This window comes from Thalassophryne amazonica, chromosome 9 (assembly GCF_902500255.1).
Source record: "Thalassophryne amazonica chromosome 9, fThaAma1.1, whole genome shotgun sequence".
NCBI lineage: Eukaryota > Metazoa > Chordata > Actinopteri > Batrachoidiformes > Batrachoididae > Thalassophryne > Thalassophryne amazonica.
In genome coordinates, this window is record NC_047111.1 from 1816728 (window position 1) to 1951923 (window position 135196).

The window sequence follows — 135196 nt, forward strand, 5'->3', positions numbered from 1 at the left end:
AATCATATTTATCTAATAGATTACAATTTGTTCATGTAAATGGGGAATCTTCTTCACAGACTAAGGTTAATTATGGAGTTCCACAAGGTTCTGTGCTAGGACCAATTTTATTCACTTTATACATGCTTCCCTTAGGCAGTATTATTAGACGGTATTGCTTAAATTTTCATTGTTACGCAGATGATACCCAGCTTTATCTATCCATGAAGCCAGAGGACACACACCAATTAGCTAAACTGCAGGATTGTCTTACAGACATAAAGACATGGATGACCTCTAATTTCCTGCTTTTAAACTCAGATAAAACTGAAGTTATTGTACTTGGCCCCACAAATCCTAGAAACATGGTGTCTAACCAGATCCTTACTCTGGATGGCATTACCCTGACCTCTAGTAATACTGTGAGAAATCTTGGAGTCATTTTTGATCAGGATATGTCATTCAATGCGCATAAACAAATATGTAGGACTGCTTTTTTGCATTTGCGCAATATCTCTAAAATCAGAAAGGTCTTGTCTCAGAGTGATGCTGAAAAACTAATTCATGCATTTATTTCCTCTAGGCTGGACTATTGTAATTCATTATTATCAGGTTGTCCTAAAAGTTCCCTGAAAAGCCTTCAGTTAATTCAAAATGCTGCAGCTAGAGTACTGACAGGGACTAGAAGAAGAGAGCATATCTCACCCATATTGGCCTCTCTTCATTGGCTTCCTGTTAATTCTAGAATAGAATTTAAAATTCTTCTTCTTACTTATAAGGTCTTGAATAATCAGGTCCCATCTTATCTTAGGGACCTCATAGTACCATATCACCCCAATAGAGCGCTTCGCTCTCAGACTGCAGGCTTACTTGTAGTTCCTAGGGTTTGTAAGAGTAGAATGGGAGGCAGAGCCTTCAGCTTTCAGGCTCCTCTCCTGTGGAACCAGCTCCCAATTCAGATCAGGGAGACAGACACCCTCTCTACTTTTAAGATTAGGCTTAAAACTTTCCTTTTTGCTAAAGCTTATAGTTAGGGCTGGATCAGGTGACCCTGAACCATCCCTTAGTTATGCTGCTATAGACTTAGACTGCTGGGGGGTTCCCATGCTGCACTGTTTCTTTCTCTTTTTGCTCTGTATGCACCACTCTGCATTTAATCATTAGTGATCGATCTCTGCTCCCCTCCACAGCATGTCTTTTTCCTGGTTCTCTCCCTCAGCCCCAACCAGTCCCAGCAGAAGACTGCCCCTCCCTGAGCCTGGTTCTGCTGGAGGTTTCTTCCTGTTAAAAGGGAGTTTTTCCTTCCCACTGTAGCCAAGTGCTTGCTCACAGGGGGGTCGTTTTGACCGTTGGGATTTTACATAATTATTGTATGGCCTTGCCTTACAATATAAAGCGCCTTGGGGCAACTGTTTGTTGTGATTTGGCGCTATATAAAAAAATTGATTGATTGATTGATCAGTCACAGTGAAACAGGAAATGTCAAATGTTGAACACTTCCTGGCATGGGTGGAGCTAGAGCGGAGGCCAGGCTTTCACTGGACTCCCCTGAAATCTGATTGGACACAGATGATTGACATGTCATAGCACCACACATCTGGTTGAAAGAGCTGTATTTTCAAATCAGTGAGTCACATTGACTGCTAGGTTCCTCCTGTCCAGTAGTTGGTGCTGTGTACCACAAAAAGTTCTAATGCACCTGAGTAGAAGAAGAAAAATGTTTGCTTCAGATTTGGAGTGAACATGTTTGAACTATGGACTTCTAATCACACCAAACTTATATTGGTAAGTAAACGACCTTGTTTTATGCCAGAAATGAGATTCAGGTTGTTAAAAGCAGCATTTCTCCTTTAATTTAGGGCATCTTTATATACATGTTTAAGCTAACAGACAGCAGAGTGTTTCTTTCTCTTTTTGCTCTGTATGCACCACTCTGCATTTAATCATTAGTGATTGATCTCTGCTCCCCTCCACAGCATGTCTTTTTCCTGGTTCTCTCCCTCAGCCCCAACCAGTCCCAACAGAAGACTGCCCCTCCCTGAGCCTGGTTCTGCTGGAGGTTTCTTCCTGTTAAAAGGGAGTTTTTCCTTCCCACTGTAGCCAAGTGCTTGCTCACAGGGGGTCGTTTTGACCGTTGGGGTTTTTCCTGTAATTATTGTATGGCCTTGCCTTACAATATAAAGCGCCTTGGGGCAACTGTTTGTTGTGATTTGGCGCTATATAAATAAAATTGATTTGATTTGATATATACACACACATATTCATACACATACATGCATACGAATATATATATACATATACATATATACATATATATATATATATATATATATATATATATATATATACATACACACACATACATACCTATATTTATACATACATACGAGGTCTATTAGAAAAGTATCCAACCTTATTTTTTTCAAAAACCATATGGATTTGAATCACGTGTGATTACATCAGACATGCTTGAACCCTCGTGGGCATGCGAGAGTTTTTTCACGCCTGTCGGTTACGTCATTCGCCTGTGACCAGTCTTTGAGTGAGGAGTCGTCCACCCTCTCGTCGTTTTTCATTGTTTAGGAATGGCTCAGAGACTGCTGCTTTGTTTGATAAAAAAATTTTCAAAACTGTAAGGCACAACTGAGTGGACACCATTCGATAAATTCATCTGGTTTTCTGTAAAAATTTTAACGGCTGATGAGAGATTTTGGTCTGGTAGTGTCGCTGTAAGGACGGCCCACGGCGCCTGATGGCGATCTGCGCTTTGAGGTGGCAGCGTCTCACTGTTTCAAGTTGAAAACTTCCACATTTCAGGCTCTGTTGACCCAGGAAGTTGTCAGAGAACAGAGAACTTTCAGAAGAAGTCGGCATGAGGAGTTTATTCGGACATTCCATTGTTAACGGACATTTTGTAATGAAAGAACGTGTGGGCAGAGTCGCATGTCGGGCCGGACCCGACCGCGGGGGGTTGCGACAGGAAAAACACCTCCGTTGGAAACCTTAACGGGCAAGTTGGAACATGCCCAAGCTGTTAAACAATTTCTCAGTTACTCACTTGTTGAAAGCCATCAAAAGCCGCCTGAATTTTACAAATGGTTTTCAACACGGAGGTGTTTTTCCTGTCGCGGCGCACACAGATTTGCTGAGTCGTCACGGAAACGACTCGGCGAATTTGAGCACACGTCTTTCATTAAAAAATGTCCTTAAACAGTGGAATGTCCACATAAAGTCCTCATGCTGGCCTCTTCTGAATCTTCTCTGTTCTCTCACGACGTCCTGGGTGAATTAAGCCTTAAATTAGGATGTTTTCAGGTCGAAACAGGCCGACGACGGCGCCTGGAAGCGCTGCGCGACGTCCCGCTCTGTGGGAAGTCCTTACACCGACAGAAACACCCCATAATCTCTCATCAGCCGTTAACCTTTTCACCGAAAACCAGCTGAATTTCTCAAATAGTGTCCACTCAGATATTCCTCACAGGTACAGAAAAATTTTTGATAAAGCAACGCGCGCCATCTCAAGCAGCGTGTGAAACAAAGGAATTCAGCCGAGACGGCGGGAACACATCTCACTCAAGGCCTGCCCTCAGGGAAATGACTTCACCGACACACGTGAAAAAACTCACGCATGTGCACGAGGGTTCAAGCATGATTGGTGTAATCGCACGTCATTCAAATCCATATAGTTTTTTTTTTATAAAACTGCCGGTTAGTTTTATAAGATACCTCATATATGCATATACACATGCACACACATACCTATACATATACGCATATACATATATATATATATATATATATATATATATATATATATATATATATATATATATATATATATATACACTCAACAAAAATATAAACGCAACACTTTTGGTTTTGCTCCCATTTTGTATGAGATGAACTCAAAGATCTAAAACTTTTTCCACATACACAATATCACCATTTCCCTCAAATATTGTTCACAAACCAGTCTAAATCTGTGATAGTGAGCACTTCTCCTTTGCTGAGATAATCCATCCCACCTCACAGGTGTGCCATATCAAGATGCTGATTAGACACCATGATTAGTGCACAGATGTGCCTTAGACTGCCCACAATAAAAGGCCACTCTGAAAGGTGCAGTTTTATCACACAGCACAATGCCACAGATGTCACAAGATTTGAGGGAGCGTGCAATTGGCATGCTGACAGCAGGAATGTCAACCAGAGCTGTTGCTCGTGTATTGAATGTTCATTTCTCTACCATAAGCCGTCTCCAAAGGCGTTTCAGAGAATTTGGCAGTACATCCAACCAGCCTCACAACCGCAGACCACGTGTAACCACACCAGCCCAGGACCTCCACATCCAGCATGTTCACCTCCAAGATCGTCTGAGACCAGCCACTCGGACAGCTGCTGGAACAATCGGTTTGCATAACCAAAGAATTTCTGCACAAACTGTCAGAAACCATCTCAGGGAAGCTCATCTGCATGCTCGTCGTCCTCATCGGGGTCTCGACCTGACTCCAGTTCGTCGTCGTATGCTCACATTCGCTGGCGTTTGGCACATTGGAGAGGTGTTCTCTTCACGGATGATGCAAAGGAGATGTGTTGCACTGCATGAGGCAAATGGTGGTCACACCAGATACTGACTGGTATCCCCCCCCAATAAAACAAAACTGCACCTTTCAGAGTGGCCTTTTAGTGTGGGCAGTCTAAGGCACACCTGTGCACTAATCATGGTGTCTAATCAGCATCTTGGTATGGCACACCTGTGAGGTGGGATGGATTATCTCAGCAAAGGAGAAGTGCTCAGTATCACAGATTTCGACTGGTTTGTGAACAATATTTGAGAGAAATGGTGATATTGTGTATGTGGAAAAAGTTTTAGATCTTTGAGTTCATCTCATACAAAATGGGAGCAAAACCAAAAGTGTTGCGTTTATATTTTTGTTGAGTATATATATATACGTACATATGTAAGTACATATGTATATATATATATAAACATGATTGGGATTGAGAAAGAGATAGGAGCATCTTATTTACAGTATGTGAAGTGGAGTTTATATGTGGTAAGGTGACATTAGTGCTGGGATTTGTAAATCAGTTGTTATTGCACATGATTTGTGGACATATTATTGCATGTGGTTACTTCACAGTGTTATTGTACAGTCTGACAGCAGCAGGGAGGAACGATACGGTATCGTTCCTTCTTGCACTGAGGGTGCCTCAGCCTGTCACTGAACGAGCTGCTCAGCTCCACTACAGTCCGGTGCAGAGGGTGATAGGAGTTGTTCATGATGGATTTGAACTTGGTTAACACCCTCCTCTCAGCCACCTCCTCCAGAGAGTCCAAAGGACAGCCCAGGACAGAGCTGGACTTCCTGACAAGCTTATTCATCTACAAGTGCAAGTTAAAACTCTACCATGCAAAGTGAAAGTCAAACATCAACAACATCCAGAAACACCACCACCTTCTCTGGGCCCGAGATCATTTGAAACGGACAGACACAAAGTGGAAAAGTGTGCTGTGGTCTGATGAGTCCACATTTCAAATTGTTTTTGGAAATCATGGACGTCGTGTCTTCTGGACAAAAGAGGAAAAAGACCATCCAGATTGTTACCAGTGCAAAAGCCAGCATCTGTGATGGTATGGGGGTGTGTTAGTGCCCATGGCATGGACAACTTACACATCTGTGATGGTATGGGGGTGTGTTAGTGCCTGTGATGGTATGGGGTGTGTTAGTGCCCATGGACAACTTACACATCTGTGATGGTATGGGGTGTGTTAGTGCCCACAGCATGGACAACTTACACATCTGTGATGGTACGGGGGTGTGTTAGGACCCATGGACAACTTACACATCTGTGATGGTATGGGGGTGTGTTAGTGCCCACAGCATGGACAACTTACACATCTGTGATGGCACCATCAATGCTGAAAGGTACATCCAGGTTTTGGAGCAACACATGCTGCCATCCAAGCAACGTCTTTTTCAGGGACGTCCCTGCTTATTTCAGCAAGACAATGCCAAGACACATTCTGCACGTGTTACAACAGCGTGGCTTCATAGTAAAAGAGTGCAGGTACTAGACTGGCCTGCTTGCTGTCCAGACCTGTCGCCCATTGAAAATGTGTGGCACATTATGAAGAACAAAATACAACAACAGAGACCCCGGACTGTTGAACAACTGAAGTCGTACATCAAGCAAGAATGGGAAAGAATTCCACCTACAAAGCTTCAACAATTAGTGTCCTCAGTTCCCAAACGCTTATTGAGTGTTGTTAGAAGGAAAGGTGATGTAACACAGTGGGAAACATACCACTGTCCCAGCTTTTTAGAAACCTGTTGCAGGCATCCATTTCAAAATGAGCAAATATTTGCACAAAAACAATAAAGTTTATCAGTTTGAACATTAAATATCTTGTCTTTGTGGTGTATTCAATTGAATATAGATTGAAGAGGATTTGAAAATCATTGTATTCTGTTTTTATTTACATTTTACACAACGTCCCAACTTCATTGGAAATGGGGTTGTACTATGTGAAATGAGGGAATCTAATTTATCCAAAAACATATATATATATATATATATATATATATATATATATATATATATATATATATATATATATATATGTGTGTGTGTGTGTGTGTGTGTGTGTGTGTGTGTGTGTGTGTGTGTATGGGAATGCGTTGAAATTGTGGTAAAATATTCATTTTTGTTTTTTCTTTAGGAATGGAAATGACTGAAGTGTGATGTCCTGTTTATGTTTTTCATCTTTGTTTTCATGTATTATAAAGGAAAAAATCTTAATAGAGAAAAAAAAGTGAAAAAGAATCAAATATGTGAAGGAGAAGTTAAAAATCTGTACATAATATTATTATTTTGTCAGCTTATAAGAGTATTTTGGATTTATTGTTGATCATGTTGGGTTATGGAGCGATGGTCCATCTGACCCAGACGATGTAGAGCACGAATGAGCATGAATGCCGTACAAATGGACATTCAAACAACATTTGTGTATACTGAGCTGGATTTGAATTCCTCGTACAGCATTCATGTGCCACTTAACAAAACTGGCCAAATTCACACGTCCAGCATGAATGTAGAGAACATGCACACCACTGGCGTGCTGTATTCAAACTGGGGAAAATTCGAACGGCGGTCAAAGGGCAGTTGTACTTCATTCATGCTGCATTCACAGCATTCTGCTCGCATTCAAGGGAACCTCGAAATGGATCAGGCACGGCAAATCCTGCCAGCACATCCCGACTGTGCCCTCAATGAGCCAGACTCTCCCCTCCCCCCACATCCTGTTCAGGGAATGCAAAGGACATGTTGTAATGTGCTAAATCTGTGGCATGCAATCCTTACATGCACAAGACGTGAACATTGCACAATCACACAGAATACCCTACAGTCAGCGTGTATCCATGACGCACTGAGACACTCTGTGGCCGTCTGGTTGGGCTGAAGAAATTTAGGTTCATTAATTACCTTCAAATGTCTGTGCTTTGCTCTTATGTTCCTTGTGATGAATAGAATTCCTTAAGGTAAAAGGGGGTGGGGGGTGGCTGATGAATATAAACTGGTGGATCAAATTGCAGCAGTATTGAGTCCACCATCTGTTGGGGGTACATGATAACCCAAAAATGTAAATAGAAACAAACTACAGTACATAGGGGTCACTGACTACTACTGCAACAAGACACAAAACTGGACAAGAGACAGGAGACAAGAGGCCAAAAAGAACCGAGGAGAACTAGAAAGAACAAGCAGATCTCTTACACAAACTCCATCAAAGGAGGGCACACAGACCAAAAAACTACAAAATTGCTACAATTATAATACAATTTGAAAAAGTTCATTAATTTACAAATCTAATTTCAGGCAATCAATCAATTTTTTTATATAGCGCCAAATCACAACAAACAGTTGCCCCAAGGCGCTTTATATTGTAAGGCAAGGCCATACAATAATTATGTAAAACCCCAACGGTCAAAACGACCCCCTGTGAGCAAGCACTTGGCTACAGTGGGAAGGAAAAACTCCCTTTTAACAGGAAGAAACCTCCAGCAGAACCAGGCTCAGGGAGGGGCAGTCTTCTGCTGGGACTGGTTGGGGCTGAGGGAGAGAACCAGGAAAAAGACATGCTGTGGAGGGGAGCAGAGATCGATCACTAATGATTAAATGCAGAGTGGTGCATACAGAGCAAAAAGAGAAAGAAACAGTGCATCATGGGAACCCCCCAGCAGTCTACATCTATAGCAGCATAACTAAGGGATGGTTCAGGGTCACCTGATCCAGCCCTAACTATAAGCTTTAGCAAAAAGGAAAGTTTTAAGCCTAATCTTAAAAGTAGAGAGGGTATCTGTCTCCCTGATCTGAATTGGGAGCTGGTTCCACAGGAGAGGAGCCTGAAAGCTGAAGGCTCTGCCTCCCATTCTACTCTTACAAACCCTAGGAACTACAAGTAAGCCTGCAGTCTGAGAGCGAAGCGCTCTATTGGGGTGATATGGTACTACGAGGTCCCTAAGATAAGATGGGACCTGATTATTCAAAACCTTATAAGTAAGAAGAAGAATTTTAAATTCTATTCTAGAATTAACAGGAAGCCAATGAAGAGAGGCCAATATGGGTGAGATATACTCTCTCCTTCTAGTCCCCGTCAGTACTCTAGCTGCAGCATTTTGAATTAACTGAAGGCTTTTTAGGGAACTTTTAGGACAACCTGATAATAATGAATTACAATAGTCCAGCCTAGAGGAAATAAATGCATGAATTAGTTTTTCAGCATCACTCTGAGACAAGACCTTTCTGATTTTAGAGATATTGCGTAAATGCAAAAAAGCAGTCCTACATATTTGTTTAATATGCGCTTTGAATGACATATCCTGATCAAAAATGACTCCAAGATTTCTCACAGTATTACTAGAGGTCAGGGTAATGCCATCCAGAGTAAGGATTTGGTTAGACACCATGTTTCTAAGATTTGTGGGGCCAAGTACAATAACTTCAGTTTTATCTGAGTTTAAAAGCAGGAAATTAGAGGTCATCCATGTCTTTATGTCTGTAAGACAATCCTGCAGTTTAGCTAATTGGTGTGTGTCCTCTGGCTTCATGGATAGATAAAGCTGGGTATCATCTGCGTAACAATGAAAATTTAAGCAATACCGTCTAATAATACTGCCTAAGGGAAGCATGTATAAAGTGAATAAAATTGGTCCTAGCACAGAACCTTGTGGAACTCCATAATTAACTTTAGTCTGTGAAGAAGATTCCCCATTTACATGAACAAATTGTAATCTATTAGACAAATATGATTCAAACCACCGCAGCGCAGTGCCTTTAATACCTATGGCATGCTCTAATCTCTGTAATAAAATTTTATGGTCAACAGTATCAAAAGCAGCACTGAGGTCTAACAGAACAAGCACAGAGATGAGTCCACTGTCTGAGGCCATAAGAAGATCATTTGTAACCTTCACTAATGCTGTTTCTGTACTATGATGAATTCTAAAACCTGACTGAAACTCTTCAAATAGACCATTCCTCTGCAGATGATCAGTTAGCTGTTTTACAACTACCCTTTCAAGAATTTTTGAGAGAAAAAGAAGGTTGGAGATTGGCCTATAATTAGCTAAGATAGCTGGGTCAAGTGATGGCTTTTTAAGTAATGGTTTAATTACTGCCACCTTAAAAGCCTGTGGTACATAGCCAACTAACAAAGATAGATTGATCATATTTAAGATCGAAGCATTAAATAATGGTAGGGCTTCCTTGAGCAGCTTGATAGGAATGGGGTCTAATAAACATGTTGATGGTTTGGATGAAGTAACTAATGAAAATAACTCAGACAGAACAATCGGAGAGAAAGAGTCTAACCAAATACCGGCATCACTGAAAGCAGCCAAAGATAACGATACGTCTTTGGGATGGTTATGAGTAATTTTTTCTCTAATAGTTAAAATTTTGTTAGCAAAGAAAGTCATGAAGTCATTACTAGTTAAAGTCAATGGAATACTCAGCTCAATAGAGCTCTGACTCTTTGTCAGCCTGGCTACAGTGCTGAAAAGAAACCTGGGGTTGTTCTTATTTTCTTCAATTAGTGATGAGTAGAAAGATGTCCTAGCTTTACGGAGGGCTTTTTTATAGAGCAACAGACTCTTTTTCCAGGCTAAGTGAAGATCTTCTAAATTAGTGAGACGCCATTTCCTCTCCAACTTACGGGTTATCTGCTTTAAGCTACGAGTTTGTGATATATTTTAAAAACAATAACTTTTAAAGTGCTGTAGTGCATTGCACATTCCCTACAGTTCTTCTTAGTTTCTACAATTGAGTTCATAATGCTCACATTTTTTATTTGATTTGAACCTCCTTTAGGTGACTTTTGAAGGCTTTAAAGCTTGGAACCTCCCTCACTGTAGTTGGCAAAGCTGTTGGGAAAGTGTAGGAACACGGACCCACAACAGGGGGCGCAAATGAACGGACAATGGAGAAAGTCAAATCACAAAGTTTTACTGTTGTGAATTCACACAACAAACACAACAGATTACAAATACAGCAGTAACCGAATTCCAAAGGTGTCGTGTGGGCAGGCTCGACGATAGGAGACGTCTGTCCGAGTCGAACCGGAACCACCCGATTTCCTCTGCCACCGAACCCCGGGGATACTGGAGCCGCCAAGTCCCGAACCCCAGGTGGCCACTGCCTCCGCTCGTCGGATCCGGTACTGCTGGCAAGGAACAGAAACAGTCAGGTGTGGGTGCGGCTGCACCCAGCAACACACAGGGTGGAAACACCACCTCCACCTCTTGTCAGGAAAATACAGGTGAGTGCAGGAATGTGAGTACTTATCCAAAATACAGTTTCCTGCTGTCTTTTCTCTTTCTGTGTAAAGGCAAAAAGTATTTAATGGTCAAAAGATGATCTGTTTGGCTGGATACGTTACCTCCTTGGTAGAGCGATATCTCGGCAATGAGGTGGAGATGCCGTCCTGCTGATATACCTCCCTGTTGATTGATATCAGCTGTCTCGTCTCAGGTGATGGGTGACAGCTGTCACCCTGGCTGCTCCTGTGAGGCGGCAGCGCCCTCTGGTGCCTGGAACCCGCACTCCAGACAGGGCGCCCTCTGGTGGTGGTGGGCCAGCAGTACCTCCTCTTCAGCGGCCCACACAACAAAAGCGTTCTATTGGACACTGCCTTTGTAGGAGATTTTGTGCTAAAGCTGTTTTTCTCACAGTCCCCTCTACTCACAGCCCTGGTGACCCTTAGACCAGTTGTTCTATATTTAATATAGTTTGTAAGAGGTGGAGGAGCTGACCCATGTAAGGTTTTGTATATTAAGCAAACATTTTAAAATTTTATAAAATTTTCAAAGCTAAACTGGTTGTTTGGATTTTACAGTGGTGATATGAGTACAGTCTAAACTTATCTAAACTTTTCAAAGCTCTTTTGTAAAGCCTCTCGATTGGTTTTAGAATCGTCACAGCGGTCAGAGACCAGCTGGTTATGCAGTAACCTACATGAGAAAAGATCAGTGCAAGAACATCATAGCAGCCTGATCTGTCATCGACCTTCTTATTTGATTGAAATTAGACACATTATATTTGATTCTTTTAGTTATCACTTGAACATGGTTTCTGAAGGATGTCATGCCCGGCCCTCTTCCTGATTTTAATCCTTACTTTGCCTCTTTATTTCGTTCATCTTCATCTGCCCCAGCTTTGTTTTATTGATTGTTATTTTCATTATGTGGTTTTTCCCTGTTCTTGTTTTGCTTTGTTACTTTGTTTTTGTTACTTTTCATACTTCCGCCATTGTCAGTTCCATTTTTTCTGCCAGTTTATGTTTGCATTTGTATCACTTGTTTATTTTTGCTTTCCTCTTTTATGTTATCTGTTGTGCTCATTGTCAGTTTCTGTTTATTCAAAGTTGGTTTAACCTATTTGTTTCTTGTTCAGTGCCAGTTCACTTTTGTTTCAGTATTTCTTTTCCATGTCAGTTCTCATGCAGTTTCTTCATGCTTTAGGTTCCTATTGTTATATTTTACTCTGTCCTCACTTTCTGTTCACCGTTCTGTTTTCCTCACGCCCGTCTAATTATGTTCACTCAGCACCTAAGTGTCCCTGTCTCTTACTTTGACTGTGTCTGCTTTGTGTTTCCTTTCACTCACGCTCTGTGCACCTGTTCACATATCTTTGTCTTTTCTTCACTCCACCTTGTGTTGTCCTCCCTCAGTCTCGCACAATGTAGTATCTTTGTTCACTAGCCACGCCCCCTGTCTTGATTGTTCCTCACAACACCTGCTTATTTAATCTCCTCCCAGTCACACCAGCACCAGTTTGTTGTCTCTGTGCACTTACCAGCTCTCTTCACAGTCCTGATTTACCTTGCCGTGTTTTTTGTTCCTGCTTTGTGTCTTTTGACCTTTTGCTTCATCTCGGAGGTCTGTGTTTGCTCGTGCCACTGAACCCTGCCTGACCATGACTGCATGTATGCCTAGCCCTATTTGTACCTCTGCTCTGCTGACTGATAACCTGTGCACCGAACCAAAGCCTGTAATAAAGATGACAACTTCTTTTACCCCAAAGCCTGATCTGGGAGTCTGCATTGCGGGTCCAGCCACCATGGTTGCCGGGCATCACCTGGTCTGACAAAGGAGAGTGTTGATTCCAACAACACTCTCAAATATTTAAACTCTTTGACTAACTGCAATTCTTCATCTTCAATGTACACATTGAAGCACTCAATGTTGGAAGCCTTTTTGGAAAGATACATACAGAGTTTTTTGCATGTTTAATTGCAGACACAATCTGTTAAGCTAATTTTGAATATAAGTTAGGGCTGAAGTAAGTATTTGAGCTGCTGCCTCAGGTGATTTTGCACTTGTGTAGATTACCATATCATCAGCATATAGTTGTATGTCCACACCCTCACAAACATTTGGTAGGTCATTGGTGAATAATGAAAATAGGACGGGCCCCAAGATGAATCTTTGGGGGACTCCTAGTGCACAATCTAAGTAAGGGGATTTCATTCGATTGACCATGGTGGCTTGTTTTCTGTTTGATAAATAGCATGACATCCATTTGATGGCATGCGCAGAAAAATTAAAGGATTGCAACTTTGACAGTAGAATGTCATGATTCACTAGATCAAACGCTTTTCACAAATCTAAGAAAACTGCTCCTACATAATTATTTTTATGACTTTTCACCTTTTCCATGAACATTGTTATGGCGGTCTCAGTTGAATGATGTGTACGAAAGCCAAACTGCATGGGATGCAGAGCAGTTTGGCCACTTTATCAATGTTGAATTAATTGCTTTGCAACCCATTTCTCTAAAGACTGACAGTATGCTAATTGATCTATAGTTGTTTGGCATTTATAATATTTAAAGTTTCAACCTCTGATATTGGTTTTAATTTAAAAGTTTGACTGTTTCCTGGATTTTTGTGTTATTTCAGGTGATTTGAAACATGCTGCCATCTCTTCAGCAGAGCGTAGGGTAGGGACGATAAGTTCAGCTCTTTTGCTCGGATTGTAGGATCATTCACAAGCTGGTTGTTAAATTTCAATTCCAAATCATTTGCATCTTTCTTTTTTCTGCCTCAATAGAAGTTTGTTAATATTCTGCAATATTTGTTTTCCACTTCATTTGGGTTTTGCATTATTGTGATAAAGAAATTAGCTTTTGCTCTTCGCATTTCTGTTGTTACTCTGTTTCTCATGAAAGTACATTTCTGTCTGTCTGTTGTCGACCCTGATTTAATTGAGTTTTTCAGTAGTTGGTCTCTTTTTTTCATTAAGTTTATACAATTTGAGTCTACCCATGGGACAGAGTAAGATTTTGTTTTCTTGTAATTCATGTTTTTTTTTTTTTGTAAAAGAATGTATAACCCCAATTCCAATGAAGTTGGGATGTTGTGTAAAATGTTAAAAAATGACACTTTGGAGTCTTTTGTGGTGGTTGTGGTCGAGGCTCTCTGATGGTGAAGCTGCCACTGAATATGTTTCAGACTTTATTTACATCATTTACAAAGAAATACAAACAGTATGACACTTTATGGTAAATCTGCATGGAGTACACAGTTCTCAAACACAGTGACTGTGCAAGAAGGAGAAGAGTGAGGAAAGCCACCAAGACACACCAGACAACCCAGAAGAAGTTATAGGCTTATGTGGCTGTGATTGGAGAAATTGTGCACAGTGCAAGCTTTACATTGTGCATCACTACTCTTAGTTTCATAGTGGAGTAGAGCAGAGGATTTTCTTTCACCAAAACAGATCAGATCCAGACTTGCATCTCAGATGTACCTTCTGGCAAATTGTAGCTAAACTTTCAGGTCTTCTTTTTAAGAAAATCCTCCTCTAGACCACTTCATCATGAAGATGGATAACTGGTGATACAAAATGCAAAGCTTGCACTGTGCATAATTTCTCCAATCACAGCCACGTAAGCCAATAACTTCTTCTGGGTTGTCTGGTGTGTCTTGGTGGCTTTCCTCACTCTTCTCCTTCTTGCACAGTCACTCAGTGTTTGAGAACTGTCTACTCCATGCAGATTTACCATAAAGTGCCATACTGTTTGTATTTCTTTGTAAATGATGTAAATAAAGTCTGAAACATATTCAGTGGCAGCTTCATCATCAGAGAGCCTCGTCCACCACAACAACAACAGACTGTTAAAGGGGGCAACACACAGTATTAAGAACAGGGGGATGGAAACTTTGGATCAGGGTCATTTGGGTAGTTTGTGTTGTCATTATGATTTTAAAAGAGGAAACACAGTTGTTTGCCAATAAATGGCTTCACCCAAGCACTAACTATGAGTGAAAAAAGTTTTGTGATATCGTTCATATTCTCTGAAAAATGGCCAATAAATAAATAAATAAGCCAGGGTATGTAAACTTTTGAGCACAACTGTATCTGGTCCTGTCCTCATTCCATTTTTATGAGAATGTAATAATACTGTTGTGCTTCTGTCTGTGTGGGTGGGTAGGCGGGTAGGCAGCTGGGTAGGTAGGCAGGTGGGTTGATGGCCTCGTTTCCCTGGTGTTTCCTGTTGCCACTTTGGTCGTGATTGACTTGGGTTTTCTCTCTCTCTCAGGAGTTGAACTCATTTAGTAAGAAGGAAGGACTTTTTCTGAGTTAACGCCTGTCTCTGGGTTTGAACCTTTTTGGTAAGAAGAAAAGACTGTTTTAGTTTAGTCCTGTGTTTGAGTTGGAATTCCACTGTCGTGGTTGTCTTGGTCCCTTGCCATCTGTCCCCTTTGTGTGTTGTCTGTTTTTCCTCCAGGTGGTGCACAAGTAGAGCTGAGGTACCGTTCTTGCACCTGAGATTCATCTGCTCCTAGTACCTGAGACTCATCTGTCTATGATGATTAGCGGTGTACTTAAACCCTGGCTTATAGCTCATCTGTGCCAGAATCTGAGATCAGCTTGAGACCAGATACCAACCTGATACCAGAACCTACTGAGAGATTTCACAGAGACTTCCTCAGCATGAATTCTGAGCTTCCCACAGCTTCTCTTCAAGGTAACCTGGCCACTCTATTTCCCGTAATAGAGTTAGGGTAAACCTTTGGTGTTTCCAGATGCCTTCCTGTGCTGGCTTCCATGCCACAACATCCACTCATTCCTGTATGCTGCCACACCAATTTAGACAAGCTCTGCTGTGCCGCTGTTCACCTGCTGCCAGAGCGCCCTGCTCTGCCTCTGTCAGCTAAGTTCCTGTTCATCTGCTTTCCTGAGATCCCCTTCTCATCAAGCTCCTGCCTGTGAACTTCTTCTGCTTATTCCTGAACTGTATTGAACTGAGTGCTGACCTAATAAGAACTTTCAAGTCATTTCTGAAGCTGAACTCCAGCTAAACTGAACTGTATCATAGTTGTGCTGCTGCTTGATTGCATTCCTGAACTGTGAACATTCCAGAACTGTGAACATTCCTGAACTAAGCAACAGTGCTGAAAGTATTTTCTGCTATTGAGCCTCCTGTGTTATGAGTGCATTCACACACCCTTGTCTCCTCAGAACATACCTCCATCCTCAGCTCTGTTTGTGGCCACCTGGCTTTGGGCCCTGTCCTGGATTCCAGCCAGTTCCTGCTGCACAAGCCTGGTTCTGTTTGCGCTGCAGCCCCCGGCTTCCACCACCCTGTCGTCACTCTCGAGGCTCCCTCATCCAGTTATTTACTTCAGTTGCACATTTATTGTAAATAAATCTCCTTTTGTTCATTCCTCTTCTTGACATTGCTCCCAGCATTTGGGTCCATTGCCTGTTTGGTTTGGCTCCACCTGAACCCCTAACCATAACATCCACATCTAAGAAGAAAAAGACATTCCTTAGTTGAACATAGTCTGAGTTTTTACTCTATCATGAAGTACAACCCCTGGCAAAAATTATGGAATCACCAGCCTCGGAGGATGTTCATTCAGTTGTTTAATTTTGTAGAAAAAAAGCAGATCACAGACATGACACAAAACTAAAGTCATTTCAAATGGCAACTTTCTGGCTTTAAGAAACACTATAAGAAATCAAGAAAAAAAGATAGTGACAGTCAGTAGCGGTTACTTTTTTAGACCAAGCAGAGGAAAAAAATATGGAATCACCCTGTAAATTTTCATCCCCCAAACTAACACCTGCATCAAATCAGATCTACTCGTTGACATTGATCCTATGTGTCTTTTTACAAGGAATGTTTTCGCAGTTTTTGCTCTACGGCAAGATGCATTATCATCTTGAAACATCCCCAAACATCCTTTCAATTGTCCAAAATATCAACGTAAACTTTTGCATTTATTGATGATGTAATGACAGCCATCTCCCCAGTGCCTTTACCTGACATGCAGCCCCATATCATCAATGACTGTGGAAATTTACATGTTGTCTTCAGGCAGTCATCATTACAAATCTCATTGGAACGGCACCAAACAAAAGTTCCAGCATCATCACCTTGCCCAATGCAGATTCCAGATTCATCACTGAATATGACTTTCATCCGGTCATCCACAGTCCACGATTGCTTTTCCTTAGCCCATTGTAACCTTGTTTTTTTCTGTTTAGGTGTTAATGATGGTTTTCGTTTAGCTTTTCTGTATGTAAATCCCATTTTCTTTAGGCGGTTTCTTACAGTTCGGTCACAGACGTTGACTCCAGTTTCCTCCCATTCGTTCCTCATTTGTTTTGTTGTGCATTTCCGATTTTTGAGACATATTGCTTTAAGTTTTCTGTGTTGACGCTTTGATGTCTTTCTTGGTCTACCAGTATGTTTGCCTTTAACAACCTTCCCGTTTGTATTTGGTCCAGAGTTTAGACACAACTGACTGTGAACAACCAACATCTTTTGCAACATTGCGTGATGATTTACTCTCTTAAGAGTTTGATAATCCTCTCCTTTGTTTCAATTGACATCTCTCGTGTTGGAGCCATGATTCATGTCAGTCCACTTGGTGCAACAGCTCTCCAAGGTGTGTTCACTCCTTTTTAGATGCAGACTAACGAGCAGATCTGATATGATGCAGGTGTTAGTTTTGGGGATGAAAATTTACAGGGTGATTCCATAATTTTTTCCTCAGAATTGAGTGAGTCCATATTTTTTCCCGCTGCTTGGTCTAAAAAAGTAACCGTTACTGACTGTCACAATCTTTTTTTCTTGATTTCTTATAGTGTTTCTTAAGGCCAGAAAGTTGCCATTTGAAATGACTTTAGTTTTGTGTCATGTCTGTGATCTGCTTTTTTTTTCTACAAAATTAAACAACTGAATGAACATCCTCAGAGGCTGGTGATTCCATAATTTTTGCCAGGGGTTGCATTTTCTTCAGTTTCTTGGCCACCTTTTGATAAAAAAAGGCTCTTCAGTTGATTCCCACCTCTAAGGAGAAAGACTTCTCAGTTTGTACTCAACTTTTTTTTCAATGAAGATAGTCCTAAATTTTAATGTTGTCTGTGTTGAACTCTCCTTCTATGAAGAAAGGATACTCCTTAGTTTGATTCTATGTTTGGAAATCTCCAGTCTTGAAGAAGACTCCTTTAGTTTGTTCACACCTGTAGGAAGACGATTCCTTGGTTCGGATTCACCTTTAAGCAGAAGATTTCCTGGTTTGGATTCACCTTTCAGTAGAAGACTCCTCTGATCATCCTGATTGTCGCTTTGACTTTTTGCTCAATCACTGCTGTAAATTAACTGTTATTTATCCTTGTGTCTGCCCTGTCCTGCATCATGGGGTTCGACTCTGTCTTCATTAAAAAGGTCTGGTCACACAGCACACGACGATGGCTGAACAAAGGAAAGAAGTTGCAAAGTCACAAATTGTTGAGAAAAGGTGGAAGAATGATCCTGTACTTCTATCACAGAAAAGCCTGCGAATCAAGAGCACATAACGGAACAAAACCAAACAAAAACTAACTAAAGAAAAATGAAGCAAACGTCGACCTTGATGCTTTAAACAAAATCAAGACGAAACATTCATGATGACGTGACTTCAATTCAATCAATTTTTTTTTTTATATAGCGCCAAATCACAACAAACAGTTGCCCCAAGGCGCTTTATATTGTAAGGCAAGGCCATACAATAATGATGTAAAACCCCAACGGTCAAAACGACCCCCTGTGAGCAAGCACTTGGCTACAGTGGGAAGGAAAAACTCCCTTTTAACAGGAAGAAACCTCCAGCAGAACCAGGCTCAGGGAGGGGCAGTCTTCTGCTGGGACTGGTTGGGGCTGAGGGAGAGAACCAGGAAAAAGATATGCTGTGGAGGGGAGCAGAGATCGATCACTAATGATTAAATGCAGAGTGGTGCATACAGAGCAAAAAGAGAAAGAAACAGTGCATCATGGGAACCCCCCAGCAGTCTACGTCTATAGCAGCATAACTAAGGGATGGTTCAGGGTCACCTGATCCAGCCCTAACTATAAGCTTTAGCAAAAAGGAAAGTTTTAAGCCTAATCTTAAAAGTAGAGAGGGTGTCTGTCTCCCTGATCTGAATTGGGAGTTGGTTCCACAGGAGAGGAGCCTGAAAGCTGAAGGCTCTGCCTCCCATTCTACTCTTACAAACCCTAGGAACTACAAGTAAGCCTGCAGTCTGAGAGCGAAGCGCTCTATTGGGGTGATATGGTACTACGAGGTCCCTAAGATAAGATGGGACCTGATTATTCAAAACCTTATAAGTAAGAAGAAGAATTTTAAATTCTATTCTAGAATTAACAGGAAGCCAATGAAGAGAGGCCAATATGGGTGAGATATGCTCTCTCCTTCTAGTCCCCGTCAGCACTCTAGCTGCAGCATTTTGAATTAACTGAAGGCTTTTTAGGGAACTTTTAGGACAACCTGATAATAATGAATTACAATAGTCCAGCCTAGAGGAAATAAATGCATGAATTAGTTTTTCAGCATCACTCTGAGACAAGACCTTTCTGATTTTAGAGATATTGCGTAAATGCAAAAAAGCAGTCCTACATATTTGTTTAATATGCACTTTGAATGACATATCCTGATCAAAAATGACTCCAAGATTTCTCACAGTATTACTAGAGGTCAGGGTAATGCCATCCAGAGTAAGGATCTGGTTAGACACCATGTTTCTAAGATTTGTGGGGCCAAGTACAATAACTTCAGTTTTATCTGAGTTTAAAAGCAGGAAATTAGAGGTCATCCATGTCTTTATGTCTGTAAGACAATCCTGCAGTTTAGCTAATTGGTGTGTGTCCTCTGGCTTCATGGATAGATAAAGCTGGGTATCATCTGCGTAACAATGAAAATTTAAGCAATACCGTCTAATAATACTGCCTAAGGGAAGCATATATAAAGTGAATAAAATTGGTCCTAGCACAGAACCTTGTGGAACTCCATAATTAACTTTAGTCTGTGAAGAAGATTCCCCATTTACATGAACAAATTGTAATCTATTAGACAAATATGATTCAAACCACCGCAGCGCAGTGCCTTTAATACCTATGGCATGCTCTAATCTCTGTAATAAAATTTTATGGTCAACAGTATCAAAAGCAGCACTGAGGTCTAACAGAACAAGCACAGAGATGAGTCCACTGTCCGAGGCCATAAGAAGATCATTTGTAACCTTCACTAATGCTGTTTCTGTACTATGATGAATTCTAAAACCTGACTGAAACTCTTCAAATAGACCATTCCTCTGCAGATGATCAGTTAGCTGTTTTACAACTACCCTTTCAAGAATTTTTGAGAGAAAAGGAAGGTTGGAGATTGGCCTATAATTAGCTAAGATAGCTGGGTCAAGTGATGGCTTTTTAAGTAATGGTTTAATTACTGCCACCTTAAAAGCCTGTGGTACATAGCCAACTAACAAAGATAGATTGATCATATTTAAGATCGAAGCATTAAATAATGGTAGGGCTTCCTTGAGCAGCCTGGTAGGAATGGGGTCTAATAAACATGTTGATGGTTTGGATGAAGTAACTAATGAAAATAACTCAGACAGAACAATCGGAGAGAAAGAGTCTAACCAAATACCGGCATCACTGAAAGCAGCCAAAGATAACGATACGTCTTTGGGATGGTTATGAGTAATTTTTTCTCCAATAGTTAAAATTTTGTTAGCAAAGAAAGTCATGAACTCATTACTAGTTAAAGATAATGGAATACTCAGCTCAATAGAGCTCTGACTCTTTGTCAGCCTGGCTACAGTGCTGAAAAGAAACCTGGGGTTGTTCTTATTTTCTTCAATTAGTGATGAGTAGAAAGATGTCCTAGCTTTACGGAGGGCTTTTTTATAGAGCAACAGACTCTTTTTCCAGGCTAAGTGAAGATCTTCTAAATTAGTGAGACGCCATTTCCTCTCCAACTTACGGGTTATCTGCTTTAAGCTACGAGTTTGAGAGTTATACCATGGAGTCAGACACTTCTGATTTAAAGCTCTCTTTTTCAGACGAGCTACAGCATCCAAAGTTGTCTTCAATGAGGATGTAAAACTATTGACGAGATACTCTAACTCCCTTACAGAGTTTAGGTAGCTACTCTGCACTGTGTTGGTATATGGCATTAGAGAACATAAAGAAGGAATCATATCCTTAAACCTAGTTACAGCGCTTTCTGAAAGACTTCTAGTGTAATGAAACTTATTCCCTACTGCTGGGTAGTCCATCAGAGTAAATGTAAATGTTATTAAAAAATGATCAGACAGAAGGGAGTTTTCAGGGAATACTGTTAAGTCTTCTATTTCCATACCATAAGTCAGAACAAGATCTAAGATATGATTAAAGTGGTGGGTGGACTCATTTACTTTTTGAGCAAAGCCAATAGAGTCTAATAATAGATTAAATGCAGTGTTGAGGCTGTCATTCTCAGCATCTGTGTGGATGTTAAAATCGCCCACTATAATTATCTTATCTGAGCTAAGCACTAAGTCAGACAAAAGGTCTGAAAATTCACAGAGAAACTCACAGTAACGACCAGGTGGACGATAGATAATAACAAATAAAACTGGTTTTTGGGACTTCCAATTTGGATGGACAAGACTAAGAGACAAGCTTTCAAATGAATTAAAGCTCTGTCTGGGTTTTTGATTAATTAATAAGCTGGAATGGAAGATTGCTGCTAATCCTCCGCCTCGGCCCGTGCTACGAGCATTCTGACAGTTAGTGTGACTCGGGGGTGTTGACTCATTTAAACTAACATATTCATCCTGCTGTAACCAGGTTTCTGTTAGGCAGAATAAATCAATATGTTGATCAATTATTATATCATTTACCAACAGGGACTTAGAAGAGAGAGACCTAATGTTTAATAGACCACATTTAACTGTTTTAGTCTGTGGTGCAGTTGAAGGTGCTATATTATTTTTTCTTTTTGAATTTTTATGCTTAAATAGATTTTTGCTGGTTATTGGTAGTCTGGGAGCAGGCACCGTCTCTACGGGGATGGGGTAATGAGGGGATGGCAGGGGGAGAGAAGCTGCAGAGAGGTGTGTAAGACTACAACTCTGCTTCCTGGTCCCAACCCTGGATAGTCACGGTTTGGAGGATTTAAGAAAATTAGCCAGATTTCTAGAAATGAGAGCTGCTCCATCCAAAGTGGGATGGATGCCGTCTCTCCTAACAAGACCAGGTTTTCCCCAGAAGCTTTGCCAATTATCTATGAAGCCCACCTCATTTTTTGGACACCACTCAGACAGCCAGCAATTCAAGGAGAACATGCGGCTAAACATGTCACTCCCGGTCTGATTGGGGAGGGGCCCAGAGAAAACTACAGAGTCCGACATTGTTTTTGCAAAGTTACACACCGATTTAATGTTAATTTTAGTGACCTCCGATTGGCGTAACCGGGTGTCATTACTGCCGACGTGAATTACAATCTTACCAAATTTACGCTTAGCCTTAACCAGCAGTTTCAAATTTCCTTCAATGTCGCCTGCTCTGGCCCCCGGAAGACAATTGACTATGGTTGCTGGTGTCGCTAACTTCACATTTCTCAAAACAGAGTCGCCAATAACCAGAGTTTGATCCTCGGCGGGTGTGTCGTCGAGTGGGGAAAAACGGTTAGAAATGTGAACGGGTTGGCGGTGTACACGGGGCTTCTGTTTAGGACTACGCTTCCTCCTCACAGTCACCCAGTCAGCCTGCTTTCCCGGCTGCTCGAGATCTGCCAGGGGGTAACTAACGGCGGCTAAGCTACCTTGGTCCGCACCGACTACAGGGGCCTGGCTAGCTGTAGAATTTTCCACGGTGCGGAGCCGAGTCTCCAATTCGCCCAGCCTGGCCTCCAAAGCTACGAATAAGCTACACTTATTACAAGTACCGTTACTGCTAAAGGAGGCCGAGGAATAACTAAACATTTCACACCCAGAGCAGAAAAGTGCGGGAGAGACAGGAGAAGCCGCCATGCTAAATCGGCTAAGAGCTAGTAGCTACGCTAAGCTAGCGGATTCCTAAAAACACGCAAAGTGAATAATGTGTAAATAATTTAGAGGTGATTCAGCAGAATGAGTGCTTTAGTTAAGGCACGTAAAGATTACACTGGGAAACAAATCGTAATCTAGATAACTAGATCAATCTAACTGCGCAGATTAAACAGCTAACAGATACAGAAAAACACCGCTGTGCTCCGGAACAGGAAGTGATACAATACCGCAGTGAGAGCCAACCACCAGTAGAGGCCGTGACTTGACAGCGGGTATCAGACTGAGCGCCGCGCCACCTGCAGGTGCAGTGTCTGGTTGTCTTGACAACATGTTTGTCTTAACAACAGCAACAACGTGCGCGCACACACACGTTCCAGCCACTCACGGCTGGAACGTGTGTAAATAGTTAAAGTAGTTGATAAAACGTTCTTGCCATAATTGTTTCTGTATGAAAACGCTGCTTTTCGTCCCACATGTGTAATTTCTGGAAAAGTTGTCAATCTTGGTGAGATGTTTATTTGAACAAACCTTCCTCAGGTTTTGTTTGAGAGCTTTGGTGGAACAATTTGATTCTGTCTGTGCCACTATAATGTAAACAGCTCTGGTCATGTGACAAATTGCACTACACACTTGATTTTGCACAAACTTCATTCAAACCCCCCATGTCTCCATTTTTGCTCTTCATGTACTGATGATTGATTCAGTAACACTTTTAAAGCCTTGAAAGTGTCAATTTCTTTCCGATCACAATTGTGACTGATGGGATGAAATGGGTTAAGATTGGAGGAGATATTTTACTGCATCAACATCCAAGGAGGATTGACTAAATATTGATTTTTTTTTTCTGTTGGGGTGCCCAAATTTATACACCTGTCTAATTTGCTTTAAATAATTATTGCACACTTTCTGTAAATCCTATAAACTTCATTTCACTTTTCAAATATCACTGTGTTTGTCTCCTCTGTGATATATTTAACTGAAATTTCTGATCCAGACAACCAATGATTTATAAAGGAAAATCCTGGAAATCATCAGGGGGCCCAAACTTTAACATACGAGTGTGTGCAATAAAAAGTGTCAGAAGTAACAAACTATTTGATTGGATGAAGCAATGGATGGCAAAATATATGTTTTCCTTTTTTTGTAAACTGACATCAAAGGTGAAAGTGGGCTTAAAGGGTACACTTACCCTACCTTTTCCAAACCTTTAGAGCAAAATGATAGATTTGATATTGGCCGATAGTTTTTCAATACACGAAGGTCAAGATTAGGTTTCTTAAGTACTAATGGTTTAATCACTGCAGATTTGAAACATTTAGGAACAGATCCAGAAGTTAAAGAAAGATTATACCACGGTCAGTGAGAATTCCATGTCTAACAGGTGTGCATTATTTTTGTGTATACACACACATGTAGTTCGGCGAGTTAAGTCACTGTTATAAACGCTCCGCTCTGGTCATCACCATAGCAACACGCAAGTCAGTTTTGACAAGTGAATGACAGAAATGTGATAAAACATGGATTTCCAAGTGAATTTTAATATTTTTGGCCAAAATAAAACATTTGAGGAATGGGAAGAGGAGGAGAGCAGACAAGAAGAACAGCAAAAGCAACAACATAAAGATTTATGTTTATACTCTAGCAGGAGAGAGCATATCTCACCCGTGTTGGCCTCTCTTCATTGGCTTCCTGTTAATTCTAGAATAGAATTTAAAATTCTTCTTCTTACTTATAAGGTTTTGAATAATCAGGTCCCATCTTATCTTAGGGACCTCATAGTACCATATCACCCGAATAGAGCGCTTCGCTCTCAGACTGCAGGCTTACTTGTAGTTCCTAGGGTTTGTAAGAGTAGAATGGGAGGCAGAGCCTTCAGCTTTCAGGCTCCTCTCCTGTGGAACCAGCTCCCAATTCAGATCAGGGAGACAGACACCCTCTCTACTTTTAAGATTAGGCTTAAAACTTTCCTTTTCGCTAAAGCTTATAGTTAGGGCTGGATCAGGTGACCCTGAACCATCCCTTAGTTATGCTGCTTTAGACGTAGATTGTGGGGGGTTCCCATGATGCACTGTTTCTTTCTCTTTTTGCTCCGTATGCATCACTCTGCATTTAATCATTAGTGAATTCACTTATTCATCCATGAATAAGTGTTGCCACCGTGTCGAACAAGAACTTTGACTTATGCTTGTTTTTCTTGATCAAATCAGAGTAGTAAGTCCACTTTGTAGCCAATAATACATGCTTATAGTCTAAGATAGCATCACGCCACGCAAGGTGAAATACTTCTAATTTTGAACGGCGCCATTTCCGTTCTAGACCTCTTGCCTTATGCTTCAATCAATCAATCAACTTTTTTCTTGTATAGCGCCAAATCACAACAAACAGTTGCCCCAAGGCGCTCCACATTGCAAGGCAAGGCCATACAATAATTATGAAACACAGTCTACGTCTAAAGCAACATAACCAAGGGATGGTCCAGGGTCACCCGATCCAGCCCTAACTATAAGCCTTAGCGAAAAGGAAAGTTTTAAGCCTAATCTTAAAAGTAGAGAGGGTATCTGTCTCCCTGATCTGAATTGGGAGCTGGTTCCACAGGAGAGGAGCCTGAAAGCTGAAGGCGCTGCCTCCCATTCTACTCTTACAAACCCTAGGAACTACAAGTAAGCCCGCAGTCTGAGAGCGAAGCGCTCTAATGGGGTAATATGGTACTATGAGGTCCCTAAGATAAGATGGGACCTGATTATTCAAAACCTTATAAGTAAGAAGAAGAATTTTAAATTCTATTCTAGCATTAACAGGAAGCCAATGAAGGGAGGCCAACACGGGAGAGATATGCTCTCTCCTGCTAGTCCCCGTCAGTACTCTAGCTGCAGCATTCTGAACCAACTGAAGGCTTTTTAGGGAACTTTTAGGACAACCTGATAATAATGAATTACAATAGTCCAGCCTAGAGGAAACAAATGCATGAATTAGTTTTTCAGCATCACTCTGAGACAAGACCTTTCTGATTTTAGAGATATTGCGTAAATGCAAAAAGGCAGTCCTACATATTTGTTTAATATGCGCTTTGAATGACATATCCTGATCAAAAATAACTCCAAGATTCCTCACAGTATTACCAGAGATCAGGGAAATGCCATCCAGAGTAACGATCTGGTTAGACACCATGCTTCTAAGATTTGTGGGGCCAAGTACAATAACTTCAGTTTTATCTGAGTTTAAAAGCAGGAAATTAGAGGTCATCCATGTCTTTATGTCTGTAAGACAATCCTGCAGTTTAGCTAATTGGTGAGTATCCTCTGGCTTCATGGATAGATAAAGCTGGGTATCATCTGCGTAACAATGAAAATTTAAGCAATACCGTCTAATAATACTGCCCAAGGGAAGCATGTATAAAGTGAATAAAATTGGTCCTAGCACAGAACCTTGTGGAACTCCATAATTAACTTTAGTCTGTGAAGAAGATTCCCCATTTACATGAACAAACTGTAATCTATTAGACAAATATGATTCAAACCACCGCAGCGCAATGCCTTTAATACCTATGACATGCTCTAATCTCTGTAATAAAATTTTATGGTCAACAGTATCAAAAGCAGCACTGAGGTCCAACAGAACAAGCACAGAGATAAGTCCACTGTCCGAAGCCATAAGAAGATCATTTGTAACCTTCACTAATGCTGTTTCTGTACTATGATGAATTCTAAAACCTGACTGAAACTCTTCAAATAGACCATTCCTCTGCAGGTGATCAGTTAGCTGTTTTACAACTACCCTCTCAAGAATCTTTGAGAGAAAAGGAAGGTTGGAGATTGGCCTATAATTAGCTAAGATAGCTGGGTCAAGTGATGGCTTTTTAAGTAATGGTTTAATTACTGCCACCTTAAAGGCCTGTGGTACATAACCAACTAACAAAGACAGATTGATCATATTTAAGATTGAAGCATTAAATAATGGTAGGACTTCCTTGAGCAGCCTGGCAGGAATGGGGTCTAATAAGCATGTTGATGGTTTGGATGAAGTAACTAATGAAAATAACTCAGACAGAACAATCGGAGAGAAAGAGTCTAACCAAATACCGGCATCACTGAAAGCAGCCAAAGATAACGATACATCTTTGGGATGGTTATGAGTAATTTTTTCTCTAATAGTCAAAATTTTGTTAGCAAAGAAAGTCATGAAGTCATTACTAGTTAAAGTTAATGGAATACTCAGCTCAATAGAGCTCTGACTCTTTGTCAGCCTGGCTACAGTGCTGAAAAGAAACCTGGGGTTGTTCTTATTTTCTTCAATTAGTGATGAGTAGAAAGATGTCCTAGCTTCACGAAGGGCTTTCTTATAGAGCAACAAACTCTTTTTCCAGGCTAAGTGAAGATCTTCTAAATTAGTGAGACGCCATTTCCTCTCCAACTTACGGGTTATCTGCTTTAAGCTACGAGTTTGTGAGTTATACCACGGAGTCAGACACTTCTGATTTAAAGCTCTCTTTTTCAGAGGAGCTACAGCATCCAAAGTTGTCTTCAATGAGGATGTAAAACTATTGACAAGATACTCTAACTCCCTTACAGAGTTTAGGTAGCTACTCTGCTCTGTGTTGGTATATGACATTAGAGAACATAAAGAAGGAATCATATCCTTAAACCTAGTTACAGCGCTTTCTGAAAGACTTCTAGTGTAATGAAACTTATTCCCCACTGCAGGGTAGTCCATCAGGGTAAATGTAAATGTTATTAAAAAATGATCAGACAAAAGGGAGTTTTCAGGGAATACTGTTAAGTCTTCTATTTCCATACCATAAGTCAGAACAAGATCTAAAATATGATTATGAGGTGACCTATGCTTGAGGTCACGCAGGTAATCATTGAACCAAGGTGACTGTGTTTAGGGGGAGCGCGGTTTTAACACAGGTGGTGCAATCATGTCGAGTGTAGTTTTGAGCGCTGAGTTTAAACTATCCACAAGTCTGTCTACTGACTGGGCATTTTCCAAACATGAAGCTAAGATATCAGGCAGTCTGGCTTTGAGTTCAGTCTTAACTGAGGAGTAGGTTTTTTTCTTTTTTCGAATTGCCATGTCACCACTCTCTCAATTACGGCACCCTAGTCATACCTAGTAACAGGGTCAACCCCGCCTCCTCACTAAGATAGGAGTAAACCCTTGCCCAGAGTTGCTCTCAGACACCTTGGGTAGGCTAAGTTAGGTGCTCTTTGAGATGCAGCGAGGATACGGGTCCTGGTCCTACCGAATAATGAAGGATGAATAATGAACCATGCAGCATGTGTTTTTTATTCAACAATCGTGGGAGAGAATAGTGGCTCTTAGAGGCAGAATATTTGGCTAATGAGGCTCATCTCTGAGTGTGGCGCTAATTTCAGAAGAAGTTCAAAATTTCACAACAACAGCGTGGGACAGTTTGTGTACGAGTTACTACAAAGACAAACAAGGATTTTAGAGGCATGTTTGTAGTGAGGACAAGGCTGTAAAAGCCCGTTATCTGAGCGCCTGGTGGCTACTAGGACAGGACAGGCCCTCTTACGCACTACAATCCCATTTGCTTTGTGCGCCGGACATGGTATCTAAAACAATGATTTTGTAGTGCATTTGTAGTGGGATGAAAGTCCCGGGTCCCAATTGAAAAGACGTTCCCGCTAGCTTGGCTAATGGGGAGTTCCCCTTTGGCTGACCTGGTAGAGGAACGGTCTTTTGGTGCGAGCCGCGTGGGTTCAATCCCCCACCGTCGTCCCGGCCACGAAGGTCCTGCTGTTTTTGGCTCATTATTTGATGGGATCGAGGCTTAAGTGCGTCTTAAGCAGAGAAGATGGCTGAAAGACAGATGGAGAGATATTCTCCATATGTTGAATGGCAGTAATTCAGTAACACACTGCCGGCTTGATGGTGCAGGAATAATGACTGTGGTTGACCTCATCAGGAATGAGCTATTTTCCCACTCGGCGTAGTAACATAACGCCTGAGATGTAGGTCATCACAGCACTGTGATACCTGGCTGCGGGAAGAATGTCAACTGCATGTAAATTCTATAACATTCAATTATTAATATCAAAGTCAGTGATGTCAGCAGCCTAAACTCACCTGTTGAGAGGTTGTCTTGTGTGCTACAATCTCTGCTCTTGCTTTGGATTCCAGCTTGAACCAGAGCTTCTCACAGCGTGGACAGGAAACATAACAATAACAAAGAGGATATTTTGCCGGATACGGCAAACACGCACCTAGCGCTGTTTGACCGGATCTCCTCGATGATTGGCTAGTTCAAATGGCATCATTGAAGCGTTTAATTCAACATGGCTGTGCCTTCAGCATCGAGTGTTGGTGCTAATTTTTCATCTTTTCATGCCATTTTAGGTGCCATAAAGTCGTTTGGAACAGAAAATCACCTACTGATGGAGGGATTCTCAGATGCTAAAAGCAGCTCAGAAACGTGGCATAGCGTGCCTGAAGTTATTTCCACTGGCGCTTTTCGCTACTGTACCAAATATTAACATTGATTTTCACAGGTGATCAAATACTTATTTGCAGCAGTAACATACAAATAAATTATAAAAAAAAAAAAAAAATCATACATTGTGATTTCCAGATTTTTTTTTTTTAGATTATGTCTCTCTCAGTGGACATGCACCTAAGATGAAAATTTCAGACCCCTCCATGATTTCTAAGTGGGAGAACTTGAAAAATCACAGGGTGTTCAAATACTTATTTTCCTCACTGTACTATCATGAATGTGAAATAAGCAGATCTTAAACTCCAATCGCCTTTAAGTTCCTGCCCGACCGCGGCTGTTCCATCGTGAATAAATTTAGACAAAACAGCACAAGCCGCGTATGGTGAAATATCGTCCAGTTCAACTTTGCCGAGGTCACCGCCATGTTGAAATAAACTCTGCGATGACATCATTTGAACTAGCCAATCAGCGAGGAGAGCCGGTCAAATAGCGCTAGGTGCGTGTTTACCGTATCCAGCAAAATATCCACTGCCTAACAATAAGCTAATCAATATAATAATCAGCATGTGACTGAGGTTCATTCAAATATTTTCAAGCTGTGTAACAAGTTCTTTTAGTTTTGCAGAATTTCATCATCATGACAAACTATTTTCACGATGACACATTTCTTAATACAGTTCAGGTCACAGGTTGACTTTACTGTCCGTTCATAATTAGAGTGCATTTGTTTTTTTGTTCCCTTTTTGTGACAGCCAATCACAGCTCTTCGAGGACTGCATCATACCTAGCAATGAGGTCAACCCTGCCTCCTGACAAAGACAAAGGTTGAACTGTCCCCTCCCTGCTCAGAGTTCTGGTCTTAGCCTAGGATTCCTTGCTAGGAAACTTTTGGCTGAGTTGGGAGCTCCTGACAGGGCTCCGAGATGCTTCGTGAATACAGACCCTGGACTCAAGTGATGTTCTTCTTTGAGACTACAGTTCCTGGCATGTCTAAGTCTTTCCCTCATGGCTTGGCAGTTGTTCTGTGGTCTTTGGACACGTCTCTCACGGGTCAGTCAATGGAGCTGCTCAACTGATGATGAGTTTCAAAGCATCAAGTTTTTCTAAGACTTCAGTTTGACAGGAGGTACAGATCTGGTCCTGCCAGCAGGCATAAAAGTCTCATAATGTGTGCACCTGACCGTTTGACAGACCGGCGCCCTTCCACCCACTCACACGTTTAGGGAGTAGATCCCACTCACCTTGATGGACCTCCATGTCTCCATCCCCTTTTGGTTTCTGGAAGTCCACTGAACTTCAGCTGAGAAGAAATCACTCTTGCCACCTTTCTCCACCCCCCTTACTTTGGACAGTTCACCTCAAATGTTTAAACTCATCTGCCATCTCATCCACCTCCCCTCCATATTCACACATATCTACTCCATCTTTCTGTGACTGACTTTTATTTCCCTTCTCTCCTGAGTGTATCTTCACTAGGGTTGGGTATCATGAACTGGTTCTTTTCGAATATCGTTAAAAAATGATTCGATCCACCGACATCAATAACCTTTTAGCTTAGCGATTCCCTTATTGGTCCTTCAGAGTGGCCATTGTTTTTGGAGGAGTTTGTCAGGAAAATTATCATTTCTCTACATTTCCCTGCAGCGGGTCTGTAACCAACGTTTCTGCAGCACAGCTTTGGTTTGAACCTTGAACCAATCGAAGCAGTGATTCACAGATCGAAGCAGTGCTTCGATCTAATGCTTCGTTGATTCACTTTTATTTCGGTTTATATTAATTTTCCCCGATAAAACCCTAAAGAGCATATGGCTGTAATATTTACCTTTTTTATGTTAAACCGACTTGTTATGGTCTTCTGAAACAATTGATAGACATATTTTATAACATAAAACTGGAACCGATGCTAACATGTTAGCATGTCTATGGCATTTCCAATGTTAAAGTTAGCATTAAGCGGTTTACATCTCAGCAGGTTGTGTGCATTTGTTTTCTGTATAATTAATGGCTCAGTGTTTGTTGTTGTAAGAGTCAAATTGTATTTTTTTAATTTATATATTAATAATAATAGCAATAACAATAATAGTAATAACTAATAATTAAAATTATAATAAGCACTCCCTCTGCTGAATCACCTCTAAATTATTTACACATTATTCACTTTGTGTGTGCTTCTCCTGTCTCTCCTGCACTTTTCTGCTCTGGGTGTGAAATGTTTAGTTATTCCTCGGCCTCCTTTAGCAGTAACGGTACTTGTAATAAGTGTAGCTTATTCGTAGCTTTGGAGGCCAGGCTGGGCGAATTGGAGACTCGGCTCCGCACCGTGGAAAATCCTACAGCTAGCCACGCCCATGTAGTTGGTGCGGACCAAGGTAGCTTAGCCGCCGTTAGCTGTCCCCCAGCAGATCCCGAGCAGCCGGGAAAGCAGGCCGACTGGGTGACTGTGAGGAGGAAGCGTAGTCCTAAACAGAAGCCCCGTGTACACTGCCAACCCGTTCACATTTCTAACCGTTTTTCCCCACTCGGCGACACACCCGCCGAGGATCAAACTCTGGTTATTGGCGACTCTGTTTTGAGAAATGTGAAGTTAGCGACACCAGCAACCATAGTCAATTGTCTTCCGGGGACCAGAGCAGGCGACATTGAAGGAAATTTGAAACTGCTGGCTAAGGCTAAGCGTAAATTTGGTAAGATTGTAATTCACGTCGGCAGTAATGACACCCGGTTACGCCAATCGGAGGTCACTAAAATTAACATTGAATCGGTGTGTAACTTTGCAAAAACAATGTCGGACTCTGTAGTTTTCTCTGGGCCCCTCCCCAATCGGACCGGGAGTGATGTTTAGCCGCATGTTCTCCTTGAATTGCTGGCTGTCTGAGTGGTGTCCAAAAAATGAGGTGGGCTTCATAGATAATTGGCAAAGCTTCTGGGGAAAACCTGGTCTTGTTAGGAGAGACGGCATCCATCCCACTTTAGATGGAGCAGCTCTCATTTCTAGAAATCTGGCCAATTTTCTTAAATCCTCCAAACTGTGACTATCCAGGGTTGGGACCAGGAAGCAGAGTTGTAGTCTTACACACCTCTCTGCAGCTTCTCTCCCCCTGCCATCCCCTCATTACCCCATCCCCGTAGAGACGGTGCCTGCTCCCAGACCACCAATAACCAGCAAAAATCTATTTAAGCATAAAAATTCAAAAAGAAAAAATAATATAGCACCTTCAACTGCACCACAGACTAAAACAGTTAAATGTGGTCTATTAAACATTAGGTCTCTCTTCTAAGTCCCTGTTGGTAAATGATATAATAATTGATCAACATATTGATTTATTCTGCCTTACAGAAACCTGGTTACAGCATGATGAATATGTTAGTTTAAATGAGTCAACACCCCCGAGTCACACTAACTGTCAGAATGCTCGTAGCACGGGCCGAGGAGGAGGATTAGCAGCAATCTTCCATTCCAGCTTATTAATTAATCAAAAACCCAGACAGAGCTTTAATTCATTTGAAACCCCAGGTTTCTTTTCAGCACTGTAGCCAGGCTGACAAAGAGTCACAGCTCTATTGAGCGGGGTATTCCTTTAACTTTAACTAGTAATGACTTCATGACTTTCTTTGCTAAAAAATTTTAACTATTAGAGAAAAAATTACTCATAACCATCCCAAAGACGTATCGTTATCTTTGGCTGCTTTCAGTGATGCCGGTATTTGGTTAGACTCTTTCTCTCAGATTGTTCTGAGTTATTTTCATTAGTTACTTCATCCAAACCATCAACATGTTTATTAGACCCCATTCCTACCAGGCTGCTCAAGGAAGCCCTACCATTATTTAATGCTTTGATCTTAAATATGATCAATCTATCTTTGTTAGTTGGCTATGTACCACAGGCTTTTAAGGTGGCAGTAATTAAACCATTACTTAAAAAGCCATCACTTGACCCAGCTATCTTAGCTAATTATAGGCCAATCTCCAACCTTCCTTTTCTCTCAAAAATTCTTGAAAGGGTAGTTGTAAAACGGCTAACTGATCATCTGCAGAGGAATGGTCTATTTGAAGAGTTTCAGTCAGGTTTTAGAATTCATCATAGTACAGAAACAGCATTAGTGAAGGTTACAAATGATCTTCTTATGGCCTCGGACAGTGGACTCATCTCTGTGCTTGTTCTGTTAGACCTCAGTGGTGCTTTTGATACTGTTGACCATAAAATTTTATTACAGAGATTCGAGCATGCCATAGGTATTAAAGGCACTGTGCTGCGGTGGTTTGAATCATATTTGTCTAATAGATTACAATTTGTTCATGTAAATGGGGAATCTTCTTCACAGACTAAGGTTAATTATGGAGTTCCACAAGGTTCTGTGCTAGGACCAATTTTATTCACTTTATACATGCTTCCCTTAGGCAGTATTATTAGACGGCATTGCTTAAATTTTCATTGTTACGCAGATGATACCCAGCTTTATCTATCCATGAAGCCAGAGGACACACACCAATTAGCTAAACTGCAAGATTGTCTTACAGACATAAAGACATGGATGACCTCTAATTTACTCTGGATGGCATTACCCTGACCTCTAGTAATACTGTGAGAAATCTTGGAGTCATTTTTGATCAGGATATGTCCTTCAATGCGCATATTAAACAAATATGTAGGACTGCTTTTTTGCATTTGCGCAATATCTCTAAAATTAGAAAGGTCTTGTCTCAGAGTGATGCTGAAAAACTAATTCATGCATTTATTTCCTCTAGGCTGGACTATTGTAATTCATTATTATCAGGTTGTCCTAAAAGTTCCCTGAAAAGTCTTCAGTTAATTCAAAATGCTGCAGCTAGAGTACTGACGGGGACTAGAAGGAGAGAGCATATCTCACCCATATTGACCTCTCTTCATTGGCTTCCTGTTAATTCTAGAATAGAATTTAAAATTCTTCTTCTTACTTATAAGGTTTTGAATAATCAGGTCCCATCTTATCTTAGGGACCTCGTAGTACCATATCACCCCAATAGAGCGCTTCGCTGTCAGACTGCAGGCTTACTTGTAGTTCCTAGGGTTTGTAAGAGTAGAATGGGAGGCAGAGCCTTCAGCTTTCAGGCTCCTCTCCTGTGGAACCAGCTCCCAATTCAGATCAGGGAGACAGACACCCTCTCTACTTTTAAGATTAGGCTTAAAACTTTCCTTTTTGCTAAAGCTTATAGTTAGGGCTGGATCAGGTGACCCTGAACCATCCCTTAGTTATGCTGCTATAGACTTAGACAGCAGGGGGGTTCCCATGATGCACTGAGTGTTTCTTTCTCTTTTTGCTCTGTATGCACCACTCTGCATTTAATCATTAGTGATCGATCTCTGCTCCCCTCCACAGCATGTCTTTTTCCTGGTTCTCTCCCTCAGCCCCAACCAGTCCCAGCAGAAGACTGCCCCTCCCTGAGCCTGGTTCTGCTGGAGGTTTCTTCCTGTTAAAAAGGGAGTTTTTCCTTCCCACTGTCTCCAAGTGCTTGCTCACAGGGGGTCGTTTTGACCGTTGGGGTTTTACATAATTATTGTATGGCCTTGCCTTACAACATAAAGCGCCTTGGGGCAACTGTTTGTTGTGATTTGGCGCTATATAAATAAAATTAATTTGATTTGAAATAAATGTTTCCTGTGAACACCTAGTGACTCTTACACCTCCACTTTCTTCCCTGAATATGTCAATCATGAGTCACTTTTGTTCAGATTAAAGTCACTAACTGGGACTCCTGTCTTGTTGGAGAAAGAAACGAGAATCGTTCTCCGTTCTGTTCACACAGCTCTCTGCTGAGTCAAGTTAGAACGATAGAGTCCAGTCGGAATTAATAACTTCAAAGTGAAACACCGTTTAAATCAAATGACACCTCTTAGACAAAGGAGCTTGTTTTTCACACAAAGCAAGAACTGACTGTGCAGCCAGTTTCACTCGATGGCCAGCTTGTTGAAACGGTGCAAACTTTTAAATATCATGGTACAGTTCTTGATAGTCACTTGAGCTTCTCTGAAAACACTGATTTTATCTTTAAGAAATGTTCACAGCGACTCAGTCTTCTCAGAAGATTGAGTTGGCCTAGTGTTAATCCGCAGATTTTAGAGCTTGTGTATTCTGCACATATTGAGAGTATTTTAACATTTCATCTTTGTGTTTGGTCACTTGAGTTGTAAATGTAAGGACAAATTAAATAGAATTGTAAAAATGTCGGGGAAAATTGTGGGAAAACCTCAGAAGACTCTGGCCCACATTTACTGACAGGATGAGGAGGAAAGCTGAGAGAGTCCTGGCAGACAGCTCTCATCCTCTGTCCTGTCAGTTTGAGCTCTTGAAGTCTGGGAGGCGCTACAGAGCTCCTCTGGCCAAAGGTTCTTTCAAAAAATCTTTTATACCAAATGCCGTCACCATAATGAACTCAAAAAAGTGACCACTCCACAAATTAAACCTGAACTGCTTTACTTCTGTTTTATTTGATTTTATTAGATGTTACTGTACGTTTTATTTTTCTAGGTCTTACTCTACTTCTTTTACTTTTATGTATCTTATCTTTGTTTTATTCATTTGTTTGTATGAATGTTTTATGACTGTTTTTTTGTCTTTTTTGTGCTGGTGAGCCAAAGACAATTTTCCACATCGGTGGACAATAAAGAATTATTCTATTCTATTTCCAAATGTTGTAATACAAACAAACTGCAATCGATCCAGATGTTTTTTTTCCTTCCAAAATGAGACGTCCTGCGCTGACGTGCAGCAGCCGGCTGAGCTCAGCTCAGAGGTACGGAGAGACATTCATGCCAAAATGTGTGACAGGAAATGCTTTTGACAAAAACTACAGATTTTATTTATGTCCAGAGATCAAGGATCCAGTTACTAACTTAAAATGGTGACACAGAAAACCTGTCTACTTTTAGTACACAGAAAATTCACAAAAGGTATCAATATGGGAATCGATAAGGAATCTGATCGATAAGCAGAATTGATAATGACATCGATAGATAAAATCTTGTCAATACCCATCCCTAATCTTCAACGCTGCAGGCTCGTCTCAACCTATGCCATACTCTCGTCACATTGTCAGTGTCCACGTCACATTCCAGGACAACTGTCACCACCGCAATCCAAATAAGATTCAGAGTCTCAATACAAACGTCAACTCGGCCATCATCACTACGGAGCATCTCGCTGCCGTCCGTGTCCTCATACACCACCAGCTATACTTTGTCAAAAAAAAAAAAAAAAAGGTTTCTTTTTGTTTACCCTTAGCCATATGTCAGATGTCCTTATTAGTTTTAACTATATTTAGTCATTCACATACTGGTTTTATTAGTCAGGTTTTAGTCAACTTAAAAGCTGTTCATTTTCGTCTGATTTCAGTGGAGACATTTTAGTCTTTGATTTAAAAAAAAGCAGATTGGATTATTTCTGATTACCATTTGTTTCACACAGCTGACACACTGAACATGATTGTTACTCGACTGAAGATAAGTTGAATGATTGAAGGTTTGTGGTGTTTATCCCTGATATTTTAAAGACTTCCTGTCAGATACTATTAGTAAGTAAGCTAGCTTTATTTATAAAGCGCCTTTCACAGACCAGGGTCACAAAGCGCTGCACATGGCATACAAAAATAATCTAAAAATAACATACGAAAACAATAAAATACAATATTAGGCTAAAAAGCTAACTTAAAGAAATGCGTCTTTAGTTGCCTTCTAAAAGTATCTATACAATCCAGAGAACGAAGGGCACAGGGAAGCTCATTCCAGAGGCTAGGCGCCACCGCTTTAAAAGATCTGTCCCCGCAAGTTTTAAAACTTTTATAAGTATCAGACATTTGTTTTTTTTTGTTGTTAGTCTATTTAAAATGGGACCTGTAGTTTTGTATTACAGCCACAAGGTGGCAGTAGTACAAGAAAAGCAGCAGCTGGCTGTCGAAGAGTCGCTGCTCAACATTCTGACGTCATAAGTGCTTGTAGACAAAAATTCAGAGATTTTCTTCCAGTTTTCACTTCATGCAAAACGCTTTAGTCGCACTTTTCTTCTCCCATCAACAATAAATCAGGTTTATATCGCCTTCGTTCGTGTTTTAGACCACTGACGCCGTCTCACCATTGTCTCATCTTCGTATGAAAAAGACTGAATATATTTTATCTTGTCTGATGAAATTAACACTTAATACCACAGCTGTCCTGTCCTCTAAACACACATACAGGATGGAAGCAGCTGAAGACCACACCAGCTTCCACTTCCTGTCAGTGAAGGACTCCAAACTGAGATGAGCAGAACTGGACCGTGGTAGACAGGAAAACCATCACCTGATGAGTCTGGATTTCTGCCCCCACGCTCAGATGGTCCGACCTGCCCACTGAAGTTGAAGTTGACCTGAATTTGTCCCTCAGTGAGACAACAGAAGGCAGATTTACGCCAACAAAAGCTGGACACCATCTGTGATAAGAACAGCCTTTATTATTAAAAGAGTTTGCAGGTGGCCTCAGTCCAGGGGAGCAGCCAGCACCGTGTCCAGGGCACTCTGGGCGTCTCGGATCTGCTGCTGCAGCCTCTGCTTCATGGCCTGGTTCTGGGCCGTCCTCAGCAGCTCCTGCATGTCCCTGATGGCCGCCCGGTACCCCGGAGCGTTGTGGAACACTCTGATGGCCTTGTCACCGCTGCTCACCAAGAAGCGGCCGCTGACGTCGAAGCGAAGGTCGGTGATGTTCTCGCTGTGGACGTGCTGAAGCTCCTCCTCCTGCTGGCCACTGGCAGCATTGTACATGGTCACATCCGAGCCGTGACTGATGGCCACCACCCGGCCGTCTGGAGACAAGGCCGCCAGGCTGCCCTCAGAGGACTCGCAGGGAACCGTCCTCAGAAGGTAGGGGTCCTGCTGCTTTCTGTACTCCACGTCCGTGTTCCACAGCTTCCACGTGCCGTCTTTGGACACAGTCACCATTCTGACCAATCAAATGACAGAAAAGCATTAGAACCAAGACCAAGGACAGAGACAGACACAGACACCAGCTGGATTTGGACAAACTTCACACACTGGACACAGTTTCCACGGACCCGTCCCAGTGTCACGTTCTTGGAGATGTGGACGTCTCACGCTCTGCAACACGAGGGCCATACGTACCAAAAAATTATTTTATTCTTATGCACCCAGAGGCGCGTGACGCACCGCATGTTCTTTTCTGCACAGACAAACACACGGACGCTCGTGTTCACACAAAATAAAGCCTGAAGTCGATTCTCAGGATGGTTTCAAGTGCGACTTGGACGCACGCGTTTGGTAAATGCTACAAAATACCCATACAACCACGTACGACAAGTCGCAAAGGCGTTTGGACGTGACTGATGACAGCTCTGACATCACACACGCAACCACCAAACTAATGCAAAGGCATTGTGAGAAATGCCATTTCTACTTCACGTTTTTAGCTGAGGCGGGAGCAAACGGCGCCTCAGGAAGCAGCGATTCATCATGGACTTAATCATTCACGCCTCAAAAACATTGTGCTTCACAGCTCGTTCACATCATGTCAGGTCTGTGTTCACGAGTCGTACAGTCTGTGGAATCTGGAAAAACAAAACAAACAAAAAAATCAGCTGGAGAAGATGATGTCAAACGTTTGGCCATCAAACGTAGATTTAGCAGACCAGAGTTTGCACGGAGACAATTTGGAGTAAATTCTTCCCAGACAGATTTGGAAACATAAGATCAAAGACTCACTTTGATGATTAAAAGACGTCGGGTCACCATTCTGCCCCATTTTCTGATGAACTTTAAATCATCTCCCGCAGCAGAACAACGTTCCATCAGTTTGTTTTGTCGTTTTAGCGCGGTGCGCAGTTCACGGTAAAATCTGTAACGGCGTCTGTCATTGGCTGCTCTGTGGACAAGCGGCACATGTAACAGAGACATTTCCAAACGATTTTACGAACACAAACATGGTGAAGACAGACCACAGACTAAATCCGACACACGCCAGGAAAACAAAAATAAGCTGGAACTGTTCGACACACAAGTAAAAACCCGGAATTCCAGAAATCTTTCATCACTGTTGGAGTGAGAGATATGACCTTTAAACTGATTCCAAATTTTCATCATTTGGAAATGATATATTCAGTTTTGAATCAAACGTTATTGGTCAAATTTTTGTGTTTTTATCCACAGACTTTTTTGACATGGTATCAAAGTAGTTCTGCCAGAAGTGAGACAGCAAGGAACAGGAGTAAAACATATGAGTTAAACTGCAAAATGGAGCTTGACATTTGTAGCAACTGTCAGTGACAGTGGAATAAATTTGTGAGAGTCGAGCTTTGGAATAATGGACTCTGAACAGTACTTTAAACTGTATGAGGGTGAGACGAGCACAAGCTGAGCTTGTATAAATTTTTTTTAAGAGCAATGTCCCACCAGTTATCTTCCAAATTCAAGCCCAGTTCTTGTTCCCAGGCAGCCTTGACTTTGGTGACTGGTGTGTAATCAAAGGACAAAATCTGATTATAAACTTTAGATATGAGTGACTTCTGGAGAGGGTCATGGCTTAGAAGATCTTCCCAGTGTAGACTTGGTGGTACTGAGGGAAAAACTGGAAACAAGACCTACTACATTGTCTAATTTGAAAATAACGAAAAAGATGAGATGGTGGAAGATTAAATTCTACTGAGATCTGAGAAGCTGCAAAAAATACCATCCTTGTAAAGATCTTTAAAACATTTCAATCCTTTGTTATGCCAAGCTAAGAGGGTTGAATCTGTAATCACAGGTTGAAATAAATGATTCCTTAATAGAGGAGATAAAGTAGAGGTAGATTTGAAATGCCTCCTAAATTGATACCAAATTTTGAGTGTGGAATGAAGCACCTGGTTATTTGTAAAGCCGGAGAGATTGGATGGAATAGAAGAGGTAAGCAAGGCGATAAGGGAGGATGAATCACAAGACTGTGCCTCTAAATTGCACCATGGCAAGTCTATTGATCTGAACCAAAATGAGGTCTTGTGAATATGTGCAGCCCAATAATATAATTGGCAATTTGAAAGTGACAATCCACCATTGAATTTACATCTCTGAAGTGTGGATTTGCGGATCCTGGGTACCTTTCCACCCCATAAGAAGTGAGAAATAGTTTGATCAATTGTATTAAAGAACTGTTTAGGCAAAAAAGTGGGAGACAGTGGAATAGAAATAAAGACTTGGGCAAGATGTTCATTTTGACTACATTAATTCTTCCAATTAAAGAAAGAGGTAAGCTCCCATATCTTTGGAAATCAGATTTAACTTTAGACATTAAAGGCAAGAAATTGGCAGAAAAAAGGGAATTTAATGTTCTAGTTACATTGATCCCTAGATACCTAAAGCCAGATATGCTCAATTTAAAAGGAATATCAGCTTGTTTGAGTTGTAATGCTGAAGCGATAATAGGATAGCATTCAGTTTTAGAGATATTCACCTTGTATCCTGAAAATGATCCAAATCTCTGAAGAACAGATAAAATTTTTGGAATGGATAAACGGGATCAGAGACATAACAATAAATCATCAGCATACAGTGATAGCTTAAACTCTGTGCTCTGTGATATTTAAAAGTGTATGAACATTAAAGAAAAGCTGCCGCCCCTTAACAAATCCAGTTTGCTCAGGTGAAACAATGGATGGTACAATATTTTCCAGGCGATTGGCCAAGACTTTAGCCACGATCTTAGCATCCACATTTATCAATGACAGAGGTCTGTAGGAGCTACAGAGATCCGGATCCTTATCTTTTTTTAAGAGGAGACTTATGGATGCTTGTCTTAAAGTGGGTGGAAGAGTTCCCAAATTAAGTGATTCCATATACACAGCATGCAATAATGGGGACAATTTATCCTGATATTTTTAAAAAAACTCAACTGAAAACCCGTCTGGGCCAGGAGCCTTGTTGTTTTGCATGCATCTCATAGCGAGATTTATTTCTTCTACCGTCAATAGTGAGTTAAGTTCGGGGAAGATGGAAAAGTTCATGTCACCGATCTTGATCCGTTGCTGGGCCCTGGCTCTGCGCAGTATGTCCACACAGTCCATATGATAATGCAGACGAGCAACGATGGGGCGGGGGCGTCCTCCGGGTCCCGGCTTTGGCTGGAAAGTGCGGTGAGCGCGGTCATTGAGGGGCTCTTTCTCAAGCTGGAATGCCTCCTTCAGCAGAGAGGAGAAGGCTGCATCGATAGAAGAGGTGAAAAAATCCTCAGGAATCCCCACTAACCGTATATTATTGCGGCGAGATCTTGCCTCCAAGTCCTCGCATTTATTGCCCAGTCTTATCAGTTCCAATGACAGGTGATGCACCTTAGCTTGTAAAATAGAGATGTCGTCAGTGCAGGAGGAGAGCGACGTTTCCATTTCACCTACGGTGCCCTTCAGAGCGCGGACATCAGACTGGATGCTTGTAATGGTGGCAGATAGCTCAGACTTCACAGCCTGGAGCTCATCCTTGATGCTTGTTAAATTTTGAGTCAGGGTCGCTTGTAGCTCAGATTTAAAAATAACTGACATCTCAGTGCTGAGTGACGAGAGCAGTTCTCCCTGTAGGGAAGAAACTCAAGCGATCAAAGGCCATGAACGACATTTGGAACGACGCCATACATCACGTGGAGGCTTCTCCCAACTTGCATAAGGGATGCTGGGAAGGACATGGCAACAGCCAATCAGAGAAAAGAAAGGCAGTGTGATGTCAGCTGGCTGCTCACTTGAACAAAATAAAGCAAGATGGAGGGAAATGCTCTGAAACAGCTCATTTCTGTATAAATCGTTTCTTTTGGAAAATCTTACAAGAAATAAACACATCGAAACTTAATGTAGTTTTTGTAACCAGGTAATGGGCCTGAAGTGGTTTACAGGCAAGTGGGTTGGGTCAAAGGTCATCTCTAAACCTCATGCATGTGCACATGCGCTTTCATCTCCCAATGGCGTTCAAAGGAAAAGACAGTATTGGCCATGTAATTCCCTCCAGATAAATAGGTTCTCTTCATTAAAATGAGCTGTAATTTTGCAACACATTTAAAAAATAAACACACGTTATAACGTTTGTATTTCAGCAGAAACGTAAATTTTGTCAGCAAAGTGAAATTTGCTGGCTCACAGATTTAGCGACTTGCTTCCGAGGGATGGATTGCTGTTGTGACGCTCTTCCGGTCTCGACACGGTTGTATTCATTTCTTTGACTTCTGTTTAACAGTGTATCAACTCTGAATCTTATTTGACTACATTCCTCCTGTTGTGAATACCTAGCGGTTCACTTTCACTAGTGGGTTAGCATCTGTTAGCTAGGTCGACCCCTCCCCCCACTGTTTCTTTTATTACTGTTTTATAACTGTTTAATACTTAAGCAGGGGTGGTGGCCAAGTGGGTAATGCACTTGGTTTCAGTGCAGAAGGTACCCGGTTCAAATCCCACCCCCGCCACATTTCTCCATGTAATGTGGAGTTGTCAGGAAGGGCATCTGGCGTAAAACCTGTGCCAATTCAACAAGCAGATCCACCCTGGATTTGCTGTGGCGACCCCGAGTGCAAACAAGGGAGCAGCCGAAGGGAATTAGTTTACTACCAGTCTAATACTTCTGGTAGTTTTTCAGTGTGGATTTCAGGTCATTATTTTATTCCTGTGTAAATCTTAGGAGTAGCTAGTATTTTCGCTAGCACTTAGCTTGTGTTAGGTAGGTCAACCCCCCCATTTCTTTAATACTTCTGTTAGTTTTTCAGTGTGAATTTCAGGTCGTTATTTTATTCCTGTGTAAATCTTAGGAGTAGCTAGCATTTTCGCTAACAGTTAGCCTGCATTAGCTAGGTCGACTCCCCCCCCCGCTGTTTCTTTTAGTACCGTTGTTACCAGTCTAATACTCCTGTTAGTTTTTCAGTGTAAATTTCAGGTTATTTTATTCCTGTGTAAATCTTAGGAGTAGCTAGCATTTTCGCTAACAGTTAGCCTGCATTAGCTAGGTCGACTCCCCCCCACCCCCCTGCTGTTACTTTTATTACCGTTGTTACCAGTCTAATACTTCTGTTAGTTTTTCAGTGTAAATTTCAGGTTATTTTATTCCTGTGTAAATATTAGGAGTGGCTAGCATTTTCGCTAACAGTTAGCCTGCATTAGCTAGGTCGACCCCCCCCCCCCCCCTGCTGTTTCTTTTATTACCGTTGTTACCAGTCTAATACTCCTGTTAGTTTTTCAGTGTGAATTTCAGGTTATTTTATTCCTGTGTAAATCTTAGGAGTGGCTAGCATTTTCGCTAACAGTTAGCCTGCATTAGCTAGGTCGACCCCCCCCCGCTGTTTCTTTTATTAGCGTTGTTACCAGTCTAATACTTCTGTTAGTTTTTCAGTGTGAATTTCAGGTTATTTTATTCCTGTGTAAATCTTAGGAGTTGCTAGCATTTTCGCTAGCACTTAGCTTGTGTTAGATAGGTCAACTCCCCCCCATTTCTTTAATAGTTCTGTTAGTTTATCAGTGTAACTGCTGTGAATTTTAGCTCATTAATTTACTCCTGTGTGAACCTTAGGAGTAGTTAGCATATTGGTTAGCAGTTAGCTTGCACTAGTTTGGCTATGCTTCTTAATTTTCTGGTGCACAAAGTACACTACTTTACACTTTACGTAAATCCTGCGTGATGGTGGCAGGTAGGGTGGCTCTTTTAGAGAGCCATGTCCATAAGCAAGAACAGCTTCTTAGCTCAGTGGAGTTACATGTTACAGGCACTCCAGACGATGTTAGTGTTGGGCCGGCTGCCCATTAGCATCAGCCTAGAAAAGCAGGCTGTGGAGGACGGCTTTCGGACTGTGGCTAGGCGAAGGAAGTCATGTAGGGCTTCGTGCTCAGTTGTGGTACCCAATCATACTCGCCACTGCAACCTGTGAACTGTTGTTGTATGAACCTGTGAACCTGGAATAACGGTTTTCTCCCTTGGATATGCCTGATGTGAGTTATTTGAGCCCACGGGTGACTTCCACTCCTATCTCCAGGCCAAAATGCCGGGCTTTAGTGATCAAGAATTCTATCACCCGCAAAGACTGGTTACAGACACTGGATGATGTTAATTATATTCCTTGGGCCAGAGCTCCCGATATTGCCTCCCATCTTAGGGTGCTGATGCTGCAGAAGGGTAGACAAACAAAGGAACATGACATGAGATGTATTCACAGTTATTCACATCAGCGCCAATGATGTCAAGATGAAGTACTCAGACGTCATAAAAATGGACATAGAGAGGACTTGTGACCTTGCCAGAATGATGAGTTGGCATCAGTGAACAGTCTTTGGCCCCCTCCCCTTCCGGGGTAATGATGAGCCGTTTAGCAGACTGACATAGTTAAATGGGTGGCTGGCGCCCTTTTGTAGACAGCAAGGTTTAGTTTTATTGATAACTGCCCTTCATTTTGGGGCCACCGTGTCTTGCTGATGCCGGACAGCCTACACCCTACTGAGGAAGGCGCCGCCATCTGCGAACGTAGATAGAGCTCTACAGGGAGGGTAACATTACGAATTTACAGCAGGCCACGGAGCAGGTGATTAGAGACCCTGCAAGGTTTATGACAAATGTGGGTGTGGAATCCATTAGCTTACCTGGATTAGTGCAGAAAATCCACTATGGTGATAGTGCAGTTTATCTGCCAGGGAGGGAAATTTATCAAGTTGACTGTGGCCTGCTTCTGTAGATGTGTCCATAAAACTTAGAGGGCTATGTTTTGCAAATTTAATACCCACTAGGACTGCAGGCAGTCATATACAACCCCTTGCAAAAATTATGGAATCACCGGCCTCGGAGGACGTCCATTCAGTTGTTTAATTTTGTAGAAAAAAGCAGATCACAGACATGACACAAAACTAAAGTCATTTCAAATGGCAACTTTCTGGCTTTAAGAAACACTACAAGAAATCAGGAAAAAAAATTGTGGCAGTCAGTAACGGTTACTTTTTTAGACCAAGCAGAGGGAAAAAAATATGGACTTCCTCAATTCAGAGGAAAAAACTTATGGAATCACCCTGTAAATTTTCATCCCCAAAACTAACACCTGCATCAAATCAGATCTGCTCGTTAGTCTGCATCTAAAAAGGAGTTCTCACACCTTGGAGAGCTGTTGCACCAAGTGGACTGACATGAATCATGGCTCCAACATGAGAGATGTCAATTGAAACAGAGGAGAGGATTATCAAACTTTTAAGAGGGTAAATCATCACGCAATGTTGCAAAAGATGTTGGTTGTTCACAGTCAGCTGTGTCTAAACTCTGGACCAAATACAAACAACATGGGAAGGTTGTTAAAGGCAAACATACTGGTAGACCAAGGAAGACATCAAAGTGTCAAGACAGAAAACTTAAAGCAATATGTCTCAAAAATCAAAAAATGCACAACAAAACAAATGAGGAACGAATGGGAGGAAACTGGAGTCAACGTCTCTGACCGAACTGTAAGAAACCGCCTAAAGGAAATGGGATTTACATACAGAAAAGCTAAACGAAAGCCATCATTAACACCTAAACAGAAAAAAACAAGGTTACAATGGGCTAAGGAAAAGCAATCGTGGACTGTGGATGACTGGATGAAAGTCATATTCAGTGATGAATCTGGAATCTACATTGGGCAAGGTGATGATGCTGGAACTTTCGTTTGGTGCCGTTCCAATGAGATTTATAAAGATGACTGCCTGAAGAGAACATGTAAATTTCCACAGTCATTGATGATATGGGGCTGCATGTCAGGTAAAGGCACTGGGGAGATGGCTGTCATTACATCATCAATAAATGCACAAGTTTACGTTGATATTTTGGACACTTTTCTTATCCCATCAATTGAAAGGATGTTTGGGGATGATGAAATCATTTTTCAAGATGATAATGCATCTTGCCATAGAGCAAAAACTGTGAAAACATTCCTTGCAAAAAGACACACAGGGTCAATGTCAGCAATCAGAGAAAGTTGGAGCCAGATTGATGAAGAGTACTGTTTATCACTCATTAAGTCCATGTCTCAGAGACTGCAAGCTGTTAGAAAAGCCAGAGGTGGTGCAACAAACTACTAGTGATGTGTTGGAGCGTTCTTTTGTTTTTCATGATTCCATCATTTTTTCCTCAGAATTGAGTGAGTCCATATTTTTTTCCCTCTGCTTGGTCTAAAAAAGTAACCGTTACTGACTGCCACAATTTTTTTTTCCTGATTTCTTATAGTGTTTCTTAAAGCCAGAAAGTTGCCATTTGAAATGACTTTAGTTTTGTGTCATGTCTGATCTGCTTTTTTCTACAAAATTAAATAACTGAATGAACATCCTCCGAGGCCGGTGATTCCACAATTTTTGCCAGGGGTTGTAGCTACAGCCTGCAGTTATTACTTATTTACGAGTTACGGAAGCTAACAATTAGCTTACCCTCATGCTTTGTCTCTTCGTCTTGAGCAGTTTGTATCTTCTCGTCTTCGTCTTCATATTGTTGTATGACTTCCCAAAAGTCTTCTGTACTTTTAAGCAGCTTTCTCTTAAAAACTCAAAGCAGCAAACACACGGAGTCCGCCATTGTTTATGTTTGTGTCGCATATAAAACATCACGAAAGTTTGCTCTGCTGACCCCGCCCACGTTGAGGAGGTTCTATTTGTAGTAGAAAAGGACACACCTGGAATTGAGCAGAGTTGAGTAGTGCTGGTTCTGTGTAGTAGAAAAGTGACTTAAATGGAACCAAACTGCACTCTAAACGCAATGCAAAACAAAGAGGATGAATTAATTAATGTCATGTGACATACAAATCAATCAAATGACAAGAATCCACTCAGCCGTTATATAAATCATTTTCTGTTATGTTAACTCTAATCCTTTGAGTCTGGTCTGCTTGAGGTTTCTTCCTCAGGGGGGTTGGTAAGGTTAGAACTTACTTGTGTCAAGCACCTCGAGGCAACTTTGTTGTGATTTGGTGCTATATAAAATTAAATACATTGAAAATAAATTATGAGCTGTGTATTTTCCCAATAATCGTGCATTAAGTGGACCAAAAAGATGAAGGTACCAACAGCTGCTACACTGTTAGCATACAACATTAAATAAGACGAGTTTGACTCTGTGAATAGCACAGCAGAAATATCTTAGATGATCCTTCAGGAGGTTTCACTGCAACAGGACAGAATATTCCAGGTGTTTGTAATAAAATACTACAAACAAACAGACACAACAACATGACAGTGAGCGAACACCGAGGTGCCAACACAGTCAGGCTCAGCTTAGCAGCTGTCATTCAAAATTACACCTAACTTAATGGCTTAAAACATCTTCAAGTAACAAGACCACATCTACGTTTTGCAGATGATGTGGTCCTGTTGGCTTCATCAGCCTGTGACCTCCAACACTCACTGGATCTGTTCACAGCCGAGTGTGAAGCGGCTGAGATAAGGATCAGCACCTCTAAATCTGAGGCTGTGGTTCTCAGCAGGAAACCCATGGACTGACTACTCCGGGTTGGGAATGAGGTCTTGCCCCAACTGAAGGAGTTCAAGTACCTCGGGGTCTTGTTCACGAGTGAGGGGACGATGGAGCGTGAGATTGGTCAGGGAATCAGGCCAGGGGCGGTGTTGCATTCACTCTACAGTACTGTTGTGAAGAAAAGCAAAGGCAAAGCTCTCGACCTACTGGTCAGTCTTCATTCCTACTCTCACCTATGGTTGTGAGGGTTGGGTCATGACCAAATGAACTAGATCACGGGTACGAGCAGCCGAAATGGGCTTCCTCAGGAGGGTGGCTGGTGTCTCCCTTAGAGATAGGGTGAGAAGTTCGGTCATCCGTGGGGAGCTCAGAGTAGAGCTGCTGCTCCTTCATGCTGAAAGGAGCCAGCTGAGGTGGTTCCGGCATCTGGTAAGGATGCCTCCTGGGCGCCTCCCTAGGGAGGTGTTCCACATCCATCTGGGAGGAGACCCCGGGGAAGACCCAGGACTAGGTCAATCAATCAATCAATGTTATTTATATAGCGCCAAATCACAACAAACAGTTGCCCCAAGGCGCTTTATATTGTAAGGCAAGGCCATACAATAATTACGTAAAAACCCCAACGGTCAAAACGACCCCCTGTGAGCAAGCACTTGGCGACAGTGGGAAGGAAAAACTCCCTTTTAACAGGAAGAAACCTCCAGCAGAACCAGGCTCAGGGAGGGGCAGTCTTCTGCTGGGACTGGTTGGGGCTGAGGGAGAGAACCAGGAAAAAGACATGCTGTGGAGGGGAGCAGAGATCAATCACTAATTAAATGCAGAGTGGTGCATACAGAGCAAAAAGAAAAAGAAACAGTGCATCATGGGAACCCCCCAGCAGTCTAAGTCTATAGCAGCATAACTAAGGGATGGTTCAGGGTCACCTGATCCAGCCCTAACTATAAGCTTTAGCAAAAAGGAAAGTTTTAAGCCTAATCTTAAAAGTAGAGAGGGTGTCTGTCTCCCTGATCTGAATTGGGAGCTGGTTCCACAGGAGAGGAGCCTGAAAGCTGAAGGCTCTGCCTCCCATTCTACTCTTACAAACCCTAGGAACTACAAGTAAGCCTACAGTCTGAGAGCGAAGCGCTCTATTGGGGTGATATGGTACTATGAGGTCCCTAAGATAAGATTTCTAATTTTAGAGATATTGCGCAAATGAGATAAGCACCTTGGGGCAACTGTTTGTTGTGATTTGGCGCTATATAAATAAAATTGATTGAAATTGATTGAAATGCAAAAAAGCAGTCCTACATATTTGTTTAATATGCGCATTGAATGACATATCCTGATCAAAAATGACTCCAAGATTTCTCACAGTATTACTAGAGGTCAGGGTAATGCCATCCAGAGTAAGGATCTGGTTAGACACCATGTTTCTAAGATTTGTGGGGCCAAGTACAATAACTTCAGTTTTATCTGAGTTTAAAAGCAGGAAATTAGAGGTCATCCATGTCTTTATGTCTGTAAGACAATCCTGCAGTTTAGCTAATTGGTGTGTGTCCTCTGGCTTCATGGATAGATAAAGCTGGGTATCATCTGCGTAACAATGAAAATTTAAGCAATGCCGTCTAATAATACTGCCTAAGGGAAGCATGTATAAAGTGAATAAAATTGGTCCTAGCACAGAACCTTGTGGAACTCCATAATTAACCTTAGTCTGTGAAGAAGATTCCCCATTTACATGAACAAATTGTAATCTATTAGATAAATATGATTCAAACCACCGCAGTGCAGTGCCTTTAATACCTATGATGAATTCTGAAACCTGACTGAAACTCTTCAAATAGTCCATTCCTCTGCAGATGATCAGTTAGCTGTTTTACAACTACCCTTTCAAGAATTTTTGAGAGAAAAGGAAGGTTGGAGATTGGCCTATAATTAGCCAAGATAGCTGGGTCAAGTGATGGCTTTTTAAGTAATGGTTTAATTACTGCCACCTTAAAAGCCTGTGGTACATAGCCAACTAATAAAGACAGATTGATCATATTTAAGATCGAAGCATTAAATAATGGTAGGGCTTCCTTGAGCAGCCTGGTAGGAATGGGGTCTAATAGACATGTTGATGGTTTGGATGAAGTAACTAATGAAAATAACTCAGACAGAACAATCGGAGAGAAAGAGTCTAACCAAATACCGGCATCACTGAAAGCAGCCAAAGATAACGATACGTCTTTGGGATGGTTATGAGTAAATTTTTCTCTAATAGTTAAAATTTTATTAGCAAAGAAAGTCATAAAGTCATTACTAGTTAAAGTTAAAGGAATACTCGGCTCAATAGAGCTCTGACTCTTTGTCAGCCTGGCTACAGTGCTGAAAAGAAACCTGGGGTTCTTATTTTCTTCAATTAGTGATGAGTAGTAAGATGTCCTAGCTTTACGGAGGGCTTTTTTATAGAGCAACAGACTTTTTCCATGCTAAGTGAAGATCTTCTAAATTAGTGAGACGCCATTTCCTCTCCAGCTTACGGGTTATCTGCTTTAAGCTGCGAGTTTGTGAGTTATACCACGGAGTCAGGCACTTCTGATTTAAAGCTCTCTTTTTCAGAGGAGCTACAGCATCCAAAGTTGCCTTCAATGAGGATGTAAAACTATTGAAGAGATACTCTATCTCACTTACAGAGTTTAGGTAGCTACTCTGCACTGTGTTGGTATATGGCATTAGAGAACATAAAGAAGGAATCATATCCTTAAACCTAGTTACAGCGCTTTCTGAAAGACTTCTAGTGTAATGAAACTTATTCCCCACTGCTGGGTAGTCCATCAGAGTAAATGTTATTAAGAAATGATCAGACAGAAGGAAGTTTTCAGGGAATACTGTTAAATCTTCAATTTCCATACCATAAGTCAGAACAAGATCTAAGATATGATTAAAGTGGTGGGTGGACTCATTTACATTTTGAGCAAAGCCAATCGAGTCTAATAATAGATTAAATGCAGTGTTGAGGCTGTCATTCTCAGCATCTGTGTGGATGTTAAAATTGCCCACTATAATTATCTTATCTGAGCTAAGCACTAAGTCAGACAAAAGGTCTGAAAATTCACAGAGAAACTCACAGTAACGACCAGGTGGACGATAGATAAATAAAACTGGTTTTTGGGACTTCCAATTTGGATGGACAAGACTAAAAGTCAAGCTTTCAAATGAATTAAAGCTCTGTCTGGATTTTTGATTAATTAATAAGCTGGAATGGAAGATTGCTGCTAATCCTCCGCCCCGGCCCGTGCTACGAGCGTTCTGGCAGTTAGTGTGACTCGGGGGTGTTGACTCATTTAAACTAACATATTCATCCTGCTGTAACCAGGTTTCTGTAAGGCAGACTAAATCAATATGTTGATCAATTATTATATCATTTACTAACAGGGACTTAGAAGAGAGAGACCTAATGTTTGATAGACCACATTTAACTGTTTTAGTCTGTGGTGCAGCGAAGGTGCTATATTATTTTTTCTTTTTGAATTTTTATGCTTAAATAGATTTTTACTGGTTGTTGGTGGTCTGGGAGCAGGCACCGTCTCTACGGGGATGGGGTAATGAGGGGATGGCAGGGGGAGAGAAGCTGCAGAGAGGTGTGTAAGACTACAACTATGCTTCCTGGTCCCAACCCTGGATAGTCACAGTTTGGAGGATTTAAGAAAATTGGCCAGATTTCTAGAAATGAGAGCTGCTCCATCCAAAGTGGGATGGATGCCGTCTCTCCTAACAAGACCAGGTTTTCCCCAGAAGCTTTGCCAATTATCTATGAAGCCCACCTCATTTTTTGGACACCACCCAGACAGCCAGCAATTCAAGGTGAACATGCGGCTAAACATGTCACTCCCGGTCCGACTGGGGAGGGGCCCAGAGAAAACTACAGAGTCCGACATTGTTTTTGCAAAGTTACACACCGATTCAATGTTAATTTTAGTGACCTCCAACTGGCGTAACCGGGAGTCATTACTGCCGACGTGAATTACAATCTTACCAAATTTACGCTTTGCCTTAGCCAGCAGTTTCAAATTTCCTTCTATGTCACCTGCGCTGGCCCCCGGAAGACAATTGACTATGGTTGCTGGTGTCGCTAACTTCACATTTCTCAAAACAGAGTCGCCAATAACCAGAGTTTGATCCTCGGCGGGTGTGTCGTCGAGTGGGGAAAAACGGTTAGAAATGTGAACGGGTTGGAGGTGTACACGGGGCTTCTGTTTAGGACTACGCTTCCTCCTCACAGTCACCCAGTCGGCCTGCTTTCCCGGCTGCTCGGGATCTGCCAGAGGGAAACTAACGGCGGCTAAGCTACCTTGGTCTGCACCGACTACAGGGGCCTGGCTAGCTGTAGAATTTTCTAGGTGGAGAGATTATATTGCCACACTGGCCTGGGAACGCCTCGGGATCCCCCAGTCAGAGGTGGTCAATGTGGCCTGGGAAAGGGAAGTCTGGGGTCCCCTGTTGGAGCTGTTGCCCCTGCGACCCGAACCTGGAAAAGCGGTTGAAGATGAGTGATCTTAAAGTAAGACATTCGTTAAAATAAATCAATCAATCACCAGGCTTCAATGTTGTCGGCTGATCGCCCTTCGCAATTGTCTTTGTTTTTCTTTTTTGGCTGATCTGAAAAATGATCCAATCTCTGGGTGAAAAATCGGTATCAATTAATCAATCAATCAATCAACTTTATTAATCCCACAAGGGGCAATTTCATTCGAGCAGTCCGTTTAAGAAAAAATAAAATAAATACAATAACAATATAAACAACAACAATAAAACTAATAAAAAACCAAATAAAACAGTCTTAAGAAGTTAAAATGAATAGCGTAAATAAATAAATAAAAACATAGCAGACCTATGGAGCATTTAAAAGTCGAATCGCTGAAGGTATAAACAACTTTAAAAACCGGTTGGTTCTACACATTGGGGACGCATAACGGCATCCTAAAGGAAGCAGAGAAAACTCTCCTAAGACAACACAACCTAACATGGACATGATGGTTTCAGCCTTCCGGAGGATCTGTTGATTACAAAAAGAGTGTAAGTCTCTTTGTTTCACTCCGATAATCTTTGAACAGATTTTAACAGTGTTGTTCAGGCTGTTTGTGTCTTTCACTGAGAGGCTGTGAAACCAGCAGATAAATGAAAAACACTAAAGACTCTCAATAAAAGACTGATAAAAATGACAAAGGATCGCAGGTCTGACAGAAAAAGAGTTCTGTTTACAGAGAAGATAAATTCTCTGCCGTCCTCACTTCACAATGGCGTCTGTGTTCACATCAGACTTCAGCTTGTCATCAAAAATAGTCCCCAAATACTTATATGATGTGACAAGTTCCACTGTTTCATTGTGTATAATCTTCTCCTTGGCCACATCCCTGCTACGTCTGAAGTCAATGATCATTTCTTTAGTTTTGGACACATTTAAATCCAAGAAGTTATCACACCAACAAATAAAATCTGATAAAACAGCTCGGTGGTCTGATTCTGAACCGTGAAGAAGAGACAACAGTACCGTGTCATCAGAAAATTTAACCAAATAACTGTTGTCTTGAGAACTCCTACAGCTGTCTGTATAGATGATAAAAAGGAGGGGTGAAAGAGCGCACCCTTGTGGTGAGCCTGTGGACAACACGACAGAGTCCGAGAAGCAGCCATTTACAAAGACCCTCTGCTCTCGGTCAGATAAAAAATTAAAAATCCATAAAACAAGCTGGTGAGGCAGGTGGAAGGTATCAGAACCAAACTCTGGGTTTTGTGATCTGTGACACTGCTCCACCTCACCTGTCATCTCTGCAGATCCACACCTGCTGCTACTCTTTAAAATAACACAAATGCTCTTTAAAGAGTAACTATGTTATTATTCAAAAGAGCTAATGGTAAACATGTACACAAAGTTCAGTCAGTAAGACAGTCGCACAGGTAGAAGAAGCTCCGTCCCTACGGTGTGTCATTTCAAAGCATTTGCCATTTCATCACTAGTCAAATTCATATTTTTGTCTCTTATCTTTACAATTAATATTTATTGGCTGTCTTTTTTCCTGACTGACATGCAGATATGAACGAATGAATCTACCAGACTTAAAAATGTACAAACTGCTGAGGGTACATGATGACAATCCAGAAATCATCTCATCGGAATCAACAAACACCAACAACTTATTACCAATTATATAACGGCTGAGTGGATCCTTGTCATTTGATTGGTAGCTTCTATGTCACATAACATGGATTATTCATCCCATTTGTGCTGTGTTGCATTTAGTGTACAATTTGCTTTCATTTACTGTGCAAATTTGGTTCCACACATTTTGTACCACTGCATGCTGTGACCACCACTGCCTAGTGGGGGCTGCATTTAGCTAAACCAGGCAGAGTTCATTTTGCTGGCGGACAACGATTTCAACAAGCTAATTGATGTTGCTAATTCTGCTAACACACACACATCAAATCATTTGCTGCGCTGTAAGCTGTCTGGGGGCATGGAGAGCTGTTAGGATGAAAAGCTGATGTGATGTTTTTGCTGGACTGAGAAACTACCATTTTGCCAAGTTGACTGAAAACAGTTTTGGACTCCTATCTAAAGTTTGTGTTGGACTGTTAAGCACCAGTGACAAACACCAAAATGTAAGTCCCTTTTCTGTTGTTTATGAATGAATGAAATATCAAATGACAAGGGTCTATTTTAGCCATTATATAAAACAAAGAAATCATAAACGTTATTTGTATACTCATACGCTGCCATCACACTGTGAACACTAAATGTTTCACTTAAAAATGGAAAGCAAACTAATCAGAAACTAATCTTTGGCTAAAAAACAAAAATAAAAACATTTGTCAGTCTTTCTCTTTGGAAACCTGCTGTGTGTGAACAGGCAGGAGCGCTCTGAACGCTGACAGCACACAACAGCGTTTGGGCTGTATGCCTCGTTTGTGCATCACACCTCGCTGTGGCGGGAGTTGGGTATGACTGAACTTTGACTGCAGCACGCTGACAAAGCAGCGGTGCGCACAGTTATGGCTTTTGCCACTTTGCTCGGTGCAGCGCCCCTGTGCAGAGCACACCGTTGAAAATAATGGGTTTATTAGGATTTGCAGCGCATTGCGCGTCTGGTGGGAAATACCCAAAAGGGACGCAGGCATTCAGCTTGGTGTATGTAAACCTTCGACTCACTGGATATCTGACAGGACAAGAAAAACATCTGACATCTGTCATTTCTGAAATAACTTAAATAATAAATAACATCGACATTGTAACTGCACACACGTTTGATCAAATGGACACCAGGCAGGTTTACCTGTGAGAATCATTTGAGAAGGCAAAGGAATGAACTCCTGCAGAGTGGCCCTTCAGGTCGAACGCTCGCACCACCTCTCTGAAGTCTCCCCCCTTCCCAAAGCAGACCTCCCACACCTTCACATCAGGGGTGAAACCGCAAGAAGCAACAAACCTGAAAGCACAGAAGAAAAATGACCTACATTAAGACATGTTCACAGACAGCAAGCGAAGGACGAGGACTCTTCCGCCGTTCTGACATTCGACAGCCAGTGAAGGACGCAGTCTTCTGTCATTTGGAGATATGACTGACCTGCCACATGGCGAGATGGCGGCATATGAGTTGGTCATTTGGTTGGTGTTGATGGAGGCCAGCAGCTCTCCTTTCAGGTCCCAGATGTGGATGGTGGTATCTGTGGAAGCGCTCATGATGAACTTCCCTGCAAAAAGTAAAGTCATCTCTCAGTCTGAACACCAGAAGAAAATGGTAAATGGACTGCATTTATATCGCACTTTTCATTCTGCATCAGAGCTCAAAGTGCTTTACACATCAAATGCCTCATATTCACCCCGATGTCAGGCTGCTGCCATACAAGGCGCTCAGTACACACCAGGAGCAATAGGGGATTAAAGACCTTGCCCAAGGACCCTTAGTGATTTTGCAATCAGGCTGGAATGTAAACCAATGATCCTCTGGTCTGAAGCCCAATGCTTAACCACTAGACCATCACCTCACCTAACAGAGACAATACCAGTAAAAGTGCTTAGGCTTCTCCTTTATCCAGCAGAGTACGGTAAGGGTACATCCTACCGGGAAGAGATATGCAGTCCTCTACAGCAGGTACGCAGCAGGACATCCTACCAAGAAGAGATATGCAGTCCTCTACAGCGGGTACGCAGCAGTACGTCCTACCGGGAAGAGATACGCAATCCTCTACAGCGGGTACGCAGCAGGACATCCTACCAGGAAGAGATTCGCAATCCTCTACAGCGGGTACGCAGCAGTACGTCCTACCGGGAAGAGCTATGCAGTCCTCTACAGCGGGTACGCAGCAGGACATCTTACCAGGAAGAGCTATGCAATCCTCTACAGCGGGTACGCAGCAGGACATCCTACCAGGAAGCGATATGCAGTCCTCTACAGAGGGTACGCAGCAGGACATCCTACCAGGAAGAGATATGCAGTCCTCTACAGCGGATACGCAGCAGTACGTCCTACCGGGAAGAGATATGCAGTCCTCTACAGCTGGGACGCAGCAGGACATCCTACCGGGAACAGATATCCCGGCTTGCCTCTACTGGTGGTTGGCTCTCACTGCGGTATTGTATCACTTCCTGTTCCGGAGCACAGCGGTGTTTTGCTGTATCTGTTAGCTGTTTAATCTGCGCAGTTATATTGATCTAGATAACTAGATAAGATTTGTTTCACAGTGTAATCTTCACGTGCCTTAACTAAAGCACTCCCTCTGCTGAATCACCTCTAAATTATTTACACATTATTCACTTTGTGTGTTTTTAGGAATCCGCGAGCTTAGCACAGCTATTAGCTCTTAGCCAGTTTAGCATGGTGGCTTCTCCTGTCTCTCCTGCACTTTTCTGCGCTGGGTGTGAAATGTTTAGTTATTCCTCGGCCTCCTTTAGAAGTAACGGTACTTGTAATAAGTGTAGCTTATTCGTAGCTTTGGAGGCCAGGCTGGGCGAATTGGAGACTCGGCTCCGCACCTTGGAAAATCCTACAGCTAGCCAGGCCCCTGTAGTTGGTGCGGACCAAGGTAGCTTTGCCGCCGTTAGCTGTCCCCCAGCAGATCCCGAGCAGCCAGGAAAGCAGGCCGGCTGGGTGACTGTGAGGAGGAAGCATAGTCCTAAACAGAAGCCCTCTGTACACCACCAACCCGTTCACATCTCTAACCGTTTTTCCCCACTCGGCGACACACCCGCCAAGGAACAAACTCTGGTTATTGGCAACTCTGTTTTGAGAAATGTGAACTTAGTGACACCAACAACCATAGTCAATTGTCTTCCGGGAGCCAGAGCAGGCGACATTGAAGGAAATTTGAAACTGCTGGCTAAGGCTAAGCGTAAATTTGGTAAGACTGTAATTCACGTCGGCAGTAATGACACCCGGTTACGCCAATCGGAGGTCACTAAAATTAACATTGAATCGGTGTGTAACTTTGCAAAAACAATGACGGACTCTGTAGTTTTCTCTGGGCCCCTCCCCAATCGGACCGGGAGTGACATGTTTAGCTGCATGTTCTCCTTGAATTGCTGGCTGTCTGAGTGGTGTCCAAAAAAATGAGGTGGGCTTCATAGATAATTGGCAAAGCTTCTGGGGAAAACCTGGTCTTGTTAGGAGAGACGGCATCCATCCCACTTTGGATGGAGCAGCTCTCATTTCTAGAAATCTGGCCAATTTTATTAAACCCTCCAAACCGTGACTATCCAGGGTTGGGACCAGGAAGCAGAGTTGTAGTCTTACACACCTCTCTGCAGCTTCTCTCCCCCTGCCATCCCCCCAATACCCCATCCCCGTAGAGACGGTGCCTGCTCCCAGACCAATAACAACCAGTAAAAATCTATTTAAGCATAAAAATTCAAAAAGAAAAAATAATATAGCACCTTCAACTGCAGCACAGACTAAAACAGTTAAATGTGGTCTATTAAACATTAGGTCTCTCTCTTCTAAGTCCCTGTTAGTAAATGATATAATAATTGATCAACATGTTGATTTATTCTGCCTTACAGAAACCTGGTTACAGCAGGATGAATATGTTAGTTTAAATGAGTCAACACCGCCGAGTCACACTAAATGCTCGTAGCACGGGCCGAGGCGGAGGATTAGCAGCAATCTTCCATTCCAGCTTAGTCTTGTCCATCCAAATTGGAAGTCCCAAAAACCAGTTTTATTTGTTGTTATCTATCGTCCACCTGGACGTTATTGTGAGTTTTTCTGTGAATTTTCAGACCTGTTATCTGACTTAGTGCTTAGCTCAGATAAGATAATTATAGTGGGCGATTTTAACATCCACATAGATGCTGAGAATGACAGCCTCAACACTGCATTTAATCTATTATTAGACTCGATTGGCTTCGCTCAAAATGTAAATGAGTCCACCCAGCACTTTAACCATACTTTAGATCTTGCTCTTACTTATGGCATGGAAATTGAAGACTTAACAGTATTCCCTGAAAACCCCCTTCTGTCTGATCATTTCTTAATAACATTTACATGTTATTAAGTTTAATGGACTACCCAGCAGTAGAAGTCTTTCTGAAAGCGCTGTAACTAGGTTTAAGGATATCAATCAATCAATCAATCAACTTTTTTCTTATATAGCGCCAAATCACAACAAACAGTTGCCCCAAGGCGCTCCATATTGCAAGGCAAGGCCATACAATAACTATGAAAAACCCCAACGGTCAAAACGACCCCCTATGAGCAAGCACTTGGCCACAGTGGGAAGGAAAAACTCCCTTTTAACAGGAAGAAACCTCCAGCAGAACCAGGCTCAGGGAGGGGCAGTCTTCTGCTGAGACTGGTTGGGGCTGAGGGAAAGAACCAGGAAAAAGACATGCTGAGAAGGGGGGCAGAGATCGATCACTAATGATTAAATGCAGAGTGATGCATACGGAGCAAAAAAAAGAAAGAAACAGTGCATCATGGGAACCCCCCCACAGTCTACATCTAAAGCAACATAACCAAGGGATGGTCCAGGGTCACCCGATCCAGCCCTAACTATAAGCCTTAGCGAAAAGGAAAGTTTTAAGCCTAATCTTAAAAGTAGAGAGGGTATCTGTCTCCCTGATCTGAATTGGGAGCTGGTTCCACAGGAGAGGAGCCTGAAAGCTGAAGGCTCTGCCTCCCATTCTACTCTTACAAACCCTAGGAACTACAAGTAAGCCCGCAGTCTGAGAGCGAAGCGCTCTAATGGGGTAATATGGTACTACGAGGTCCCTAAGATAGGATGGGACCTGATTATTCAAAACCTTATAAGTAAGAAGAAGAATTTTAAATTCTATTCTAGAATTAACAGGAAGCCAATGAAGAGAGGCCAACATGGGTGAGATATGCTCTCTCCTGCTAGTCCCCGTCAGTACTCTAGCTGCAGCATTCTGAACCAACTGAAGGCTTTTTAGGGAACTTTTAGGACAACCTGATAATAATGAATTACAATAGTCCAGCCTAGAGGAAATAAATGCATGAATTAGTTTTTCAGCATCACTCTGAGACAAGACCTTTCTGATTTTAGAGATATTGCGTAAATGCAAAAAGGCAGTCCTACATATTTGTTTAATATGCGCTTTGAATGACATATCCTGATCAAAAATAACTCCAAGATTTCTCACAGTATTACTAGAGATCAGGGAAATGCCATCCAGAGTAACGATCTGGTTAGACACCATGCTTCTAAGATTTGTGGGGCCAAGTACAATAACTTCAGTTTTATCTGAGTTTAAAAGCAGGAAATTAGAGGTCATCCATGTCTTTATGTCTGTAAGACAATCCTGCAGTTTAGCTAATTGGTGTGTATCCTCTGGCTTCATGGATAGATAAAGCTGGGTATCATCTGCGTAACAATGAAAATTTAAGCAATACCGTCTAATAATACTGCCCAAGGGAAGCATGTATAAAGTGAATAAAATTGGTCCTAGCACAGAACCTTGTGGAACTCCATAATTAACTTTAGTCTGTGAAGAAGATTCCCCATTTACATGAACAAACTGTAATCTATTAGACAAATATGATTCAAACCACCGCAGCGCAGTGCCTTTAATACCTATGACATGCTCTAATCTCTGTAATAAAATTTTATGGTCAACAGTATCAAAAGCAGCACTGAGGTCCAACAGAACAAGCACAGAGATAAGTCCACTGTCCGAAGCCATAAGAAGATCATTTGTAACCTTCACTAATGCTGTTTCTGTACTATGATGAATTCTAAAACCTGACTGAAACTCTTCAAATAGACCATTCCTCTGCAGGTGATCAGTTAGCTGTTTTACAACTACCCTCTCAAGAATCTTTGAGAGAAAAGGAAGGTTGGAGATTGGCCTATAATTAGCTAAGATAGCTGGGTCAAGTGATGGCTTTTTAAGTAATGGTTTAATTACTGCCACCTTAAAGGCCTGTGGTACATAACCAACTAACAAAGATAGATTGATCATATTTAAGATTGAAGCATTAAATAATGGTAGGACTTCCTTGAGCAGCCTGGCAGGAATGGGGTCTAATAAGCATGTTGATGGTTTGGATGAAGTAACTAATGAAAATAACTCAGACAGAACAATCGGAGAGAAAGAGTCTAACCAAATACCGGCATCACTGAAAGCAGCCAAAGATAACGATACATCTTTGGGATGGTTATGAGTAATTTTTTCTCTAATAGTCAAAATTTTGTTAGCAAAGAAAGTCATGAAGTCATCACTAGTTAAAGTTAATGGAATACTCAGCTCAATAGAGCTCTGACTCTGTCAGCCTGGCTACAGTGCTGAAAAGAAACCTGGGGTTGTTCTTATTTTCTTCAATTAGTGATGAGTAGAAAGATGTCCTAGCTTCACGGAGGGCTTTTTTATAGAGCAACAAACTCTTTTTCCAGGCTAAGTGAAGATCTTCTAAATTAGTGAGACGCCATTTCCTCTCCAACTTACGGGTTATCTGCTTTAAGCTACGAGTTTGTGAGTTATACCACGGAGTCAGACACTTCTGATTTAAAGCTCTCTTTTTCAGAGGAGCTACAGCATCCAAAGTTGTCTTCAATGAGGATGTAAAACTATTGACGAGATACTCTAGCTCCCTTACAGAGTTTAGGTAGCTACTCTGCTCTGTGTTGGTATATGACATTAGAGAACATAAAGAAGGAATCATATCCTTAAACCTAGTTACAGCGCTTTCTGAAAGACTTCTAGTGTAATGAAACTTATTCCCCACTGCAGGGTAGTCCATCAGGATAAATGTAAATGTTATTAAAAAATGATCAGACAGAAGGGAGTTTTCAGGGAATACTGTTAAGTCCTCTATTTCCATACCATAAGTCAGAACAAGATCCAAAATATGATTAAAGTGGTGGGTGGATATGATTCCTTCTTTGTTATGTTCTTCAATGTCATATACCAACACAGTGCAGAGTAGCTAGCTAATCTCTGTGAGTGAGACAGATTATCTCGTCAATAGTTTTTAAACTCAGATAAAACTGAAGTTATTGTACTTGGCCCCACAAATCTTAGAAACATGGTGTCTAACCAGATCCTTACTGTGGATGGCATTACCCTGACCTCTAGTAATACTGTGAGAAATCTTGGAGTCATTTTTGATCAGGATATGTCATTCAAAGCGCATATTAAACAAATATGTAGGACTGCTTTTTTGCATTTACGCAATATCTCTAAAATCAGAAAGGTCTTGTCTCAGAGTGATGCTGAAAAACTAATTCATGCATTTATTTCCTCTAGGCTGGACTATTGTAATTCATTATTATCAGGTTGTCCTAAAAGTTCCCTAAAAAGCCTTCAGTTAATTCAAAATGCTGCAGCTAGAGTGCTGACGGGGACTAGAAGGAGAGAGCATATCTCACCCATATTGGCCTCTCTTCATTGGCTTCCTGTTAATTCTAGAATAGAATTTAAAATTCTTCTTCTTACTTATAAGGTTTTGAATAATCAGGTCCCATCTTATCTTAGGGACCTCGTAGTACCATATCACCCCAATAGAGCGCTTCGCTCTCAGACTGCAGGCTTACTTGTAGTTCCTAGGGTTTGTAAGAGTAGAATGGGAGGCAGAGCCTTCAGCTTTCAGGCTCCTCTCCTGTGGAACCAGCTCCCAATTCAGATCAGGGAGACAGACACCCTCTCTACTTTTAAGATTAGGCTTAAAACTTTCCTTTTTGCTAAAGCTTATAGTTAGGGCTGGATCAGGTGACCCTGAACCATCCCTTAGTTATGCTGCTATAGACGTAGACTGCTGGGGGGTTCCCATGATGCACTGTTTCTTTCTCTTTTTGCTCTGTATGCACCACTCTGCATTTAATCATTAGTGATCGATCTCTGCTCCCCTCCACAGCATGTCTTTTTCCTGGTTCTCTCCCTCAGCCCCAACCAGTCCCAGCAGAAGACTGCCCCTCCCTGAGCCTGGTTCTGCTGGAGGTTTCTTCCTGTTAAAAGGGAGTTTTTCCTTCCCACTGTAGCCAAGTGCTTGCTCACAGGGGGTCGTCTTGACCGTTGGGGTTTTACATCATTATTGTATGGCCTTGCCTTACAATATAAAGCGCCTTGGGGCAACTGTTTGTTGTGATTTGGCGCTATATAAAAAAAAAATTGATTGATTGAAATTGAATAGTTTTACATCCTCATTGAGCACAACTTTGGAGCTGTAGTTCCTCTGAAAAAGAGAGCCTTAAATCAGAAGTGCCTGACTCTGTGGTATAACCCACAAACTCGCAGTTTAAAGCAGATAACCCGTAAGATGGAGAGGAAATGGCGTCTCACTAGTTTAGAAGATCTTAATTTAGCCTGGAAAAAGAGTCTGTTGCTCTATAAAAAAGCCCTCTGTAAAGCTAGGATATCCTACTACTCATCACTAACTGAAGAAAATAAGAACAACCCCAGGTTTCTTTTCAGCACTACAGCAGGCTGACAAAGAGTCAGAGCTCTATTCATGACTTTCTTTGCAAACAAAATTTTAACTGTTAGAGAAAAAATTATTCATAACCATCCCAAAGATGTATCGTTATCTTCGGCTGCTTTCAGTAATGCTGATATTTGGTTAGACTCTTTCTCTCCAATTGTTCTGTCTGAGGTATTTTCATTAGTTACTTCCTCCAAACCATCAACATGTCTATTAGACCCCATTCCTACCAGGCTGCTCAAGGAAGCCCTACCATTAATTAATGCTTCGGTCTTCAATATGATCAATCTATCTTTATTAGTTGGCTATGTACCACAAGCTTTTAAGGTGGCAGTAATTAAACCATTACTTAAAAAGCCATCACTTGACCCAGCTATCTTAGCTAATTATAGGCCAATCGCCAACCTTCCTTTTCTCTCAAAAATTCTTGAAAGGGTAGTTGTAAAACAGCTAACTGATCATCTGCAGAGGAATGGTCTATTTGAAGAGTTTCAGTCAGGTTTCAGAATTCATCATAGTACAGAAACAGCATTAGTGAAGGTTACAAATGATCTTCTTATGGCCTCAGACAGTGGACTCATCTCTGTGCTTGTCCTGTTAGACCTCAGTGCTGCTTTTGATACTGTTGACCATAAAATGTTATTACAGAGATTAGAGCATGCCATAGGTATTAAAGGCACTGCGGTGGTTTGAATCATATTTATCTAATAGATTACAATTTGTTCATGTAAATGGGGAGTCTTCTTCACAGACTAAGGTTAATTATGGAGTTCCACAAGGTTCTGTGCTAGGACCAATTTTATTCACTTTATACATGCTTCCCTTAGGCAGTATTATTAGAAAGCATTGCTTAAATTTTCATTGTTACGCAGATGATACCCAGCTTTATCTATTCATGAAGCCAGAGGACACACACCAATTAGCTAAACTGCAGGATTGTCTTACAGACATAAAGACATGGATGACCTCTAATTTCCTGCTTTTAAACTCAGATAAAACTGAAGTTATTGTACTTGGCCCCACAAATCTTAGAAACATGGTGCCTAACCAGATCCTTACTCTGGATGGCATTACCCTGACCTCTAGTAATACTGTGAGAAATCTTGGAGTCATTTTTGATCAGGATATGTCATTCAATGTGCATATTAAACAAATATGTAGGACTGCTTTTTTGCATTTACGCAATATCTCTAAAATCAGAAAGGTCTTGTCTCAGAGTGATGCTGAAAAACTAATTCATGCATTTATTTCCTCTAGGCTGGACTATTGTAATTCATTATTATCAGGTTGTCCTAAAAGTTCCCTAAAAAGCCTTCAGTTAATTCAAAATGCTGCAGCTAGAGTACTGACGGGGACTAGAAGGAGAGAGCATATCTCACCCATATTGGCCTCTCTTCATTGGCTTCCTGTTAATTCCAGAATAGAATTTAAAATTCTTCTTCTTACTTATAAGGTTTTGAATAATCAGGTCCCATCTTATCTTAGGGACCTCATAGTACCATATCACCCCAATAGAGCGCTTCGCTCTCAGACTGCAGGCTTACTTGTAGTTCCTAGGGTTTGTAAGAGTAGAATGGGAGGCAGAGCCTTCAGCTTTCAGGCTCCTCTCCTGTGGAACCAGCTCCCAATTCAGATCAGGGAGACAGACACCCTCCCTACTTTTAAGATTAGGCTTAAAACTTTCCTTTTTGCTAAAGCTTATAGTTAGGGCTGGATCAGGTGACCCTGAACCATCCCTTAGTTATGCTGCTATAGACTTAGACTGCTGGGGGGTTCCCATGATGCACTGAGTGTTTCTTTCTCTTTTTGCTCTGTATGCACCACTCTGCATTTAATCATTAGTGATTGATCTCTGCTCCCCTCCACAGCATGTCTTTTTCCTGGTTCTCTCCCTCAGCCCCAACCAGTCCCAGCAGAAGACTGCCCCTCCCTGAGCCTGGTTCTGCTGGAGGTTTCTTCTTGTTAAAAGGGAGTTTTTCCTTCCCACTGTCGCCAAGTGCTTGCTCACAGGGGGTCGTTTTGACCGTTGGGGTTTTTCTGTAATTACTGTATGGCTTTTGCCTTACAATATAAAGCGCCTTGGGGCAACTGTTTGTTGTGATTTGGCGCTATATAAATAAAATTGATTTGACATACAGTCCTCTACAGCCGGTACGCAGCAGCACGTCCTACCAGGAACAGATACGCAGTCCTCTACAGCCGGTACGCAGCAGCATGTCCTACCAGGAAGAGATATGCAGTCCTCTACAGCCGGTACGCAGCAGTACGTCCTACAAGGAAGAGATATGCAGTCCTCTACAGCCGGTACGCAGCAGTACATCCTACCAGGAACAGATATACAGGCTTCTACAGCCGGTACGCAGCAGTACGTCCTACCAGGAAGAGATACAGTCCTCTACAGCCAGTACGCAGCAGTACGTCCTACCGGGAACAGATATACAGCCCTCTACAGCCGGTACGCAGCAGTATGTCCTACCAGGAAGAGATATGCAGTCCTCTACAGCCGGTACACAACAGTACGTCCTACCAGTAAGAGATATACGAGGTCTATTAGAAAAGTATCCGACCTTATTATTTTTTTCATAAACCATATGGATTTGAATCACGTGTGATTGCGTCAGACAAGCTTGAACCCTCATGCGCATGCGTGAGTTTTTCCCCGCCTGTCGGTTGCGTCATTCGCCTGTGAGCAGGCTTTGAGTGAGGAGTGGTCCAGCTCCTCTGCGGATTTTCATTGTCAGAAAATGGCGGAATGATTTGGGCTTTTTTTCCCATCAGAATTTTTTCAGAAACTGTTAGAGACAGGCACCTGGAAACCATTCGAAAAATTTATCTGGCTTTTGGTGAAAATTTTACGGGCTTCACAGAGAATAAGGACTGTTACTACAGCTTTAAGGACAGCTTTAAGGACACCTTTAAGGACGCTCGGCGCGCCGCGCTCCGTGCCGACATCGAGAGCCACAAACCACCGGATCATTTCTAAACGGATGGCTCTGTGGAGCCGGGACCGTCGTGTGCACTTTGTCTGGTTATCACAAGAGCTGGACATCAGCCATTTTCCGGCAGATTTCACTTTTAACAAGAGATTTTGTCATGGAAAGCCGCGCGGAGGCTTTGCACGTCACGATGGGATTCGCTACTGGAGCGAGACAAAACCACCTCCGTTTTTTTTCCTCACAGGACAGCTTTGAGATGGCGTTCAGACAGCTGTTGGTGGTTTTTCCATTGAGTGATTATCTGAGAAATTGTGGATGTGCCTGGACATGCCAGAACATGTCCCGTGAGGCTTCATCACGGCGTTGCTGTGCGCCATGGGGCACCTCCGCACGTCTGTCTCAATGTGCTGAAAAAGTGCTGATGTCCACGTCTTTTCACAATTCCTGTGCTAGTCAGACGACGTCCCGGATAAAACACAGCGTCCAGTTTGGAAATGAACAACACATTCCACTGTTACAGGAGTTTTTGTCATGGAAAGAGGAGCGGAGGCTTCGCGCATCGCGGCGGTGCCGCATGGCGCACAGCAACTCTGTGATGAAGCCTCATGGGACATGTTCTTGTGATAACCAGAGAGCCTCACGGGACATGTTCTTGTGACAACCAGAGAAAGTGCACACGACGGTCTCGGCTCCACAGAGCCATCCGTTTAGAAATGATCCGGTGGTTTGTGGCTCTCGATGGCGGCACGGAGCGCGGCATGCCGAGCGTGCTTAAAGATGTCCTTAAAGCTGTAGTAACACTTTATTCTCTGTGAAGCCTGTAAAATTTTCACCGAAAGCCAAATAAATTTTTCTAATGGTTTCCAGCTGCCTGTCTCTAACAGTTTCTGAAAAAGTCTGATGGAAAAAAAGCCCAAATCATTCCGCCATTTCCTGACAATGAAAATCCGCCGAGGGGGCTGGACCACTCCGCACAGTGACACAATGCTGTGGAATAGGTTGTGCAATGTTGACAACTGGTTCATAAAATTAAGGTGTGCCAGAAGTTTTGAACATTTAAAAGTTTTCTTTGCGCCCTGGCACGCAGACTCCAGTTAGACCTGACCCCAGCCTCACACCATCCAGGGGCAGGGCCTCGATGACAAGGACTTGGGTCCCTGGGTTGCAGTCTTCTGTACGCCACATTTCCTGCACCTGCCTGTTGGATGCGGATTCAGCGCTGGGCTCTTCTTCCCTCTTTGCCAGGGCTGGGTATCGATTCACATTTCAAGAATCAATTCAATTCTGATTAAGATTCAGAACTGATTATTTCAATTCAATATCAATTTGGGTTAGTGTTATCAAAGCCATTTTTTGACCTGTCACCTGATTGTCTATTTGGGCAACATATTAATACTAGTATTATAACTGACATTTGACAGCAAATTAATGAAGTATTGGCAGTTAATAATGATGGCTATGAGACTGATGGTATGGACCAATATTTTACAAACATGCAGTAAAGCAGAACTACTTAACAGATCAAGGGCAGCCAAAAGGGGGCACCAGAGGTCTGGTTCAATGCTCCTGACACACATACATTTGACTGACATTTTTAAATGGCTTTGACAGAGGCTGATGAATAAATTGTGGATGAGCTGTTTCTACATCAGAAGCAGCAGATCATTTCTTTAATCAATGTAGAGAAATGATTATTTTCACATCCTCAGAAACAGCATCATGGCCCAACTGCAGCATATTTTTTTTTTCCAAACATGCTGTTATGGTGAGAAGTGCATATATATCTTTCTAAAACAATCTTTGGATGTATGAATCGATCTGTGGGAATTAAAATGAGGGTTGATTTAAAATCAGCAAATCAATCTTTTCAACCAAGCACTACTCTTCTCTACTGAGGGAATCCTGGTTAGTTTATTTTCCTCTGCTTAGTAATATGCTTAAATTCAGCAGGTCGTCTTGCCTGATCTGAGCTCATAGCCGAAAGGTGGTGGTATGTTTTGCACATGGCCCCCGAGGAGGTCGTGGCACTCTCAGGAGGGCAGTGCGGCAGGGGTATGTCCACTCTGTCCAAGAACCTGAAAAACTATCCTGACACAAATGAAAGCTGCAATATCACAGATTTCTGCATACCTTAACTCAAGTGCAAAAACCCCATTAAAATAAACTCCACCACGCTTTTGCTGATTAAACTTTGATAACTCCACAGCATGTCTTTTTCCTGGTTCTCTCCCTCAGCCCCAACCAGTCCCAGCAGAAGACTGCCCCTCCCTGAGCCTGGTTCTGCTGGAGGTTTCTTCCTGTTAAAAGGGAGTTTTTCCTTCCCACTGTAGCCAAGTGCTTGCTCACAGGGGGTCGTTTTGACCGTTGGGGTTTTACATAATTATTGTATGGCCTTGCCTTACAATATAAAGCGCCTTGGGGCAACTGTTTGTTGTGATTTGGCGCTATATAAAAAAAATTGATTGATTGATTGATTGATAACTCGGTTAATGGAATTACAAGACCACTTAACATATTTTCTGGAGTACAACCCCTGGCAAAAATGATGGAATCACCGGCCTCGGAGGATGTTCATTCAGTTGTTTAATTTTGTAGAAAAAAAGCAGATCACAGACATGACACAAAACTAAAGTCATTTCAAATGGCAACTTTCTGGCTTTAAGAAACACTATAAGAAATCAGGAAAAATAATTGTGGCAGTCAGTAACGGTTACTTTTTTAGACCAAGCAGATGGAAAAAAATATGGAATCACTCAATTCTGAGGAAAAAATTATGGAATCATGAAAAACAAAAGAACGCTCCAACACATCACTAGTATTTTGTTGCAACACCTCTGGCTTTTAGAACAGCTTGCAGTCTCTGAGGCATGGACTTAATGAGTGACAAACAGTACTCTTCATCAATCTGGCTCCAACTTTCTCTGATTGCTGTTGCCAGATCAGCTTTGCAGGTTGGAGCCTTGTCATGGACCATTTTCTTCAACTTCCACAAAAGATTTCCAGTTGGATTAAGATCCGGACTATTTGCAGGCCATGACACTGACCCTATGTGTCTTTTTGCAAGGAATGTTTTCACAGTTTTTGCTCTATGGCAAGATGCATTATCATCTTGAAAAATGATTTCATCATCCCCAAACATCCTTTCAATTGATGGGATAAGAAAAGTGTCCAAAATATCAACATAAACTTGTGCATTTATTGATGATGTAATGACAGCCATCTCCCCAGTGCCTTTACCTGACATGCAGCCCCATATCATCAATGACTGTGGAAATTTACATGTTCTCTTCAGGCAGTCATCTTTATAAATCTCATTGGAACGGCACCAAACAAAAGTTCCAGCATCATCACCTTGCCCAATGCAGATTCGAGATTCATCACTGAATATGACTTTCATCCGGTCATCCACAGTCCACGATTGCTTTTCCTTAGCCCATTGTAACCTTGTTTTTTTCTGTTTAGGTGTTAATGATGGCTTTCGTTTAGCTTTTCTGTATGTAAATCCCATTTCCTTTAGGTGGTTTCTTACAGTTCGGTCAGAGACGTTGACTCCAGTTTCCTCCCATTCGTTCCTCATTTGTTTTGTTGTGCATTTTCGATTTTTGAGACATATTGCTTTAAGTTTTCTGTCTTGACACTTTGATGTCTTCCTTGGTCTACCGGTATGTTTGCCTTTAACAACCTTCCCATGTTGTTTGTATTTGGTCCAGAGTTTAGACACAGCTGACTGTGAACAACCAACATCTTTTGCAACACTGTGTGATGATTTACCCTCTTAAGAATTTGATAATCCTCTCCTTTGTTTCAATTGACATCTCTCATGTTGGAGCCATGATTCATGTCAGTCCACTTGGTGCAACAGCTCTCCAAGGTGTGATCACTCCTTTTTAGATGCAAACTAACGAGCAGATCTGATTTGATGCAGGTGTTAGTTTTGGGGATGAAAATTTACACGGTGATTCCATAATTTATTCCTCATAATTGAGTGAGTCCATATTTTTTCCCTCTGCTTGGTCTAAAAAAGTAACCGTTACTGACCGCCACAATTTTTTTCCTGATTTCTTATAGTGTTTCGTAAAGCCAGAAAGTTGCCATTTGAAATGACTTTAGTTTTGTGTCATGTCTGTGATCTGCTTTTTTTCTACAAAATTAAACAACTGAATGAACATCCTCCGAGGCCGGTGATTCCATAATTATTGCCAGGGGTTGTATAAGTCGGACCTTTTTTCTGTTTTATCATCTCATTAATTTGGGATTTTTGTGCACTCTTATGTAATTTTTATTGTTAAATTGTTTGTCATTGTGTTTTCACGGCAGCTCGTAGACTATCTTACTGAGAATAATCTCTTTGAGCCACTGCAGTCTGCTTTTAGAAAATATCATTCCACAGAGACGGCTCTCACTAAAGTGGTGAATGATCTTCTGCTTACAATGGATTCTGACACCACTACGGTTCTGTTGCTGTTAGATCTCAGTGCTGTGTTTGATACAGTGGATCATCATATTCTAGTTGATAGGCTGGAAAATCATTTTGGGATTACTGGGAGTGCCCTTGCATGGCTGATGTCATACTTGACCAGTCGTTCTCACTGTGTTTTGTACAGTAACACTACCTCTAACCTTAGTGACATGAAATTTGGGGTTCCACAGGGGTCCATCTTAGGCCCCAGCTTTTCTCCCTTTATATAGCACCCCTTGGGCACATATTGCAGTTTTGGGATTAGCTTTCACTGCTATGCAGATGATACTCAGTTATATATGCCAATAACTGCTGGTAATCTCGTTCATATAAAATCCTTACCAGATTGCCTTGCAGCAGTGAGAAGTTGGATGTCTAGAAACTTCCTACTTTTAAACTCTGATAAGACTGAAATGATGGTTCTTGATCCAGTGAGACATCGGCATCAATTTGACCAGTTAACGCTCAGCCTAGGCTCGTGTGTCATACATCACACTGACAAAGTAAGGAATCTTGGGGTAATTTTTGATCGTATGTTGTCCTTTGACCTTCACATTAGAAATATTACTAGGACTGCGTTCTTCCACCTGCAAAATATAGTGAAGATTCGTCCCATCCTGTCTATGGCTGATGCTGAGACCCTGATCCATGCATTTATCTCTTCTAGATTGGACTACTGCAATGTTCTATTTTCTGGTTTACTGCAGTCCAGCATTAGGGCTCTCCAATTGGTTCAAAATGCTGCAGCCAGACTTTTGACACGAAGCAGAAAGTTCGACCACATTACACCCATTTTGGCGTCTCTTCACTGGCTTCCTGTCCCAGTCAGATCAAAGTTTAAGGTTCTGCTATTAACCTATAAAACTGTTCATGGACTGGCACCTCCCTACCTAGCTGACCTAATTAAACCCTACGTACCGGCCCGGGCTTTGAGTTCTCAGGGTGCAGGACTACTTTGTGTCCCTAAGGTGAATAAGAAGTCTGTGGGTCACAGAGCTTTCTCTTATCGTGCCCCTCTTCTGTGGAATGATCTCCCGGCATCAATAAAACAGTCAGATTCTGTAAAGACTTTCAAGTCCAGACTTAAGACGCACTTATTTTCCCTTTTGTATGGCTAGCATACTGCCATAGAATGTTTCTACGCTTTTTAATCTTTTAATTCATTTCATTAGTAAACAGAGCGGGCTGCAGCCTCAACTTTACCTAAATTCTGGGTCTTTTAGTGAAGTTTAGGGTTAGTGGCCGGCGATCGCCTTTAATGCTGACAAATTATATTGTATTTGTTGTCTTTCTGATGGCTGATTCTGTTTTTTTCTCTCTGAGGTGCAGCTCCATCCAGAGATGGGTGTGGCATCTGTTTCTGAAACTCTCCTGTTCTGTACACCAGCATGGACTCCCAAAATTTCCTGTATAATTTCCTGTATTATCTATTGTGTCTGTATCATGGCCCAAGCAGAGGGTCACCCCTTTGAGTCTGGTCTGCTTGAGGTTTCTTCATCAGAAGGAGTTTTTTCTTACCACTGTCTCCTGTGTGCGCTTGCTCTGGGGGTTGGTAAGGTTAGACCTTTCTTGTATGAAGCGCCTTGAATAGGGATGGGTATTGATAAGATTTTAATCGATAGATGCCATTATCAATTCTGCTTATCGGTCCGATTCCAATGTGATTCATCTATAATACTCAAGACAGCAAAAGTTACCCCGAACACTGTAGGCATTTGGAAAACTAAAGGGGTGGGGTGTCTTGGGGGTATACCCCCCCACAGGGAAATTTTGAGAATCTAAGTGCCCTGTGGTGCATTCTTTGGTCTAAATTTGGGCCTGAAACAGCTGTTAAATTTCTCTTGTGATCTCGTGCAGTTTGGCACAACATGTGGCTTTTGAATGTTGTCATCCTGTAGGAGCATGTACACAACAACAAAACAGTTTACAAATATATGAAAACTTTAGTTAACTTTATTTAGTAGTTTTTGATTGGGCTCAGAGATTAGTCAATTAAAAATCATCACTCTCAACTAACATGTTATAAATAACTTCATAACTGCTTTCAGACTAGTAGGTAAAGAGATATGTCATAATATTGAAGCCACTCGATTACTATTAGTCACTCAATAATGCACAACAATAAAATGTTAAATCTGTTTAAGTTATCCATCTCAGTTTGAGCCCAAACACCTCAAAGAATCTGAACCTGAAATTCTTTTTCAATTTTATACAGAAATGTATTTATTGATTTTCTTTTTCAACAGGGGTTTACCTCCCCTGTGTGTAATTTGTTTCACGTTTTTCAATACAAGATGTATTTCTCATGGAAAGACGCTACATAGAAACTATTTAAGCTTGTATCAAAGATTCCATCAATTTGGCAGCTGATTTAACAGTTTAACAACCAAATAAAGACATGGCCACATACTAAAATGCGTGGTGGATGGTGCCACTGGTGGTAACAAACTTTGTTTTACTCCCTAAGCAATACATATATCGTACAACAAGACCAAAATATCACAGAATTTACTTGTTTAAATGATAGCGGCGTTAAATTATTGCCATACCTGTATTTATCTTGTGTAATATTGGAAATAAACAATGAGAAACTGACGAGATTGAAAATTTGTTGAACGATGCTGAGAGATTTGGTGCGGGAAGCAGGCAGGAAACTGGAACACAAGAGAGTATGGCGAAAAGCGATTCCGCGTGGAGAGTCACTGTCACCCCTCGCTCACACTGCCTCCGGTGTTACCGTTGCAGGATGCGAGCCCCGCAGAGAATCCAAGTCATTAAAAAGATACAAACCTCTCTCAATGGCCACGGAGCTCTGCGGCTGCAGTTAACGAGACCCTGCGGCGCTGTGGATTTTTCCCCAAGAAGTCTATCCTGGCAGGCTGCTGGAGCGCTCCGCATCAAAACGAAGCGTTTCCATGCCTGCTCGTGTAGAAATGTTTGACCAGTCTCTGGATCTGTTGCCGGAGTTGGCCGCAGCTCCGCACAGCAGGCAGGGGGGGCGGTGTGAGTGGCCCGCTGCGGTGCTTACCGAGCCCGCAGACTCAGTAAGCGCATCGGAGACAGTGAGAGTGAGGCCTCATTTTTCGACCAATGAGAATGCGCACTGAACTGGTGTCTGTATACTAAAATGGCGGCCTCCTTCTCCGGTAAACAAACCACTTTATGGTGATCGAATTGAAAGGAATTTGGGCGTTTTATGGCAAAATATTAGTTCATCGATTTGAAGAAATAAAAAATAATGTTCTGCTATTTCCAGGGCTGTGAAATGAAAACTGTGAAATCAGAGGAAAATTTGCAGGGGGTGTGGGGGGCGCAGACTCCCAGGAGTCTCATGCCTCGTGGGATCCCAGAAACCAAATTCATTTTGTACCTAATGATACATTTTCAGCATCTCCTGGAACAAAAAGTCTCAAAATTAGTGGATATTTAAATGATCCTACATTCAACCTTTTATTTGACCCATCAATGATGATGTTGAAATAACAGAATATGACGTGGAAGTAGGACCTGGAATGATTTTTCTTTTAATTGTAAACCAAATTATGCATTAACTCAGAACAATTAAACTACATGAAGTAAATGAAAACTAAAAAGACTGTTACAGCATTTCAAAAACCACAGCTAAAGATTGGAGAATATTTGGAAAATCAGGGAAAAAAATAACATACCTTATAGTAAAACCACCACATATTCTTGTGTAAATTCAATCAAAGCCACAGTGTCTTTTCCCCCCCAATGAAAGAAAGTCTAGATTAAAGGAGACCTGCATTGAAAAAAATGCAGTCAGATTTTTTGAACAAAAATGACTTACATTTACACATGAGATCCTTCTGAATGTAGTAAAGTAAATCTGCAAGCTCAGATCTGTCATTCAACGGAGAAATCTTCATTTGAAAATGACAAATTTACAGCTAACATTTAGCCCTCCGCAAACTGTCCCTCTCATCATGGACGCTGCCGAGACGTCACGGACAAGACCCTCTCCCAGCATGCATTGCGCCAATTGTAATTTGTGGATTTATGTCAGTTTGCATCTGCACCTTTTTCTTGTCTTATACGGAAGGATCTACTTTTTTAAAACTTCATATTGTCTTGCGGCACGTTTGGTGAGTACACATTTCTTTTATTTGTGCTTGAAAATTATTTTGGGGGACTTTTTCATATGCCTGTTTGTCTTTAGACTCCGGTACCATCGCGGGATATGGAGGCGAGACCCGCAAAGAATCCCAGTCATTAAAAATATATAAACCTCTGTCAGCGTCCATGGAGCTCTGGGGCTCCGACTGCAGAGACGTGCGGTGCTGTGGATTTTTCCGCAAGAAAAAGCTCAGAAAGCTCAGCTCAGAAAAAAGCCTGGCTTTTTTCTGAGGCTGCTGGAGTCTGCAGGTCTGCAGCCGTACAGTCTTGGGCCGCTGCACATCGGCGCAGGACATCTCACTTTAGGAGGAAAAAACATTTTGATCAACTGTAGTTTATTGTTTGTATTGCAACATATGGAAAGAGGTGTCATTTGATTTAACCCGCTACCAGCCGCCTCATTTTGGCTTGTCAGTATCTCACAAATAAAAAGTGAGATTTCCCATCGATGGGACATACAGGCTTAGAAGGGGTTACACAGAGAATCAATTTGTTACTGTACTTTGTTTTCAGATGTCACCGTAGCTGTTTGCTGCGAATGCCGTATACGTTGAAACTGGTCACAGAAGTACACCAAGTAATCCCAGTGGATCATGGGACGGTCACTAACATGTCCTTTAAATGGCTCGGATCAGGACAGTTCTACCACAACACTGAAATCCCACCGTTACCCGCAATAACTTCAACGTGGTTCTTCTGTCAAACCAGCCAGCCGTGCTGAGGACAAATCAACTGCCTGGACTGTGGGAATCCTTTCACACTACTACCCACGAGAAGATAAATTACTGGATTCTACACCACAGTGGTCACTTTGTCTTCAGAGAAGGACCAGAATGCTGATTTAATTTAGATCACCATTACAATGTTTAATTTGCTGTGTACCTGTCTCTGCGATCCCCATGTTCAGGACGCTGGTCTGGTGCTTCTTTGGGAAGTCTTCACCGGCACTTATGAAGCTCAGAGTGCCGTCCTCCTTTTTAACCATTTTGAAGATTCGAATTGTATCCCCATTGGCCAACCAGGCAATAAAGGCCCTGCAGTCAGAGAAATGAACTCAAATCACCATCACTCTCTTCACAGGTGAAAAACTATTTCCTTTGACAAGCACACGCATTATATCCATCCATCATCCATCCATCCATCCATCCATATGAGGTTTAACTTCATCAGAAAACCTTCTCTCCACGTTAAAGGCAGAAGGTAAAATAATGAAGCACAAAAATGTACTTGGCACACACAGATCTACACACCCAATATTTCTATGACTGTTTTTACAGCAAGTTACTCTTATTTAAAAAAGCAAACAAAGAAACAACAAAAAAACAGGTGTCTGACTTGCGTGTGCAGGAGGACAGCAGGGCTTTTTTTGTTATTTTAATAAACATCTCATGAATTAGTGTTTCCCAAATAGTGGCACTGCCGCCGGTGATTTTAAATCTGTACTTACAGAATGGTGTTTTTATGTTTTTACCCTTTGAAATGTTATTAATGTAACACAAAATAAATATGTAATTTTGCACCATAAAAATAAAACAACACTGTTAGGGAACAGCATAGGTTTAATAGTTTTAGCCACTGACTTCTAAACATACAAAACTGTCAAAGTGTGTAAAATGTTGGATTCATGTTGAGAGCGTGTGCGCGCACACACACACACACACACACACACACACACACACACACACACACACACACACACACACACACACACACACACACACACACACACACACAGCTTTGGCGTGGGCAGGATAAAGCAACCAAGCTACAGATCGTCAGAGAATGTGTCTTTCCAGCGGCCACCTATGCCTGCAAGACCTGGGTACTGCACAAGTTGGATGAACAACACATCACAGCCTTCAAAAACAAGTGCTACCGAAGGATCTTGGACTCACCACCACACAAATGACAGTATAAGAGAGGAGCTTGATGTATCAAATGACTGGCTGCTGCAGTATGTGAGGAAGCATAGCTTTATTTGGAAAAAATAAAAATACATTGAGCAATTTACAAACAACCAAACGATTGAACATTTAAAATGTTCACTCAGCTTGACTGAGTGATTCTACAGCTAAAGGCTAAGCTAACGTTAGCCGATCATGAAACTTCAGTAGTGCAGTAACGTCATGTTTTACTATTAATTACTCTCACCTCAGACAAATTCGTAGAAGCTCCGTTACTCCAACTGGGTGTTTGTATATAACCAAAAGTGTGGAACTGCTCAATAACATCAGCTGCTGTGTCTTGATTTAAGAGGTTTTACTTTGTCATCTGATGGTTAATAATATTATTCCCTTTGATGGCTTTGGGTGTAGAGAGTCAGACTCAGACATGCTGCTGTGGTGCTATGATCACTCCCCCATCTTATTGTGAAATAATGCTGAATTTATGTGGAAATGATTGTTGTACAAAAGCTTCAGATATTTGTCACTGAGATAGGTGATGACTGGTGTGCAGTTTTACGCAGAAATAAGGGGATAATCGGTGAATTGCTGCTGACACATTGCAGGCGGGGGGCCGATCTTTAAGGTGAACTGATCAGACCGTGACACCGGTCAGAGATAGCCAGCAGCCACTGTGAACAGACAGACACACTCAATCTGAAGTTCTTCACTTTTGGATACATACAGACAGCCACTTTGAGCAACAGAGCTTCTGCAAATGTGTCTGAGGTGAGTGAATAATTTGAAAATAAAACGTAACATTAGTGCACCATTGAAATCTTAGACTGTATCAGCTATGTTAGCTTAGCCTTTAGCTGCATAATCATTCAGCCGAGCTAACGTTTGACATTTGTAAATTGTTTAATCTATTTTTACTATATAAATCTATTAGGGATGCACCAATCCACATTTTTTCACTTCTGATCTGGACACATGAATTTGGATATCTGCTGATACTACTCCAATACCAGAGCTCTGTTTTTCTTTATTATTATCATTATTGTTGATTTTATATGAGGATATTTTTTATCACCAGTTATACAGCTTCACGACAGAGTTATATAAAGGAAGATTTTCTTAAAAAGAAGACCTGAAAGTTCAGCTACAATTTGCCAGAAGATACATCTAAGATGCAAGCCTAGATTTGATGTTTTGGTGAAAGAATTAAATGCTTTCATTTTTTGGTGATTTCTTGTGGGGTCATTCCGTGTGAAATTATCAGGTGCCTTCCAGGTCACCGACTTGGACTCTCATGATTTTTTTTTTTCAGATATAATTTATTTATTTATTTTTTTAATCAGGGTACCCACAATCCTATTTTTCACTTGCAAACGCATTTTGAGCTTCTGTTCAATTTTTAAAGGCATCTGAGCTAAAAATGCAGATATAAAGCTCAAATTTGGAATACACCCTATTTCAGCACCCCAGATACAGTAGTACAATTCAAATGTGGGATACAGAGCTAATTTTTCATTCTGTAGCATCACAAAAATGGCAGTTTGTCCATTCTTGTAAAAAAATACAATTTTAAAGAGCTCTATGTATTTTGTAATAATATGAAGAAATATTTTGCACATGTTCAGACATATGTGGGTACTTGTTTAAAAAAAAAAAAGCTGAGAATCTCAGTCGGTGGCTTGGGAAGAAGAAAATCTGATGATTTCACCAGCGCGGTGACTTAGTGGTTAGCACTGTTGCCTCACAGTGAGAAGGTCGTGGGTTCAATTCCCGTGGCCTTTCTGTGTGGACTTTGCATGTTCTCCCCATGTTTGCGTGGGTTTTCTCCGGGTGCTCCGGTTTCATCCCGCATCCAAAGACATATGGGTTAGGTGGACTGGAGTCTTTAAATTGTCCTTAGGTGTGTGTGTGTGTCTGTGGCCCTGCGACAGACTGGCGTCCTGTCCTGGGTGTACCCCACCTCACACCCTATGACTGCTGGGATAGGCTCCAGCCCCCTGCGAACCTTAATTGGACTAAGCGGTAGAAGATGGATGGATGATGATTTCACATGGAATGACCCTGTGGCATTTTGGAAATGTGCTCCGTCCTCAAAATGGTACATTACTCGTATGCAATCTTTGGGGAGCCCCTGTATGTAAAAGAAACACCAAAAAGGCCAGATCACAGACCCTGGGCTGTTATTACTGGTGAAGATGTTCTGTCAAGTTGAGCTGCCTGTAGCGCTGTAAGTTTACACATGACCACAATAATCAGGTAAACGCTAGTAATCCGATGTGATATGACATGTAATAATCTAATCTCTTGCATTTACATGCAATTCAGTAATCTGATAATCAGAAAAACCTGCTTTACACGATTTCAGCTCATTCAATTGAATTAAAATTAATTAGCTTATAATGCACCAAATCACAGCAAAAGCCGTCTCAAGGCGCCTTGCATGAAACAATTCAACATATATAATAATATATATAATATAATAATATATAATATAATAATGTATATATATATATATATATATATATATATATATATATATATATATATATATATATATATATATACACACACACACAAACACACACCCCCACACACAATATATATTCTATAATTATAATTATTAAAAATTAATAAAAAATTCAAATACATAATTAAAAACAGAAGTAAAAATAAAATACATAAAAAAAATCTAACCTATTCACAAGAAAGAGAATAAAAATGGGTTTTCAGCTAAGCTGGATTTCTTTAGAAGTAGAGAAAAGAGAGCTCCCTCCCCCCCTCTCCCCCCTCTCTTGCCTTACAATATAAAGCGCCTTGGGGCAACTGTTTGTTGTGATTTGGCGCTATATAAAAAAAAAGTTGATTGATTGATTGATTTTCCAGAGAAAAAAATTCTTACCAGTTCACTTTTCCTGTTTATCTTTCAGGTGTGTTGATGAAGCCAGAAACAATTCCACAGATTCTTGTCCTTATCAGACATTTTCAAACCGTCTTTCTCGACATCTTCTCTGTCTGATGTCGCTCCGTGACACAGACATGCTGCAAAATTCTTTTAAAAAAAGTTAAAAGAAAAAAAACTTCTAAAAGTCTGGGATGTCCACATGCTACGTTTAGCTAAGCTTCACACAGGAGCCACACAGCGTCACCGCAGCAACCAACCAGTCCCGCTTTACGACAACTGTCGTAACAGCCAGGCTTTGAGTGGCATTTTTCCTCCTCGAAACTCCGCAGATCCGAGGAAACTGATTTGTATCTGTAACACACAGATCAGTGTCCGCAGACTTATAAAACATACATGATGTCGTAAAAAAAAAAACACTTTGCGATAAGCATTTTAAAAACTCAGTAATGCCCCCCCCCCGATGAAATCCGTGGAGTTTTCACAGCCCTGACACATGTTGTGGATACAGACGGTAATGGTGTGAAATTCAGTGGGAATGAGGTTGGTAGGGGCGGCTGAGGGACGGAGAAAATCATCCAGCGCAGGGCTCGACTTTACACATCCGGCCTAAATTTAAAAAAAAAGAAAGTGGCCCCATCAGAGCAATGCAAGGCCCCTCTGCAAATCTGTGTCTGGCAGCCCTGATTTGTTGTTTGATTTGTTCAAGTCCCCATATGTGGAAATGGTTTTGAATAATTGAGATTTTACGATAGACAGACAGACAGACGGGTAGATAGAATGGGGACAGCTAAAGGTATTTCAGGGGTATAGGTCTACGTGTGTGGGAGTGAGGGTTGGAGACCTCGAGTCCGGGCTGAAGCGGACTAGTGTAGCGTGATCCAGCTCCACGTTGGCCCTGAGACACTTGTGTTCCCGCTCCATGAAGTCTTTGATGCTCCAAATGCGGACAGTACGGTCGTCAGCACAGGAGGCCAGGTACTTCCCGTTACTGCTGAAATCAAGGGACGTCACGTTCCCGCTGTGGCCCTGAAACAAGCACAGCAGAGAAGAGGAAGTTCATTCCACAGACAGGTTTAACAAACACTAGCACAGCGCCACCCCCCCCCCCCCCCACCCACCCCCAAAAAACATCCAGAAAAAAAAGTTGGGATCCGTGCAGTGATTCTTGCATTTACTTCCACTTTAATTTAGCTGCAGACAGAATGAACACAAGGTTTTATTTTTTATTTTTTTCTGGTCATTTTTTTTCTTTGTTTAATTTGTTCATATGCCTCCTTTCTTACATTTCAGGCCTGTAACCCCCCCTCCCCCCCCCCCCCCCCCAAAAAAACAGCAGGGGCAATTTAGATCTCGTAATCATATGAGAAAGAAAAAAAAAAGAAAAAAGAAATTCTTTCAAACTGGTGACTTAGGATTTGTGAGTCTGTGAGGAGCAAAGATGGACCGAGGATTTCCAGTTTGCCAACAAATGTGTGAGAAAATTACCAAAATGTTTCAAAACAATGTTCAAGCAAAGATCGGAAGGGATCTGCATGCTTCTCCCCCTACTGTGCAAAATATCGCAATGGGGGTCCCCTAACCCTAACGGGGAGTAGAGGTGATCCCTCAACCTTGGATCAGGTTGTTAAATGGACCACAAGGTTGGAAGTAAGGAAAGGAGCATTTCATTTTCTTTTATTATTACTACTATAATTATTCCTAATGTTTGATGTAGTTCTGCGGGAAGTAGTTCTGTTTTGTTGTACATTGCACATGTCAGGAGAACCATTAGAAATGGTTTCCTTTAATGTTAATGGGGTTTTCAATCCCATAAAGAGGAGTACAATTTTGTCAAAGTTAAAGTAGACCTGGATTGAAATAAATGCAGTCAGATCTCAGAAAAGAAATAGCTGATATGTATTTATAAGACCCTTATGAATGCAGAAAAGTAAATCTGTAAGCCCAAATTTGTAATTCAGCGGAGAAATCTAGTTAGTAATGTTACTGTTATACACGTTATGGTTTCAACAGCCAAAGTAAGCTGCAATGAATGTGAGATACAGATCTGTGTGCTCAGATCAGCGGCGACATCAATGGTGGGCGCCGTTCTTCTCCAACGCCTCGCTCTCACTGCCTCCGCTTGCTACTGAGTCTGCGGGCTCGGTAAGCGCCGCAGCGGGCCACTCACCGCCCCCATGTCTGCTGTGCAGAGCTGTGGCAAACTCTGGCACCACCTCCCTGTCTACTGAATGGAGGTGCAGCCAACTTGGCAACAAGTCCAGAGACTATGCTCGCTGTTTTGATGCGGAGCGCTCCGACATCCCGCAAGGACAGACTTGTTGCGTAAAAATCCACAGCGCTGCACGGTCTCGGTAATCGGAGCCGCAGAGCTCCATGGCCGCTGAGAGAGGTTTATATCTTTTTAATGACTTGGATTCTTTGCGGGTCCCTCCGTACCCCGCGACGGTACACAGGAGGCTAAAGACAGTAGATTTTCAATGCGACACCACTCAATCAAACGGGCATATGAAAAAGTCCCCCAAAAATAAAAGAAATGTGTACTCACCAAACATACCGCAAGACAATATGAAGTTTTAAAAAAAGTCGATCCTTCTGTATAAGACAAGAAAAAGGTGCTTTTGTAAGAGATGCAAACTGACGTAAATCCACAAATTACAGTTGGCGCGCCCAATGCATGCTGGGATAGAGTCTTCTCTCTGGCGTCTCGGCAGCGTCCCGAGTGTGCTGACAGTTTTGCGGAGGACTAAATTTTAGCTGTAAATTTGTCATTTTTAAACTAAGATTTCTCAGTTGAATGACAGATCTGGACTTGCAGATTTACTTTACTACATTCAGAAGGATCTTATGTGGAAATATGAGTCATTTTTGGTCCAAAGATCTAACTGCATTTATTTCAATGCAGGTCGACTTTAAAAAAGGAGAAGGCTCAGATCATGCCAAGAAACTCATCTGAGCAAACCTGAACATGAAAAACTGAGGAGAAAGGACTTTAAGTATGTATTTTCCTCCTCGTTTAAACTAGGTCATAGGAGAGGAGTGGCTATTCTAATTTAAAGTACAATAAATTCTGAGCATATCTCAGAATTAAAGGATGACAAGGGTAGGTTTATTAAGCTTTTAGTTCTCCAATTTGGTGCTTGTTTTTCTTACTTTTTGCGCATATATTCTTTGAGTTTTGTAAAGTGACCCACAGCTTCATCCACCAGAACCTTATTGACTTCGGTCTGAGGTACAAACTGTCGGTTACGAGCGAATTCCACCAGTACCACAACATCCTGGAGGACATAGCAAGAACACCGGGCTCTCTGTGGATTACCAGCCTGCCCAGCAGGCGGAGAAGGCGGCGTAGAGACAGGAAGCGAGGATGCCAGTCCGGCTCCGATGCTAGGCTACGTAAACAACCTCACAGGCCAGCATTACCGAGCCTCTTCCTCTCAAACGCCAGATCCATCACCCACAAAATGGACGAACTGGAGCTACAAATGGCCACAAACAGCTTTGTGTGGAACTGCAGCGTTATTTTCATCACAGAGACGTGGCTTCACCCGCTGATCCCCAATGTTGCAGTGGAGCTAGCAGGCCGCACACTGGCAGGACAGAACCAGTGACTGGGGTAAGTGCAGAGGTGGAGGGCTCTGTGTTTATGTGAACCGCGAGTGGTGCTGCAGCAGCAGGGTCATTGACTCTCACTGTTCTCCTGATGTAGAGGTGCTGGCAGTCTCATACAGACCTTTTTATCTCCCAGGGGAGCTCACAGTAGTCGTGTTTGCTGTTTACATCCCACCTGATACTAACATTAGCACAGCCCTTAGCCTCTTGCTCACCTGTGTAAATAAACAGCAGTTGGTCGACCCGGATGGCGTTTGTATTGTTGCTGGTGACTTCAACTGAGCGTGTTTAAAGACTCCCTAAGTTCGTCCAGTACATGAAGTGTGCCACCAGAGGGGAAAATACTTTGGACCATGTTTACTCAAACATGAAACATGCGTACAAAGTCACTCTCCTCCCCCATCTGGCTGGATCAGACCATCTCTGCCTGTTCCTCACCCCCACCTACACCCCCCTGCTGAGGCAAACAAAGCCACAACGAAAGACGATCCAAACCTGGCCTGAGGGAGCGCTGTCCCAGCTACAGGACTGCTTCTCATGAACTGTATGGGATTTATTTTCCAGCCACAACCTGCAGGAGAACACAGACACCGTACTCTCTTACATTAAGAACTGTGTTGACACTGTCACCGTCAACAAATGGGTCAGGGTTTTTCCAAACCAGAAGCCCTGGTTTGGAAAAAACAGTCCAGTCCAGTCCCTATTAAAAAGCCACAACACCGCCTTTAAATCAGGGGACAGGGCCCTGTACAGCGCGGCCAGGTCCAACCTGAAAAGAGGCATCAGAGAGGCCAAGGCTGCCTACAAGAAAAAGAGTAAATGACCCCAGAAGGATGTGGCAGGAAATAAATCATATAACCAATTACAGAAGCAGCAACCCAGGAAATGCCAGGTCTGACGCCTCGATGGCAAAGGAGCTGAACCGCTTCTTAGCCCGCTTCGAAGCAGACAGACCAGCAGCAACTCCACACCCACCACCCTCCAGCACTAGCATGCTAACACTTCAGGAACATGAAGTGAGATGTGTGCTGAAGGCGGTGAACCCCTGGAAGGCGGCCGGCCCCGATGGTGTACCTGGAAAGGTACTCAAAGCGTGTGCTGGAGTTTTCACCTGCATCTTCAACCTGTCCCTGTCACAGACCATCATTCCACTCTGCCTCAAATGCTCCACCATCATTCCAGTCCCAAAGAAGTCAGCAGTGGAGAGCATAAATGACTACAGACCTGTTGCACTTACGCCTGTGGTCATGAAGTGCTTTAAAAGACTGGTCTCTCAGCACATTCGAGCCTGTCTGCCTCCCACTCTGGACCCCCACCAGTTTGCCTACAGGGCAAACCTCTCCACAGAGGACGCTATCACCACAGCTCTCCACACCGCGCTGAGCCACCTGGAGCACCAGGGGAGCTATGTGAGGATGCTCTTCCTGGACTTCAGCTCAGCCTTCAACCACACCATCCCGGAGATCCTGGTCCAGAAACTGACACATCTGGGCATTTCCACCCCCATCTGCCAGTGGATCAAGGGCTTCCTCACAAACCGCCCACAGTCCATGAAACTTGGCCCCCACCTTTCCTCCACCATCACACTCAGCACAGTTCCCCTCAAGGCTGTGTACTGAGCCCCCTCCTGTTCACCCTTTACACGCACGACTGCTCTCCGACCCATCCCACAAACACCATCATAAAGTTTGCGGATGACACCACCGTGATTGGGCTCATCTCAGGGGGGATGAGACCGACTACAGAGATGAGGTCAGTCGACTGACAGCGTGGTGTTCAGCTAACAACCTGCCGCTGAACACCACAAAAACAAAAGAAATAATCCTGGACTTCAGGAAGAACAGGGCTGACCAGGCCCCGCTCTACATCCAAGGGGACTGTGTGGAAAGGGTCAGCTCCATCAGGTTCCTGGGAGTGCAGTTCTCTGACAGCCTCTCCTGGACTGCCAACACCATAGTGGTGGTGAAGAAAGACCAGCAGCGACTTCACTTCCTGAGGGTGCTCAGGAGAAACAATCTGGAGGAGAAGCTGCTGGTGTTGTTCTACAGAGCCACCATCGAGAACATCCTGACGTACTGCATCACTAGTGGAGCGGTTAAGGCAGAAATCGTTCAGTTTTTGAAGAAAGCATGAAACTTGGCACAGTGATACTATAGGACCTAGGGATTATGAAAAAAATAGACCCCAAAAAATAACGCCCCCCTGGTGGCTGCAATATTGGATTAAAAAATGGCCATTGTTTTCAACATATTTTTGCCATTTACTTTCAAATTAAGGCAGATAAAAGCACAATTCCAAAATATTTACCCATGTTTTTGGGGTCAGGGAATCCAATGGACTCATTTTCAACTTTGTGAGATGGAGGCCATATTGGATTCCAAGATGGCCACCATTAATCAATCAATCAATCAATTTTTTTATATAGCACCAAATCACAACAAACAGTTGCCCCAAGGCGCTTTATATTGTAAGGCAAAAGCCATACAATAATTACAGAAAAACCCCAACGGTCAAAACGACCCCCTGTGAGCAAGCACTTGGTGACAGTGGGAAGGAAAAACTCCCTTTTAACAGGAAGAAACCTCCAGCAGAACCAGGCTCAGGGAGGGGCAGTCTTCTGCTGGGACTGGTTGGGGCTGAGGGAGAGAACCAGGAAAAAGACATGCTGTGGAGGGGAGCAGAGATCAATCACTAATGATTAAATGCAGAGTGGTGCATACAGAGCAAAAAGAGAAAGAAACACTCAGTGCATTATGGGAACCCCCCAGCAGTCTACGTCTATAGCAGCATAACTAAGGGATGGTTTAGGGTCACCTGATCCAGCCCTAACTATAAGCTTTAGCAAAAGTTTTAAGCCTAATCTTAAAAGTAGAGAGGGTGTCTGTCTCCCTGATCTGAATTGGGAGCTGGTTCCACAGGAGAGGAGCCTGAAAGCTGAAGGCTCTGCCTCCCATTCTACTCTTACAAACCCTAGGAACTACAAGTAAGCCTGCAGTCTGAGAGCGAAGCGCTCTATTGGGGTGATATGGTACTATGAGGTCCCTAAGATAAGATGGGACCTGATTATTCAAAACCTTATAAGTAAGAAGAAGAATTTTAAATTCTATTCTAGAATTAACAGGAAGCCAATGAAGAGAGGCCAATATGGGTGAGATATGCTCTCTCCTTCTAGTCCCCGTCAGTACTCTAGCTGCAGCATTTTGAATTAACTGAAGGCTTTTCAGGGAACTTTTAGGACAACCTGATAATAATGAATTACAATAGTCCAGCCTAGAGGAAACAAATGCATGAATTAGTTTTTCAGCATCACTCTGAGACAAGACCTTTCTGATTTTAGAGATATTGCGTAAATGCAAAAAAGCAGTCCTACATATTTGTTTAAAATGAAGATCATGAAAAATATCAGTCCTCTGTAAAGATGGAAGCGTAATTGTAAAAGTTACCCATAAGTAATGAGGAGTCCAATTAACCTATTACATTAACTGCCTGATGCCGGCCATATTGGATTCCAAAATGGTTGCAATTAAAATTAAGTATTGATTATCTCTGCTATTTTAGTGACAAATTCAAAATTCAAGCCTCAGGCCTTTTTATTTATGAAGTAGTGATTGCAAGTTTCATTCACAATTCATCTACTAGATGTTTGTCATACTGGATTTCAAGATGGCTGCCATATTTCACTCTATTGTCAAAATATTTTCTTCTATTTTTCCATGCATCCTACTTAACATACAGTGCCATATATGTTGAGTATACATCAGAGAATTACCTTTCAAATTAAGTAACTGGTAATAAAGATCTATGTTTAAATCCTGGAGGCAGAAATCTAGTTCAAACATGTCCATGCACCACATAGAGAAAACATGAATACCGAGAAAATTATACTAATGCTTTCAAAAAGCCACAAAAACATTCAAAATTATAACATCACATGTGATCGATGACAAACATCATACTGGCTCAATTTGGCTCATATGGCACCCCATATGCCATGAAGCAGCTTGCCAAACATCATGAAATGCATTAAAGATAAGCATTATTAAGCAAACAAGAGATAAAGAATTTAAATAGGATTTTAAGTTGCACTTTTGCTTTGGAAATGTAACAGTCTTAACTGTAATGTCTGATGTATTGGGCAGCTTGGCAGCATAAAATAGTGCCATAGCATCCATATAGGTGTTTTTATTATTACATAACACTGGTATAAGAACCTCAAGACCCTTTGAGGTTGACTTTCATTGATATTTACTGATTTTAGAACCAAAAATACTAAACTTTGATCAACTTCTTTCCCTGCATTATTGTCATTTTTAAGAAAAGCAAAGAAAAGTAAAAAACAAGGCAGCCATCTTGAAATCCAATATGGCTGCCTTATGACTAGATTCAGAACTTCATTGAAATATACCCTGATATTGAAAACAGTGACAGAGGCTGTAATTACTGTCATTTGCATATCAAAAATTGAAATATTAAAAATTGGTCAATTTCAGTGGCTATTTTAAAATTCAATATGGCAGCCACCAGGGGGCGCAATTTTTGGGGTCTATTTTTTTTCATGGTCCTTAGGTCCCATACTATCCCTGTGCAAAGTTTCATGCTTTCTTCAAAAACTGAACGATTCTTGTGAAAAGTTGGCTTTAACTGCTCTACTACACAGTGTGGTATGGGGGGTGCTCAGCAGCAGACAGGAGAGCGCTACAAAAGGTGATCAAAACGGCCCAGGGGATCACTGGCTGCTCTCTGCCCAGCATGGAGGACACTGCCAGCTCTCGCTACCTCAGCAGAGCTGCCAGCATCAGCAAAGACACATCCCACCCCAGCAACCACCTGTTTGACCTACGACCCTCTGGCTGATGGTATAGGTCAATCAAAACTAGGACAAAGACTCAGGGACAGTTTCTCCCCAGAGCGATCACTGCACTGAACAATAACAAATCACTAATCCACACCTTCAAGTTTCTTGTGCAATATCTGTAAACCATGTGTAATATGATTCCACAGTTGTATATAAGTCTCGTTTTACATTTTACTTGGTCCACATTTTATTTTATTTTATCTTATGTTTATTAGTTAGTTGTACATATACTCTGAATAATTTACTGTTAAATTTCACTATCTTTTATTTGGCTAAAAATTACTTGCACCACGGAAAGCACCTTTTTGGAGTTGCACTCAAATCTCGTAATGCAAATTACAATGACAATAAAGGTGATTCTGATTCTGAATAGAGGGAATTGAAATAACCATTATAAATGTATACATCCCCCGAGGAAGTGATTGGCCAATTTACAAATGGTCTTTGACCTCATGCTGAACTCCCAGGCCATAGTAATTTGTGGGGGGAGACTTTAATTAGCCAGAACTAGACACATCAAGGGTGTCTCTCAGGTCAAATTCATTAACTAAAAAAGTGGGGTTAATGATACGTTGGGCATCCTGGATGTTTGGAGGGACTTGCACCTGAAGAGTAGAGGCTACACACATTACTCGTCTTCACACACCATTTATTTGAGACTAGACTCCTTTTTTATGCTGGATGCTGACAGATTTAGAGTAAGAGATTGTAGTATAAAGACAATTGACCTCTCGGATCACAGTCCAATCTCACTTACCATTTTCTTAGAAAAGGCGGCTCGGAAAGGATTATGTAAATTGAACGCCAACATTTTGAATGATTCTAAAATAGGAGAAGTTAAAAGAAGAAATTAAAGAACTAAATGATACTGAAGAAGTGCCACAAACAATCTTTTGGGACACGTTGAAAGCAGTACTGAGAGGCTAACTTATTTCAATAACATCTTATCTGAAGAAATTAAAGGGGGAAAATTAGTAGACTTACAGGAGAAACTAAAACAGCTACAAGAAGCAGATAGTACCAGAGCAAATTCAAATGTGAAAAAGGAAATATAAAAAAAAACTATAAGGTGAAATTGATGAGATTTACATGCAGGAAACTCAGAAGAAAATTATTTTTTGAAGCAAAAATATTATGAAATAGGGGGGAATTCAGCAAATACTCCAAAGGAGACACAGATTGAAGAATGTTTAAAATCGCTAGACCTACCAAAACTCACAAATACTCAAAACAAGACATTACGACCAATAACAATTAAAGAACTGAACCTGGCCATATCTAGATTAAAGACAGGGAAATCCCCAGGATCAGACGGTTACACTGCAGAGTGGCTAAGGCAGGAGTGCTCAAGTTGGGTACTCGAGAGCTACCTTCCTGATACTCTTAGTTGTCTCCCTGCTCCAACACACCTGAATCCATTGAAAGGCTCATTAAAAGCCTGCTAATGAGTCTTTCATTGGATTCAGGTGTGTTGGAGCAGGGAGACAACTAAGAGTATCAGGAAGGTAGCTCTCAAGGACCAAACCTGAGCACCCCTGGTATAAGGCTATGAAACAAGAACTATCCCATCTTTTATTAAAGGTATTTAATTTGGTTATAGAAAAAGGAGAAATTCCCCCATCCTGGAGAGATGCAGTTATTTCAGTCATCCCAAAGAAGGGTAAGGGTGTGTTAACTACAAACCTATTAGTGTTTTAAATTTGGATTACAAATTATTTACATCATGGCACGAAGACTAGAAAATATATTACCAGATTTGATCAATTTAGACCAAACAGGCTTTATTCAAAGGAGACAGACTTTGGACAATATCAGGAGGACACTACATGTAATAGGACACTTGATTAAGACAAAGGCTAAGGCTTTAATACTAGGGCTAGATGCCGAAAAAGCTTTTGACTCTGTTAGATGGACTTTTCTACATAAAGTACTAGCAAGATTTGGATTTGAAGACAATTTTTTAATGATAATAAAAAACTTATATAATAAACCGAAGGCTCAAATTAAGATAAATGACCTCCGACTCATTTGTCTTGGGGAGAGATACGAGGCAGGGATGCCCAATTTCCCCTCTTCTTTTTGCCCTCTTTACCATTTCAGTGGGGGAAGATGAGCAAAAAGTGGCAATGTTAACAGATAATGTAATAGTCTTTATAGGGGAGCCTGAAAATTCATTTCCTGAATTGATGGCCATATTATCTAATTTTGGGAATGTGTCAGGCTACAGATTAAATGTGTCTAAAACACAGATGACGACTTTGAACTTCAATCTCCCCAAATCGTTACGTGACAAATTTGAGCTTAAGTGGGAAATGGACTCATTGAAATATCTGGGAGTCATTATGACAAAGGACCTTTTGAAATTAGCACAAATAAATTATGGACCACTATCTTCAACAATAAAAACAGACTTGCATAGGTGGAATTTGATCCCCTTTCTAAAGTTGAAAGCAAGGATAAATGCATCCATCCATCCATCCATCCTCTTCCGCTTTATCCGGAGTAGGGTCGTGGGGGCAGCAGCTCAAGCAAAGCCGCCCAGACCTCCCGAACCACACACACCTCCCCCAGCTCCTCCGGGGGAACCCCAAGGCGTTCCCAAGCCAGCCGAGAGATGTAGTCCCTCCAGCGTGTCCTGGGTCTTCCCCAGGGCCTCCTCCCAGTGGGACGTGCCCGGAACACCTCTCCAGCGAGGCGTCCAAGGGGCATCCGGAAAAGATGTCCGAGCCACCTCAACTGACTCCTTTCGACGTGGAGGAGCAGTGGCTCAACTCCGAGCTCCTCCCGAGTGAAATAAATGCAGTAAAATCAATATATTGCCACGTCCATTGTATGTTTTTAGGACCTTGCCGGTTGAGGTGGATAATACACAATTCAGGGAATGGGATAAATGGATCTTCCGTTTCATTTAGCAGGGTAGGGAACCGAGAATTCGCTTTACGGTCCTACAACTAGATAAGCAGAAGAGGGGGATCACTCCCAAATTTAAGGTTTTACTACTATGACTCACAATTAATTCCTATGTTACATTGGTGCAATCAGGATTATGAGGCCAAACGGAAAATAGAAATGGGCATAACATCAAATTTCCCCATGCAGACTGCAATCGCAGACAAGGTCCTAAAGCCTGGGTAATGAAGGATGAATAATGAGCCACGCATGGGTGTGCCAGTGATTATTCAAAGAATGACCCACGTTTTCATCTATCACATATCCGCTATGAAGGTGCCTCTCTGTAACCCACATGTGCCACGTAGAGGCCTCCAGTGAGCCACGACCGACCTGTCATTAGAGCCTCAAATGGCTCACATCAGCCACACTAAGCCATGTAGTGCCGTGATAGCACCATAACGTGATGTTGGCGCACGTTCAAGCATGAGTTTGGTCCAAACCTCCAGCCCCCCACACCTGGTCCCTTTAAAGTGTGGGTTTTCAATTCACAGGTTCACAGCAGCATTTAAAGATGTCACATTTTTTTAAATGCTGTACAAAAATAGACGCTGCAGTACAGTCCCGCAGTTGTGCGCTGTGCGCCAGGCTGCTGTCCGACTGTAATGCATCAGACCAGCTAGAACCGAACCAGGGGTTCCTGGAGAGCCGCCTCTGTGCTCCTTGCTGCCTCTGCGGCCCGCTGGCTTTATTTCTTCCCTGGCTTTAAACACTAGAGATGGGATTTATGGCTCTTTGGGGGGATCTGGATCTTTATGGCTCGTTCCTTTCAAAGAGCCGTTCAAAAAAAAAAAAAAGAGCCATATGAGCCAGTTTTTTTTTTTTTTTAGTATTTTAGGCTTAATTATCAATGAGAGAGAGAGAGAGAGACAGAGAGAGACAGAGACAGACAGACAGAGAGAGAGAGAGACAGACAGACAGACAGACAGAGACAGAGAGAGACAGAGACAGAGACAGAGAGACAGAGACATGAGCCATCTCAGGGTCACTTTTCAAATTTGCTCCTCTATTCTGTCTCCCTACCTTTTCCTGCCAGCAGTGGACATCGAAAGCATGAATCCTTGGGGAGAACACAGCATGCTCAGGCAAAAGACTGGTGTTGACCGACTGAAATCTCGTTCCAAACGAGAAGAGAACACAGGGAATAGAAACCTGACATTAAACCAAACCTGTTGTTGCTTAAAGTAGCCAGTAGATGGCGTTAACACATTGTAAATAACCAAGGAAACTCATACTGAGAAACACAAAAATGAATGAAAGGTCATTAAGACCAACACAATTTGTTTTTGTTCTTTCCATATATTTTTTGATTTTGAAAGTTTTTGTATTGCACATGTTCTTTTTTTCTATTCACTTTAAATCTGATATCACAGCCATTAGCAACCATTATCTGAGTTTGAATTATTTGGAAATACTGATTATAACCCCATTATAATATGTTGAAAAGAATTTTGGTCTGAATTCATTGTAAATATTCCACGAGGTGGTACAACATCCCTCTGCCTAGACATCAATACTGTGGATTTACCTTGTACACGGATGTGTATGTGTGTGATGCTACCCTGACTTGTTATTCATGCAATAGTTAAACACTTATAAACATTAAAAAGTAAGTTAAGTAAGTAAGTAAACTTTATTTATATAGCGCTTTTCATAGACAGGGGTCACAAAGCACTTTACAAGGTAAAACAATAATATACAGTAAAACACTCAGTACTAAAAGATTATTGGCCATGAAAAGCCTGTTTAAAAAGTAGAGTCTTTAGTTGCTTTTTGAACATCTCAACAGAGTCCAGGGATCGCAGGGACAGAGGGAGTTCGTTCCAGAGACGAGGCGCTACGGCTTTAAAAGATCGGTCTCCTCGAGTTTTAAAGGAGGTTCGAGGAACCATCAACAGGTTCTGACCTAAAGATCTGAGGCTGCGGGCTGAGGTGTAGGGCTGAATCAAGTCAGCAATGTAATCAGGAGCCTGACCATGTAGTGCTCTGAAAGTCAAAACCAAGATTTTAAAATTAATTCTGGAGGCAACAGGGAGCCAGTGGAGGGATTCCAAGATAGGCGTGATGTGGGTTCTCCTGTTGGTGCGGGTCAGAAGCCTCGCAGCAGAGTTCTGCACATACTGCAAACGATTTATCGCCTTCTTACCCAGGCAAGTGAACAGGCTGTTGCAATAGTCCAACCGCGTGGAGACAAAGGCATGGATGATTTCCTCTAAAAACAAAGCCAGCTGCAATGAATGTTTGTTCAAAATAGTTTTTTAGTGCAAAAACAGAACATACAATGCAATACGATACACATTTTGATAGAAAATATCTAAATAAATACAGAATACAATAACTAAGTCAGCTCAGGCACATGCTGCCTGTGCCCCTCCCCCCGTAGCTGCTCTCTTTCTATGCGGGGGGGGGGGCACAGCCGCAACCGTAACTGGATGTTCCTGAGAGCTGTGTGAAACAAACACGCATGAAAAAAAAAAGAACGACAAAAAGAACGGCTCCCGCGCAGCCGCGACTCGGCTCCCTTCGTTCATATTAAAGAGCCGTTGAAAAGAATCGGCTCGTTTGCGAACATCACAACACTATTAAATACAGTCATTTTTACACTGTGATCACTTATAACTTTGTGTTTGTTTATTTCTGCAAAACTGCTCTTTTACGCAATTTAGGTGTTCTGCCTAAATGCTCGTTTGGATCAGTGCTGAGTGCGCGCGCGCGCACACACACACAGCGGAGCTCATGTGATCCATTAACCAGATATTAAATCAGCTATAGATATACTTTTACAGCTAGAAACGGTTTTATTTAGCAGCCTCGTAAGCACCACGCACACGCCTCTAAAACCTCCTACACAAACTGCACCACACTGTTGTTGCTAAATTTTGAACTTGTTGAAATTAGCGCCACGCTCAGAGAGGAGCCTCGTTAACTGAAGATAATGTCTCTAAGAGCCACTCAGAGTCACAAAACCCCCACCACAGTTGAAGAAACCCTCTGGGAGCAAAGAAAACATGCTGTGTGGCTCCTTCTTCAGCCTTCATTATTCGTTAGGACCAGGGCTTAACAGATCAATTTACAGGGTTGAATTTATGGATTAATCACACACTAAAAATATAGCAGAAAGTGGTCAAGACCTGTGAGATCAACAACATGTTAAAAATATTTAGATGGTGTGCCTATGACAGATTTCCAACCTAATAAATCAATCAATCAATCAATTTTTTTATATAGCGCCAAATCACAACAAACAGTTGCCCCAAGGCGCTTTATATTGTAAGGCAAGGTCATACAATAATTACGGAAAAACCCCAATGGTCAAAACGACCCCCTGTGAGCAAGCACTTGGCGACAGTGGGAAGGAAAAACTCCCTTTTAACAGGAAGAAACCTCCAGCAGAACCAGGCTCAGGGAGGGGCAGTCTTCTGCTGGGACTGGTTGGGGCTGAGGGAGAGAACCAGGAAAAAGACATGCTGTGGAGGGGAGCAGAGATCGATCACTAATGATTAAATGCAGAGTGGTGCATACAGAGCAAAAAGAGAAAGAAACAGTGCATCATGGGAACCCCCCAGCAGTCTATGTCTATAGCAGCATAACTAAGGGATGGTTCAGGGTCACCTGATCCAGCCCTAACTATAAGCTTTAGCAAAAAGGAAAGTTTTAAGCCTAATCTTAAAAGTAGAGAGGGTGTCTGTCTCCCTGATCTGAATTGGGAGCTGGTTCCACAGGAGAGGAGCCTGAAAGCTGAAGATAAAATAAAACAGATAAAAGATTTCAATCATGGACAAAGTTTGGATTAACAACATTTCTTTCATTCCCTCATAAGAACACACTGCAGAGTTTTTAGAGTTTAAAATCTAAACACTCACTGGATAAGTCAGATTTTTACCAGGTTCCTTCAGATGAGGGCATATTTTATTAAGAATTGTAGGGTTACAAATCTGACACCAGTTGAAATGGACTTTTTCAGGATTTTAAGCCTGTCATACACTACATCTGTAAGTAAAGCTATTTCTCGATTGTGTAATGTGTTGCTTCAGGCCAAAACTGGGAGCACTTTACATATAAAGGACAAATGGGAACATGAAGCGGGAATAAACATAACTACAGAAGACTGGGAGAAAGTATGTTGCTTCCAATGGTCTTCCACCAACTCCCTGATGTGGAGGGAACACTGTCGGAAAAATGTCATTCGATATTTTAGGTCACCCTACCAGGGCAAATATAAAGATACAAACCCTGCATGTTGGACACAATGTGGCTCAACAGAAGCAAACCATTAGCACATATTCTGGGACTGCCCCAAACTTAAGCAATACTGGGTTGACGTTCATAAGGCGTTAACATCAGTGTTTAAAAGTCAAGTGACCGGTGATTTTAAACATTTGTACAACATTTGTGAAACTGTTACAGGCCCTTTTAGCGGCCAGTAACAATTATGAGAAACCGGTTGAACCCGGCACCTCCAAAGTTAGAAAACTGGTTTCAAGCTATATTTGAAATTTATAGAATGGAAAAATTAACATACTCTCTGAGAATTCAAAAGGACTGCTTCTATGAAATTTGGAACAAATGGATAACCTTCATATCTCCTACGCATGCAGAACTTTCATGACTCATCCAGGAATTTCTCATGTTGATCGCCATTTTATTTCCCTTTTCTAATGAGTGTTCCATGACTGTGAGTGCTTAGTTCGGATACAATGTTCATGTTTGTGACTGTTCTTAATTTGCTTGTTTTATAGTGTGTAAAACTGAAAAAGGACTAACTGTAATTGTAAATGCAGACTATAACTGTGATGTTGCCTTTTTCAAACAAAAAGATAATAATAAAAAAAGAAAGGGTACAAATGTGGTGAAGGAGTTCAAGTAAGAGGTCTTGTTCACGAATGAGGGGACAACAGAGTGTGACATTTATTCACTTCCTGTCTCTGTGAGATCAGATTTTAAGGTTCTGTTGCTGGCCTGTAAAACTGCTCATGGATTGGCACTAGCTGACTTAATTTACATTCTCAGGGTGCAGGACTACTTTGTATCCCTAGGGTGAATAAGAAGTCTGTGGGTCACAGAGTCAGATTATGTGGAGACTTTCAAGTCCAGACTTAAGACGCACTTATTTTCCCCTTCATATGGCAGGCTTTTTTAAAACCTTTTAACTCGTTTTTTTTTTTTTTTTCAAATGTTTTAGTTCATTTTGTTTGTTTTTTTCTCTGAGTTGTTCTGTGTGAAGTGCCTTGGGGCAACTCTGTTGTGATATGGCTCTATATAAAATGAATAAATTGGACTGAACTGACACTGGCACTGTTGCATTTGCTTTACCGTACTTTTGTGATGAAAAGGGAGCTGAGCCAAAAGGCGAAGCCCTCGATCTACTGGTCAGTCTTCGTTCCTACTCTCACCTAGGGAGGTGTTCCAGGCACATCCATCTGGGAGGAGACCCTGGGGAGGACCCAGGACTAGGTGTAGAGATTGTATCTCCACACTGGCCTGGGAATGCCTCAGGATCCCCCAGTCAGAGGTGGTCAATGTGTGGCCTGTGAAAGGGAGCTTTGAGGTCCCCCCCTGGAGCTGTTGACCCCATGACCCGATCCCGGATAAGCGGTTGGAGATGAGTGAGCATGCCTAGTGAAGTGTGGATATGTCCTTACATCCTTGGAAAGAGAAGAAGATGGTGTCTTGATTTTACCTTCAGTGAGGCTGCCAGCAGTGGATGACTGAAGCTGTGCTGGGGAGCTTTGTCTTTACGGCTGCGCTGCTTTTCCTGCCTGGGTTTTTTGATGGCAGGGCCCTTTGTGGCACTGTCTTCTGCTGAAAGAAGAAGAACAGTAAGTAGGGCTGCATGATACATCACAATGTGCACACATGCAATTATTACACTGTGGGGACTTGTGATGCAGTATAATTATATTAGGACCAAAACTGTTTATCCTATATATAAATGACTTACTAAAAATACTACATTTTGTTATGTTCACAGATGATACAAATATTTTTTGTACAAGTGAGAACTCACAGCAGCACTTGGAAGAAATCACACCAGTGAGTAAATTTAAAAAGTGGCTTGATATGAATAAATGTTCCTTAAATATAGATATAAAACTGTTAATGCTATTTGGAAATTACAAAGGAAATGGTGAATCAGAATAGCCTTTATTTTCCAAGTATCGACAACAAAATAATACAAGGAATTTGACTCCGGTTTGAACTGTACTCTCTCTGTATGAGCATATACACTAAACACTGAACAATTCACAGTAAAACTATGCAAACAAAATAAAATGTGCAATAAAAAGTGTGCAAAGGAGAAACAGACAAACAGATTGACATTATACATGCAGTATATGAATGAGAGTTTTTGGCAGGTTGTTCATCAGTGTGATGGCCTGTGGACAGAAACTGTTCCTGTGTCTGGTTGTTCTGATGTACAGAACTCTGTCATGTCAACCGGGGGGAGGAGTTTAAACAGGGTGTGTCCAGGGTGGGAGGGGTCTGCAGAGATGTTTCCAGAACCAGGAAACCAGCTGGAGCAGAATAAGTCCTGGATAGAGGGCAGACTGGCTCCAATGATTCTTTTCTGTGCCTGTCATGTTTGGAGGAAAACCAAACAGAGATGCACAGGACAGACTGGATGATGGGTGTATTAAGATGATGAGCAGTTCCTGGGGCAGGATGAACTTCCTGAGCTGTCTCAGGAAGTACATCCTCTGCTGTGCCTTCTTCCTGATGGAGTCCACCATCATCTTCACAGTCTTGAGCGGGTTCAGCTCCAGGTTGTTCTGACCGCACCAGAGGACCAGCTGTTCCACCTCCTGTCTGTATGGAGCCTCATCACCATCCTGGATGAGTCCAATGATGGTGGTGTCGTCCACAAACTTCAGGAGTTTACCAGAGGATTTCCCTGAGGTGCAGTGGTTTGTGTAGAGGGAGAAGAGCTGGGGGCGCCAGCGCCGATTGTCGGTGTGCTGGATGTGATGCTCCAAGCCTCACATGCTGTGTCCTGTTCATGAGGAAGTTGGAGATCCACGGACAGGTGGGAGCTGGCACAGAGAGGGTGGAAAGCTTAGTGTAGAATACCATTTTTCTTGTCATATCCTTGTCAATCAATCAATCAATCAATTTTTTTATATAGCGCCAAATCACAACAAACAGTTGCCCCAAGGCGCTTTATATTGTAAGGCAAGGCCATACAATAATTATGTAAAACCCCAACGGTCAAAACGACCCCCTGTGAGCAAGCACTTGACAACAGTGGGAAGGAAAAACTCCCTTTTAACAGGAAGAAACCTCCAGCAGAACCAGGCTCAGGGAGGGGCAGTCTTCTGCTGAGACTGGTTGGGGCTGAGGGAAAAAAACAGGAAAAAGACATGCCGTGAAGGGGGGCAGAGATCGATCACTAATGATTAAATGCAGAGTGGTGCATACGGAGCAAAAAGAGAAAGAAACAGTGCATCATGGGAACCCCCCCCCCCACAATCTACGTCTAAAGCAGCATAACCAAGGGATGGTCCAGGGTCACCCGATCCAGCCCTAACTATAAGCCTTAGCGAAAAGGAAAGTTTTAAGCCTAATCTTAAAAGTAGAGAGGGTATCTGTCTCCCTGATCTGAATTGGGAGCTGGTTCCACAGGAGAGGAGCCTGAAAGCTGAAGGCTCTGCCTCCCATTCTACTCTTACAAACCCTAGGAACTACAAGTAAGCCCGCAGTCTGAGAACGAAGCGCTCTAATGGGGTAATATGGTACTACGAGGTCCCTAAGATAAGATGGGACCTGATTATTCAAAACCTTATAAGTAAGAAGAAGAATTTTAAATTCTATTCTAGAATTAACAGGAAGCCAATGAAGAGAGGCCAACACGGGTGAGATATGCTCTCTCCTGCTAGTCCCCGTCAATACTCTAGCTGCAGCATTCTGAACCAACTGAAGGCTTTTTAGGGAACTTTTAGGACAACCTGATAATAATGAATTACAATAGTCCAGCCTAGAGGAAATAAATGCATGAATTAGTTTTTCAGCATCACTCTGAGACAAGACCTTTCTGATTTTAGAGATATTGCGTAAATGCAAAAAGGCAGTCCTACATATTTGTTTGATATGCGCTTTGAATGACATATCCTGATCAAAAATGACTCCAAGATTTCTCACAGTATTACTAGAGATCAGGGAAATGCCATCCAGAGTAACGATCTGGTTAGACACCATGCTTCTAAGATTTGTGGGGCCAAGTACAATAACTTCAGGACAAATAACTTTATGTGCGCTAAGTTTGAAAAAGTCCGTTAACCAAATTGAGGCAAGTGGGTGAAGGTCACGCAGCAACCCTGAGATACGCCGCCATCAGCTTGGGGGGGAGTGATGGGGGCTGCAGCTAAAACTGCACCGCCCCCACCGAAGGGGGAAGGAGTGACGTTTAGCAGGCGCCGGAAAGGGGGATGGGAATGGAGCATGCTTCAGTCCTGTGAAAAACAGTTTATTGCCTTTGTGAGTTGGATAAGAAACAGCCAAATGTTCCCCAGGCTGAAACAAATCCCTCTGGAGGAAAAACAGTCGGGCAATTTGACCTTCAGGCTTGATAAGGCTGGAGTGTTGTGGTTTGAGCAGTGAAAAACACTTTTTAACAGTTCCACTTGCACAACAAAATCCCAATTATGAATTAAGAATATTCACCAGCCTCTGAAATCTTCAACTTCATCTGCAAGGCGCGCATCTGCTCCAAGGTGTCATCCAATCTGCGTCTGAGTTCAAGAGTCATCACAGTCTGAGAATGCACTGCCTTGCCAACCTCGTTAATCATGACGGACAAGCGAGGGCCCGTGGTTCTTGATGCAGGGATGAGATTGGCAAATTCAATTTTTAGAGGAAAATAAGACAGGGTCCAGGGGCCGCAGACCCCAGCAGGTCCAGGGCAGAGCCCTGGCCAGGGGGTCTGAAGCCAAAGCATTTTTGCTGTTTTAAAACATGTAAATTGCACTAAAATGATATTAAAAACTACTATAAATGCCAGGTGTTCATATCTATAATTCAAACTGTAAACCCTTACTAAGACCATCTACTGTACATGTGTATTTTTGTGACCAAAATATTTCTTCATGACTAGACTTACTTGATTTTCAGCATTCTCCACTTTCAGCATCGCACACTCGTCAACAAACATACATGTATATCCTCAAATACATGTATAATCCAATGTTCTATGTCCACTGAACTGTCAGACCATATAAGGTTTATATTTAGTCGATGTGATCTCCACCTATAACACTGTCATCACGTGTAGACATGTATATAATATACACACACATACATGTACTGGTCACTGATCAGCACAGCGTTACTTCTGCGTTCGGCTGACTGATGGACTGCTGCGTCGGCGATAAACAAAGACCACACTCAGTGCTCTGAATAGATGACAATTTTATTAAAACAAAAGGACCTGTCACAGTGGCGTATTCTATCAGACTCCTTAAAATAAAATAAAACCTCTCTCTCTCTCTCTCTGTGTCTAATCAGAGCTGTGACTCTTTAAAATAAAACGTGCACTCGCTGCATGTCGGTGCAGTTATCAAACACCCTGATCGATCAGTCTGATCAAAGCTGAAAAGTGCTGTGACTCTTTATAATAAACGTGCACTCGCTGCATCGATCAGTCTGATTAAAGCTGAAAAGTGCTGTGACTCTTTATAATAAACATGCACTCGCTGCATGTCGGTGCGCTCATCAAACGCCCTGATCGATCAGTCTGATCAAAGCTGAAAAGTGCTGTGACTCTTTATAATAAATGTGCACTCCCTGCATGTCGGTGCGCTCATCAAACGCCCTGATCGATCAGTCTGATCAAAGCTGAAAAGTGCTGTGACTCTTTATAATAAATGTGCACTCCCTGCATGTCGGTGTGCTCATCAAACGCCCTGATCGATCAGTCTGATCAAAGCTGAAAAGTGCTGTGACTCTTTATAATAAACGTGCACTCGCTGCATGTCGGTGCGCTCATCAAACGCCCTGATCAAAGCTGAAAAGTGCTGTGACTCTTTATAATAAACGTGCACTCGCTGCATGTCGGTGCGCTCATCAAACGCCCTGATCGATCAGTCTGATCAAAGCTGAAAAGTGCTGTGACTCTTTATAATAAACGTGCACTCGCTGCATGTCGGTGCGCTCATCAAACGCCCTGATCGATCAGTCTGATCAAAGCTGAAAAGTGCTGTGACTCTTTAAAATAAACGTGCACTCGCTGCATGTCGGTGCGCTCATCAAACGCCCTGATCGATCAGTCTGATCAAAGCTGAAAAGTGCTGTGACTCTTTATAATAAACGTGCACTCGCTGCATGTCGGTGCGCTCATCAAACACCCTGATCGATCAGTCTGATCAAAGCTGAAAAGAGGTGTGACTAAAATAAACGCGAACTCGCTGCATAAAAAAAATAAATAATAATAATAATAATAATGATGTTAAATGACTCTGTTTTTGAGCCGCACCACACCATGCAGCAGAGAACAGAGCGCACTTCCACAGAGGCAGAAAATAGCACTGAAACTGGTGCAGCATGGCACACGCGACTGTGTGCACACATTAAAACGCGAACACATGCAGCTGCAAGTATGAACAAACACTGTTAAAGGCTGAGTATGTGCGTATTTCGGCCGTATTTAAATGAAACACAACACTGTAATGAGCAGCTCTACGAATACGCGACTGTGAAAGCCCCTAAAGGTACTCCTGGCATTAATTTTTTTTGCATTCTTCGTCCCCCCCCTCTAAAATTTTCTCAACGGATTTGGACGTTTCACAAAATCGACCCCCGGAACTGACAAATCCGCGGATCCGCGGAAAAATCTCATACCTGTTGATGCCGCCATCTTGCCAATTTTCCGGCAGATCAGGGCAGCACATAAGCCAAAAAAGTACCAGCCCTGCTACCATGAGACCAAAAATGAATAAATCCTCGACGTCCTCAACAGAGAAAGGCGCCAAGCATGCCACACGCCAAGAACTCCAGGAGTCAAGAACATAGCCCACAGGATGCGTTCCATCTGGGCAGGTAGGATTCCCCGGTCCTGACCTTCTTGTAGAAAAAATGGTGTCAATAGCATTCAGAGACCAGCTGATCAATTCCATGGTTAATCCAATAGTTGTCCAATAGATCCAGAATCCAATATAATTTGAGGAATTCACAGTCTGGTGAAGTTGGGACTTGAAGGTTAAAGCAGAGAGCACAGATAAGGGAATGGAGGAGATGCGACTGCCCTCATCGGAGTCCCAAGCTATTCAATAAAGTACGAGCATGGTACAAGTAAAACTTGTCAATATCAGTGCTGGTGCTGAAGAAAAATCCTGATTGGGTAAATGGCTGTCTTCATGCTCTGTGACTGGTCACACACGCCCCTCCATACACAGACACGTCTCTGCGGCCAGACCTGTGCCCCATTCTCACATACACACAGACTGATCCCTCTGTGCTACTCGGTCACATGGCACTAACGAAGGATCCCAAGCCAAAATGAAACACGAAATCTGGACTTTCTGAGACATTGTTTAACCGTAGTCCAGCTTCGTTCCTGTAGTTGGCACCTCAGAATTTTCAAACTGTTGAAAAATGTGAATGAATCCTGACTAAGGTTAGGTATAAAGAACCGGTTCTTTTCGAGTATCGTTAAGAAATTATTCGATCCACCGACATCAATAAGCTTTTTGCTTAACAATTCTCTTATTGGTCCTTCAGAGTGGCTGTTGTTTTTGAGGGTGTTTGTCAGGAAAATGATAATTTCTCTACGCTGATTACAGACCCTGCAGCCGGCCTGTAATCAGCCGTTTCTGCAGCGCAACTCCACTTTGAAGTATGACCCAATGAGGCAATGCTTCAATCTGCTGGCTCGTTGGTTCTTTGACTGGTGGTTGGCTCTCACTGCGGTATTGTATCACTTCCTGTTCCGGTTCACAGCGGTGTTTTGCTGTATCTGTTAGCTGTTTAATCTGCGCAGTTAGATTGATCTAGATAACGATTTATTTCACAGTGTAATCTTCACATGCCTTAACTAAAGCACTCCCTCTGCTGAATCACCTCTAAATTATTTACACATTATTCACTTTGTGTGTTTTTAGGAATCCGCTAGCTTAGCACAGCTACTAGCTCTTAGCCAGTTTAGCATGGCGGCTTCTCCTGTCTCTCCTGCACTTTTCTGCTCTGGGTGTGAAATGTTTAGTTATTCCTCGGCCTCCTTAAGCAGTAATGGTACTTGTAATAAGTGTAGCTTATTTGTAGCTTTGGAGGCCAGGCTGGGCGAATTGGAGACTCGGCTCCGCACCGTGGAAAATTCTACAGCTAGCCAGGCCCCTGTAGTCGGTGAGGACCAAGGTAGCTTAGCTGCCGTTAGTTCCCCTCCGGCAGATCCCGAGCAGCCGGGAAAGCAGGCCGACTGGGTGACTGTGAGGAGGAAGCGTAGTCCTAAACAGAAGCCCCGTGTACACCACCAACCCGTTCACATTTCTAACCGTTTTTCCCCAATCGGCGACACACCCGCAGAGGAACAAACTCTGGTTATTGGCGACTCTGTTTTGAGAAATGTGAAGTTAGCGACACCAGCAACCCTAGTCAATTGTCTTCCGGGGGCCAGAGCAGGCGACATTGAAGGAAATTTGAAACTGCTGGCTAAGGCTAAGCGTAAATTTGGTAAGATTGTAATTCACGTCGGCAGTAATGACACCCGGTTACACCAATCGGTCACTAAAATTAACATTGAATCGGTGTGTAACTTTGCAAAAACAATGTCGGACTCTGTAGTTTTCTCTGGGCCCCTCCCCAATCGTACCGGGAGTGACATGTTTAGCCGCATGTTCTCCTTGAATTGCTGGCTGTCTGAGTGGTGTCCAAAAAATGAGATGGGCTTCATAGATAATTGGCAAAGCTTCTGGGGAAAACCTGGTCTTGTTAGGAGAGACGGCATCCATCCCACTTTGGATGGAGCAGCTCTCATTTCTAGAAATCTGGCCAATTTTCTTAAATCCTCCAAACCGTGACTATCCAGGGTTGGGACCAGGAAGCAGAGTTGTAGTCTTACACACCTCTCTGCAGCTTCTCTCCCCCTGCCATCGCTCATTACCCCATCCCCGTAGAGACGGTGCCTGCTCCCAGACCACCAATAACCAGCAAAAATCTATTTAAGCATAAAAATTCAAAAAGAAAAAAAATAATATAGCACCTTCAACTCCACCACAGACTAAAACAGTTAAATGTGGTCTATTAAACATTAGACCTCAGTTCTGCTTTTGATACTGTTGACCATAAAATTTTATTACAGAGATTAGAGCAGTGATTCTCAACCGGGGTGCCGCGGCACCCTAGGGTGCCGCGGCACCCTAGGGTGCCGTGATCGATTGTCAGGGGTGCCGTGGGTATTTTTCATATTCGCGATTATTTTTCATATTCGCGATTACCGTGAATGATTTATTTTATCCACAAAGCATAAAACGACTCAGAATCTGACGTCATTGTGCTGCAGCCTCGCTCTCGTCTTAAGGCGGGACAATAACAAGGAGGCTGACGGCTGATTAAAACAGTACCGTCTCCTTCAAAAGCCGTCTAAAATGCAGAGCTGTCGGTGTGTGTGTCTGTGCCTGTGTGTGCACGCGCGCGGAGTTAACAGGCTGCAGACTGCGAGGGAGGGGGTGGGTGAGGGAGATTCCTGAATGCAGGCGCGACACGTTCAGTGCGCAGCGAGCGCAGAGCAGAGAGAGGATTTTAAATGGAGTGAACATGTTAACAAAACGAAAGCGTGAAGCTTTTACTTCTCTCTGAACTTTCTCTAAAGGTGTGATTCTGCCGTTACCATCCTGTTCACACCATGTGCGTGTCGTATGCTGAATTTATGAGATCATGAGATGAAATAAACGGTCAAATATCTTTAAAAACATATTTAAAAAATGAGAATATATGAATGAACTGAGATACACAAAAAAAAAAAAATGTTCAGACGCAGAGATCACAAAAAGCAGGTGAGAACTCTGAACTTTAACAGCTGTTATTTTCCAAAGGTATTTATTTGTTCAGTCTTGAGCTTAATGTAGTGTTTAAGCACAAAACGTGACTGATGAGGAGAAACAATTTCAGAAATGCAACAGAAACAACCACAAATCAGAAAAAGTTGGGACTGTATGTAAAATGAAGATAAAAATAAAAATGTTGCACCATTCCCAGTTTCTCCACTCACAGAAGCCAAACGTTCTTCCAGAGTTGTGTAATTATACTACAATAGTAGAATATAAAGAAGGGGAAAAAAAGAAAAAAAAATAGACAATATATTCGTCAATCGCAATTATTTGTCTGACAATTAATCGTCTCCAGAAATTTCTAATCGTGACAGCACTACTTGAGATCAGAGCGCAAAATGCTTGAGGATTTTCGAAATGCGATGTTTTCTGTATCGATTTTCTATTGCGATAATTGGGTTTTGTGCAAAACCAGAGGTAATAGCATTATAATATTATTTTAGTTGGTGGTGTGCCGCAGGATTTTGTAAATATAAGAAGGGTGCCGTGACTCAAAAAAGGTTGAAAAACACTGGATTAGAGCATGCCATAGGTATTAAAGGCACTGCGCTGCGGTGGTTTGAATCATATTTATCTAATAGATTACAATTTGTTCATGTAAATGGGGAATCTTCTTCACAGACTAAGGTTAATTATGGAGTTCCACAAGGTTCTGTGCTAGGACCAATTTTATTCACTTTATACATGCTTCCCTTAGGCAGTATTATTAGAAAGCATTGCTTAAATTTTCATTGTTACGCAGATGATACCCAGCTTTATCTATCCATGAAGCCAGAGGACACACACCAATTAGCTAAACTGCAGGATTGTCTTACAGACATAAAGACATGGATGACCTCTAATTTCCTAAGTTATTGTACTTGGCCCCACAAATCTTAGAAACATGGTGTCTAACCAGATCCTTACTCTGGATGGCATTACCCTGACCTCTAGTAATACTGTGAGAAATCTTGGAGTCATTTTTGATCAGGATATGTCATTCAAAGCGCATATTAAACAAATATGTAGGACTGCTTTTTTGCATTTGCGCAATATCTCTAAAATTAGAAAGGTCTTGTCTCAGAGTGATGCTGAAAAACTAATTCATGCATTTATTTCCTCTAGGCTGGACTATTGTAATTCATTATTATCAGGTTGTCCTAAAAGTTGCCTGAAAAGCCTTCAGTTAATTCAAAATGCTGCAGCTAGAGTACTGACGGGGACTAGAAGGAGAGAGCATATCTCACCCATATTGGCCTCTCTTTACTGGCTTCCTGTTAATTCTAGAATAGAATTTAAAATTCTTCTTACTTATAAGGTTTTGAATAATCAGGTCCCATCTTATCTTAGGGACCTCGTAGTACCATATCACCCCAATAGAGCGCTTCGCTCTCAGACTGCAGGCTTACTTGTAGTTCCTAGGGTTTGTAAGAGTAGAATGGGAGGCAGAGCCTTCAGCTTTCAGGCTCCTCTCCTGTGGAACCAGCTCACAATTCAGATCAGGGAGACAGACACCCTCTCTTAAAACTTTCCTTTTTGCTAAAGCTTATAGTTAGGGCTGGATCAGGTGACCCTGAACCATCCCTTAGTTATGCTGCTATAGACTTAGACTGCTGGGGGGTTCCCATGATGCACTGAGTGTTTCTTTCTCTTTTTGCTCTGTATGCACCACTCTGCATTTAATCATTAGTGATTGATCTCTGCTCTCTTCCACAGCATGTCTTTTTCCTGGTTCTCTCCCTCAGCCCCAACCAGTCCCAGCAGAAGACTGCCCCTCCCTGAGCCTGGTTCTGCTGGAGGTTTCTTCCTGTTAAAAGGGAGTTTTTCCTTCCCACTTTCGCCAAGTGCTTGCTCACAGAGGGTCGTTTTGACCGTTGGGGTTTTTCCGTAATTATTGTATGGCTTTTGCCTTACAATATAAAGCGCCTTGGGGCAACTGTTTGTTGTGATTTGGCGCTATATAAATAAAATTGATTGATTGATTGATTGATTGATTGATATTTACCATGCTAGGACACACAAAAAAGTCTCTTACTGTCATGGTGAAATATCAACAGTAAGTCGGCCATTGAGGCAAAATGCCTCAATAGCGCCCACTTGCAACTTTCAAAAACCCCTCCCCATAGAGGTTTTTTTTTTTTTTTTTTGAGTAGGGAGATGAAAATTGGTACACATGTGTGACCTGCATAGACGTACAAAAAAGTCTCTTGCACCATTGGTCTACTCCAAACAGGAAGTCGGCCATTTTGAATTTTCGTGTAAATTTGGCGTGATTTCCATACGATGTATTTGAACTCCTCCTTTGTCCAATGCACTTCAAATTTCTTTCAAATCATCCAGAGACGATCCTGATCAAAAGTTATCGAAAGCTTTTCTCTATGTTGAAGGGTGTGGCCGCTATGGTGCCGCCATTTTGAACCTTCACCATGCAACATCAAGTCATGATAACTCCTTCATGCTTTGTCTGACTTGAAACTTCATGTGTGATGACACTTGGCCCCTGAACACACCTGGCCCCTCTGTTTGTGCTGAGTGCCCCCTAGTGGATGAACAATCAACTTGTCATAACTCCTTCATGCATTGATTTGCTTGAAACCTGAACTATCTGATGAGGGTTGGCCCCCGTATGCACCTGCCCACATCTAGTAACAAGGGGACGCGCTGGCCTAGGTAGGCAGTCGCGCGGCATGAGGGCCCGTATATGACTGCTTGCAGTCCTAGTCTCCGTTTTCAGCATGTTTTGTGCAGTGGAGTGCAGCCTGTGTCCCGTCGAGAGGATCTCTCTACCCCGGACTTTAACACCTCCCTCCGTTAAGTTTATCTACTTCTCTTTACTGCACCAACTGCTCCCCGTCATTGAACGACAATATTCGGCTTTAAAGACAGCATGTGTACATGGAAGTCTTTACTTTTTAAGTGGAGCTCATCTTGACAGGACATGGTCACACGTAGAGCTCCACTACCAAAGAAAACTAACATAAGTATTGTCGTAAAATACAGTAATAAGTGTCTATTTGATTTAAAAAGTAAAGACTTGCATGTGTCTTTAAAGGCAAATACAGTCGTTCGATGACGGGGGGCTCAACTCCACACATGTAACTGTTGATTTGCGCTGAAGAGGATCAATTCGACTGGGCAGCTCATCTCAACACAACACCGGTGATACTGTGGACCAGAGGAGGGGGGGCGTCCGCCCAGGGCGACGTTTGGTCCGATGTTGTGGTCCGAGTTTGCGCCGGTCTCATTTTACCACGCGCATGCGCAAATCGATTTTTTTCGCGGTCAACTTCCGGGAGGTCTAGAATTACCATTTCTTGCGGCGATCTTCAACCGAGCAGACGTATTTTGAAGTAACTGCATTTTCCACACACGTTTGATTCAGAAAACTTGAAGTGGAACTATATTTGTGATATTCATCTATAGGTGGACAAGTTGTTTAATATGGAGGAGGAATCACTTGTTTCTGAGCCTCAAAATGAATGTCAGGAAAACGCACACCCCAAAGAAGAGCGAAACCAGCAATCTTCAACATTCAGGAAAAAAATGTCCCAACTGATAGTCTTCCTACAGACTGGGAAGTACTCCAGTGATACAGACAAAAAGGACCATCACAACATCAGGAACCAGTCCAAGAAGCACGTGTGGGATGAAGACAGTAAGTACATATCTTTTTGTGGAATGGTACAATACACGAACTGTAATCCACCTGTATGATAGTATTTACCACCGACAATTGAACAACTAAGCTGTTATTAATTTGCCAATATTTTCAAGAATAATTCCTGTAGATTCTCTTAAGCAAGTACATATTGTTTATGGGCACCCCTACACCAACTTTGCCACTGATCAACTTTGTCCACATACGAGCTGGACTGCCTAACTCCACCAGGACATAATTTCACCATGAGCCTGTTTTCCTTTAGATTGTAGAATGAGATTGAATTTCATGTAATCTGGGTAATATATTTTAATTTATAATAAGTGTTTAATGTTATAGACATTTCAGAGATTTTGTATTGAGAATAGTTTCACTTTTAATTTATGATTGTCTCACTCTATTTTATGATTATGTCTTTGCAGAAAAAGAGCTGTACTACATTGGCCCGAAAGGAGACTGCAGGAAGAAAGTGCTGACTGAGGTTGCCGAAGTTATCCAAGTCTTCCAGCGGTATCATTCATCACCAATGGGCGGCCACAGTGGTGTCAACAACACTTTAGCCAAGATATCCCAGTATTATTGGTGGAACGGGGCGAAAGAAGACGTCCAGGAATATGTAAGCATTTAGTTTTCATGATTTAATTTTTTATTCCACAAACTAAGTTTAAATTATATATTATCAATGCTTGTTTATGAGTAATATATTTCAAATTACAATGAATATTTTATGTTCTAGACATTTCAAAGATTTTATTTAAGAATTGCTAATTTCACTTTGTGCAAGTTTGAGAATTTATTATGCTCAATATGTCTAATTTATAACTCCTCATATGATTGGTGTCAGAGTGATGTGCATGGAAAAAAGGAACTACCAACTAGATACGTCATTGCAAATATCAATGTTTATTAGTATTCTTCTGATTTGGGTTGATTTTACTTGGGGAAATTGCTGATGTGACTTTGACAAAGTATGAGAGGTTATTGTACATACTTATGCATGTTTTATTTATATTTTTAAGGTTTCTTCATGTGATCGGTGTCAGCGATTTGAGAAGCTCAAGACCCAAGCCCCCGAGCTACAAACCATCAAAGTCAGTGAGGCACTTGAACTCGTTGGAATGGATCTCATAGGTAAATATTTTTGATATAGATAATCAACGAAGAATTATGATCAGCATAGAAACTGTCAAAATCTGTGAATTTATGAAAAAAATGGTTGTAACTCGCATCACTGTAAAGTTGAACTTAGATATAAATTGCCCATGTGTTTCATAAAAATCATGCACATTTGTATTAGAAAAAAAAAACCAATCCCTTCAATAAGTGAGTCGTTCAAAAAATGTCACCCTAAACAAATTTTAGTTGATATTATGCACATGTACTCACAATCTGTAAATAAGTGATATGTGTAAATAAGTGTTTTTTATATAATTAGTTTTTCCCCATTGTAAGGGTGTTACAGGAAGACAGTCAATTGTAGCTATGTGACTGTTAAAGATTTTATATATATATATATATATATATATATATATATATATATATATATATATTTATCACTGTTAAACATTTGTACCTTTGTCTTCTTTCTTATGAAAACGTTATTGTGCTGTTTTGCACCAGTCTTAAGATAACCCTGAGAATGCACATATTATTCAACTTCGTTTTAGCATGCTGGGGTCAGTCTGAACTGGGAGTAAAGAACTGGAGGTTATTTTGACCGTGGTGAATTTATGGCCTTGTGATATGTGATGCTTAGTGTGAAGAACAGGACACTCTAGGCAGATGCAGAACAGATGATAAGTGCAACAAACGAACGGGATGTGCTGACCTTCGACGATAAGATTAAAGGAAAGAAACTGTTTTTCCTTACAGCTGCACTTATTGACGTATGTGTTTATGTCACGGGAAGAAACTTGTCTTGCGTTGTCCCCCCCACCCTTAGGACAAGTTTTATGATGTGGTTAGGGCTTCTCCAATAAAAGAGCAGGAGCGCAGGCCAGACTTTAGTGTAGCTTTGGTGTACAGCCTGACTGCACTCCTCGCGAGATAAATTTGACTTTCTGTCTCACTGGTGGTTCTTGACTCTGTTTGTCTTGTTAAAGGTTTTAAGAATGTTTGGAGGAGAAAATACCCAACAGTGACACCCTCTCATATTATAAATAGTTTTTGCATAGTTTGAATTTGACAAGTTGTGTATATATGAGAAAGTTCTATTCTATTCTGTATTTCAGGTCCCCTGCCTACTACAGACATATTGTACAAGTATGTGCTCACCTTCACAGATTATTACACCAAGTTTGTGAACTTTTTCCCCCTGAAGAAAAAGTCAGCTGAGGGTGTAGCTGCGTGTCTGAAGACATTTGTATGCAGGTAATTATTATAGTGTGTGCATGGAAACTCGTTTGAGAATGTAATGGTCAAAGCAGCAAATATTTAGCTCTACTAGAAATTGGTCACTCTAGCAGTCTTGTGTTTATGCATAACTATCTCAAGACATTTGTTCACAGGTAATCAATATTATGCATACATGTTTGCTTGTCCAGGATTATTTTCAAATTAATAGATGTGTATTTCATTTTTCTTTGTATTAATGCGATTTTTGCTTATTTGTGTCATTTTAGATGGGGTGCTCCACAGAGATTACTGTCTGACCAGGGTCATGAGTTCGTATCCCAGATAAACAACGAGGTCTGCAAAGTCTTCAACATCAAGCGATCTGTAACCAGTGCGTATCACCCACAGACGAATGGCTTGGACGAGCGGACGAATCAAACATCGAAGGCCCGACTTGCCAAGCTGGTGAATGACCACCAGTCCGATTGGGACGCGTACCTGGAATAAGTCACATACTCAATTCGCACCCAAAAGCAAGGCTCTACCAAGTACACCCCATTCTTTTGATGTTTCGTCACCACCCTCGCCCCCCTATGGAGGTAATAAAATATCCTATGATGCACTGAGAAATCAGCAATGGATAAATTATCACAAGGCAGCTAGTCAAAGCATTTTTCAGACAAGTTAAATGACCAAGACTAAATAATGTTTTTTGGAAAGATTATGCCCTACAGTTATTCAATAATGCTTGTTTGTATGTTTCTCATTCTCAATAACTATGCTTATAGTTATTCAATAATGCTTGTTTTTATGTTTCTCATTCTCAATAACAAACTGCTTTTTTTGTCAGATCGGCACTGATGATCCATCTGTTGAGCTGCCAGTGGTCGACAGAGAAAATGGTGGCCGAGAAGAGCAGCATCATGTCTTCCACGAAAGAGCAGGTAAGAAAGCTACTATGTTAATAATGCAGAAAAACACCCCATTCTTCTGCAAGGGTTGTCACCCTCGGACACAAACTTCTTGCGGATGATTTTGTCGATAAACTTTAGATATTTTTTATGTTCCCTGTTTCGTAATATGTTTTTTTTTTTTTTTTGGTAAATTTGTTTTTGGTAATTTTTTTTTGGTAAATTTGATATTTATATAATGTGTACTGACTCCTTGTATGTTGTAAATAGGGTGAATCTGATTTTATTATTATATGTGTAGTTGAAGTCATTTGTATATAAAGTCATAAATATACAAATTTATTTATATTAGGGTCAGGGTAATGGATGGCATTACCCTGACCTCTAGTAATACTGTGAGAAATCTTGGAGTCATTTTTGATCAGGATGTCATTCAAAGTGCATATTAAACAAATATGTAGGACTGCTTTTTTGCATTTACGCAATATCTCTAAAATCAGAAAGGTCTTGTCTCAGAGTGATGCTGAAAAACTAATTCATGCATTTATTTCCTCTAGGCTGGACTATTGTAATTCATTATTATCAGGTTGTCCTACAAGTTCCCTGAAAAGCCTTCAGTTAATTCAAAATGCTGCAGCTAGAGTACTGACGTGGACTAGCAGGAGAGAGCATATCTCACCCATATTGGCCTCTCTTCATTGGCTTCCGGTTAATTCTAGAATAGAATTTAAAATTCTTCTTCTTACTTATAAGGTTTTGAATAATCAGGTCCCATCTTATCTTAGGGACCTCGTAGTACCATATCACCCCAATAGAGCGCTTCGCTCTCAGACTGCAGGCTTACTTGTAGTTCCTAGGGTTTGTAAGAGTAGAATGGGAGGCAGAGCCTTCAGCTTTCAGGCTCCTCTCCTGTGGAACCAGCTCCCAATTCAGATCAGGGAGACAGACACCCTCTCTACTTTTAAGATTAGGCTTAAAACTTTCCTTTTTGCTAAAGCTTATAGTTAGGGCTGGATCAGGTGACCCTGAACCATCCCTTAGTTATGCTGCTATAGATGTAAACTGCTGGGGGGTTCCCATGATGCACTGTTTCTTTCTCTTTTTGCTCTGTATGCACCACTCTGCATTTAATCATTAGTGATCGATCTCTGCTCCCCTCCACAGCATGTCTTTTTCCTGGTTCTCTCCCTCAGCCCCAACCAGTCCCAGCAGAAGACTGCCCCTCCCTGAGCCTGGTTCTGCTGGAGGTTTCTTCCTGTTAAAAGGGAGTTTTTCCTTCCCACTGTAGCCAAGTGCTTGCTCACAGGGGGTCGTTTTGACCGTTGGGGTTTTACATAATTATTGTATGGCCTTGCCTTACAATATAAAGCGCCTTGGGGCAACTGTTTGTTGTGATTTGGCGCTATATAAAAAAATTGATTGATTGATTGATAAATCATTTCAGTATATGTGTTTATGAAGTCATTTGTATATAGTCATTTTCCCTGTGCCGATTCCTTTTTAATTGTTACTAATTAATGTAAACATACATTTTTTATGAATTGCAGCCTTAAATATTTTGAAATGTGTATATATCTTGGTGTTTTTAAAGTGTTACTAATTCATGTAAATATAACATACATTACTTTTTTATGAATTGCAGCCTTAAATATTTTGAAATGTGTATATATCTTGGTGTTTTTAATTGTGTTACTAATTCATGTAAATATAAAATAAATTACTTTTTTTTATGAATTGCAGCCTTATATGTTTTGAAATGTGTATATATCTTGGTGTTAATTGTGTTACTAATTCATGTAAATATAACATACATTACACTCTTATGAATTGCAGCCTTAAATATTTTGAAATGTGTATATATCTTGGTGTTTTTAAAGTGTTACTAATTCATGTAAATATAACATACATTACTTTTTTATGAATTGCAGCCTTAAATATTTTGAAATGTGTATATATCTTGGTGTTTTTAATTGTGTTACTAATTCATGTAAATATAAAATAAATTACTTTTTTTTATGAATTGCAGCCTTATATGTTTTGAAATGTGTATATATCTTGGTGTTAATTGTGTTACTAATTCATGTAAATATAACATACATTACACTCTTATGAATTGCAGCCTTAAATATTTTGAAATGTGTATATATCTTGGTGTTGTTAATTGTGTTACTAATTCATGCAAATATAACATACATTACTCTTTTTATGAATTGCAGCCTTAAATATTTTGAAATGTGTATATATCTTGGTGTTGTTAATTGTGTTACTAATTCATGCAAATATAACATACATTACTTTTTTATGAATTGCAGCCTTATGTTTTGAAATGTGTATATATCTTGGTGTTAATTGTGTTACTAATTCATGTAAATATAACATACATTACTCTTTTTATGAATTGCAGCCTTAAATATTTTGAAATGTGTATATATCTTGGTGTTGTTAATTGTGTTACTAATTCATGTAAATATAACATACATTAATTTTTATGAATTGCAGCCTTAAATATTTTGAAATGTGTATATATCTTGGTGTTCATGTGAGTTTTATTGTTTCTTGTTGCTATTAGTAAATGTGTGAATAAAGATAATAAAAAAATGTATCCCACTCTGATTTTGTTCTTCTATCAAGGATAATAAACTTTAAATCAAGTTTCTCCTTATCATTAAGGGAACCAAAATGATTTCATGCCTGGCTGGTTAATTCAGAATAGATTTTTGCAGATCAAATCTTAAGCAAAATATCACATTGTGTGATAAATTCAGACCTGCATGCTGCCAAACTAATCAGTGAGATAATCAACTCAATATTCATTTATATATGAAGTTGAAGGATCCATCTGGGTATCAAACAACAATAAATCTCCTATTATAATGCTATGGTAAATCCAGACTTGCCTGGTAAATTTAGACCAGCCTGGTAAAATCATACCAAGCTGGTAAAATCAATCTGGCTAACTTATCAATGAGATAATCAATTCAAATTTCATTTATTTATGAAGTTGAAGGACCCATTTGGGGATCAAACACAAAAATAAATTTCATACTACCGTATTTTCCGGACTATAAGTCGCACCGGAGTACAAGTCGCACCAGCCACTTTATCCATTATAAAGAAAAATAAACCATAAATAAGTTGCACTGGACTATAAGTCCCATGGACATACAGGTATGTTAACTTAACACGAAAAGTTCAGATGATAATATTGTGACGGCTACCGTTTTCAGATGCATATTTCACCAGTCGTAACTTATAATCTGCAGAGTATGATTTTCTTTTTGGTGGCATTTTTTCGGGCCTTCTCCGTTGTCTTGTTAAGTTATCAGTAACGTTGAAATTTTTATTTTTCTATGGTAGTCAGAAGTCGCAGGAACAGTCACACAAGCCTTGAGCGCCCTCTCGTGAGCTGCATTTTACCTATGGATATGTTTGTATTTTGCGGACCACATTGCGAGCCGAACCATGCAGCACCTACCTGCGCAGCTCATGACCACCCAGCGGTGTCGATCCAGCTCCTTCCAAGTGCAGACGCTAATCCTCCGCCGTCGCTCAGTGCTCCCATGCAGCTCTCAGCGTCAACTCTGCTCACACTGATATCCAAGGGTTGAAGCTGTTTTGTTAGCCATGCCGGAATAACAGCAAGCACCGTGTTCGTCAGCTTCACACGCTGTGGGTGAGGTGAGGAATACGCGTCCAACGTTCTGTTCTCTGATTGGTTATTGCGACCAGCGTAACTTATAGTATGGCTGCCATACTACAGTGTCCATGATGCATTGCATTTCCTATTTTAAAACATAGATGTCTCTGTCACGTAAAATTGTTTTGTTACAGTAAATTATTTGAGATCCTACCGGTATATTTTTCATTTATAAGTCGCACCAGAGTATAGGTCGCACCCCCAGCCAAAACATGTAAAAAAGTGCGACTTATAGTCCGGAAAATACGGTATGTTGTTCTGGTAAATTCAGACCAACCTGGTAAAATCAGACTGGTTACACATTATACTGAGTTATACAAATCATCATTAATTTTTACAGTGTTAATGGGTTCATTTCAAATACAGAAATCCCATACTATGTTGCCCTGGAAAGTTCAGACTGGTATATATAGTCTAAGCTGGTAAATTCAGACTTGCAGCCTGGAAATTTCAGACTAGCTAGGTAACTAGTAACCAGAATTATAATGGTTAAATCAATAAGCATCAATAGAAAGTGACAGGATTTACTTGTGGTTCCAATTAAAAAAAATATTTAATATATTTGCTTCACAAATTTGGACCAGGGTCAATAACACACAAGTCTCAATATACCAAGATGGTAAAATCAGACTGGTGGTAAGTTCAGACTGTGGCTGCTAGTCTCATTTTACCTGGTAAATTCAGATTGGTGGTAATCTCAGACCGTGACACCGGAACCGCCACTGTGAGCTCAGGAACTAGAGCTGTGAACTTTGAACACCAGACCGGCACACAGTGGCCCCAAGGTTTTTCACGGGCCAGCCTCATGGTGAGCGTGGAAAAAAACCCACCAGGCTCACTAGTTAGGTTGATAACCCAACAGCCAGGCTCACTAGTTAGGATGATAACCCAACAGCCAGGCTCACTAGTTAGGATGATAACCCAACAGTAGGGCTGTGCAATTAACCGAATTTCGATTGCGATATCGATATTTGTATCAAACGATCTCCAAACTCGTATAATCGAGTGAAACGATTTAAAGGCCTTTCATCAGGCCAATCCGTCAACGTATCCCAAGACGCATGACGTCAGACGCGTCGCTTCAGAAGGGGCAAGGGGGCAGAGATTGCCGCTACGTCACACTCTGGCTGTTTCCACAATCTGAAAAAAGTTCAGCGATAGCCTTCTTGAATTTGTGTTGCCTGAACCACAAAAAGCTTTAAAAAACAGCAGTAGAATGATTCTCCATCAGTCTGCTGGGAGAAGCGTTTTTTCAGCTACTTTTCAGAGTGACGCCGACCGAGGGAGGACTGATGACTTGGTGGGATATCAATCGAACCACGACAGCGAGCCAATCCGCACAGAGAAGCCGGTCTTCAGGCATCATCACTGGTCAGACCGAGGCAGGCAGCCGGGGTGATGGAGCAAACCCACTCAGTCCGAAATCTACCACTTTTTGGATATATGTGACGCCCCAGTTTGACCAACGGAGTTTAGTTCTGTAGCTTTATCGAGGTGAGAATAATATAAAAATAAAATGTGACGTTTACTGAACTGCTGTGAAGGTTTATTGATCGGCTAACATTAGCGTAGCCTTTTAGCACAGTTGATCTGAGTGAACGTTTTAATTTGTAAATGGTTCAGTCTTTTTTATTTTTACCAAATAAAGCTACAGCTTTTTTGAGAGACCACAAAAGCTTAACTTTAAATAACTTATTTTTTCGGGTGTTTTTTTCCATCGTTTTTCCCCGTTTTTTTTATACAAACTGTTTAGTGTTTCTTTATATTTAAAGAAATATTTTTATTTGTCCCAATCAGGAACATTTGCTGCGCAGACAACCAAACTTCCATTGATGAGCTGAACACCACGAAGTCCAGTCGAAAGAAAACATCTCTGCTCTTCAAAATAGGACAAAAGTGTCTTCAGCAACACCACCAGAGTTAAAAGCTGCAGAAGAGACCTTCATCTGGTCCAGAGAATCCAGCAGAACATCACCTGCTTCTAAATAAAAGGCTCTTTCAACAGCAACTATTTTATTACTTTTTAAAAGGTGTTCAATTTTATATTTTAACAATAAATGAACAGATCATTAAAAATGTCCATGAATCAAAGTCCAAAGACATTTGCACAAGTAGAAGCTCTCCACTTATTGTGCTCATATTCATATTTTAGAAATGACTCTGTCCTGATAACAGCATTAAAGGCAATTACATATTTTGATGAAATTACAAGTTGAACTGACTATAAAAAAAAATCATCATGAGGTTTATGTGACAGAAATCCTACTTTACAATCACACTGCAGTCATTGTTAAATTATTTGCTGTTGCATTTATAATAAACATTTGTATTTATTTAGTGTCTGTTTTTCTGGTTGAAATGAGATATAAATAATCTACCAGACTTAAAAAAATGTACAAGTTTCCATGTTATTTTGTCTAAAAATAAATGTCCAAGGTTCCTTATGTTAAACAAGAAATTATCTAATCTGAAATAACAGGTGGTTTTAATTTACAGATGAAAGGTTTTTAAAGAACCATTTATTGATTTATTTAGCTATTTAATTACAAGTGTTCTAAACTTTTTTAAACAGTAATCAGAAATTCTGAGGTAAACTAACAACAAAAAAAACATTTCCAAGGATTTTTCTTCAGAAAACTGCTCTATAAATGAGCAGTCCTGTGACACGTCTAACAATTTTTTTAGAGTGAGAGAAATGCTGAATAAATGCATTGTGTAACTAAAAAAAAAAAAAAAAATCGTTTGAATAATCGTGATTTCAGTATTTACCTAAATAATTGTGATACTGATTTTTTCCATAATCGAGCAGCCCTACCCAACAGCCAGACTCACTAGTTAGGCTGATAACCCAACAGCCAGACTCACTAGTAAGGTTGATAAACCAGCAGCCAGGCTCACTAGTTAGGTTGATAAACCAACAGCCAGGTTCACTAGTTAGTTGATAAACCAACAGCCAGGTTCACTAGTTAGTTGATAACACAGCAGCCAGGTTCACTAGTTAGGTTGATAAACCAACAGCCAGGTTCACTAGTTAGGTTGATAAACCAGCAGCCAGGTTCACTAGTTAGGTTGATAACACAACAGCCAGGTTCACTAGTTAGTTGATAACACAACATCCAGGTTCACTAGTTAGGTTGATAAACCAGCAGCCAGGTTCACTAGTTAGGTTGATAACACAACATCCAGGTTCACTAGTTAGTTGATAAACCAGCAGCCAGGTTCACTAGTTAGTTGATAACACAACATCCAGGTTCACTAGTTAGGTTGATAACACAGCAGCCAGGTTCACTAGTTAGGTTGATAAACCAGCAGCCAGGTTCACTAGTTAGGTTGATAAACCAACAGCCAGGTTCACTAGTTAGTTGATAAACCAGCAGCCAGGTTCACTAGTTAGGTTGATAACACAGCAGCCAGGTTCACTAGTTAGGTTGATAAACCAGCAGCCAGGTTCACTAGTTAGGTTGATAACACAACATCCAGGTTCACTAGTTAGGTTGATAACACAGCAGCCAGGTTCACTAGTTAGGTTGATAAACCAACAGCCAGGTTCACTAGTTAGGTTGATAACACAACATCCAGGTTCACTAGTTAGGTTGATAAACCAGCAGCCAGGTTCACTAGTTAGTTGATAAACCAGCAGCCAGGTTCACTAGTTAGGTTGATAACACAGCAGCCAGGTTCACTAGTTAGGTTGATAAACCAGCAGCCAGGTTCACTAGTTAGGTTGATAACACAACATCCAGGTTCACTAGTTAGGTTGATAAACCAGCAGCCAGGTTCACTAGTTAGTTGATAAACCAGCAGCCAGGTTCACTAGTTAGTTGATAACACAACATCCAGGTTCACTAGTTAGGTTGATAAACCAGCAGCCAGGTTCACTAGTTAGGTTGATAACACAGCAGCCAGGTTCACTAGTTAGGTTGATAAACCAGCAGCCAGGTTCACTAGTTAGTTGATAAACCAGCAGCCAGGTTCACTAGTTAGGTTGATAACACAACATCCAGGTTCACTAGTTAGGTTGATAAACCAGCAGCCAGGTTCACTAGTTAGTTGATAACACAACATCCAGGTTCACCGTTAGCCGGCTAACAGAGACATGAGACCGCTGTGAGTTAGTCTTACCGGACAAAGACTGGATTTGCTCCATCATCTGGTCCGTCCGTCTGCTGACCGCGACAACCAATAAAAGCACCAGAACCCCGACCAACACCGACAAACAGACCAGAACCCAGTCCATCTCAACGCTGCCACGTCCACCACTTTTTTCTTCTTCTTCTGCGTTTTGATCGCATGCAATACCAATTACCAGGTGCATACGCCACCTACCGTGGGGAGATAGAAACTGTAAACTTTTTTTTTTTTTAACAATATGTAAAAACAAATTTATGATGTTGGGTACTGTAGTTTTGTTTCAAGGAATTTAGGGATTCCATCATCTACAATACATAATATAATCAGAAGATTCAGAGAAACTTTCTACATGTAAGCAGCAAGGCTGAAACCCAACATTGAATGTCTGTGACCTTCGATCCCTCAGGCGGCACAACATTAAAAACCGACATCATTGTTTTAAAGGATCTTACTGTGTGGGCTCAGGAACACTTCAGAAAACCATTGTCAGTTAATACACATCGTCACTACATCTACAAGTGGAAGTTAAAACTCTACCATGCAAAGTGAAAGTCAAACATCAACAACATCCAGAAACACAGCCGCCTTCTCTGGACCCGAGGTCGAACTGTAGACATCAGACAGAGTAAATGAAGTTTATTAATGTAACATGTTGACATCACAAACAGTAAATGAAGTTTATTAATGTAACATGTTGACATCACAAACAGTAAATGAAGTTTATTAATGTAACCTGTTGACATCACAAACAGTAAATGAAGTTTATTAATGTGACCTGTTGACATCACAAACAGTAAATGAAGTTTATTAATGTAACCTGTTGACATCACAAACAGTAAATGAAGTTTATTAATGTAACATGTTGACATCACAAACAGTAAATGAAGTTTATTAATGTAACATGTTGACATCACAAACAGTAAATGAAGTTTATTAATGTAACCTGTTGACATCACAAACAGTAAATGAAGTTTATTAATGTAACATGTTGACATCACAAACAGTAAATGAAGTTTATTAATGTAACATGTTGACATCACAAACAGTAAATGAAGTTTATTAATGTAACCTGTTGACATCACAAACAGTAAATGAAGTTTATTAATGTAACATGTTGACATCACAAACAGTAAATGAAGTTTATTAATGTAACCTGTTGACATCACAAACAGTAAATGAAGTTTATTAATGTAACCTGTTGACATCACAAACAGTAAATGAAGTTTATTAATGTAACATGTTGACATCACAAACAGTAAATGAAGTTTATTAATGTAACATGTTGACAACACAAACAGTAAATGAAGTTTATTAATGTAACATGTTGACAACACAAACAGTAAATGAAGTTTATTAATGTAACATGTTGACATCACAAACAGTAAATGAAGTTTATTAATGTAACATGTTGACATCACAAACAGTAAATGAAGTTTATTAATGTAACATGTTGACAACACAAACAGTAAATGAAGTTTATTAATGTAACATGTTGACATCACAAACAGTAAATGAAGTTTATTAATGTAACATGTTGACATCACAAACAGTAAATGAAGTTTATTAATGTAACATGTTGACATCACAAACAGTAAATGAAGTTTATTAATGTAACATGTTGACAACACAAACAGTAAATGAAGTTTATTAATGTAACATGTTGACATCACAAACAGTAAATGAAGTTTATTAATGTAACATGTTGACAACACAAACAGTAAATGAAGTTTATTAATGTAACATGTTGACATCACAAACACTAAATGAAGTTTATTAATGTAACATGTTGACAACACAAACAGTAAATGAAGTTTATTAATGTAACATGTTGACATCACAAACAGTAAATGAAGTTTATTAATGTAACATGTTGACAACACAAACAGTAAATGAAGTTTATTAATGTAACATGTTGACATCACAAACAGTAAATGAAGTTTATTAATGTAACATGTTGACAACACAAACAGTAAATGAAGTTTATTAATGTAACATGTTGACATCACAAACACTAAATGAAGTTTATTAATGTAACATGTTGACAACACAAACACTAAATGAAGTTTATTAATGTAACATGTTGACATCACAAACACTAAATGAAGTTTATTAATGTAACATGTTGACAACACAAACACTAAATGAAGTTTATTAATGTAACATGTTGACATCACAAACACTAAATGAAGTTTATTAATGTAACATGTTGACAACACAAACAGTAAATGAAGTTTATTAATGTAACATGTTGACAACACAAACAGTAAATGAAGTTTATTAATGTGACATGTTGACATCACAAACAGTAAATGAAGTTTATTAATGTAACCTGTTGACAACACAAACAGTAAATGAAGTTTATTAATGTAACCTGTTGACAACACAAACAGTAAATGAAGTTTATTAATGTGACATGTTGACATCACAAACACTAAATGAAGTTTATTAATGTAACCTGTTGACATCACAAACACTAAATGAAGTTTATTAATGTAACATGTTGACAACACAAACAGTAAATGAAGTTTATTAATGTGACATGTTGACATCACAAACACTAAATGAAGTTTATTAATGTAACATGTTGACAACACAAACAGTAAATGAAGTTTATTAATGTAACATGTTGACAACACAAACAGTAAATGAAGTTTATTAATGTAACATGTTGACAACACAAACAGTAAATGAAGTTTATTAATGTAACATGTTGACAACACAAACAGTAAATGAAGTTTATTAATGTAACATGTTGACAACACAAACAGTAAATGAAGTTTATTAATGTAACATGTTGACATCACAAACAGTAAATGAAGTTTATTAATGTAACATGTTGACATCACAAACACTAAATGAAGTTTATTAATGTAACATGTTGACAACACAAACAGTAAATGAAGTTTATTAATGTGACATGTTGACAACACAAACAGTAAATGAAGTTTATTAATGTAACCTGTTGACAACACAAACACTAAATGAAGTTTATTAATGTGACCTGTTGACAACACAAACACTAAATGAAGTTTATTAATGTGACCTGTTGACAACACAAACAGTAAATGAAGTTTATTAATGTAACATGTTGACATCACAAACAGTAAATGAAGTTTATTAATGTGACATGTTGACATCACAAACAGTAAATGAAGTTTATTAATGTAACATGTTGACATCACAAACAGTAAATGAAGTTTATTAATGTAACCTGTTGACAACACAAACACTAAATGAAGTTTATTAATGTGACCTGTTGACATCACAAACACTAAATGAAGTTTATTAATGTGACCTGTTGACATCACAAACAGTAAATGAAGTTTATTAATGTAACCTGTTGACAACACAAACAGTAAATGAAGTTTATTAATGTAACCTGTTGACAACACAAACACTAAATGAAGTTTATTAATGTGACCTGTTGACAACACAAACAGTAAATGAAGTTTATTAATGTAACCTGTTGACAACACAAACAGTAAATGAAGTTTATTAATGTGACCTGTTGACATCACAAACACTAAATGAAGTTTATTAATGTGACCTGTTGACATCACAAACACTAAATGAAGTTTATTAATGTAACCTGTTGACAACACAAACAGTAAATGAAGTTTATTAATGTGACCTGTTGACATCACAAACACTAATGAAGTTTATTAATGTACCTGTTGACAACACAAACAGTAAATGAAGTTTATTAATGTAACCTGTTGACAACACAAACAGTAAATGAAGTTTATTAATGTGACATGTTGACAACACAAACAGTAAATGAAGTTTATTAATGTGACATGTTGACATCACAAACAGTAAATGAAGTTTATTAATGTAACATGTTGACAACACAAACAGTAAATGAAGTTTATTAATGTGACATGTTGACATCACAAACAGTAAATGAAGTTTATTAATGTGACATGTTGACATCACAAACAGTAAATGAAGTTTATTAATGTAACATGTTGACAACACAAACAGTAAATGAAGTTTATTAATGTAACATGTTGACATCACAAACAGTAAATGAAGTTTATTAATGTAACATGTTGACATCACAAACACTAAATGAAGTTTATTAATGTAACATGTTGACAACACAAACAGTAAATGAAGTTTATTAATGTGACATGTTGACAACACAAACAGTAAATGAAGTTTATTAATGTAACCTGTTGACAACACAAACACTAAATGAAGTTTATTAATGTAACCTGTTGACAACACAAACAGTAAATGAAGTTTATTAATGTAACATGTTGACAACACAAACAGTAAATGAAGTTTATTAATGTAACCTGTTGACATCACAAACAGTAAATGAAGTTTATTAATGTAACATGTTGACAACACAAACAGTAAATGAAGTTTATTAATGTGACATGTTGACATCACAAACAGTAAATGAAGTTTATTAATGTAACCTGTTGACAACACAAACACTAAATGAAGTTTATTAATGTGACCTGTTGACAACACAAACAGTAAATGAAGTTTATTAATGTAACATGTTGACAACACAAACAGTAAATGAAGTTTATTAATGTGACCTGTTGACAACACAAACAGTAAATGAAGTTTATTAATGTAACATGTTGACATCACAAACAGTAAATGAAGTTTATTAATGTAACATGTTGACAACACAAACAGTAAATGAAGTTTATTAATGTAACATGTTGACATCACAAACAGTAAATGAAGTTTATTAATGTGACATGTTGACAACACAAACAGTAAATGAAGTTTATTAATGTGACATGTTGACATCACAAACAGTAAATGAAGTTTATTAATGTAACATGTTGACAACACAAACAGTAAATGAAGTTTATTAATGTGACATGTTGACATCACAAACAGTAAATGAAGTTTATTAATGTGACATGTTGACATCACAAACAGTAAATGAAGTTTATTAATGTAACATGTTGACAACACAAACAGTAAATGAAGTTTATTAATGTAACATGTTGACATCACAAACAGTAAATGAAGTTTATTAATGTAACATGTTGACATCACAAACACTAAATGAAGTTTATTAATGTAACATGTTGACAACACAAACAGTAAATGAAGTTTATTAATGTGACATGTTGACAACACAAACAGTAAATGAAGTTTATTAATGTAACCTGTTGACAACACAAACACTAAATGAAGTTTATTAATGTAACCTGTTGACAACACAAACAGTAAATGAAGTTTATTAATGTAACATGTTGACATCACAAACAGTAAATGAAGTTTATTAATGTGACATGTTGACAACACAAACAGTAAATGAAGTTTATTAATGTGACATGTTGACATCACAAACAGTAAATGAAGTTTATTAATGTAACATGTTGACAACACAAACAGTAAATGAAGTTTATTAATGTGACATGTTGACATCACAAACAGTAAATGAAGTTTATTAATGTGACATGTTGACATCACAAACAGTAAATGAAGTTTATTAATGTAACATGTTGACAACACAAACAGTAAATGAAGTTTATTAATGTAACATGTTGACATCACAAACAGTAAATGAAGTTTATTAATGTGACATGTTGACAACACAAACAGTAAATGAAGTTTATTAATGTGACATGTTGACATCACAAACAGTAAATGAAGTTTATTAATGTAACATGTTGACAACACAAACAGTAAATGAAGTTTATTAATGTAACATGTTGACATCACAAACAGTAAATGAAGTTTATTAATGTGACATGTTGACATCACAAACAGTAAATGAAGTTTATTAATGTGACATGTTGACATCACAAACAGTAAATGAAGTTTATTAATGTAACCTGTTGACATCACAAACACTAAATGAAGTTTATTAATGTAACCTGTTGACATCACAAACAGTAAATGAAGTTTATTAATGTAACCTGTTGACATCACAAACACTAAATGAAGTTTATTAATGTAACATGTTGACATCACAAACAGTAAATGAAGTTTATTAATGTAACCTGTTGACATCACAAACACTAAATGAAGTTTATTAATGTAACCTGTTGACATCACAAACACTAAATGAAGTTTATTAATGTGACCTGTTGACATCACAAACAGTAAATGAAGTTTATTAATGTGACCTGTTGACATCACAAACAGTAAATGAAGTTTATTAATGTAACCTGTTGACAACACAAACAGTAAATGAAGTTTATTAATGTAACCTGTTGACAACACAAACAGTAAATGAAGTTTATTAATGTAACCTGTTGACATCACAAACAGTAAATGAAGTTTATTAATGTAACATGTTGACATCACAAACAGTAAATGAAGTTTATTAATGTAACCTGTTGACATCACAAACAGTAAATGAAGTTTATTAATGTAACATGTTGACATCACAAACAGTAAATGAAGTTTATTAATGTGACCTGTTGACAACACAAACAGTAAATGAAGTTTATTAATGTAACCTGTTGACATCACAAACAGTAAATGAAGTTTATTAATGTAACCTGTTGACATCACAAACAGTAAATGAAGTTTATTAATGTAACCTGTTGACATCACAAACACTAAATGAAGTTTATTAATGTAACCTGTTGACATCACAAACACTAAATGAAGTTTATTAATGTAACCTGTTGACATCACAAACAGTAAATGAAGTTTATTAATGTGACCTGTTGACAACACAAACAGTAAATGAAGTTTATTAATGTGACCTGTTGACAACACAAACAGTAAATGAAGTTTATTAATGTAACATGTTGACAACACAAACACTAAATGAAGTTTATTAATGTGACCTGTTGACATCACAAACAGTAAATGAAGTTTATTAATGTGACCTGTTGACAACACAAACAGTAAATGAAGTTTATTAATGTAACATGTTGACAACACAAACACTAAATGAAGTTTATTAATGTGACCTGTTGACAACACAAACAGTAAATGAAGTTTATTAATGTGACCTGTTGACATCACAAACACTAAATGAAGTTTATTAATGTAACCTGTTGACATCACAAACACTAAATGAAGTTTATTAATGTGACCTGTTGACAACACAAACACTAAATGAAGTTTATTAATGTAACCTGTTGACAACACAAACAGTAAATGAAGTTTATTAATGTGACCTGTTGACAACACAAACACTAAATGAAGTTTATTAATGTGACCTGTTGACAACACAAACACTAAATGAAGTTTATTAATGTAACATGTTGACAACACAAACACTAAATGAAGTTTATTAATGTGACCTGTTGACATCACAAACAGTAAATGAAGTTTATTAATGTGACCTGTTGACAACACAAACAGTAAATGAAGTTTATTAATGTAACATGTTGACAACACAAACACTAAATGAAGTTTATTAATGTGACCTGTTGACAACACAAACACTAAATGAAGTTTATTAATGTAACATGTTGACAACACAAACAGTAAATGAAGTTTATTAATGTAACCTGTTGACAACACAAACACTAAATGAAGTTTATTAATGTGACCTGTTGACAACACAAACACTAAATGAAGTTTATTAATGTAACATGTTGACAACACAAACAGTAAATGAAGTTTATTAATGTGACCTGTTGACATCACAAACAGTAAATGAAGTTTATTAATGTAACATGTTGACAACACAAACACTAAATGAAGTTTATTAATGTGACCTGTTGACAACACAAACACTAAATGAAGTTTATTAATGTAACATGTTGACAACACAAACAGTAAATGAAGTTTATTAATGTGACCTGTTGACATCACAAACAGTAAATGAAGTTTATTAATGTGACCTGTTGACATCACAAACAGTAAATGAAGTTTATTAATGTGACCTGTTGACAACACAAACACTAAATGAAGTTTATTAATGTGACCTGTTGACAACACAAACAGTAAATGAAGTTTATTAATGTGACCTGTTGACAACACAAACAGTAAATGAAGTTTATTAATGTGACCTGTTGACAACACAAACAGTAAATGAAGTTTATTAATGTGACCTGTTGACATCACAAACAGTAAATGAAGTTTATTAATGTGACCTGTTGACAACACAAACAGTAAATGAAGTTTATTAATGTGACCTGTTGACATCACAAACACTAAATGAAGTTTATTAATGTGACCTGTTGACAACACAAACAGTAAATGAAGTTTATTAATGTGACCTGTTGACATCACAAACAGTAAATGAAGTTTATTAATGTGACCTGTTGACATCACAAACACTAAATGAAGTTTATTAATGTGACCTGTTGACATCACAAACACTAAATGAAGTTTATTAATGTGACCTGTTGACATCACAAACACTAAATGAAGTTTATTAATGTGACCTGTTGACATCACAAACACTAAATGAAGTTTATTAATGTGACCTGTTGACAACACAAACACTAAATGAAGTTTATTAATGTGACCTGTTGACATCACAAACACTAAATGAAGTTTATTAATGTGACCTGTTGACAACACAAACACTAAATGAAGTTTATTAATGTAACATGTTGACAACACAAACAGTAAATGAAGTTTATTAATGTAACCTGTTGACAACACAAACACTAAATGAAGTTTATTAATGTAACCTGTTGACATCACAAACACTAAATGAAGTTTATTAATGTGACCTGTTGACATCACAAACACTAAATGAAGTTTATTAATGTAACATGTTGACAACACAAACAGTAAATGAAGTTTATTAATGTAACCTGTTGACAACACAAACACTAAATGAAGTTTATTAATGTAACCTGTTGACATCACAAACACTAAATGAAGTTTATTAATGTAACCTGTTGACAACACAAACACTAAATGAAGTTTATTAATGTAACATGTTGACAACACAAACAGTAAATGAAGTTTATTAATGTGACCTGTTGACATCACAAACACTAAATGAAGTTTATTAATGTGACCTGTTGACATCACAAACACTAAATGAAGTTTATTAATGTGACCTGTTGACATCACAAACACTAAATGAAGTTTATTAATGTGACCTGTTGACAACACAAACACTAAATGAAGTTTATTAATGTGACCTGTTGACAACACAAACACTAAATGAAGTTTATTAATGTAACCTGTTGACATCACAAACACTAAATGAAGTTTATTAATGTGACCTGTTGACAACACAAACACTAAATGAAGTTTATTAATGTGACCTGTTGACATCACAAACACTAAATGAAGTTTATTAATGTGACCTGTTGACATCACAAACACTAAATGAAGTTTATTAATGTGACCTGTTGACAACACAAACACTAAATGAAGTTTATTAATGTGACCTGTTGACATCACAAACACTAAATGAAGTTTATTAATGTGACCTGTTGACATCACAAACACTAAATGAAGTTTATTAATGTGACCTGTTGACAACACAAACAGTAAATGAAGTTTATTAATGTGACCTGTTGACATCACAAACACTAAATGAAGTTTATTAATGTGACCTGTTGACAACACAAACACTAAATGAAGTTTATTAATGTGACCTGTTGACATCACAAACACTAAATGAAGTTTATTAATGTGACCTGTTGACAACACAAACACTAAATGAAGTTTATTAATGTGACCTGTTGACATCACAAACACTAAATGAAGTTTATTAATGTGACATGTTGACAACACAAACAGTAAATGAAGTTTATTAATGTGACCTGTTGACATCACAAACACTAAATGAAGTTTATTAATGTGACATGTTGACAACACAAACACTAAATGAAGTTTATTAATGTAACATGTTGACATCACAAACACTAAATGAAGTTTATTAATGTGACCTGTTGACATCACAAACACTAAATGAAGTTTATTAATGTGACATGTTGACAACACAAACACTAAATGAAGTTTATTAATGTAACATGTTGACAACACAAACAGTAAATGAAGTTTATTAATGTAACCTGTTGACAACACAAACAGTAAATGAAGTTTATTAATGTGACCTGTTGACAACACAAACACTAAATGAAGTTTATTAATGTAACATGTTGACAACACAAACACTAAATGAAGTTTATTAATGTGACCTGTTGACATCACAAACACTAAATGAAGTTTATTAATGTAACATGTTGACAACACAAACAGTAAATGAAGTTTATTAATGTAACCTGTTGACAACACAAACAGTAAATGAAGTTTATTAATGTGACCTGTTGACAACACAAACACTAAATGAAGTTTATTAATGTAACATGTTGACAACACAAACAGTAAATGAAGTTTATTAATGTAACCTGTTGACAACACAAACAGTAAATGAAGTTTATTAATGTGACCTGTTGACAACACAAACAGTAAATGAAGTTTATTAATGTGACCTGTTGACAACACAAACAGTAAATGAAGTTTATTAATGTGACCTGTTGACAACACAAACAGTAAATGAAGTTTATTAATGTAACCTGTTGACAACACAAACAGTAAATGAAGTTTATTAATGTGACCTGTTGACAACACAAACACTAAATGAAGTTTATTAATGTAACATGTTGACAACACAAACACTAAATGAAGTTTATTAATGTAACCTGTTGACAACACAAACAGTAAATGAAGTTTATTAATGTAACCTGTTGACAACACAAACACTAAATGAAGTTTATTAATGTGACCTGTTGACAACACAAACACTAAATGAAGTTTATTAATGTGACCTGTTGACATCACAAACACTAAATGAAGTTTATTAATGTGACCTGTTGACAACACAAACACTAAATGAAGTTTATTAATGTGACCTGTTGACAACACAAACACTAAATGAAGTTTATTAATGTGACCTGTTGACATCACAAACACTAAATGAAGTTTATTAATGTGACCTGTTGACATCACAAACACTAAATGAAGTTTATTAATGTGACCTGTTGACAACACAAACACTAAATGAAGTTTATTAATGTGACCTGTTGACATCACAAACACTAAATGAAGTTTATTAATGTGACCTGTTGACAACACAAACACTAAATGAAGTTTATTAATGTGACCTGTTGACATCACAAACACTAAATGAAGTTTATTAATGTGACCTGTTGACAACACAAACACTAAATGAAGTTTATTAATGTAACATGTTGACATCACAAACACTAAATGAAGTTTATTAATGTGACATGTTGACAACACAAACACTAAATGAAGTTTATTAATGTAACATGTTGACATCACAAACACTAAATGAAGTTTATTAATGTAACATGTTGACAACACAAACAGTAAATGAAGTTTATTAATGTGACCTGTTGACATCACAAACACTAAATGAAGTTTATTAATGTGACCTGTTGACAACACAAACACTAAATGAAGTTTATTAATGTGACCTGTTGACATCACAAACACTAAATGAAGTTTATTAATGTGACATGTTGACAACACAAACACTAAATGAAGTTTATTAATGTAACATGTTGACATCACAAACACTAAATGAAGTTTATTAATGTAACATGTTGACAACACAAACAGTAAATGAAGTTTATTAATGTGACCTGTTGACAACACAAACACTAAATGAAGTTTATTAATGTAACATGTTGACAACACAAACAGTAAATGAAGTTTATTAATGTGACCTGTTGACAACACAAACAGTAAATGAAGTTTATTAATGTAACCTGTTGACAACACAAACAGTAAATGAAGTTTATTAATGTGACCTGTTGACAACACAAACAGTAAATGAAGTTTATTAATGTGACCTGTTGACAACACAAACAGTAAATGAAGTTTATTAATGTAACCTGTTGACATCACAAACACTAAATGAAGTTTATTAATGTGACCTGTTGACATCACAAACACTAAATGAAGTTTATTAATGTGACCTGTTGACAACACAAACAGTAAATGAAGTTTATTAATGTGACCTGTTGACATCACAAACACTAAATGAAGTTTATTAATGTAACATGTTGACATCACAAACACTAAATGAAGTTTATTAATGTAACCTGTTGACAACACAAACAGTAAATGAAGTTTATTAATGTGACCTGTTGACATCACAAACACTAAATGAAGTTTATTAATGTGACCTGTTGACAACACAAACAGTAAATGAAGTTTATTAATGTGACCTGTTGACATCACAAACACTAAATGAAGTTTATTAATGTAACATGTTGACATCACAAACACTAAATGAAGTTTATTAATGTGACCTGTTGACAACACAAACAGTAAATGAAGTTTATTAATGTGACCTGTTGACAACACAAACAGTAAATGAAGTTTATTAATGTGACCTGTTGACATCACAAACACTAAATGAAGTTTATTAATGTAACCTGTTGACATCACAAACACTAAATGAAGTTTATTAATGTGACCTGTTGACAACACAAACACTAAATGAAGTTTATTAATGTAACCTGTTGACAACACAAACACTAAATGAAGTTTATTAATGTAACCTGTTGACATCACAAACACTAAATGAAGTTTATTAATGTAACCTGTTGACAACACAAACACTAAATGAAGTTTATTAATGTAACCTGTTGACATCACAAACACTAAATGAAGTTTATTAATGTAACCTGTTGACAACACAAACAGTAAATGAAGTTTATTAATGTGACCTGTTGACAACACAAACAGTAAATGAAGTTTATTAATGTGACCTGTTGACATCACAAACAGTAAATGAAGTTTATTAATGTGACCTGTTGACATCACAAACAGTAAATGAAGTTTATTAATGTGACCTGTTGACATCACAAACAGTAAATGAAGTTTATTAATGTGACCTGTTGACAACACAAACAGTAAATGAAGTTTATTAATGTGACCTGTTGACATCACAAACAGTAAATGAAGTTTATTAATGTGACCTGTTGACAACACAAACAGTAAATGAAGTTTATTAATGTGACCTGTTGACATCACAAACAGTAAATGAAGTTTATTAATGTGACCTGTTGACATCACAAACAGTAAATGAAGTTTATTAATGTGACCTGTTGACATCACAAACACTAAATGAAGTTTATTAATGTAACCTGTTGACATCACAAACACTAAATGAAGTTTATTAATGTAACCTGTTGACAACACAAACAGTAAATGAAGTTTATTAATGTAACCTGTTGACATCACAAACAGTAAATGAAGTTTATTAATGTAACCTGTTGACATCACAAACACTAAATGAAGTTTATTAATGTAACATGTTGACATCACAAACAGTAAATGAAGTTTATTAATGTAACCTGTTGACATCACAAACACTAAATGAAGTTTATTAATGTAACCTGTTGACAACACAAACAGTAAATGAAGTTTATTAATGTAACCTGTTGACATCACAAACAGTAAATGAAGTTTATTAATGTAACCTGTTGACAACACAAACAGTAAATGAAGTTTATTAATGTGACCTGTTGACATCACAAACAGTAAATGAAGTTTATTAATGTGACCTGTTGACAACACAAACAGTAAATGAAGTTTATTAATGTGACCTGTTGACATCACAAACAGTAAATGAAGTTTATTAATGTGACCTGTTGACAACACAAACAGTAAATGAAGTTTATTAATGTGACCTGTTGACAACACAAACAGTAAATGAAGTTTATTAATGTGACCTGTTGACAACACAAACAGTAAATGAAGTTTATTAATGTGACCTGTTGACAACACAAACAGTAAATGAAGTTTATTAATGTGACCTGTTGACATCACAAACAGTAAATGAAGTTTATTAATGTGACCTGTTGACATCACAAACAGTAAATGAAGTTTATTAATGTGACCTGTTGACATCACAAACAGTAAATGAAGTTTATTAATGTGACCTGTTGACAATCACAAACAGTAAATGAAGTTTATTAATGTGACCTGTTGACATCACAAACAGTAAATGAAGTTTATTAATGTGACCTGTTGACATCACAAACAGTAAATGAAGTTTATTAATGTGACCTGTTGACATCACAAACACTAAATGAAGTTTATTAATGTGACCTGTTGACATCACAAACACTAAATGAAGTTTATTAATGTAACCTGTTGACATCACAAACACTAAATGAAGTTTATTAATGTAACCTGTTGACAACACAAACAGTAAATGAAGTTTATTAATGTAACCTGTTGACATCACAAACAGTAAATGAAGTTTATTAATGTGACCTGTTGACATCACAAACAGTAAATGAAGTTTATTAATGTAACCTGTTGACATCACAAACAGTAAATGAAGTTTATTAATGTAACCTGTTGACATCACAAACACTAAATGAAGTTTATTAATGTAACATGTTGACATCACAAACAGTAAATGAAGTTTATTAATGTGACCTGTTGACATCACAAACAGTAAATGAAGTTTATTAATGTAACCTGTTGACATCACAAACAGTAAATGAAGTTTATTAATGTGACCTGTTGACATCACAAACACTAAATGAAGTTTATTAATGTAACCTGTTGACATCACAAACAGTAAATGAAGTTTATTAATGTGACCTGTTGACAACACAAACAGTAAATGAAGTTTATTAATGTGACCTGTTGACATCACAAACAGTAAATGAAGTTTATTAATGTGACCTGTTGACATCACAAACAGTAAATGAAGTTTATTAATGTGACCTGTTGACATCACAAACAGTAAATGAAGTTTATTAATGTGACCTGTTGACAACACAAACAGTAAATGAAGTTTATTAATGTGACCTGTTGACATCACAAACAGTAAATGAAGTTTATTAATGTGACCTGTTGACATCACAAACAGTAAATGAAGTTTATTAATGTGACCTGTTGACATCACAAACACTAAATGAAGTTTATTAATGTGACCTGTTGACAACACAAACAGTAAATGAAGTTTATTAATGTGACCTGTTGACATCACAAACAGTAAATGAAGTTTATTAATGTGACCTGTTGACATCACAAACAGTAAATGAAGTTTATTAATGTGACCTGTTGACATCACAAACACTAAATGAAGTTTATTAATGTGACCTGTTGACAACACAAACAGTAAATGAAGTTTATTAATGTAACCTGTTGACAACACAAACAGTAAATGAAGTTTATTAATGTAACCTGTTGACATCACAAACACTAAATGAAGTTTATTAATGTGACCTGTTGACAACACAAACAGTAAATGAAGTTTATTAATGTAACCTGTTGACAACACAAACAGTAAATGAAGTTTATTAATGTGACCTGTTGACATCACAAACAGTAAATGAAGTTTATTAATGTGACCTGTTGACATCACAAACAGTAAATGAAGTTTATTAATGTGACCTGTTGACATCACAAACAGTAAATGAAGTTTATTAATGTGACCTGTTGACATCACAAACACTAAATGAAGTTTATTAATGTGACCTGTTGACATCACAAACAGTAAATGAAGTTTATTAATGTAACCTGTTGACATCACAAACAGTAAATGAAGTTTATTAATGTGACCTGTTGACATCACAAACAGTAAATGAAGTTTATTAATGTGACCTGTTGACAATCACAAACAGTAAATGAAGTTTATTAATGTGACCTGTTGACATCACAAACAGTAAATGAAGTTTATTAATGTAACCTGTTGACAACACAAACAGTAAATGAAGTTTATTAATGTAACCTGTTGACATCACAAACACTAAATGAAGTTTATTAATGTGACCTGTTGACATCACAAACAGTAAATGAAGTTTATTAATGTGACCTGTTGACATCACAAACAGTAAATGAAGTTTATTAATGTGACCTGTTGACAACACAAACAGTAAATGAAGTTTATTAATGTGACCTGTTGACATCACAAACACTAAATGAAGTTTATTAATGTGACCTGTTGACAACACAAACAGTAAATGAAGTTTATTAATGTAACCTGTTGACAACACAAACAGTAAATGAAGTTTATTAATGTAACCTGTTGACATCACAAACAGTAAATGAAGTTTATTAATGTGACCTGTTGACATCACAAACAGTAAATGAAGTTTATTAATGTAACCTGTTGACATCACAAACAGTAAATGAAGTTTATTAATGTGACCTGTTGAC

The 135196-nt window shown here is 40.2% G+C and overlaps 1 protein-coding gene across 2 annotated transcripts; it reads right to left on the minus strand.

The window, feature by feature from the left end:
- Positions 1-37750: 37750 nt before the first annotated feature.
- Positions 37751-119279, minus strand: tbl2 (transducin beta like 2). 2 transcript variants are annotated; one of them, XM_034177484.1, is made up of 7 exons: positions 119117-119279; positions 96063-96181; positions 79811-79995; positions 75049-75200; positions 55327-55453; positions 55036-55188; positions 37751-38255 (listed from the first exon to the last, which is right to left on the minus strand). In XM_034177484.1, the coding sequence occupies exons 1-7, from the start codon at positions 119229-119231 to the stop codon at positions 37796-37798; spliced, it is 1311 nt and encodes a 436-aa protein (XP_034033375.1). In that variant the 5' UTR covers positions 119232-119279; the 3' UTR covers positions 37751-37795. The 2 variants fall into 2 exon arrangements, with proteins under 2 accessions (XP_034033375.1, XP_034033373.1); XM_034177482.1 differs by having other exon boundaries at positions 96063-96184.
- Between the last annotated feature and the right edge of the window lie 15917 nt (positions 119280-135196).

What these genes read in the sequence shown, in the direction of transcription:
- tbl2 (XM_034177482.1), bottom strand. Translation starts at nt 119,231, where the DNA reads ATGGACTGGGTTCTGGTCTGTTTGTCGGTGTTGGTCGGGGTTCTGGTG. An exon ending in CATGGGGATCGCAGAGACAG is followed by an intron (nt 55,454 to 75,048) that starts GTACACAGCAAA and finishes TACTTTTTGCAG; the next exon opens with GGAAGTTCATCATGAGCGCT. An exon ending in TTCTCAAATGATTCTCACAG is followed by an intron (nt 38,256 to 55,035) that starts GTAAACCTGCCT and finishes TTGATTGGTCAG; the next exon opens with AATGGTGACTGTGTCCAAAG.